Source organism: Balaenoptera acutorostrata, chromosome 2, assembly GCF_949987535.1.
Source record: "Balaenoptera acutorostrata chromosome 2, mBalAcu1.1, whole genome shotgun sequence".
NCBI lineage: Eukaryota > Metazoa > Chordata > Mammalia > Artiodactyla > Balaenopteridae > Balaenoptera > Balaenoptera acutorostrata.
In genome coordinates, this window is record NC_080065.1 from 159,173,582 (window position 1) to 159,317,760 (window position 144,179).

The 144,179-nt window shown below is 45.0% G+C and overlaps 1 protein-coding gene and 1 pseudogene across 1 annotated transcript; one reads left to right on the top strand and one right to left on the bottom strand.

Moving 5' to 3' along the window:
* Positions 1 to 7,638: 7,638 nt before the first annotated feature.
* Positions 7,639 to 8,218, bottom strand: LOC102997645 (60S ribosomal protein L12-like; annotated as a pseudogene).
* Positions 8,219 to 10,526: 2,308 nt separating this feature from the next.
* Positions 10,527 to 69,894, top strand: NSG2 (neuronal vesicle trafficking associated 2). Its single transcript, XM_007190322.2, has 5 exons — positions 10,527 to 10,692; positions 11,584 to 11,734; positions 27,431 to 27,514; positions 65,973 to 66,083; positions 69,618 to 69,894. The coding sequence occupies exons 2-5, from the start codon at positions 11,606 to 11,608 to the stop codon at positions 69,807 to 69,809; spliced, it is 516 nt and encodes a 171-aa protein (XP_007190384.1). The 5' UTR covers positions 10,527 to 10,692; positions 11,584 to 11,605; the 3' UTR covers positions 69,810 to 69,894.
* Positions 69,895 to 144,179: the final 74,285 nt, after the last annotated feature.

The following is a 144,179-nucleotide window of genomic DNA, read 5'->3' on the forward strand; positions in this document are numbered from 1 at the left end:
GTACATGTATACAATGGAATATTACTCAGCCATAAAAAAGAATGAAATTGGGTCATTTGTTGAGTCATGGATGGACCTTGAGACTGTCATATAGAGTGAAGTAAGTCAGAAAGAGAAAAACAAATATCATATATTAACACATGTATGTGGAATCTAGAAAAATGGGACAGATGAACTGGTTTACAAGGCAGAGATAGAGACACAGATGTAGAGAACAAATGTATGGACACCAAGGGGGGAAAGCGGGGGTGTGGGAGTGGTGGTGGGATGAATTGGGAGATTGGGATCAACATATATACACTAATATGTATAAAATAGATAACTAATAAGAACCTGCTGTATAAAAAATAAAATAAAATAAAATTCAAAAGAAAAGAAAAAAATAATCTCTGGTGGGTTTTCAATATATGTATAATATAAAATTTATGACAGCAGGATCACAAAAGTAGAAGAGTGTGGTTAAATTGTTCTAAGGTCCTTGAAAAATAAAAATATTAATTTATATTAGACTAATAAATCAAAGTTGCACATTGCAATCTGCAAGTTAATGAGCAAAGTAATAAAAAAGAAATAGTTAAAAGAAATGTAGGTAAAACTAACAAAATATTTTAATAACCCAAAAAAAGGTAAAAAAGGAGAAAGGAATAAAGAATATATAGGACACATAGAAAACAAATAGTAAGATGGTAGATTAAACTCAGATATATCAATAATTAGATTCAGTGTTAGCAAGTCAGTAAAAAGACAAAGATTTTCAGATTGGATAAAATTTAAACCCAAGTATATGTTGCTTGCATGGGGCATACCTCAAATATAAGAACACAGAGAGATTGAAGATTTCATCAAAGGATGAAAAAGTATTTCCTGTACAAACATTAACAAAAGAAAGCTGGTACATCTATGCTAACACCAGATAAAGAAGACTTTAAGACAAGATGCAGCTGTAGAGATAGAGGATATTTCATAATGATAAAAAAGGGTTAATCCAGCAGAAACAATTCTAAATTTGTATCTACTTAATTTTGTATGCTCAAATATGTAAAGCAAAAAGTAACAGAAATAAGGACTTCCCTGGTGGTCCAGTGGTTAAGAATCCTCCTTCCAATGCAGGAGATGTGGGTTCAACCCCTGGTGGGGGAACTAAGATCCCACATGCCATGGGGCAACTAAGCCTGTGCACTGCAACTACTGAGCACGTGAGCCACAACTAGAGAGAAGCCCATGCCACAATAAAGAGTCCATGTGCTGCAACTAAGACCCAACACAGCCAAAAATAAAATAAATAAATAAATAAATAAATATTTTAAAAAGGGATTAAATAACTAACAGAAATAAAAGAAGTAGGTAAGTCCACAATTACAGTAGGAAACTTTAGTACACTTATTGCAGTTATTGATAGAACAAACAGATGAAAAAAATCAACATGCAGATTTGAACAATATGATAAACAACCCTAACCATGTTGACTTATACAGAATCCTGCACCCAACAATTCAAGGATACTCATTCTTTTCAAGTGCACATGAAACATTTGACAAAATTGGCCATAGGCTGAGCCATAAAGTCTGTTTTAAAAATTTCAAGGGAATAAAATCCTAAATAACATTTTCTTTGATCACAGTGCAGTAAGGTATTCATTAATAACAAAAGAGATATCTAGAAAAATCCCCAAATATTTGGGAAATAAACAGTACTCTTCAGAGAAAGGGAATCTCACTGTCCATTAAGAGGTAATCCTGAAGGCTGTTGTTAACCTTAACTTTTGTTTTATGGAGGAAAATGATCTGAGAAAATAAAGTCAACACAGAGAGAAGCAGAAAAAAAGATAGACAAATTAATCAATTGATCCATCTCTGTGGTCCCTACAGTTGGACTATTTGAGCCAATACATTTCTGATTCAATATAAGGTGACTCCACAAACTTGTTATTTGAAATCACAAGAGTTCTGATTAATGACAACACACAGGAAACTTTTTCCTCACCTGACCTCTGCTCACTTCTTCTATTTCTTCTGCAGCTTAAACTCCATGTTCTGAACTCTGAACTCCAGCCAGACCAAACTACTCTGCATTCCTGGGAACTGTCCAAGCCTCAGTACATGTCTCTACCCTCTTTGCCTTCCTGTCTCTTATTTGTCCTCGGATCTCAGCTAAGACTTCCTCTGGGAAATCTTTCCTGTCCCTAGGCTAGTACTGGGTAGTGGAATCTCAGTAATCCTACTGTAGTCTGTGCTTCCCTTTATTATAGTGGTCATGTTAGTGTCTGGATTCAGAGAGACTTCCAATTTTGTGACTTACTAGCTGCTTGACATTGGGCAGTCACTTCTATGCATTTGATTTTTTTTTCTTTTGTAAAATGGGGGTAATAACAGTATCTACACTATAAGGTAATTGTGAGAATTTAATGGTATTATACATGGTAAGTGCTTAGACTATTGCTTGGCACATAGTAAGTACTCAAAAAATGTTAAATATTGTTATCATTATTTCAGAAGTTTGTTGTGAAGTGTGAGAGAAAATGCATACAAAATCTTTATCACAGTACCTGGCACACAGGAAGGACTATGTATCTTCCTGCTAGTTGAGTCTCTTAGTGGACGGTGACTTCTTCAAGATCTGGAACCATGTTGGAGGTGGGTTCAAAGCCCCATGTCTGACCTCATCATCCATGCTTTTTCCACTTCACATTATTGCCTCTGGGAAGTAGGTGAAGTTTACCTTTAAAGCATTTTAAGCTTCTTTCTTCCATTTAATCATGCTCGATTTCTTTCTCTATGAAGTCTTGGAAGGGGTCATAAAGATTCATTCATTCACACAAAGGTTGATTGACTTAATTATGTCCTCTTCTAGAACTCTAGTGGCTAATGATTTTTGAACATCTTTTAATGTGTTTATTTGCCACCTATTCATTCTCTTTGATGAAGCATTTGTTTCAGTCTTTTGCTCATTTTAATTTTTTTTTTTTTTTTACTGTTGAGTTTTGAGAGCTCTTTATATGTTCTGGATACAAGTATTTTGTCAGGTATATATAATTTGCAAATATTTTCTTCAGTCTGTAGTTTGTCTTCTTTAAAGTGTCTTTGGCAGAACAAAAATTTTAAAACGTGATGAATGCTAATTTACCAATCTTTTATACACTGTGATTTTGGTGTCAAGTGTATGAACTGTTTGCCTAACCCCAGGACACAAAGAATTTTCTCTTATGTTTTCTCCACAACGTTTCATAGTTCCATATTTTGCACTTAGATTTATGATCTATATTTGTATAAGGCATATGGTTTAAGTCAAGTTTCATTGTTCAAACACCGTTTTTAAAAAAGATTATCTTTTATCCATTGAAGTGCATTTGCACTTTGTCAAAAAACAATTGACTATTATTTATATGGGTCTATTTCTGTTGTCTCTATTTGCTTCCATTAATCTATATGTCAATCCTATTACTAATACAATGCAGTATAAATAACTGTAGCTGTGTATACTAAGTCTTAAAAATGGGCAGTGTGATTCATCCAATTTTATTTTTCTTTAAAAAATGGTTTTGGTTATTCTAGTTCTTTGCCTTTTCATATACATTTTATGTTTTATATTTTTATTATTTTTTTTAAAATTTATTTTTAATTTTATTTTACTTTTTTAAAAACAACTTTATTGGAGTATAATTGCTTCACGATGGTGTGTTAGTTTCTGCTTTATAACAAAGTGAATCAGCATACATATACATATATCCCCATATCTCCTCCCTCTTTCGTCTCCCTCCAACCCTCCCTATCCCACCCCTCTAGGTGGTCACAAAGCACCAAGCTGGTCTCCCTGTGCTATGTGGCTGCTTCCTACTAGCTATCTATTTTACATTTGGTAGTGTATATATGTCCCTGCCTCTCTCTCACTTCGTCCCAGCTTACCCTTCCCCCTCCCTGTGTCCTCAAGTCCATTCTCTATGTCTGCGTCTTTATTCCTGTCCTGCCCCTAAGTTCTTCAGAATCTTTTTTTTTTTTTTTTTTTTTTTTTAGCACACAGTATTTGTTTTTCTCTTTCTGACTTACTTCACTCTGTATGACAGACTCTAGGTCCATCCACCTCACTACAAATAACTCAATTTCATTTCTTTTTATGACTGAGTAATATTCCAATGTATATATGTGTCACATCTTCTTTATCCATTCATCTGTTGATGGACACTTAGGTTGCTTCCATGTTCTGGCTATTGTAAATAGAGCTGTAATGAACATTGTGGTACATGACTCTTTTTGAATCATGGTTTTCTCAGGGTATTTCTCCCAGTAGTGGGATTGCTGGGTTATATGGTAGTTCTATTTTTAGTTTTTTAAGGAACCTCTATACTGTTCTCCATAGTGGCTGTATCAATTTACATTCCCACCAACAGTGCAAGAGTGTTCCCTTTTCTCCACACCCTCTCCAGCATTTGTTGTTTGTAGATTTTTTGATGATGGCCATTCTGACTGGTGTGAGGTGATACCTCATTGTAGTTTTGATTTGCATTTCTCTAATGATTAGTGATGTTGAGCATCTTTTCATGTGTTTGTTGGCAATCTGTATATCTTCTTTGGAGAAATGTCTATGTAGGTCTTCTGCCCATTTTTGGATTGGGTTGTTTGTTTTTTTTATCATATACATTTTAGAATGATCTAGATTTACTTACAAAAATTGCTACTGAAGATTATAATAGAAAATTAATCCATAAATAAATTTTTAAAGTTGGCATCTTTATTATGTTGACTGATCCAATTCATGAACATGGTATGTCTTCAGTTATTTACATATTTGAGGTCTTTCATAAGTATTTCATAGTTTTTTCCCATACAGATTTGGTACATATTTTGCTAGATTTATACCTAAGTGTTTCATTTGGGGACACTATTTTAAATGATATCTTAAAAACCTTTTGGTTTCTAATTGTTCACTGCTAAAATATAGAAATATTAAGTTTCATACATCCATGTATCTGCAACTTTGCTAGACTAGAGATTTAAATTTAAATTTAGTCCCAGGAATTAAAAAATAGATTTCTTGGAATTTTCTATGTAAATAATCGTGTTGTCTGCAAGTAAGGATAATTTTATTTCTTCCTTTCCAATCTGTTTACCTCTTATTTATTTTTCTTGCCTTGTTGCACTGGCTAGTACGTCCAGGTATGATGTTGACTAGGAGTAGTGAGAGTGGACATTCTTGCCTGCCTGTTCTAGATCTTGGGAGAAATACACTCAGTCTTTCACCATTAATTATGACATTAGCTTTTCTTTTCTTTCCTTCTTTCCTTCCTTCCTCTCTCTCTCTTTCATTCCTTTCTCCCTTTCTTTCTCTTTCTTTCTTTCTTTCTTCCTTCCTTCCTTCCTTCCTTCCTTCCTTCCTCTCTTTCTTTCTTTCTTTCTTTCTCTCTTCCTTCCTCTTTCCCTCCCTCTCTCCCTCCCTTCCTTCCTTCTTTCCTTCTTTCTTCCTTCCTTTCTTTCTTTCCTTCTTTCTTTCTCTCTCCCTTCCTCCCTTCCTCCCTCCCTCCCTTCCTTCCTTCCTTCCTTCTTTCCTTCCTTCCTTCTTCCCTTCCTCCCTCCCTCCTTCTCTTTCTTCTTTTTCCTTTCTTCCTCCCTTCCTCCCTCCCTCCTCCCTACCTCCTTCCCTCCCTTCTTTCTTCCTTTCTTCCTGCTTGCCTTCCTGCCTTTATCTCTTTCTTTCTTATGCCCTTTATCAGGTTGGGGCACTTCCCTTCTATTCCCAATTTTCTGAGAGTTTTTATTATGAATGAATGTTAAATTTTATTAAAATCATTTTCTTGTTGAATTGCATCCCCATGGTAAAGCCCACTTGTTCATGGTGTATCAATATTTTTGTCTACTGATGGATTTGATTTTTCTAATATTTTGTTGAAGATTTTTGCACTTATGTTCATGAGGTATATTGACTTGTAGATTTCTTGTCTTGTACTGTCTTTGTCTGTTTTTGTATTACGGTAATGCAGGGTTTGCAAAATGAATTAGGAATTGTTTCCCTCCTCTTTTATATTCTGGAAGAGATTGTGTAAAATTGGTGTTATTTCTTTAAAAATATTTGGTTGCATTCACTGTGAAATCATTTGGGGCTGGAGATTTGTTTTTTCTGGAAGATTTTTAACTACAAATTCAATTTCCTTAATAGTTAGGACTATTCAGGTTAAACTTTTATCTTGGGCGAGTTTTGGTAATTTATGGGTTTTGAGGAATTGGTCCATTTAAACTAGTTCATCAAACTTATGTACATAGAGTTGTTTGTTTTAGTCCCTTATTATCCTTTTAGTGTCTGTATGCTCTGTAGTGTTATTCCCTCTTGCATTCATGATATTGGTAATTCGTATTTTCTCTCTTTTTTCTTTGTCAGTTTTTCAAGAAGTTTATCTGATTTATTGATCTTGTCAAAGAACCAGCTTTGGTTTCATTGATTTGCTCTATTGTTCTTTCTGCTTTCAATTTTATTGATTTTTGCTCTTTATTATTTCTTTCCTTCTGCTTGCTTTGGGTTTATTTTGCTCTTCCTTTTTTCTGGGTGATGGCTTAGATTATTGATCTGAGACCTTTATTATCTTATGTTATACACATTTAATGCTGTAAAGTCTCCTCTAAGCACCATTTTAGCTGCACTTCCCAAATTTTTATATCTCATATTTTCATTTTTGTTCAGTGCAAAACATTTTTAAATTTCCCTTGAGACTTTCTCTTTGACACATGGATTATTTCAAAGTGTGCTGTTTAATTTCCAAGTGTTTGGAGACTTGCCCATTATCATTCTGTCATTGATTTCAGGTCTAATTCTATTATGGTCAGAGGACATTCTTTATATAATTTTCAATTTGAAAAACTGTGTTCAGGCTTGTTTTATAACTCAGGATATAGTATATCTTGATAACTCAGGATATAGTCTATCCTAGTAAGTGTTCCAAGTTCAATTAAAAATAATACATATTCTTCTGTAGCTGGGTGGAGTTTTCTATACATGTCAATTAGATCCAGTTGGTTGATGATGTTGTTCAGTTCTTCTATAACAGTGGTTTTCAACTGGTAGTTGTTTTGCCCTTCTCTCTCAGGGGACATTTGTCAATGTCTGGAGATATTTTTGATTGTCACAACTTGGGGGAAGATGCTGCTGACACCTAGTAGTAGAGACCAGGAATGCTGCTAAACATCTTACAGTCCACAGAACAGCCCATGTCCCCCACAAGAAATAATTATTCAGTCCAAAATGTTAATAGTTCTGAAGTTGAGAAACTCTGTTCTATAGCCTTGCTGATTTTTTAATTTGTTTTTTCAATTAAGGAGATAGGAGTGTTTGAGTCTTCAACTACAGTTGTGAACTTGTCCATTTCTCCTTTCAGTTCTGTCAGATTTTGCTTCATGTATTTTGAAGCTTTGTTATTAAGTTCATACACATTTAGGAATGTTATGTCTTCTTAGTCAATTGACCTTTTCAGCCCATGTAATGTCCCTCTTTATCTCTGGTAATTTTCTTTGCTCTGAAGTCTACTTTGTCTGATAATAATATAGTTACTCCAGCTTTCTTTTGTTTAGCGTTATCATGATGCATCTTCTTCCATCTCATTACCTTTTTTTTTTGTTGTCAAATAATCCTTTAGTGAAATATTTTCCTTTGTAGTTTTTAACTAACTGGGCATTCTACTGTACCATTGTTGATGTCATCTATGATGAAGGCCATCAAATCGCAGCTCACCGACTAGTCAGTCCCCAGCACCTCTTTAATGTTTCTAGAGAGTTCTCTAGCTAAAGATCAGTGCTGCATCTGTCAAGCAATGTTGACAATCTCATCAAAAGTGATATTTCCACTGTGCTTACTGTTTGTCTGCTTCTTTCTGTCTCTGTGTGGTTCCTTGAGGACTTTGGTGGTCAGAGCACCACCAAATGTACTGAATGTACTACTGAATGTACTACTTCAGTCTGGGCCTGTTTGTTCTGAATGGTTTCTCCATAATCGTTAGACCCTTCCAGTAACCAGTTGTCTTGGTGATGTCATCACTAACATTTTTTGGAGACAGATCCAGCAGGATGATCTTGGGGGCCAGGGAAGACGTGGCACTGACTTCCTCACAGGTGTACCTGAGGTTCATGACTTTGATCTCATTGGAGTCACACTTGGGTGGCATGACAGAGGCAGGTAGTGTCAGATGAACCTAGAGGTGGGAGGACAGAAGAGAGTTCCACCTTGTCTTCCTTTGAACTGAAAGCCTGAGCCAGTACTTTTATCCTACCTGTATCATTTTATTTGAAGTGAGTTTCTTGTTGACAACATATATTTGGTTCATGCTTTTCCTTCATTTTGACAAACTCTTCTTTTTATTTGGTTTGCTTAGACCACTTACACTTAATGTAATTTTTGGTATGTTTGAATTTAAGTCTACTATTTCATTATTTGTTTTCTGCTTGTTCTCTCTTTTGTGTTGTTGTTTCTCTGTTTTCCATTTTCTGCCTTCTTTTAGGCTATTTGAACATTTTTTAGTATTCCATTTAAATTTATATATCACATTTTGGACTTTATCTCAGTATACTTTTGGTTATACTAGCGATTACAATAGCATAATTAAGTTTTCACAGTTTAGTTGGAATCAGTACTTTACCACTTCAAGTGGAATATATATTACCACCAGATTGGTCCCTTTATCTTTCACTTATTATGTTGCAGTTGTCTAATATATTACATCTACGTCTACATACTTGGAGAACCTCATCAGAAAATATCATAATTTTTGTTTTCAGTTGTCAAACATCTTTTCCAGAGCTCTACAGGAGAATAATAGTCTATTATATTTAGCACCCCTCAATATAATTCTTCAACAAGGGGCTTCTCCACATTGCTCTGGCCCCCTGTTTCTTTCTGCACCCTCTCTCCTGTCCTTACATAAAAGGAAGCCTGGATTTTCCATTTCCATGAGACAGGCCCTTATCCTGGACCTTACTAAACTCTCAGGACCTGTGGCTTAGAGTTATTAAAGGCACAATTTCTGCTTGTGAATCAATCACAAGCGGTGTTGAAGGGACTTCCCTTTTCCTTTGGAGGCAGCAATAATAGAATCAAATACAAGTGTTCACAATTGTTTCCATGTAGCTGTCTACATTTTGTTGTCCTTAGTCAATGCCTACACCTGAAAATCCTCCAGGTCTTTGGAAAAGCAGGGAGTGGGGGACTAACATTTATTGGAATACCTCCCTCTCATATATATGCATACCTCTATTAACAGAAGTGCCCTACGCAGCTCTGATGTAGTATAGCTTCTATTGTCTCAGAAACATCTCTCTCTTTTTACACACACACACACACACACACACACACCCATCTCATTCCTAAACAGTACAGGTAATATATATGTTTTCTCCTGGCCTTTTAGCTAGGAGACTATATGCTCAGTATGTGAACACCAACTAAGGTGACCAAATAATTTATCGTGCAAGCCAGGATACTTTTGAAAGTGAAAGGGGACGCTATTACTGATGCCAAGACCTCATGAAGTGCATCATAAACAGCACTGCAGCTGGGAATGAATGGCCAAATGTGATTTGGACACAGCTGGGAGAAACCAGTGGAAACAGCCTTGACCTCGGAGGATTTGAAGGGCATGTAAGAGCAACCCCCAGGGATGAAACAATTCAGCCATTCAGATCCCTGTCCCCGAACTAAAAGGGGTTTCCTTGAGTGCAATCTCTTCTCATATTCACAACCAGTCTACAAAGGAGGTGTTATTATCAGAGATAAAGAAATGGAGGTTTGGAGAGTGAATGCAAAATGTCTAAGATCCCCACAGCCAGAATTTCATAGAGCTGACACTAGGACTTCGCTCTCTCTGATTCCAGATACCAACCTGGAAGCCCCATAATGTCGTGGACTGCATACAGACTTTGACAGCAATGGATCAGGGCTCACATCCCAGTTCCTGGTGCTGTACCAGCTCTGTGACCTTAGCTGACCTGCACGATGACAGTAACATTGTGAGAATAGGAGCTTATGTTTATGCACTGCTTGCCACGCACCCTGCTCTGAGCTAAATGCTTTCCCCAAGTTATCACAGTCACACCTCACACTAACCCCATCATGTAGGTACTATTAGAAATCACAATTTGCAAATGAGGGAAATAGTCTGAAAGAGCCTGGAAAAGTCCCCACTGCATGGGAGGTAATGAATATTAGTTCTCCTTCTCTCCTTACACAGGTTAGCGCACGATGCAGGTCCTGAGCAATTCTATTTCATAGTATTGTTCTGGAAGCTCTTAGGAGTGGTCCGTTCTCTTAATGAAAGTGCCTCCTTCTCCAGTTTTTCTAAAGGCTCAAGGATTGCTTATAATATGGTGCGTATTGATTTTTTTATTTTTTATGGCCAGAATCCCCCCCACTTTTTGGAAACCATTTTGTCCCATCCTGTGGTTGTGGCCACGCATGAGAAACAGCAGGTGGTGCCAGATGACAGATGGTGTGGGAACCCGTTTCCCGGCGGGAGGGGGCGCGAGCGAGCGAGCGAGCAGGCAGACAGCTGCCAGAAGCCCGCTCGCTTGCGCCTCGCTCTCAGAAGCTCCCACTCCAGACGCACGCAAGGCGCTGTCCTTTCAGCACCACCAGCTCCGGCTGAGGAGGGAGGACTCCTGGCCGTCCTCCTCCTCCTCTTCAAATTGGCTTGAATCTGCTCTGACCCCCCAAGAGTGCAGCACAGTAAGTAGGCTTTTGTTTTTGCTATAACCACTCCCCAATGTCCTCCAACCCTTTCCCTTTCACTCCCACAACAAGCCTATTTTGTCTAATAACGTTCCATCAGCAGGATTGACAAGAACAATTCTGTTGTGCTGGGCTTCTGGGGCTGGGGTGGGATCACCGTTTCACTTCCAAGGGAGCTGGAAAGAAATAAATGTGATTTGTTTATTTAGTTGGCAATCTTGCAATACGGGGATTGCTAACTTTCCATGGAACCAAAAAAAAAAAAAAAAATGGCCCTTTGCTATTGAGGAAATGGAGGCATTCCATGGCTGAATAACAGGATCAGGTTCAAGCCAAACCTTTTTTGTTTTAGGAAATTGTATCTCCTGTGCAACCTACATATTGAGTAAAAGGGTACACTACACATAGGGACATTGAATGTATTTATTGTATTTTAGGGAGATTAATGGAAAAAAACAACAACATAATAAAATAGCAACCAAGATGGTAAGGTGAAATTTATCATACTGCAGGGTGACCCAGAATAATAGGATTTATTTTTGCACTAAGAATAAGCTTTCCACTGAGATTATATGACTATGTTGGCTCTAGTGTCTTGGATGTATTTTTAAGATTGTGTATTTTGTGTGTGAGCCTAGGATTTTCCTTGAGTTTCTCAAATTTGAAAGCTCTTAAGTGCCGTGGGTAGGTGGCATATCTGGATGATTAAAGAAGTTTTACTGGATAATGGGAATCATGTCAGGAAATCTAGTGGAAGATCGATGACTGATCTGTACACTGAAGCTGCTGGAGTGGAACTGTTGAGGACAGCGCTATTTTCTCTGTCGTCAGCCCTCTGTTTTCCTGCCTTACTTCCCACTGTAACTAGAATCCCACTGCTTGCCTTAGGTCTGGGAAGAAAGGCGTAAGGATGGTGAAGCTGAACAGTAACCCCAGTGAGAAGGGAACCAAGCCGCCTTCGGTTGAGGATGGCTTCCAGACCGTCCCTCTCATCACTCCCTTGGAGGTTAATCACTTACAGCTACCCGCTCCGGAAAAGGTAAAGCAGGTGCTCTTTTCCTCATCAGCCCCCCATGCTCCCCCCTTCCCAGGAAATAAAGCAGCAAAAAATTCCACCTCCCCCAAACCCTTTCATTCCCTCATCAGCCAAATACGTTCCCTTTCTTGTAAAATGTAGTTATTCCTTCCAGAGACATGACATCTTTTATGTTATTTCAGATTTATGGTAAGTGTTTATTCATTTATTTTTGTTCACATATACATACATGGGCAAGAAAATTAATCTTTCCTTTTAAAAGTTTCATCATAGTAGATGAATACTGATAAGCTTCTAGATGATGAAAGAGAAAATTGTCTTGATTATTTTGGGAAGGTGTTTCAAAAATTGACTGCTACGGATTTGAGGACAGAGAATTGGATGCAGTCCAGCAGGCATTTAGTTTGCACCTCCTAAGGCCCCATTCCTAGGCTGCAAGGTGGTTATAAAAAGACACATTACAAAATCCCTATTCGGTATAACACTTAAATTAATATAAAGCATCACGGTAAATGCAGTGCCTGAGCATTACAAAGATTGTGAGAGCCCAGGAGTGGAAACAACTAAATTCTGTTGTGGCAGAGAGGGGACTGGGAGGACAGATTAGGTAAGGTGCAGAGGAGAACATTTGCATTTGGCTTTTAAAGGTGAGTAAAAACCTCCCGGGTAGACCATTGGAGGAAAAGGCGTTTAAGGCAAAGGGCACACATATGCAGAGGATGGAGCGCTTTCGGGAAATAGCATGACTGAAGTAGGGTGTCTTTGGCGGAGGCGTGGCTGGAAATGAGTGACTGGCTGGTGGTGCATCTCCTGACGCGGGAGTAGCCCATGAAGAATGGAGGTGAGCAATTATACAACAGTGGTGGAGTTATCCCATGGACATAGGTGGGAGAAAGGATATTGTTTAAGATCCATCTGAGAGAACTTGGGGTTTTATAACGTGAGCTCTTACATACCATAAGAGATAGATTTGGAGGCAAATGACGACGTTCCCTTGCTGAAGAGTGAACAATGGACCATTCCATTTGTTTGATTTTCTCATTGGCATCTCCAGGAGGGCATTGTGTGTCTTAACCAATTGGCTCTGTCCAATGAACAGAAGAGGAGCCAAAGCTAGATAAATGTCCTGGCTGATTGGCTAAGGGTTGAGTCATCTGCTTTGAAAGTGCAGAGGTTGTCAGTATGAAAATGTGCATAGGGGTGGCAGAAATAAAGAATCCTTGAGCCATTCTGAGCAACTGGTCAGACCTTTTGAAAATAAAATTTGAACAGGCAGTTAGCACTAAAGAAATGTGAAGGAACAGTATTAATTGGGTATTGGCTACCTGTATAGCAGAGGTTCTCAGTTTTTGACTTGCATATTAGAGTCACCCGGGGAGCTTTTGAAAATCCTGATATCTGTATCAGAACAATTGTGTCAGAATCTCTGGGGGTGAGACCCAGGTGTCAATATTAATTAAATCTTCCCAGGTGACTCCTATGTGCAGCCAAAGTTGAGAACCACTGTGTTAGATACACATTACCCAGGGATTATACATCCACGTTTGTGGGCAAAAGGTGAAGGACCAGAGAAATTTGGTTAGTTATCCAAATTCACAGAAGGAGTAAGTGGCAATGCTAGAATTTGATCCCAGATGTAATGGAAATTGAGGAGAAGCAGAGGGAATATTCTCTCAAGGTTTTGTGAAGTTTCAGGAAGAATCTTTACCCTTTTCAGTCTCGAAGATCTGTATGTCCCTGACAGGTATGCAAGGAAAAGGGATTGTGGTGAGGTCACTTCTCCTCTTAGCTCTACACACATCTGCGGGTCATCCAGAGATATCATGGCCTCTGTCTCCCCTTACTCCCCACCCCATTTCCCACCTCCAAGGGCTTCTTTCTTTCCTTGAGAGAGGAGACACACCTGATAACCACTGAGCATCTGGTCCAGATGTCCCAAAGCCGGAAGATAAATACATTGTGGACTTGCATGCATGGAAAGGAAACGGAAGTATCCTGTAAGATGCAGATCCCTAAAGGGACACATTTCCACAGGGACACATTACAGACTCACTCTGATGTTCATGATAAAGTCTTTGTACCAAGTGGACCCCAGTGTTCTCCTCTATGAAGTGGGGAGGATCACACCTACTTCACAATGGTTGGGGCAAAGTTAGAGGTGGCCTTATAAATAAAGTGCCTGGCACAAAACTAACCATAAGAGAATAAAAATTATCATTTTCATGTGCTTCTTAAATGCTAGATGCTTTTGTAAATCACAAGTACATACACACACACACACACACACACACACACACAATTTTCTTTCACCCTTTCAATAGTTAATAGGACCTGATAAGGGAGTTGCCACTTTGATCCAATTTTTAAAGACGATAAAACTCAGGCATGGAGTGGTAAAGTCACTTCCCAAAGCGCAGAGTTGGTAAGCCTCCTGGCAAAGTCTGGAGAGCCCAGAGCCCAGGCAGCACTGTTCTAGAACCTTCCACCTCAGCAGGAATAGGGGGCCAGCTGGTCTGGGAGTCCCCAAACTTGGACTCGAGCAAGAGCTCCGTCACCAACCTCAGCTCAACTCCTGTGAGCTGTCTCTCTTCCCTTAGACCTCTGTCTTCTCTTCTCTGAGTGGGAAATTGTATCAGCACTTTTCTGTGCTAGGATTTAGATTTTATAATATTTACAAGAGTAAACCAGGTTTTTTTCCCCTGACATTACAACAGATGTGTTAACAGTAAATTCCACTCAAGAAGCCAAGTGCTAAGAGCAGTGTTGTGTTTACCAGCACAGACTCGGAAGCCCCTCTCTTGGGGGGTTCACTGCTCTATCTTTTACGAGCCTCCCGCGGCTGAGGGCTTGAGTGAGTTTCTCTAACTGCCTCGGCCTCAGCCTCCTTGTGGGTAGAGGGGGGACTCAACCTCACTGGGCTGTAGAGAAGGCAAGGTGAGTTCTGACATAGTTGTCAGCTCTCTCATTAGGTCCAGCCAGATGGTGAGGGTTTGAAGCTAAAAAGGTTATCAGAAAAAAGTGTATTTAACCCCAATGTTACATCATGCGTTTTCCTCTTGAAAATGTAAAATACAGAGTGTGCTTGGTGTGTAATACTAACAGTTATCTTGTTCACTAAATACTCTTTAGTATGGAATGCGAGTTTCTGGGGAAAAGCTTTTGGAGGCTAATTGGTGAGGACGAGCATGTCTGAAGCCCTTGCTCTGGGCTAGGAATGGGCCATGCAGGGCATTCATGGCTGTCGTTTCAGTTAATCTTCCCAACAGCCCTGTGAGGTGGGTGTTAGTGCACCCATTTCACTGGTGGGGAAACTGAGGCTCAGATCAATGGAGTGACTTGTCCAAGCTTCACAGAGAGAGTGGAAGAGCTGGGGTTGGAACCCCGGTGCACCTGACACCACAGCTTTCCCCTCTGCACCGTGCTACCTTCGATAATGAGAAGCCTCCCATCCCCAGGCAGTGCTTCCTCAAACTCTGCATTCCCTCATCTACGGCCATGGCTTCTTCTTGAGCTCTCCTGGACATGCAGGTGGGGCCTGGGGCGATCCTGCAGAGAGAATGTCAAGGCCTCCAGGGCTCCTTCCCTACCCAGTGCTAGAGGGACTGTGCATGCCTTAGGAGATGAGATTGACTGGCCTCGTGGTTGTTTCCCCACCTCTTCTATCATGCTAATCAATCCTCCACAGCGCACCTGCAGTAGTGCCTCTGGAGTTGTGACCAGTCCTTCTCCCATGGAAAGCCTTTCCAGTCACCCGCACAGGGTACAGTCCTCAAATCCTGACCTTGGCACTCCAGGTCCTCCATTATCTGCCCCACTGGCTTCCATTCCTATCACTCCTCACTTTGTACCTTGAACACCAGCATGTCAGAACTACCTAGAGCCGTGGTTTTCTACCAGGGGTGACTTTTCCACCCAGAGAGACATTTGGCAATGTCTGGAGACATTTTTGGTTGTGACAATAGGAGGAGGGATGTTTTGCGCCAGGAATACTGCTAAATATCCTACAATGCACAAAATTCCACCCCCCCCCCACCAAAAAAAAAAGAATTGCCCTGCTCAAAATGTCAACAGTGCTGAGGTTGAGAAACCCCGCCCTAGAATTTTCTACACTCTCCAGGGTATTTCTTGCTCTCTCCTCTTTGCCCACGCCATTCCTTCTGCCCAGAATGATCTTCTTGCCCTTTTGTCTGTCTGATAAGCCAGGGCTCATCTTCCTAAGCCCAGTTCAGATGGCAGCTCTCCTGGATACCTTCCCTGACCACCCATAATTATAGCTAAGGTTATACTTATTACACCGGAAGGTACTCACTCTCTCATCCAGCATGTCTACTGGGCACCTTCTATGTGCCAGGCCCTGTGCTAGGCTACGCATATACAGCCATGAAAAGTCAGGCATGGCCGTTGCTTTCATGGAGCTTCCTGTTCAGTGGGGCAGAGGGACTTCAAACAAGCCAGCACACAAATAGAAATACAGAGATGCAAACTGCAAGAAGGGCTATTAAGGAAAGAATAAGGTGCTGTATTGTTAAGAGACGATAAGACTTAAGGGGATTAAATTATGATGGCAGGATGGTCAGGGGAGGTCCTTCTGAGGAAGGAGCCCTGGCTGAGAGATGGAGGGTGGGTTGGTAAGGGGAGTAGGGGGCAGAGGGACCAGCATGTGGACAGACATTGAGGGAATGGGAGGAAAAGTCAGGAGGTCGGGTTGGCTGGGTCAGCTGAGGGAGGGGGAGAGACTTGGGAGATGACGTGGGGTGGGCACCAGTTCATGAGGGGCCCTGTGCATTTTTCTGAAGAGGTTTAAAGAGGAGAGTAACAGGATCAGATTTCTATTTCAGGAAGATTCCTCTGGCTGCAATGGGCCACCGTAGGGCCAAGGGACTCATGCTTGGTCTCCTGGTCTCTTCTTCCTCTTTTCTCCAATCCATCTTCCAAATGAGGCAGCACCAGAGAAATGTCCCCCAAACAGAGGCTACTGGGTTTCCTGCAGTTCCACCAACCCCCCAGCCCTGGCCATGTATGGTGGAAGAAAAGAGTGGAGGGGCAGGAGATCAGCTAGAAGGTTACTGCTGTGCTCATGAAGGGGATGGTGGTGGTGGGTACTAGGACAGTGGCAGCAGAAATGGGGAGGTGGATGGATTGATGGAGACTTGGTGCTGGGTTGGCACTGAGGAGCTTTTCCTACTAGGCCTGAGGGTCCTGGCTCTGTCTCATCTTTGTAGCCTTAGTCCTGGCATATGGTGGACAGCAGGAAATGCTGGCTGAACGAGGCCCCCTGCCCCTTGCCTAGGGTAAGGCTGGGCTTAATTTTTCCACTTGAATCCAAGCAGTCTGGTGGCTCTCTCTAGGCCATGCGAGCAAGCTCTTGAGAAGCTGGAACATCAGTCTGTAGACACCAAATTCCAGGACGTGCCTTTGGTTTATCTAAGTGACCACAATAACCCAGATGTCCCCACAACTCCTCTGTGAGGTTGTAACCATGCAAAACAGGCTCAGAGAAGGGGAATGCTGTCCTAGGACACACCAAAAGAAAACAGTGCAGCCAAGATCTGCACCCAAGAGTGCTGGGAAATGCCAGCTAAGGGATGGCTGGTCTGCAGAAAGCAAGCCACAGACAGGCACAACCCCACCTTGGCAAAGCCCCAGATGAACTGTGTATTCATCAAGCCAGCTGCCAGGCTCTAGGCAAATGTACCTTTCCTTTCTACTGGTTACTAAGTCTTTACACATCCTAGAGGAGGTTGGCTCACCTGCTTGTGGGAGGAAAGGAATGCAGGCATTAAAAGGTCAATTATTGATGTTTAGCACCCTTCACTTTGTGTGGTAGACCGCATGCGCTTGGTTGTCTTACAGGCTTGGATTCAACTCTCAGCTAAACTAATTATGTACTGTGTGGCTTTAGGCAAGTTGCTTGGCATCTCTGGGCTTCTTTTTTTTTTTTCTGTAAAATGAACATAATAGCTACCTAACCGGGTTACTGTGAGGAAAAAAAAAAGTGAAAATTGTCTAATGGCACAAAGATGGTGCTCATTGATATAGTTTCCTTTCTTTCACTGGATATTTGGAATATGTCTCCCGAAGGTGATACTTTTGGAGGATGACTGTAAACGTGAGACATGCTGAGAAGGATGGGGTTTCAACAGCGGGGGTGCAGGGGTCCGACGGGGCAGATCTGGAAAGATGTTGGGCAATGGAGATACTGCTCCTGTCACTGAGTCCTCCACGCCTTCTTGGTCATTCTCATGGCTTCACTAGAGGGTTTCTTTTTCTCCCTGATACACAGGATCAGAGAACTGTCAGCCTTTCCCCGGGGAGCAGGGAATGCACATCTCTGCCGATTCCAGGCTCATTGAGCCCCCTTGTTCTACTCTTCAGAGACTCACAAGATTATAAATCATCCTAAATTGGGCAAAGGCTCTGACTAGGTGATTCCAGCAAATAGGCAAAAAAATGACCCATAAGCAGATTAAAAATTCTTTATAATTTGCAAACATAATTTTAATGAAACATAACTTTTTACCTATCTGATTGGCAAAAAAAATGTAATAGTGCCTAGTGTTGCTAACACTGGGGGAAAGCAGATCTTCTCATTGCACTCCGGTTGGTTATATAACGTGATGCAATGGTTTTTAGAGGGTATTTGGATATTGTTTATAAATTTAAACTGTATATCCTATTTAATTGGTATGCTTGCTACTGGCAGGAATTTATTCTATGGGTATATTTTTCAAGTATGCAAAGGCATATATATATATATATATATATATATATATATATATATATATATATATAAACAATTGGAATGTTCCATGAGATTGGAGTGGTTGGATAAACCCTGGTGCATGGATGTGGAATAGTAAGCAGTTGTTATGAGGATGAGACAGATTTGCTTGTGTTTGTGCTAATGTGGAGAAAGCAATAGACACATTGCTCCGTTAAAACAACTTTAAAGAGTGTGGTATAGAGTGATCCCATTTGTGGAAACATGTGTGTATGTTTCATTCTTCTAATTCATAAAATAGTCTTGAAAAGACACACAAGAAACCATTAGATGGTTAGAGTATGGATGGAGTGGTTGGGGTCCATTTGAAAACTTTTATTCTACAATTTTCATACTTTTTTTTACCATGAGCATATATCAAATTTTCTATTTTTAAAAAATCACCTCCATCTCACAGATGGTGAAACAGTCTCGGAGAGCTGAAGTGACTTACTTCCTTGCTCACGTTCACACACGGAGAGACCACTGTGGAACGAGCTAGTGCCCCTGCATGCAGAGGGAGGCCTGTATAGATGCACATGCATTATAGCAATGCAGTTTGAATTTGAATCCTAATTCCACCACCTACTCGCTGTGTGACCCTGGGCCAGCTTACTAACCACTCTGTCTCTCTGTTTTCTCATTGTTAAAACGAGGGCAGGAATATCTTCCTCTAAGAACTGTTTAAAGGGTAAAATGAGGAAATGCATGCCGAATGTTTATCACAGTGGCCGGCAGAGAGTAACTGCTTAATGTTGTTGTATCATCATCATCAGTTCAGTCCCAGAATCAGGATTGTTTTTCCTGAAGTGCACGGGGCTGGCCCCAGGCTGTAAGAAGGCTTGAGCAGAGAGGTGGGCTGGGCCTTGCCCTATAGGGGACAGGCCTGGGTGGCAGAGCTGTGGGCCGGCCTTGCTGTAGTGACTCCGGCGCAGGCAGCTAGCCTCTGCTCAGAGCAGGAGCTGGCCGTCCCTGTAGGACCCAAGGAAGAGTCGCTCACCTTGCCCAGTTCTATGCCTTGCCTGAGAGTTGGAGAGTCAGAGACTTATTGGGCTGGCCCATCCATTTGAGGCCATACTGGCCAGCCTTCCATTCTGCCCTGAGAAATCAAAGGCCCAGCAAGTAAAAGAGACTCAATGCCACAGAAATAGCCCTGGACTGGGAGTCAGCAGGTCCATACTAGGGTCCTACTTCTGACACTGCCTTGTTGTGTGACCTGCAGCAAATCCCTCCCCCTTTCTGGGCTTCCATGTCCCCATCGGTGAATGGGTGGGATTGGACAACGCTGCCACTAATGTACTCTGAGCACTGACATTTTACCTTGTGTTCTGTGCCCACTACCAAACCTCAAGGGTCCAGGGAAAGACTCGAACCCAGAGAGATGGAGTGTGGGTTGAGGAGTGAGGCAGTAAATGGGAGAAGGTTCCCAACTATGTACTCAGGCCCCACTGGGGTGACTTCACCTTGTCTCTTTAGATGAAGGATTCGTTCATTTGTTCATTCAGTTAATAGCATTTACGGAGCATCAGGTGCCATAGGATCAGAGTTTGTTACGAGATTTGAATGATGACCTTCCTAGTGGCACTTGATCTGAGCCGGAAGCTCAGGTTCAAGCCTTGACTCTGCCTCTTAGTGGTTACGTGAGGTTGTGAAGTCATTTCTGCTCTCTGAGACTCAGGTTCCTATAAAATGGGGATAATCAGTCCTACCTCAGAGCGATTGAGAGGATTTACTGAGATATAGGATGGAAAGCTTTTGGTACAGTGCCAGGCACATAGTGGGTACCTTAAAAAAATGATAGAAAAAAGCAACATGTTCTTGAGTTTGGATACCAGCTCAACCACTTACCAGTCATTTGATCATAGGCAAGTGACTGAAGTCTCTGAGGCTAAATTTCCTCATCTGAAAAATGGGAATAATAATGATCTTAAAGGAGAGATGTGAAGATCGGAGAGGGGGGTTGTGTGAACTAACTGAGGACACATCAGTAGGGCCTGTAGCTCAGTGTCTGGCACACAGGAGGTGCTCAGGGGCTAGCCTTTCATTGTCCTGCTCCGAACTTCTCTCTTTGCTGCAGGAATGAGCTGAAGGATACAGCTTAGGTCTATTTTTGGCCTGTGCAAGCCCAGCTCATAAAAATACAATCATGCTCCTTGTCAGCACTTCTGCACTTTTATTTATTGTTCCTGCCAATCCTGGGGCCTCTCCATGTGGGAACCTCTTCATTATTGATAATCCTGGGAAGTAGTATTTTAAATTTTTATGATCTGTACTTTGCACCATCTGAACCACCACGTATTATCTGGCCTTGCCAGCAAAGGGGGAATATATCCAGATGAGGGGTGCTTTCGGGATGAATAATTTATCCCATTTTCACAATGCCAATTATGTTAAATTATGTCCTTCATATCAGCTGCTGACCGAACAATGGGGACTGATGTATTGATATGAAAAGAAAACAAGTTTATTTCTTTGCCCATATCCACAATGATATTTGAAAACCTGGAGTTTCATTCTCCCAAGTATCTATAAAACCCCACTTTTAATAATAACAAGAGTAGAAAGAATTTTTTCCTCCCCTCTCTCCACTTTTTCCTCCCATTTCTGTTATTAATCAAGGAGCTCAGGGCTCTGTTTTGCTCTATTTTTTTTTTTCAACTGCAGAAAATAGAGCCTTTCTTTGCAAACTTATTTTCTCTTCTCTCTCTTTCTTTGCGTATGCAAGCTGATTCCTCCAAGGTACAATTAATAAAAATTGGATAACATTTCTTATGCTTTCTCCTTCATAGTACTAAAAAAATTGACTGGTACTATATCTCCTTTTATAGAAGGGAATTGTTTCTGGCTCCAGTCCATGGGAACAGCACACCACGCTTCATGACATGCCCAATAGCTGGTTGATTCCCGTAACTGTAGGGCTGGTTTTTCCTGCTCTCTGCATCTCTCCAGTGTATCTTCACTGTGCCAGAGGCTTCTCCTCTCCCTGTAATGCACACCTGGAAAGCCATTCTCTGGTTTATAATCCTTCCTCAGTTCCTCACTGTTCTCAAGTTCATCTTCAAGATGCTAGGCGTGGCCTTCAGAGCCTCTGTTTACCGCTCACTTCACCTGCTCTGTTCCCTGGCCACTCAAAACTACCTCCTTGTGGTTTTCCCCGGTCCAGCCTCCTGGATGTCTTCTGAATGTTTGCTGGTTTATGATGCTCTCTTGGTCTAGAAATCTCTTTTTGTTTGGGTTTGGGGAGGCAAGGATGGAAACAAGGAAGCTGTCAGAGCAAAAGTTCGCAGAGAGAGAATGATGCTCTGGATTAGGGTGTTGGCAGTGTAACTGGACGAATGGGTTTATTTGAGGGAAATTTTTGAGGAAGCAGGAACTGGTGATTGGAATGGATTTGGAGACTGAAGGGAAGGGAGGGATCATGAGAGATTCCTGTATATGACTTGACGTAAACAATGGCATATCATGCTGCTGTTTTCTTAGCTGGCGATTACACGGGGAAGAGAATGTTGAGGGCAAGATGGTTGGGGAAGGTGGGTCAGGGAACCCAAGTGCTTTGCTGTGGACATGGTAAATTTATGTGTGTCTATCCAAGGGCAAATGTCCAGTAGGGTAATCTGAGTGCTGGGTGGGGTCCGAATTGGAGATGTAAATTTGAGAGTTATGAGAATAAAGATGGACTTGGAAATGATGGGAGTAAGAACACTCAGAAGGGACTTGTAGAAAGGAAGCATGCCCATGACCTAACCCTGAGAGATTCTAACATTGAGAAGTCAAGCAGAGCGGGAGGAGACTGAGGAGGGCTGGTCAGTGAGCAGGGAGAAGACCGTGGACCCGGGAGGAGGACTTTTAAGGAGGAGTGAGTGGTCAAAGAATATTACTGAGAGGTCAAAGAAGATGAGGCCAGAGGACTGACCATTTGTTCCAGGCAAATGGGCAAATACCTGCTTTTGACATGGAGAAGGGGTTCTAATGAGCTAACACTTTCTTAGGGCCAAAGGTAAAATATTACCTGGGTTGCTTTTGGAGAAAGTATGGTATAGCTGAAGAGAGAAACAGATGACTGAGGACTGACACAGGGTCCGTCAACCTGTCTGTTGGCCTAGTTTGAACTCAGTGGTTTGAGAAGTGTTTTGAAGCCAAAAGAAGTGTTTTCATTAGAAACTCACTCAGGGCATAAGCAGCATCTCATAGGGGTTCAGGGCAAAGTAGTATATGGATTTGAAGGAGGGCTATGACCCCAACTCTGCCTAAACTCAGCATCACTCCTGCAAATGGTAAATGGCATGTTAAATATATATATTTATTCAGGTAATATATAAATTATTTTATATATATTGAACTTGATATAAATGAAATCACACAGGACATAAAAAATACTTTTTTGCATCAGATTCCTTTAGTTCAATATAATGTCTGTGAGAGTCACCCATGTCTATGTAGCATTGCTGTGTAGCATTCCATCTTATGAATAAACCACAATTTATCCATTCTCCTGTTAATAGACATTTGGGTTATTCTCAGTTTTGTGCTATTATGAAAAAAGTGGCTATGAACATTTTTGTGTGTATCTTTTGGTGGATTCACCACATTTTGAGGTGATTTTTTGCTGGTGCCAAGAAAATCTATTGGTTTTGTTATACTTATTTAGTACTTGACCATCTTACTAAATTCGAATAGCTTTTCAGTTCATTTTTTCTTGGAACACATTTCTATTAGATACAAAGCTTTTCACCTCAAGTACTAGAAAACACAACCTAAATTGGATTAAGGTTCAAAGAGTATATATTTGTCCCCCTCCCCGCCCCCATGACTGCAGGGTACAGCATGGGTCTGGTTTCAGGCAAGGTGTGATCCAGAGGGCAGGGTGTCATCAGGGCTCATCTCCACTTCTCTGGGTTCCTCTTGGCTCTGCCCTCTTTTGTATGCTGCCTTTGACCTCATCCTGGCTCCTCCCCATAGTAGCAACAGTTGTTTCAGCAGTTTCAGGACTAAGTCCTCACCACACCATCCAGAGGAAGAACATGTTCTTTAGGGAACACTCATGAAGAGCAAGGAGGTGTCTTCCCGTAAGTTCCCAGTCAGTATTGCCTCATATCTCTTTGATTCAAGTTAGGTAACATGCCCATCTCTGAGCCAATCAAATTTTGTGATCAGTAGAATAATATGCTCTGATTGGTTTAACCTAATTAGAGTCCATCCCTGCCATCAAGGAAGGCATCAATTCCACCAAACCACATGGCTGCCACATGGGACAGGGGTGAGTTCTTGAAAGCAATATCGGGCAGTTGGGGGGGGGGTTTGATTGAAGAAGGAAATGGATGTTAGAGAAGCAACCACAAAATATTTATTATGACAATTAGAATGATATTGGCTGTAATGGTTATTCATTGTCTCATTCCAACAGTAATATTTGTTTAGTTTTGTCTCCTATCTCAACATGTTGGCCACTGCATGAGGTCTTTAAAATTTACATGGAATGATATAAGTGGTTTAGGGCTTTTTGAGAAGTTTTGGGAAAGATGTTTATAAAAATAAAGGGGCAGAGGGAAAGACTAAGAAACAAATGCTTCTTAACACTTGATGTGTTATGCTTGAGACCAGTCTGATGGCTAAGGATCTAGAAATGAAGGACTCAAGCTAAGAGATGGTTGAGATGGACCTGGCAATGTGGGAAGACATATTAGTTTTCTGTTGCTATGTAACAAATTATCAAAGCTTTAGTGGCTCAAAACAACACAAGTTTATTATCTCACAGTTTATATAGGTCAGAAGTTCAGGCACAGTTTAGAGGGGTTCTGTGCTCGGGGGTCTCATGGGTCTGAAATCAAGCTGTTAGCTAGGCTGCATTCTCATCTGGTTCTTGGGGTCCTTTTCCAAGCTCATTCAGGTTGTTGGCAGAATTCAGTTACTTGTGGTTGTAGGACTGAAGTCCCCATTTTCTTGAGTGACCTGGCTGTTGATCGGGGTCATTTTCAACTCCTAGACTCCACCCTCAGGTACTATCTGCATGGCCCTCTCACAACATGTTGACTTACTTCTTCAAGGCCAGCAGGAGAATCTCTCTCCAGTCTGCTGTGACCGAGTTTGCATAGCATACTCATGGGAGTGACTATGCCATCATATTCACAGGTCCTGTCCTCACTCTTGAGGGAGGAGATTATACAGTGCATGTACACGGGGGTGGGAAGCTTGGGGACCATCTTAGAATGCTGTCTATCATAAAAGACAAAGGCAGTTATTGCCCTAAGGCTTATAGGTCACATGGCACACTGACCAGGAAATTCACTATCTTAGAAATAGACATTGAGGTGTATCATAATATATTTATATATATACATACAGACATTAGATATATACACACACACAACATGGGGAATTGGGAGAAGAAACTATAATTCCCAGTTTGTGAATATTTCTAAAAATGTGGATTCAGAGAAATGATCAGACATCTAAATTTTCAATATACTTCATAGCCTGTCAGGTGAATTTTTGCTGGTGCCAAGAAAATTTATTGGTTTTGTTATACTTATTTAGTACTTGACCATCTTACTAAATTCGAATAGCTTTTGAGTTCATTTTTTGATCTAGTGATATTCCAAATATTTTTAATCATTACAATTTGTAGAATATCTTTTAAGTTCACAAAGCACCTGCACATACATTATTTCATTTGGCCCTTCCCAGAACGCTGTGAGTTTCTAATAGAAACACTTAGCCTGTGAACTGTGCCTTGGCATTTACTCTTACATTTATATTAGCTCCTAACTCTCACTAACACACTGAAGTTCACATGACACCAAAACAGTCAAATGTGTAGATTACATGCTATTTTACACTTTTGTTTATTTGACCATGTGGTTCACTTTGCATAAAATATCTTGTCTTGTTCACCCAGGAAACTTCTATTCACCCTTGAAACCTCCTTTTTTTTCAGACCATGCTTGGACAGTATTGTTCTTGAGAAATCCTTGCCTTGCTCTCAAAGGACTGGATAGGGAGGACCTGCAGGCTGACAGGTGCAAGCGAGGCCCGATTCCATATCTGCCTCAGACATCTATTGGAAGAACATTTGGCAGCACTCAGAGGCAGTGTTCAAAAAAACATTGTTATTGAATGAACGGTCTGAGTGCTTAACTTACATTAACTCATTTAAGCCTCCTAACAACCCAACCAGGTAGTGATGGTTATTTTCCCATTTAATAGATGAGAAAACTAAGACACAGAAGGCATAGTGCTTGAGCCAGGATTCAAACCCAAAGCACAATGTTTCATCTCCCTACAATATTGACAGTACCAGTATTTGCCCCACAGCACAGAATTAAGTGAGATAGTGCACGTCAAGTGCTCAGTGTCTGCTGTATAGTAAATTTGCAAAGCATGAGGGACATTTTTATTATTTGTGGCAAAGAAGCTTCTGCTTTCCTGTTCTTTGGAACAGGAGATAGAAAAAAATAAAAAGAACGTTCCCCACCCCACTCCCCCGCAAACCCCTCATGCTTGTTTAGCTGTACCATTTCTTTAAGGAAGCCAGGGCTCACTTTTTAATATTTGGAGGAGCAGAATCCAAAGGGGGTGGGGCACAACAACAGAATTTACATTTGCAAATGAGTTCTAAATGTCAGGGAAGGAGTGATGTTCTAGATGGGCTGGGACCCAGATCCTCCTTAACTAACATATTTAAGTGCCATACAGTAGATGTTCAATAATAGTAGTTCCTCCCCGTCCTTTCCTTTTTGAGCTATATTTTGTCCATGGTATGCCTCACAGACCTCAAAGAAAATTCTTCATAGAAGAATTCTTGCAGGAGTACATACACTTGACTATTGTCTCTAGGAAAACTTGGTGAAAGTTTTCAGTGAAAATTCGGTTAATTTAAGTGCTAATGAGAAGAATGATCATAGTTAGAAGATTGCTTCCTTTGAGCTGTGTGACCCTGGACCAGTGACTTGACAGCTCTGTGCTTCAGTTTTCCTTTCAGGAGAATGGAAGTAGCAGTGGTATGTAGAAAAAGTATATGCAGAGCTTGATCTAGCTCTGGCACATAATAAATTATTCCAAAAGTATTGCCCACTATCATCTCACTCAACCCTCAAAACAGCCTTGTTAACTAGGGGTTATGATTATGATTATTGCCCATATTTTACAGCTGAGGCACCGAGACTCAGACAGCTTCTGTGTTACCTATGACACTGTGACACTCGGCAATAGTTTTTATCTGTCAAGTTTCTTTTTTCTTCCACTTTGCCTACACAGTGGGATGGAGTTCCATAAATGTCTTGGCAGGTTGACAGCTTATCTTGAAAAGATATTAACCACTTCTGCAAAATATTCAGACTTCAGAAAAATAAGATGATACAATAGATTCAATAGACCTTTATGTTTTTCTTTGTGGAAGTCCCTAAATGAAACTGGAATTAAGTATATGTGCAAAAGTTTTGCTACAAGATGTTCATCATAACTTGTTTATATACCCTGAACTGTGGAAACAACCTACGTGTTCAACCATCAAGATTAGTTAGATTAATTGTGGTATATGCATACAATGAAATATTAAGCTACATCAAAAGGCAAAATGAAATCATATCTTTTTCTACATGGAGAAAATGTTAGTAGAGTGTTCTGTGATAAAATGAAGTATGAATCCGTTTCATAAAAGTATATGTTTGCATAAATAGCAAATACATATGCAGAATATGTGCATATATATGCATATAAAAACTTCTGGAAACGTGCGACCAAAATTGTCACCTATGGCTGTCTGTTGGAATTGGAATGTATTATGGGTAATTTGAATTTTCTGTTTTCTTGTGTTTGTTTGAGTGGGAGGCTCTTTATTTTCTGATCTTTATGCAATATACAGTAAATTCTAGTTACTAAAAAAAAGGAACAGAAAAGTCTTTCAAGTCTCTATGCATGCTAACACTGGTTGAACATTTCAGGTGATTGTGAAGACAAGAACGGAATATCAGCCTGAACAGAAGAACAAAGGGAAGTTCCGGGTGCCGAAAATCGCTGAATTTACGGTCAGTGTCTTGATGGTGTAACAGAAAGTGTGGGTCACTGAGTCGAATCAAATAACTAAAGCTCTGCCTCTTGAGGACAAGTTATCCTCTCTCCTACTCCGAAATGTTCAGACAACTTGATGATAAATGTGTCTCATTTTTTCTTTTTCCTCCTGTCCCTGTCTCTCTGCCTTTCCATCACAATCTTCAGGAAATGTGATAGAAATGTATAAAGAAACTCAAATTTTAGACATTGGTTGATTGCAACAAATACAAAAAAGACAAAGGGAGGGAAAAGTTGACTTCTTAGTGGTAAAAACCGCATGGTTGATTTTCTATTTATTGGTGGCCGAGTCACTAGGAGAACTGATGAATATATATCACTGTGATGAATTGCGTGAAAGAGCCATGAAGCCTGCTCTGTGAGGATGTATGGAGGAAGCCCAGGGAAGTACCCTGGGGAAGTCACTTAGGTGGCTAAGGAGAGCACAGCTTGTGCAAAGGCCCTGAGGCTGGAGGGAAGTTGAACCCAACATTGAATAGGAATAAGGGCAGTGAAGCTCAGCTCTAGGAGGGGTGTGGGGACCAGACAGAGATGAGGTATGAAAAGTGGGCAGAGGGCAGACAGTCCCAGACATTGTAGGCTGTATGGAGGAATTATTATTTTAGACCAGAAGCATGAAAGAAAGCCCAAAGGACTTCAAGAAGAGGAAGGATATGATTAAACTGGGTTTTTGGAAAAAGCATCCTGGCTTTTACATGAGTAATAGAGGGAAGGTGGGGAGACTGCTGGGTTACTGCATGTAAAAAAAACAATAGTGGCTTAGCAAAGAAAGGTGAGTGGATAGAGGCCTTAAAGATACTTAGGAGGCAATACCAGCCATGGAGGCAGTAGAAGAAGTGGTTCTGTGGATGGATACTGAAGCAGTCTGGCTGGGTTTGAGCCCTGTTTCCACCTCATACCAGCCGTGTGGCCACAAGCTAGTCAATAAACTGCATTCATCAAATGGCGATAATAGAAGGTTACTGTGAGAATGAGATATAGGATACATGCAAAGCACTTGGATCTATACATGATAAGTGCATGATTAATAGTAACTATTTTGTATCAACTGTGGCTGAGGGCTTTGGAAGTGAAAACAGCCCTTGGTTGGTTGTCTGTATGTATTTGTATAATACATACTTGGTTGGAGTATGTATTATACATGGATAAACATATTGGTCCGTTTCTGTCCCTATCTTTCTCCCTGCTACATGTGTCAGAGCAGCTGGGTGTGTGAGCCTGGGAGGGAATCTGGCACCTCTGGGTACATCCCCCCAGAATGTGGGACTTCCCTGGATGTTGACCCCCTCTTTGAGGGCAGGGATTGCTTTTATTTTTGGCTGTAGCTTTAGTGTCTGGCACACAGCATGGGCCCAGTGAACGCTGACCTGGCCTGAACTGCATGCAGGTATCTGCAAGAACCAGCAGGTAGCTGTGAGGAGAGGGTGGGAGTATCTTGGTGCATAATGTATGGGTATCAGGCCAGGGAGTAAAGCTGACCTGTCCTCCTGGCAGCAGAGATCATCAGAAGTATGCCCAGATTCATGCCCAAAAATGTTTATTGCAGTGTTATTTGTAAAATCGAAGCATTGGAAACAATGCTAGATTTTCAGCAGCTTTCTCATGATTCCATATGTAAGACCACATGCATAAGATGGATTGTTTCAACAGTTTCTTAGGAATCACTTTTGGCGGGGAGAGTACTTAGTTTACTCTGAATTATGGGCTTATGAGATATTTTCATCTTACTTTTACTTTCTCAATTTTACACGAGCATGAATTGTTACAATAATCAGAAAAAAATTAGAACATTTTAAAAATTTGCTCTTTTTACCAAATAGAGTGTTACAGTTTTTGATGGAATTATTCCTTATTTAGCAATCATTTAAAATGATGGTTATGAAAACATGCACTAATTTGGGCAAATACTTCATAGAGGAAGCTGAGTGAAAAAAGCAGAGATTAAAATTGTATGTTTTCTATGGTTGGAACTCTGAAAAAAACCACAAGTATACAGAGGAAAAAGGACACGGAAAGAAATGTCTCAAAATGTCATCTGTGGCTGTGTTATCAGCCGTGGTGTTGGACCATGTTGTCATTGTTTTTTTTTTTTTTTTCCTCTTTGTTGGCAACTTTTGGTGATGTGGCTATTTTATCATATTTGCCGCCCACGAGTCCCTGAGAAGCTGATATAATCCCCTGTTTTTTTCAAGGGGAACTATGGCTCAGAGCAGTGATGCGACCTGCTCACCCACTAGCAAGTGGCAGGGCCAGTGCTGAGAGCCGGCCCCCTGCCTTTCTGTTCATCTGTGCCGCCTGCTGTAGGTAACTATAGGTTAGAACAGAAGCGCGTCAGCCAAGAGAAAATGAGTGGCTTGTCAGGGTCCAGGGCCTGAGGAAGCGCCCCACGCAGCTTGACTCAGTTGGCCCTGGGGGTTGGGAAGAAAGGGCGTTGGGGTTTGGGGGCAGCCCTTTGTCAGCACTGACTGTCAGGTGTGGGCGGAGGGCCCCGCCGCTTGGAACACAACGGGAGGAATGGAGCAAAATTGTTTGCTTTTGTAGAGCTGTGAGCATTTATTAGCCTGGCTTTGCACTTCCTTAAAGAGAGCTCCCCGTGGGCCGCGTGGAGGACGCATCCGCTGGGGTGAAGGTGGGAGCAGCGCACTAGGAAGGAGGTTGTGCTGGCCATTAAGAAGAGTCTGAGGGTCTGAGCTGTCAGCTGCAGTGGGACTCGGGGGTCCAGCTGGGCTGTTATGGAGGTGGAATTGTTCCTGGTTGGAGAAAGGGGCATCAGGGACTCCTCCGTGTTTGGCTTGGCTGACTGAGCCGGGGGGGATGCTGTCCACCGGGTAGGAGGTGGGGGACCGGGAGTGGGAGGTGCCTGGGGACCATGGGAGGGGCGGGGCAAAGGCACTCTGGCCACACTTGGATGTAACGGGTCTGGAGCTCAGGGTGGAAATTTCGGCTAGACCACAGGGGCTGGAAGTCAGAGAATTCCCAGTTCATCTTAGAGAGCATAATGCTGGTAAACAGCGGCCGGGTTGCGCCTCCAGGATATTGCCCGTGGCAGAAGTAACCATGGGGATGGCAAAGGTGCCTCCCTCCCTCATTCCAGTATCTTCATGGAGGTGGAACAGCTTGCGAGTTCACATCTCAAATTTGACCTGGGGAGATCAGCTCATAACAATTCTCTATGAGAGAGAATGAGAGGAGAGAGCAGGGAGGGAGAGGCGAACTGAGAAAGATTGAAAGAATCGCCTGGAATTTTTTTTAACATGAAGGCTCTTGCAGTCATTGCCAAGGGCCACAGACTTGAGAGACCGTTCATCAGGCTTCTTTGAGAAGATGGGAGCATGCAGAGAGAAGCCCCTCCTTCTTTCTTAGTCCTGGGAGCTGGAGGTTCTTCTAAAGCTGATTATGCTGTCGAAGGAGCTGGTGCATCCGGCCATGCCATCAGACCTGATTGTCCCCAGGCTCACCTGTGAGAAGGAACTGAGTCTTGCATTTGGAAGCTGTTTGTGCCAAGCTGATGAGAGGTATGCCAGGGAACACCTGCACTTTGGGGCTAGATTCACCTGGCAACTTGGGTCACACCCCTGTTACCTCTGAGCTTCATGACCTTGGGAAAATCCCTTCACCTCTCTGAGCTCCTGATTCCTCATCAGTAAACCGGGACACAATAGCACAAAGTGTAAGTCCTTGGCGCACTCTAGTTCTCAATGAATGATCATTTTCTCTTCCTGTTCAGATCCCTTTCCTTCATCCTGGGTTCTTAGCTTGCTACCTAATTAGCTGAATTTTGTGTGTTGGTTGAGACAGACCTGGTCCTCCCTTTCCTGGCTTTTTCTCCCCAGGAATGTGGCTGGGAAAACCTGGAGGAACTGTTCTAAGTGTAGCCAGTTCAATGTCAGGATCCATGGGTGGCCTCTGGCTCTCTACAGTGACCTAGGGAGCTATCTCTTTGCCTCCTGGGGAGTGTAGGCAATATTTTTTGGTAGGCTACTTCTCAACACATCCATTAAAAAATGAATAATCCTAGTACCTGTTAAAAATGCCTTTACATCCACTTTTTAGGCTAACAACAACCTTGTGTACTTGTTACTGTTATTATTATCCCCATTTTACAGACTAGGAAACTGATGCTCAAAGAAGTGAATTGTCTGACAAGGCCACGCAGCGAGGACGTGTCAGAACAGAATAAGAACCCAGCCTTATGACTCCATATCCCACCCTCTCTGCTACACCTGATGCCACCCTGCCATTGTCCTTGCCAAACTGTGGCCTGCCTGACTTCTTCCCTTCCTGCCCTTTCTCCCCTTTCTTCTTTGTCTTTATCAAATTTGCTCTGGGCTGGGCTGGATGCCTGTTGCTGGGAGACACACGGATATTGCAAGACAAAATCCTTGCTCTGGAGGAGCTTGCAAAGGTGTGGATTAGACAAGAGTGTTCTGGCCAATTTCTTGGAATACTGTCCCTGTATGGTCACCTCCTCTGGGATGCCTCCCTTGATCCTCTGAGCTGGGTTTGGTGCCTCCTCTGGGCTCTGCAGATCATATGGGGTTCTCGAATGCTGCTGTACTGTAACTGGCTACTCCGGCATCTTCAGCCCCCTCCAGCCTCTGGTCCCTGGAGGGTAGGGTCACACTGGCCCACTCACGTGTTCCTAGTTCCCAGAAGAGGGCCTGGCATAGAGTGGGTGTCACGTGTGCTGCAACTTGAGCCCCAGACTTTCGGGACCGCCTCAGTATTCATCCCCAATAACATGTTGAGTCTGGGTTCAGGAAATCTGACTCTGGTGGCTATGGCCTGGGTAAGCTCAGATTAGAGGGTGTCCGGGCACATGGGGAAAGATCCTGGGGATGCCTGCAGACCAGACCCTAAGCACAGTCAGTGGGGAGAATCCAGAATGGGAGGGATGCGTTAGTGTAAAGGGATCAGAACCCACCATTCCTGTCAAGCAAATGAACGCGTTAAAATAAAGCTGGTTGGGGAGAACTAGAAGTGAGAGGTTAGCAGTTTTCAAGGAGCTGGTGTCTGTGGGCTATTATTAAAAACAAGCGACGACAACAACAAACCAACAAAACAAAAATAAACAAAAATCCAGTTGAAGCTTCAGGAGGCCTAATATTATGGGGTGTTGATTTTTCACTGTTCCATCCATTCACTGATTCACTCAACTTTTTGGGCTTGTGCTCTGCTCCTGACCTGACCTGTGATTGGCGCTTTATGTAAGCTATCCCACTGAATGATCCCAGCAAACTGGACTGGCGAGACTGTCACCCCACTTGCAGGTGAGGCAAACAGGCTCAGAGAGGCTGGGAATTTTCCCAAGTTCCACGCCCAGGAGGCTGTGGGCCTGGGATGTACTCGCAGGTCCTAAGCAGGGGGCCGTGGCCGGGTGTAAGAGGTTAGGGAAGCTGCCGCCAGCGGAAGGGAGCCTGACTACCGGTGAATAGCTCCTGGGGGATGCTGCTGAGCCCGTCCACCTGGCAGACGTTTCTTTCCTTCCCTTCCTCTTCCACCCAGCCAGGGGTTGGGGGTGTTTGCACTCTGTCTCAGGCCTCAACTCTGCTCACATTCCTTCTAACTCCAACATAGGAGAGACATGGCAACACACCAGAATCAGCCTCCCCGGCGGGGTGGGGGGAGGCGGCCACATCTAACAGCCGGCAGAGCCCAGGCCCCTCTCCCTCCTGAGAGTCTCTGGTAACTGTGCTTTCTTCTCTGGTCTCTGTCCTCACCCATCATCTCCTGGCCCATCCTCCTTCTGGGTCCCTCTGCCTGCTTTCTCAGCCCCCCTCCTGCCCATTCTTCTCACCTCCCCAAAGGAGGACTCTTTCTAATGTGGATATCCTACAAGGACACTGCCATCCTTCTAACCCTGCCATAGCTTCCATGGCTTACCTGCCTTCTCCCTGACCTGCTCGAAGCCCTGGTCCTTCCCTCACGATACCATACTTCGTATGCCTCCCTGTCTTTGTGCTGTCTCTTCCCAGTGGAATGTCTTTCCCACCTCCATCATTGGGCAAACTCCTTATTCATCTCTCAACACCCAACTCAAATGGCTCTGGCCTCTGAGGGCTTGCCTGCCAGCCCTTGCGCAGTCTGTCCTTCCTCCTCGGGATTCCTGCACCTGCTATATAACCCTCCAGTTATACAGTGTTGGCATCAACATTACCTGCTGTGTCTCCCACTGACTTGAGGGTGGGGTGGTGTCTTCTTTATCTTTGCTCCCCAAGAACCTAGCCAGTGCCAGCCCACACTAGGCACCAAATGATGTCTTTAATAACTGAATGAACAGGTTAATGAGCAAACAAAAATACCTGGCTGATAGAAAACTACACATTGATAAACACCAGAGCTCTGGCTGCCTCATTTTCAATATCTTTATTTAAAATCGGGGCTCTGTCTTTTGCTTCTAAGCTTCTTGCCGATGACACATTCTCATAAATGTCCTCTTCCTGATGTCACATTCCCTGGGAGGTGAGACCTCATTTATAGCTTTGCCATTTGCTTCTACCAATTTTTCATCAAAACCCCAGGGGCTGCCCTCCGTTGGTGGGATTCTAATATTTGCTGACAGCAGCAAATGGAGATAAGCGATTTTACTTTATTATCTGTTGTCTTGGTTTTTATTGCCCTCTTTTTTTTTTTTTTTTTAACTTTTGAGGAACATTTAAGGTAAATTATTAAAAACACTGCCTGCTGGCTTAGGAGCAGAGCTATCATCTGGAACGGAAAGAATTTACATGTGAGTGCTTGGTGGAGAAAATCTGCAATAGTATTTGATGTTTATTATTGCACTTCTGGCTAGGGTTTTATCAGAAATCAGAATAAAGATGTAGGCCTATATTTATGGCTGGGTGCTTTCTCTTGGCCTCATGGAATTGTACTATTAGAGTGACCTTCAAAAACATATATTATTGAGAACTGAAAAGCAAATGTGGCTTAATTTTTTTAACAAAACCTTTCCCTGGGAGAGAAAACATCCGTGGTGCTATCTCAGGAGGAATGTGCTCAGGGTTTGGATGGGGGACTGGGAGATTCAATGACCACTCCACAGCCTAATGACTGGGGTGCTTTTATTGCCAGGTCCTCATTCTCATTGACTCAAACACTGGCAAATAAATGCTGTAATAAAGCAAGTCACTAGTTAGTAAGTTTAGTGTAGATGACTTCTAGAGTATAGTGAATATTCTTCTTTCCTATGGGACTCCTGTAGGAGTTGGCTGATTAAAAGTTTGCACACTGCTTGTTAAACTGTTGGCAGTTTGTAACCAACCATGGTGGGAGTATTTACACCATGGAACTGAGCAAACACTGTAAATCATGCATCACCCCCCTTTCCCAGCCCAGGACGGTTTACCAGCACACTTGTGTGAAGGGCAGTATGGAAAAGGGGAAATACATGGGCTGGGGGTTTGACACTGTGGGTGTGTACGAACTAAAGCAAGTCATTTCATCTCTCTGAACCTGTGTTTCCCAATCTGTAAAATGAGATAATGCTGTCTACATCATAGGCCTGGCCTGAGGACAAAATGAGATAATATAAGCCCCATGGTAGCTTGATAAATGTGAGCTGCCTCTTGTCATTACATGAGAGTTTCATTGCTGGGGAGCTGGTCATCCGGCTAGATGGAATGCTTCCACCCAGGGTGGGTCTTCGTGGGAAGCCACGCCTGGCTCCGTCTCACTAGGTCCTCTGTCTCAACTGACATTGCCCTGGCTCAGTTGTTCCTCCTTGCCCACCATTCCTGCAAGGCCAGCTTTTGACCTTCCAGCTTCATCCCATCTTCCCCTTTCTACCTGTTATGAAGTCAGAACGATCATCAGATCCTGCTTGAGAAACCTTGATGGCTCCCCACTCTGACAGACAACAACGTGAGGTTTCTGCATGATACTGCAGGCTCTTCCAAAGGTGGTCCTTGCTGCTAGGCCCTCCACCATTCCTGTGTCCTCAGTGCTTCGGGCCTCTCATGGCTCTGTAAAACCACCATGCCCTTTCACCCTTCCAGGTCTTTGCCCATGCAGTTTCCTCTGGCTCTATTGCCAGCCCACGTTTCCCGCCTTGTGAACCAGCTCAGATCTCACCTCCTCCAGAAACCTGTCCTTGATTCCCCAAGTCAATTTCTCATCTGGAGAATGTCCCGGCCTTTGCCTGCACCCACCACTGCTCTGAGATGCCACATTGGCTTCAACCAGAGTTCTCTTGCTACCTGGCTGGATTGCTGAAAGTAGTACAGAAGGTAGGGCTTCATAAAGGTTTCTCACATCCCATGTTGGGGTAATGAAAGGAAGATGCTTGTGGAAAGTAAAACAAGATTTAAAAAATTATTATTTGTAATTAATTAATAACAATAACTTCCATTTCACTGAGCTCCTATTATGTGCTGAGTAGTTTGCTGGTCATTTTCTATTTTATCTTTAACTCTTGAAGTAGGCGTTTTTTTGATAGCCAGATGAGGAGACCAAGGGTCAGAGAGTTTAATTAAGGTATTCAAGGTCATGCAGCCAATAAGTGGCAAGAGTCAGGCTTTTCTGGACCAGAGGGGTATGTATGTCTATGGTATGTATATGAGAGTATGTGTGTGTGTGTGTGTGTTCTTTTGTCTCTATCAGCTTCCAAATCAGGAAACCCTGTACATATGGGTAATTGGCTAACTTAAACTAAACTGAAAAGTGGTTGCTAGAATACTAAAATTTTGCTGCCTATCCCTGTTATTTGCCAAGCATTAGGCCAATTTTGCTTTGGCTCTCTTCTTTTTTCTCTTTAAATACGCTGTTTGGCCAAGTCCTAAATGCATTGATCCAAAAGGGAAGAGAGAAGCAAACATTTCCCAAGGAAGACATGCCATTTTCCTCATGGCTTGTCATGTGGCTTGTCTCACGGTCCCCTCACACAGTGGGCGGATTAATCTCCTGACTGTCTTGCTCTCTGGGCCTCTGCTGCTGCAATGTGTGATTATTTTAAACGGGATTAAAAAAAAAAATTGATGATGTTTAAGCGCCTGGAACTGTCAGAGGAAGACAGGTCCTAACAAAGTGACTGTGTGGCTTTTCGTGTCACCACCATGTTCTATAATTATGAGAAAACTAGTCGTCATAGCAACTGCCACATAGGCCTGGCTTCCTCCTGGAGATGCTGGCAAGCTCCTCAGCTCTGTGATCCGAGCAGTTGCAGGCGGATCTGGTTCTCAGAGGGGATTCAGCTCTCACTTGGGCGATTGATCATGAACGCACTCTAAGACTCCACAACCCGAACTCAGTTTTACTATGCAATCTGACAGACCTGGGTTTGAATGCTGGTTCTAGAACTCAGTGGCTACGTGGGCAAGTCATCTCACTTGCATGAGCCTCAGTTCCCTCTTTAGTGACATGGGTATGCCAACGCCCACTTCGGAGGGTTGTTGTAATGATTGTGTTTAGGGTGCGCCTGGCAGAGTGCCTGGCGCACAGGCACTCTGATATATACTAGACGTCTTCCCATTCACCTCTTCACTGTGAACAAATGAAAGAAGAAAAATGCTAAATTAGAGAGGGATGGATGTTTTCATATTCTTTTATTATTATCATCATCATCATTATTGTTATTAACTTTGGTAGCATTTGTAGCTAGAAAAACAAGTTAGTAAATTGAAATTCTGGGCTGAGTCATGTATATCGGGGGGAGAACGAGAGAGATGAAAAGAGAGAAGAGAGAGAGAAAAAATAAATGAATATTCAGCTAGATGAAACTGATTTGATTTATTTTTTTCCTTATCTTTTAAAAAAATTTTTATTTTGCATTGGAGCAGAGTTGATTAACAATGTTGTGTTAGTTTCTGGTGTATAGCAAAGTGATTCAGTTATATATATACGTGTATCCATTCTTTTTCAAGTTCTTTTCCCATTTAGGTTATTACAGAATATTAAGCAGAGTTCCCTGTGCTATACAGTAGGTCCTTGTTAGTTATCCATTTTAAATATAGGAGTGTGTACATGCCAATCCCACACTCCCAATCTATAGCTTCCCCCCCACCCTTCCCTCGGTAACCATAAGTTTGTTCTCTAAGTCTGTGAGTCTGTTTCTGTTTTGTAAATAAGTTCATTTGTATCATTTTTTGTTTTTAGATTCTGCATATAAGTGATATCATATGATATTTGTATTTCTCTGTCTGACTTACTTCACTTAATATGATAATCTCCATGTCCATCCATGTGCAACTGATTTGATTTAAAATTCCTCCAACTTTTTTTTTTGGAAAATTGCATTTCTCTGAGGCTAAGAAAAAGACATCTGATCTCGGGACTTCCTGGCGGTCCAGTGGTTAAGACTCCGTGCTCCCAATGCAGGGGGCGTGGGTTCAATCCCCGGTCGGGGGAGCTAGGATCCTGCATGCTGCACGGCGTGGCCAAAAAATAAATTAAATAAAATAAACAGTAAAACTGGAGAAAAAGTTCAAAAAAAGCAAAAAAGAAATATATCTGATCTCTAAAAAAAAAATTATAAAATGAGTAAGGAAACCTGGTTTCTGGTCTCAGTCTCAGAGCTTCCGTTTTCTCATCTGTAAAATGAGGAAGTTGGGTGGGACAGTCCCCAAGGGCTCATCTCTCTGAGATGTTCTAAGACAGTGGTTCTCAATCAGGGATGATTTTGTTCCCCAGGGGACCTTTGGCAATGTCTGGAGACGTTTATGTTTGTCACCATTCTTTGTGTGTGTTTGTATGTATATGTGGTACAGGTATCTAGTGGGTTAAGGTCAAGGATGCTGTGAAATATCCTATGATGCACAGGGCAGCCCTCCACGATGAAGAATTATCCTACCTAAAATATCAATAGTGCCAAGACTGAGAAAACCTTGGCCTAGGATTTATCGCCATATTTATTTGTCTGAAAATAGGAATTAAGTCCCACCACGACATGTCAGAGTTGTTGAGTATTCAGTTTCTTATCTTAGCCATCTCCTGGAGATTTGAAGCCCCAGAAAAATTAGTAAAGACAAAAGACCTCTCAAGGTCCTAAGGGACTTACTAAAATATGAGATGGTCACAGGAGGTGGGAAAAATTAATTCCTTTGAATTTTCTTTCCCCTTGGTACTGCCTAACTCTTAATGGATCAAAGGTGATTGTTCATGGGCAAAGTAAAATGTACAAAATGCAATTTTAAGTCCATAAACAGCTTTATTATTTTTCTATATAGGATAAAAATATTTCAATTGCATCCCTCATTTTCCAGCTTGTCTTTGATTTTGACATTCCAAGTCATAACCAGACAGACGTCTCTTCTGAGAGTCATGTGTGATCAGTTCTCTCTCCTGCTTAAAGCCATTCTGGGGCTTCCCTGGCCTTCAGGGTGAAATCTGAACTCCTTAGTCTATTGTCCCTGGTCCTCAGAACCGCTTTCTCCTCTCTTCAACCTCCTCTCCTTTCTGACTTCACACCCCTCCCACCAACCAAAATAACTCGTGGAATCCTGGGCATACTCTGCCCTATCCTGCCTCCACTCCTCCAAATAGCTGTTTCCTCCGCCCTGAGTGCTTTTTTCTCCCCCATGGTCTAGCGGGCACCTTTTCGTCTCATAGGCTGGCTCACACATCACCTTCTGGGTGAAGCCTGTTCTAATAGCCCCTCCTCTCTTCCCCACTGTCAGATGTGGAACTGACCCTTTCTTCCTCTGGGACCTTACTCACTGGGGAGTTTGTCAACTTGACCTCCTCTGTGCAGTTATTTCCTTACATATGTTTTCCCATGGCCCTAAGAAAGCCTGGACTCTTGAGGACAGACACCACCTTTGATTCACTTCTAAATCCTCTACTATGACTATCGACCCTGGGACCTTGGTGGTCAGTAACTTTTTAAATAAGAGTAAGAATTGGATGAAGGTAGACAAAGGAATAAAATTCCATTTATAAAAAGATAAATAAATAATAGGGATGTAATGTACAACATGATAAATATAATTAACACTGCTGGATGTTATATATGAAAATTGGTAAGAGAGTAAATCCTAAGAGTATTTATCACGAGGAAAAACTTTTTTTTCTTTTTCTTTTATTTTGTATTTATATGAGAGGATGGATGTTCCTTAAACCTATTGTGATAATCATTTCATAATGTATTAAATCAAAAGATTATGCTGTACACCTGAAACTTATTCAGTGCTGTATGTCAATTATATCTCAATAAAACTGGAAGAAAAAAAGATAAAGTAAAAGTTCTGGAGATTCTGTGTAATCAAATGCCCATTGAAGAGCATTCAGATGGCGGTGTAGAGTATATTCTACACAGATAATAAGTTGAAGGCAAATAAAATCTGCTTTAAACTATAAAAAAAGTAACACATGTAGTACATGCACAAAATTCCAACACTATAGAAAGGCATAAACTGAAAAAATATCTCCCTTTCTCTCCTTTTATAATCCTTCTCCCCCAAACTATCCATTGTCTAAGTCTGTGCTATCCAAATTGGAAGCTCCAGGCCGCGTGTGGCTATATACATTTAAATTAGTGAAAATAAAATAAAATTCAAAATTTAATTTCTCAGTCACACAAGCCACATTTCAAGTGCTCAATAGCCACGTGAGCCTAGCAGCTACCATATTGGACAGCTCAGACTTATAGGATACTTCCATATTGAAGAAAGCTCTATAGAACAGCCTAGGAATATCTCCTTATGTTTCTATCCAGAGGCGTTTTCTACATGTCTGCATATATGTATTTATATATGCATATGCACATTTGATATTCTTTTTCATTCTCTCAAATGGGACCATTTTATATACATTCTTCTGTACCTTGCTTTTTTTTTTTCTCTTAATAATATATCTCGGAGACCTTTCCACATCACCACATTGAGATCCTTTTTTGTTCTTGTTAATGACTGTAGACTGAGGATTTTCACAGTCTTTCTCAATCAGTCCCCTATTGTTTTAGCTTTCAGTCTTTTGCTGCTAAGAACTCTACTTCAGTAATATTCCTAGTATGTGTATTTTCACACACATATACACACACACACAACTTTCATATATTTCACAAGTATATATGTAAGGTATGAGAATCTTTATCTTAAAAACTTTGCCAAAGTGAATGTGAATTTTCAGTTTTAATAGCTTTTGCCAAATTACCTTCCAAAAATTTCCCACCACATATAAATCCTCCACCATGCCTGCGAATGTATTCTTCCCCACATTGCCAGCACCTGTTTGAACAAACTTTAAAAGTTTCACCAATCTGATATATAGAAAATGGCTCTTCACCTTTGCTTAAGTTTGTATGTCTTTCATTACTGGTGAGATCGAGCCTCTTTCCATGTACCAGTTGCCTGTTTGTGTCCTTCCCAGAAAACGTCCTACTTGGTTGGACCACTTGCTGTTCCTCCCTGTTGATTTGCGTAGCCCCTTCCAAAAGCTGAGAACTTAGTCATTCTCACTTATTCAGTATTTTCTCAGTTGTCCTTCGCCTTCTTGTTTTGTTTATGGTGCAACTTCTTTCTTATATTTTCAGTAATTCTTACTTTTGCTTTATAACTCAAATTAATCACACACTCCAGAAGGCATAAAGGAAATTATGGGTACATTTGACTCTATAAAAATCAAAGCCTTCTCTCACCCTAAAGTCATGTTTTCTTCTGCTGCTTTTATGACTTGTTTTTATGTTAAAATTTGGATCCCTCTGGAATTTGTAAAGGGCAGGGTAGGAATCCAACTTGACTTCTTTTTGAATGGCAGTTTGACAGTTGATCTATGATTATTAGTTAATCCCTTCTCTCTTTGACTTGACATGCCACAGTTTTTAGATACTGCATTCCCATATGTATTTGAGTTTACTTCTCTGCTCTCTTTTCTTCTATGGATCTGACAATTATTTGCTATTGATAACAGAGACAATGCTAAATTGTCTCAATTATGTAGTTTTATAATACATTTTAAAATCTGTGTAAAGTCTTCTCTTATTCCTTTTACATTTCAGGAACTCCTAATCCATTCTTGCACATTTACTTTTCCAGGTAAATATTAATATATATTTTAGGTCCAAAAAACTCCTGTTAACTTTTTAAATTTGGGTTACATGAATTCAAAGATCAACTTGAAGAGCAGCTACATCTTTAAAGTATTGAGTCTATTTAGAAACAAGATTTAACTTTGCATTTGTTGACATCTTCTTTTGAGGTTCTCAACTGTGCTTTAAAATCATCTTTATAGTTCTTATTAAATTTATTCCGAAGTACTTTACTTATTTTTTGTTGGTATTGTAAAAGGCCCTTTTCTTCCATTATATTTTCTAATTTAATTTTTATTAAGTTTTTATTTATACTTAATAAAAATATTTTTGAATTTTGTACATTTATTTGCCACTAGGCAGTTACCATCTTCCCTTGTTGTTCCTAATAATTTGTTAAAAAATTTGATTCTTTGGGTTTCTACATATATAATTGTATCATCTGTCCATAATACTAATATTGCTTCCCTTTTCTGATACTTAGTTTTCTTATGTTATTTCCTTTATGAAATTTTTAGACTCCTAATGTCATTTTCTTATCTAATTGCATTGGTGAATACCTTCAGATCTGCTGTTTCTAGCATTTCACCATTTAAATTTTGATGGGTTTTTTTTTCCCTCAAATGCCCTTTCTGCATTTATGGAGTTGATCACATGGTTTGTCTTCACTGACCTAGTATTATGGTAAATTATACTGATAGACTTTTAAATATTAATGCATTCTTACATATCCTCATTTGGTCATGGTGTACCACTGAATTCTGTTTGCTTATTAGCAAATTATTTTAAATTGTTGCTTTAATAATATTGTGAGGTTGTGTTGAGTTTTCTTTTCTGTGCTGTCTTTGTCAGGTAAGGTTGTTAGTGTTATGCTGCGCTTGTAAAGAGAATATACATGCCTTTTCCTTTCTCCATGTTCTAGAAAATTGGAAAGAGTAGAGAAATAATGTTTCTTTGAGCCTTTTATAAAACAGGATTAACCCATAAAATCCTCTGGCTTAGTGTTACTGGGAGGGTGTGGGTAGTTTTCAGTAAATATGTGAAGAATTAATTTAAAAAATTCCATTTGTACCCAGCTACCCCTCTAAAGCTTTAAAAGATGACATTATGAAATGCATCCACCGTCATTGTCCTAATTGTAACTCCCTTCAGTGATTTTTCTCAAAGTGGCCCCATTCAGTCAACAAGTATTTATAGAGTAGCCACTGTGTCCCTGGCCTTGAGGTAGGTGGTACAGGTGATTCATGGAAGTACCTGACATGGCCCACAGTCAAATGTTCCCAGGAGCTGGCATACTGCTGAAACCTCCATTTATGTGAATCTGATTTGAAAGAAACATCATTCATCATTGAATATTAATAGAGCTCGGGGCTCTGTATTTACAGATCACCCTTTAGGCACACATTAGTCATTCTTGGATCTAGAGTAAAATATCTCACTCCAGGCTGCACACAGAGATGCAACAATTTGTCTTTCCTTTCTGTATTTGAGCCTGCACCATTTCTGATGCTGGTCTGCAGGGTAGGGCCACGTTGGTCAGCAGTGGGTGGAGCCCGTCAGATCTGCCTTACTCGCGGGCTTTCCCAGTGTGACTCACTTCTCTTTACCTCCTTGAACTTTAGACTTTTTAATCTGTAAGATGGAGATACTAATCCTGTTTTTTTATTTTTAATTAATTAATTTATTTATTTATTTATTTTTGGCTGTGTTGGGTCTTCGTTTCTGTGCGAGGGCTTTCTCTAGTTGCGGCAAGCGGGGGCCACTCTTCATCGCGGTGCGCGGGCCTCTCACTATCGCGGCCTCTCTTGTTGCGGAGCACAGGCTCCAGACGCGCAGGCTCAGTAGCTGTGGCTCACGGGCCTAGTTGCTCCGTGGCATGTGGGATCCTCCCAGACCAGGGCTCGAACCCGTGTCCCCTGCATTAGCAGGCAGATTCCCAACCACTGCGCCACCAGGGAAGCCCCTAATCCTGTTTTGTGATAGTTAAATGAGTATGTAAATGTAAAGCATCAAAACACAGTTAGTACCCATTTTTTTTGGTATTTCCTAAAGTACCTAGTTCAGTACTAGGTACTTTGGGAAATATACTTTGGGCTGTGAAGAAGACATTCATGGAATATTCGTTTAGGTCTGGACTATTTTTAGAGCCCTCGACTGGTTCTCCTACCTCCCAGTTTCATCCCGTCCAATTCAATTTGCACCCATCCATTCAATTTCCATTTTAAAACAATGGAGCCATGTTAGTGAATACCAGATGTCAAACATCTGTTAGCTCTCGAGTGCTCACAACAAACTCTTTAGTCTGACACCCATGCTCCTTCTTGAGCTTGCCTCTGTTTACCTTTTAAGCGTCATCTTTCATGTACCACCCACACCTCTGTATCTTTGCACAGACTGTTCTCTCTGCCTGAATCACCCTTTCTCCATCTCTTTCCAGGCTGGCTTAAGAACCCCTTCCCCAGTGATTTCTCCATCACAGTGCTTCTCACTTTGCCTTCTAAAGTCTTTCTTAAGGGCAGAGACCACACATATGTCATCCCTGCATCCCACATGCCTGGCCTAGACCTGCTATGGACCAGGTGTTCCATCAGTATCTGTTGTCAGGTGCATGATGAGTCTTTGGGTTACATGGTAAAATATGAATGAGATTTTCTCCATTTCAGTTCTCTGAGGAGCCCGGGGGGAAACAGTTTTTTTAAATATGAAAATAAAGCCAGGAAAATCAATTGCATTTCTTGGCTGCAGGAGACGATGGAAAAGCATGACTTTCCTGAGCCTCCTAGGGCACGGCCCTATAATGGGACGTTAGAGGCACCTTTCATTTTAACGTGGATTTAAGTGGGGCCCAGGCTGGAACTCACCGAACAATTCAGCCACCCACTGCTTGTGAAATTCAGGAGCAGGCGTGCTTGAAAAGCCCTGCATAGCTCCTTTCTTCTTTTTAGGCAACAACAATGAGCTGGCTGGGCAGCCTCGCTGATGATTTTACAGTTAAACACCCACACTCCAAGATGCCTCCTTCAATAAGTGGAGGGGGAGGAAAGGCCAGAAATATGACAGGGTGAATAATTGATAGAGCATCTTCTGGGTTCCAAGCACTGGGCTTGCCGCATTTATCATCTCCTTTGACCTTCGTAACTGCTCTGTGTCGGGGACATTATTGTAATCACCCTCTTTGTACAGAAAACAAAACCAAAAACAACCAAAGAACCGGAGGGTGAGAGAGAAGTGACTTGACCAAGGCCACACATGTTAGATAGGAGCCATTTGTGCATCTCCTGAGCAATCAGTTTGTTTTTAATCTTCTGGACTCTTGAATGTTATAAAGGATCCAGTTCCTATCTGTGGCTAGGCTTCCAGAAAATCTTGTACCAATTTTTTGCCCCCTGTTGCAAGTACAGGCACTGTTATAATACCTGCTTCTGATGTGTGTCCATCCTTGTTCCTTTCATTTACTTTGTTCATTTACTTTCGTTTACTTCATTGACTTCATTTTCCTCATCTGTGCAATGGGGACTGTAATAATAATACCTATCACAAAGATTGCTGTGAAGACATAACGGGGAAACCATATAAGATGCTCGGGGTAGAACTTGGCACACTGGGGGCACTTAGCGAATGTTAATGATTACTAAATCATGCACCTTAAATCATTCCTGGAAAAAGATAGGAGTGTGATGAAAATAAGAAGAATAAAACTAGTTAGGGGCATTTATTTACTAAGCACAGATTTATTGAGCACCTACTGCAGTCAAGCTTTGGCCAAATGCAGGGGCTACCAAGATGAATCCTCAGGGCTGGGGCCCCAAGGAGGAAACAGCTCAGTCAAAATTCAAGTCCCGCATAGGCATTCTCAGCAGGCTTGTGGCTTCCCACCACGGAGCATCTCGCTGAGAACATTCTGCCTCTTCTGTCCTGCTTTATTTTCTGTACCCAGGAAGCAACCCTGACCTGAACCTCACCCCCAGCCCCGTGGTGTTCTGCCACCCTGCAAAGAGCAGCTTCGCATATATATGAAACACAATGACCCTTTGCTCTGGGTCACCATGCCCAGCTCATCCTGCCAGGACTGCTGGGAAGACACGGCAGGAGGTCACAGTTGAATAGGCACACAAACCGGGCACCCAGATTGCAGCCACTATAGGGAACTCGTTGAGGAAAGGCAGTTTCCTTAGGTTCCAAGCCCTAAACTCTGTGGAAAGGTCTCTGCAGCATCGCAGACTAGCTGTGTGTGCAACCCTGTGTGTCTATGGGTGATTTGCTCGTCTTCGCAGAGTCAGAATTGGTTTATAAGAGACATGAACTTCCATTGTTTGGAGCCAGGGATAGGGGGCAAGAGGCAAGGGCCTGAAACATGGTTTCCCAGTGAAACCATGGGAAAGTTAATTAAAGCTGTGACTCAACAGACCGTTTTGAGGAAATTAAGAGGTCCAGCCAGGCATCATGCTATTTTAGTGACAGGGCATCAAGCAGGTGGTTTTATAGGCGACTGCTTACGGAATGTACTTTAATAATAATGACAGTGATGATATCCAACGTTGCTGGGAGCTTTACATCCAGCGTCCTTGGGAGTCCTACCAATGTGCCTGGTAGTGGCTGTTATGATTAATCCCATTTTTGCAGCTAAGGAGACTGAGGCTCCGAGAAGTGGCATCACCTGCTTAAGGTCGCACAGCCCGTAAGTGGTGGAGCAGAGACTGGATCCAGGCCAGTCTGGGGCTAGAGCCTTTCTCCCTCTTGTACCACCTGACACTGCTTCCCTTTTAGATGCCTGCATCCCAGTCTCTGCAGAGCTGAAAGTGGACAGCTACACCGCCTTTACCCTGGACCCTGGGACGCCTTTCATTTTCTTAATAATGAGTAAAAATCATAATCGCAGCAGCAGTAAACAAACTTCATGACCTATCTGCTCAAAGCCCATTTGCCTGCACGTTGGGACAAATTTGTAGCTATGATCCCTCCCCATGGAAACAGCAAGGCTTGTGCAACATCTTAATTTACTGAGTTCCACTTTGTGCAAAATAACCCTGGTAAGATTTGTGAGGCCTTCTGGCCCAGACCGGTTTTTACAAAATACTAGTGATTGACCACATGGCAGTGGAAGCTCCAGGCTTCTCCTTGCCTAAAGCCCGGGCAGGAGGAAGGTCCAGGTGTTTTGAGCAAATGTTAGAACAAAGAGGCTCAACCCGGGCTGGCTGTGTGGTCCTGGGAAGACCCCCCGGGAAGACAGGAATAATAACACCTTCAAATAGTTGTTGTGTGGATTCAGTAAAGCAGTGCATGTAGAGCCTGGGGCCTAGCTTCTAGTAGTTGCTCAATAAATACTAGGTCCTCCTTCTCCATGCCCCCAAATCCTTCCTCCATGATAGACAGTGCTGGGCCTCTTTGCAGCTGTTTCCTAGACATGTGCTCCAGACCCCTCTAATCCCCCACCCTTCCCTGTACAGTAAGTGTCACAGGTGCTCTGGGTGCCACCTGGGCTGGCTTTCCACTCAGCCCCAGACCAGTCACCCTCCCCAGCCCATCACCTGGGACCTCGTTACCTCCCTCCCAGAACAAATTGGGAGCGAGTCCTGGTTTCAGCCTTTACTGGCTGTTTGACCCTGGACCAACCACTTTTTGGAACCTTATTTCCTATAAAATAGGGTTAAAAAGACTGACTTTACAGAGTCACTGAAAGGTTTAGAATGGATAATGAAAGAAACCATAGTGTTCTGTCTGCTGCCCCCAATTTAAAAATGGGGACATTTCACTTGTGGGCAGAATCTCTGTCTTTTCTTGAAAAAGCAGAAGAACAGCCATATTAGGGCCTCATTCCCATCCTTGACAATTGTCTGGGGCTGAGCAGCTACCCCATGTGGATGGGACATGTTTCCTCCGTTCCCTCCAGTCTCCACACATGGCCCTCTTGCCGCAGTTACGTGGCTTGTCTGCGCTGTGGTTGCACATAGTAGGTGGCCAGGAAAGGTTGGCTCCTCCCTTTTTTTTTTTTTTAATTTTTTTAAAATTTATTTATTTATGGCTGTGTTGGGTCTTCGTTTCTGTGCGAGGGCTTTCTCTAGTTGCGGCAAGCGGGGGCCACTCTTCATCGCGGTGCTCGGGCCTCTCACTATCGCGGCCTCTCTTCTTGCGGAGCACAGGCTCCAGACGCGCAGGCTCAGTAATTGTAGCTCACGGGCCTAGTTGCTCCGCGGCATGTGGGATCCTCCCAGACCAGGGCTCGAACCCGTGTCCGCTGCATTGGCAGGCAGATTCTCAACCACTGCGCCACCAGGGAAGCCCCGGCTCCTCCCTTTGATAGGCTGTTTAGATCTAGGTACACTGGTTAAGATCTCTATTCTGCATTTGCCTTTATTTTTTTTTTTTAACATCTTTATTGGAGTATAATTGCTTTACAATGGTGTGTTAGTTTCTGCTTTATAACAAAGTGAATCAGTTATACATATACGTATGTTCCCATATCTCTTCCCTCTTACGTCTCCCTCCCTCCCACCCTCCCTATCCCACCCCTCTAGGTGGTCACAAAGCGCTGAGCTGATCTCTCTGTGCTATCTGCATTTGCCTTTGATTATCGGCTGATAAAGACACCACCCTGTGAAGTAAGGCCTCAGCTTCTCCAACCTGTAAGAGGTTTACTCTCAAAGGTCTTAATATCCTCTGGCCCAAGCTGAACAATGGTTTGCCCTTGCAAAATGAAAAATACCTCAGGAGTCCAGAGATTTATCTCCTGCATAACCTGGGCCCCAAGGCCCCTGTTTCTTCTTTCTAATGATTATGCCAATAGCAAATTCAATTGGAAAATGAGTTATTGCTTTGGAATGTTCCAATTTAAATTGTGCCTTTTCTCTTTCAAGGTTTCCACTAATATAAATGAATTCCTGGCTCTGGCCGGATCACACTTCTGTACCGCTCCTCCTTCCATTGGGAGTTGCCCTTTCTGGGTTCTGAAAGAGACTCTTGAATTATTGCTCATATAAAGTTTGAGGCCACAGATGTTTCATTTTCCCTTTCCTTTCAAAAGGCAATTACCTCAGCGGGATTCACCGGGGCCCTAGAGAATGGGCTTCTTTAATGGCTTTTGGGGGGCTTCCATGGGGAGCTGACCAAAGAGTCTGACCAAACATAATCTTTTTGATTTGGGATGGAGAGAACCTTCGTATTCCAAACAGCCACTCTGGTAGCAGCCATTCCAGAGGAAGCGGATGTACACACAACCTTGGGGTTCACACCTGAGTTCAGCTTCTTCTCCACTCATTATTTGAACTTACTTAGGCAAGTGACTTAACTTCTTTGGGTCTTACACATTCTTCATTTATAAAACAGGAAAAATGATAAGACCTACCTTATAGGATGGGTTTTAAAAGTTTTCAATAAGAAATAAAGCAAAACCATAAGCAAAGCCAACTGCTTCTTCAGGAATTGACCCCAAGTGAGGAATGAAACAGAATATGGGCAGTAAACAGAACGGATACTCACCCTCCAGACCTGACCTGCCATTCCAGCGTTTGCTTTTCTACCCAAGAGATAACATCTCAACAGAAATCATTCTGATACATTCACTTAGAAGGCACTTACTGAACACTGCTTCAGACCAAAGCCAGGCAGGTGATCCGTATGACCTCATGTTGCCTTTCAAAGCCTCTGGGAGCTAGGGATCATCGTAACTCCCATTTCATAGATGAAGAAACTGAGCCTTAGAGATGTCACAGAACTTGTCTGAAGTCACACAGATAGTAGTGGTGGAGCTGCCAATGGACAGCATGTATGTTCTCAGAGTCTGCACTGGCTCCAGACTGGCTCTGGTTAGTAGTGATGGCCGTCTGCAGCCTCGTCCCAATATTTCATAAAACCCAAAGGAAACGGTTTCTTTTCTTCTGATTAGTCCAAACAAATCAACAAAAACACCATGGGTCATTGTTTTGGCCCCTCTGGTTATTTCCCATTCACAGCTATGTGCGTGAGTCTGATGTGTCCAAAATAGGAGAATGAATTCATTAGCATTGAGTGAATGCCATCTGTTTGGCATGAAAAAAGAAATCACTCAAAGCACGGAACTATGGGACAGGCAGAGGGCACATGGTTTTAGATCCTGAGGCGTGTTCATTCTTTCCAGATCCTTGGGACGAACATCTCTGGCCACCAGCTCTGTGCCAGGTGTTGCCCTCTGTGTTTTCACATAGCGATCTCATTTCATCTTTACATCGGGGCTTCAACATAGTTATTAGGATCCCAATTTCCAGATGAGAAAACTGAGGCCCAGGAAATGTAATAAGAGAACCAGGAGGTGCTGGGGTTAGAATCCAAACATGGGCCTGTCTGGCTTCCAAACCAAGGCTCTGGCCACCACCCCATTTTTCTCTCTTTCTTGAAACAGAACAGACTGATGGAAAATTTTCCATCTGAGGCCACAGAGACACATGCATGTCTGAGAACATTTGGGCTTGGAGGGTAAATTCAACTTCTAGGTGCTGCTTGAAGGTGAGAATGGTGAGCCCTTGACAGGGCCAAGTAGCTGAGGGTTCAGCCTACATACCCACAGCTGTAGATTGACAAGGGCTGGGAAGAGATTTTGGTGCCAGAATCCTTCCGCTGTTTCCTTCTGAGGCTCCCTGCCAAGGAGGTCTGTACATAAGGATGGACCCCAAATGGCAGATGAAGAACTGCCTTATTCACCTGGTGGGCACCCAATAACCCAAGAGGCAGCTTCTCCCATGAGCACAGCTGGGCATGAGGCTCAGGATGGGAGGCCTAAGTGGTTCTCTAGCTTCTCACCCTGTTTTTTCCACCCTCACCCCAGGAAGAGATCTCATACTGATGGGTACTCATCATCACTGGAGGGAAAATTGAGGTGAAAGGTAGGAGAGAGAGTGTCTGCTCCTAATTCCTAATATCAGGTGCACCTAGCGATAACCTGGGTCAAGATGCTGCAGGGGAGGGGAGGGATGGACGAGAAAGAGATGGCCCAGGCTTCTTCCATGTAGGAAGAGTGAGAACTTCACAGCCATCCTGACCCATGAGGCAAGGAGTCAGAGAAGAGGTGTTCGTGGGGCTTGGGCTCTGGGGGCAGGAAGGGAAGAGTTCACAGCTAGAACCTGGTGCTGCCTTTAAGGCACAGGATCCATAGTATAGCACAGCCATTGCTGCCAGGCTCTGAAACATAAGATTCACGGTGTCTCTCCTTCACGGGAAACCAAAAAGGGGACAGCAAGGGGAGTTGTGTTGGAGGTCTCTGAGGCCACCCCCAGGTCGATGATTCACAAGAAAGACTCACAGGACTCAGGGTGTAGCTGTAGCCTTGGCTATGCTTTATTACAGCGGAAGGGTACAAAGCAGAGGCAGCGAAGGTAAAAGGTGCAGGGGGCGACCTCCAGAGGAAAGCAGGCAGGAGCTTGCAGAGGCCTCTTCTAGTGCAGTCACATGGGACACGCTCACTTCCCCAAGAAACGAGTTGTGAGTTGTGAGTACCTGCATGGAGAGTGGTGGACCAGGGAACTCATTAGAGACTCAGTGCCCAAGGTTTCTGCTGGGGGCTGGTACCCGCTGCCTAGCACGTACCCAAGCTCCGGACTCCAGAAGGAAGGCAGGTGTTCAGCCTAAACCACATTGTTTGCACAGTTTAGGCACGGTGAGCCCCTTTTACTAGTTCTGGGAATCGTGGGAGCCCTCCTGATATCCAAGTTCCAGGACGCCAGCCAGGGCTCAGCCTCCCAAGCAGACTCTTCCAAGGGCAGCTGTGTCAGGTCCGCTGTGTTAACTCTTTTCTGTGAAAACACTCCAGGTAGGGAGTGTGTGTCTGTGTCTGTGTGGGTGCATGTGTGTAGGGCGGGAGGCGTGAGGAGGTAGAAGGTTGGATAGAGAGTCCTTCCTCCTCATGGACAAAAGTAGCAGAAACTACTACTCCTGAGTAGTTTCTGAGGCAGAAATTGAGGAGAGGCAGGAACGCTGCCTCCCCCAAAGGTGGCCACCCTCTGTCCAGAGGCGATCCTGCTGCGTGTGCCGCTGTGTTATTGGCAGGCATTCGTTCTCAGCCTTGCAGGAATTATAGGAAGACGTGGAGTAGCTTATCTGGCTCAGAACCCCCCGCTGGCATGCCTAGCCGTGCTACACATTGGAACTTGGAGAAGATGATTTCTAATTTTCCAAACCAATTTTGCTGACCTGAATTTTTTTTTTTTTTTTATCAATTCTTCTGCCAAGAAAGGGGATTGAGAAATGAAAGTAGCTTAATGGAACAGGCTATTTGGGCTGCAGGGTTGGTGTTTCCATGGAGATGCAGATGCAGGCTGCATCTAGACAAGGCTCGGCTGGGATGCGGTGAGGCAGCGGTGCACCTCTGAGTGTGGCCGGGACGCGTGTAGCCGACCATCTGGGGCAGGAGACCACCTGCCGTGCGCTGGGTCCTGGCTCTGGGCTGGCTGAAGCAAATGGATGTGAGGCCTTCGAAGCTCACACATGTGCTCTTGGTGCTGAGCCCCAGCTGAGAGCTGGGCAGGAGGTCAGTGAGGTACACTCCTTGCCCTTGAGAAGCTCACGGTGCAGTAGGGCGTGCTGACAGGTCTAGAAGTCTTGATGACACAGAGCAACACATGACGGTGGCGAGGATGGAGCGAGGGGGAACCCAGAGAGACCTCACTCCTGAGGGAGAGATCTGCGAAGGCTGCCTGTTGTGTGGGGGTGACACCCTCCAGGGGAAGACAGTGGAAAGGCATGCCAGCAGCAGAGAGCCTAGAACTTTCAGGAACTAAGACTGTACTGTGTGTGTGTATGTGCGTGTGTGTCTGCATAGGTCTGTGTGTGCCTGTGTGATATGTCTATCTATGTGAATCCGTGTGTGTTTGTTGTGTCTGTGTGTCTTTGTTATTGTGTGTATTTTGTGCATGTGTCTCTGTGTGTGTCTATATATGTCTGTGTGTTTGTGTGTGTCTGTGTGTGTCTCTGTGTGTCTGCGTGTGAGTCTGTGTGTGTATAACTGCATATGTGTGTCTGCATGTGTTGGTGTGTGTCTCAGTGCATTTCTCTGTGTGTGTGTGAGGGCTCCGAGGGCCGAAGCAATTGGTGCTGTTGGACAGGTAAGTGGGGGCCAGAGGATGAAGACAGTGCAGTGTTGAGGGAAGAAAATATGTTTTGGATCCAGACAGACCTGGCTTCTGGGACTTGCTCCACCACTGATGGCCTGGAAAATCCTGACAATTATGCAACCTCTGCAATCCTCAGTTTCATCATCTGAGAAACAGGAATATGCGCAGTGCCCACTTTATGGGACACAGGGTAGGACTGAGTGAGATCATCTATGTAAAATGCTGAGTATCTGACCATCAGGGATGTGGGCTCCTTGCTTTCTTCTCTTCAGAAGCCAAAGCATTTTGGCCCTCATCGTGATCTAACTACAGTTTCCAGGTCACTGGCATCCAAACCTCCTGGACTTGTGTGGAAATGCTGACCTGTGAGTGTTGGGCTGACCAAGGGAACCCGGATCTCTGGGTGCAGGGTCCAGGGCTCTGCATCTGATCGATCGCCTTTATTTGATGCATCAGGGCTCTGATGCTCAGTGAGATCCTGGACCCACTGTATCAGGACACAAAATCTGCCCCAAAGCAGGCTCACGTGGGATCTTCAGCCCTACCGTGAAAGGTTCAGAGGGGTAATTTAATATAGGAAGATCCCAATGGTGGCCAGCAGGGACGATGGATTGGGAGTGAGAAGCAGCAGAGACTAGGGAGGAGATGGCCCATGGCAGAGGTGCTTTTCTCCCCAATCAACATGAATCACCAGCAAATCCTTTAAACGGTAGGACCCTCTGGCCCTCAGAAGCCCAAAGACAGAGGGCACTTCCCTGCCCTTGAGGGGCGGCTGTTAGTTAGTCTGGGAGGACAGGTCACAGGTGATGGTAACACAGTGTAACAGCTGAAGGTCCTCGTGCTGAGGAAATAACTGAACCAAACTCAGCTCTAATGTTGTACAATTATAACGATAACAGTGATGGCAACAAGAAGCATTAGCTTATCATTTTTGCCTTTACATGGCAATCTGCTGTTTGCAGTATTCATCTTGGTTGTACTTCATGACAGTTTTGTGTAGATCAGTGTCATGATTTGGAGCCACTTTGCAGATGGTGAAGTTGAGGCCTCTCTTCTTCTGGGGTGACTCAGACTAGGCTGGTGACGATGGTCTATGTGATCAGAGAAAGTTGGATGGGGCACAAATGGGTGAAATGGGAAGGAGCAAAAGGAATCAAGATTTATGCAGGGAGGCACGTGGATAGGAACAAATAACAAGCGTGTAAAAATGGACTGGAGATGGTGGCGGAATTGTAATGGGTGTTTCTCCTCTTGGATTTCCGATATTGTTCTTATAATGGTACAATACATTTTTAATAAAAATAAACTCTAACATAGTTATAGATTTATTGGCAATATAGCATATGGTTAGGCAGCTGGACTTCTGAGTTAGACAGACCTGAGTTCAAATACTCAGTTCTCACCTCATATAGGTAAAGTCTTTCCATGTGCCTCTGATAGACCATCTGTAAAATGGGCACATGGATAGTACCTTCCCCATAGAATCGTGAGGACACAAAATGATGTAATGTGTGTGTGCTCCCCCTGGATGCTAACTAAGGTCATTACTTTGGGCCAGGCCTTTGCTTGAGGGCTTCAGACACTAGCACATTCTGCCTCACAACAGCCGGTGGAGAGAAGTAAGCAGAGGATTACAAAGGGCAATCAACTTGCCCAGGAATATAGTAATAAGTGACACAGCTGGGCTTTCAGACCGACAATCTGGCTCCAAAGACTCGACTCTATTCATTACTTGGTGCTAGGGAGAGGGCCAGGGAAACCAGGGTGTCATTTGGGCAGAATTTATGGATTCTGTGATTCCCTCGCACTTTCCTCTCAAGCCCTATCGTCAGGATCTTTGAGGCAGAGCCAGGATCAGGGCGCTGGGTGGTCTAATTCTGTCTCTGGAGGTTCCAGCTGTCACATACAAAAGATGAATGTCTGTTGGGCAGCTCTGTTTTTATCTCTCCACAAAGTTTAATTTCCCTGTTATGAGTGGTTCTATTGCTTTGAGATTTCCAGGGTTTGCATTCTTCATAAAGAAGGACGGTTTATTCGGTATCGTGGTGCCGAGATGCTGCAGTACGTGAATGTTAATGAAGTTCATGTTTCCTGGCATAATGAGGGTCCTAGATCAGCACCCTGGCTTGGCAGACAGTGGGAGGGTTTTTTTTTTTGTTTTGTTTTGTTTTTTAAATTTATTTATTTATTTATGGCTGTGTTGGGTCTTGGTTTCTGTGTGAGGGCTTTCTCCAGCTGCGGCAAGCGGGGGCCACTCTTCATCGCGGTGCGCAGGCCTCTCACTATCGCGGCCTCTCTCGTTGCGGAGCACAGGCTCCAGACGCGCAGGCTCAGTAATTGTGGCTCACGGGGCCCAGTTGCTCCGCGGCATGTGGGATCTTCCCAGACCAGGGCTTGAACCCATGTCCCCTGCATTGGCAGGCAGATTCTCAACCACCGCGCCACCAGGGAAGCCCCAGTGGGAGGGTTTTTGTTTTTCTCCTCTCTCTTCCTAACTCCTGGGGTTTCATGTCTGCGGTGACACATCCTCCTAGAATAAGTTTACAGTACACATCGCCTTGCTTCATTGCACTATTGCAAGCAAACGCAGCAGCAGGACTGAGGAATATTTATCCGAAAGTCTGTTAAGGTAGTGTTTAGGACTGAGGGCTTCAGAATCAGATATTCCAGAGTTCCAGTCAGGCTCTGCTACTTCAATAACCACGTGAGCTCAGACAAGTTATTCTGTGCCTTAGTGTGCACGGGGGTGGGGGGGACTGTAAAATGGGGGTAATACTTAGGCTTATAGGGCTATCATGAGGATTAAAGGAGATATTACATGCAAAGCACTTGACACTGTACCAGTGCACTATTACAGTCAATAAGTGACTGCTATTAGTGGTTAAACCCAGGGGCCAGGACAACACTGGATAACTTACAGACATCATCTCATTTAATCACCACACCAATCTTGTGGGGTGGGATTTTTTTTTTTTTTTTTTTCCTCAGTTGGAGCGGGTAGGTTCTGAGGCTTTGCATTCTTTTTTTTTTTTTTTTTTTTTTTTTTTAAAACGTTCCCTTTATATTTATTTTATTTATTTTTGGCTGTGTTGGGTCTTCGTTTCTGTGCGAGGGCTTTCTCTAGTTGTGGCAAGTGGGGGCCACTCTTCATTGCGGTGCGCGGGCCTCTCACTATCGCGGCCTCTCCTGCTGTGGAGCACAGGCTCCAGACGCGCAGGCTCAGTAGTTCTGGCTCACGGACCCAGTTGCTCCGTGGCATGTGGGATCCTCCCAGACCAGGGCTTGAACCTGTGTCCCCTGCATTGGCAGGCAGATTCTCAACCACTGCGCCACCAGGGAAGCCCGGGGTGGGATTTTTGTTTCCATTTAACAGAAGAGGAAACGGGAGCTCAGAGAGGTGAAGCATCTTGCTGAAGGTCACACAGCTCATCAGAGGCAGAAGCAGAATGGGAACCTTGTAAGGGATGGGGCCACAGCTACTGCAGAGAACTGCATGGACGTTGACTAGAATGAAGGTCTAGTTCACCCAGCCATCAGAGAAAAGCTTCCCGTCTTTTAGGGCATAGCAGGCAGACAAGGAGATTGCTTCAGGGGCAAAACTAATCATTTCCCAGCATCATACAGACTACTTCAGATGACCCAATGCAATGATTTTATCCAGTTACCCTGTCAGGTGTGGAACAGTTAAAAGGGGCCCTAAAATTCACTCTTGGTAGTGTTTTGTGCCAAAAATGAAGAAAGAGGTGTGGGGGTAGGGAATAGGGGATGTACGTTCTGCTCTGTGCCAGGTCATGAGCTGGGACCACAGAGGCAAACACACAATAGAATGGATAGTTGTGATACAGGGGGCTGAGTGCTAAGTGGTGAAGGGAAAAAAAGTGTGGTGAGAACACACATTGGCAAGGGAAGGCTTCCCAGAGGAGGTGAGATGTTGTGAGTTGGGCTTTGAAGCATGACTAGGAGTTCTCCAAGGAAAAAAGGGCTGAAAAGGTATACAAGAGAAATACATGTTGAGAAATGGCAGTCTTCCTCAGTGGTTGGAGCCTTTGAAGTACCTGCTGAGAAGCATGGCAGATGATATGGAGAGACGGAGGAGTGCACATCTATAGCACATATGCCAGACACTGTGGGAAAGCACCCTGGGGCTGCCACAGCCAATGACCACACACTGGATTAATGCAACAGAAATTCATCCTTTCACAGTTCTGAAGATCAGAAATTCAAAATCAAGGTGTTGGCAAGGCCATGCTCCCTCTGAAGGCTAGAGAAGGATCTATGCTTGCCTCTTCTAGCTTCTGGTAGCTCCAGGTGTCCCTTGGCTTGTGGCTGCATCACTCCAATCTCTGCCTCCCTATTCACATGCCCTTCTCTTCTCTCTGTGTGTTTGTCTCCCTCTGTGTGTTTCACGTAACGGGACTTGTCCTTGGATTTAGGACTCACCTGCACAATCCAGGGATGATTTCATCTCAAGAACCTTAGCTTAATTACATCTACACAGACCTCTTTTCCAAATAAGATCATATTTACAGGTTCTGGTGATTAAGACGTGGACATATCTTTTGAGAGGCCACCATTCAACGCACTATAGGGCTTCCCATCCATTATCTGATTTAATCCTCAGAACTCTGAGGGGCAGATACTGCTATTACTCCCCTTTGCAGAAGTGGACACTTGTCGAAACAGTTAAAGGTAAACTTTACGAGAGCAGGAACCTCACTGTGTTCCTCAGCACTGTACGCCTGGTGTGTAGAACTATCTCTGGCACATGTAAGTGCTTAATATTTAGTGAATAAATGCCTTACGAGAAGTATAGCATAGGCTACGAGCCCAGGCCATACTTTAGAGAGTTAGACTCCTGACTGTATTACTTAATTAGCTGTGTGACCTTGAGAAAATTATGTAACCTCTCTGTGCCTTAGCCTAAAAAGTGAAAATGTACCATCTCATAGGGCTGTTGTAAGAATAAATCCATGTGAATGGATAAAGAAGATGTGGCACACGTATACAATGGAATATTACTCAGCCATAAAAAGAAATGAAATTGAGTTATTTGTAGTGAGGTGGATGGACCTAGAGTCTGTCATACAGAGTGAAGTAAGTCAGAAAGAGAAAAACAAATACCGTGTGCTAACACATATATATGGAATCTAAAAAAAAAAAAATGGTCATGAAGAACCTAGGGGCAGGACAGGAATAAAGACGCAGACCTATTAGAGAATGGACTTGAGGACACGGGGAGGGGGAAGGGTAAACTGGGACGAAGTGAGAGAGTGGCATGGACATATATACACTACCAAATGTAAAATAGATAGCTAGTGGGAAGCAGCCGCATAGCACAGGGAGATCAGCTCGGTGCTTTGTGACCACCTAGAGGGGTGGGATAGGGAGGGTGGGAGGGAGATGTAAGAGGGAGGAGATATGGGGATATATGTATATGTATGCTGATTCACTTTGTTATAAAGCAGGAACTAACACACCATTGTAAAGCAATTATACTCCAATTAAGATGTTAAAAAAAGAGAATAAATCCACGTCCAGTGCTGAGAAGAGTGCCTGGCACACAAGCAGTGCTTAGTAAGTGGAAGTGTGTCGTATTATTCCACACTGCCTCCCAGGAGGGGAGGCATACAGGTGGTGGTTAATTAGAGTGCTCTGGGAAGAGTGTCTCAGGAGCAGTGAGCAGACAGGGCAGTGGCTAGATACCACCTGAAGACTTTGGGGAAGAGAAGAAACTTGACCTGGGTCTGGGATGAGCGGGAGCTTGATGGCCTTGGGAGGGGAAGCTGGCGTTCCGGGCAGAGGCGCCAGCAGGTGCCGGAGCTCAGAGGTGGGGGAATGAGGGTGCAGTCAGGCAGCGGGGGGAGGGGTTGGGGCCGAAGAGGCAAATCGAGTTTCCATCAGGAAGGGCCTTGTCTGCTCTGTAAGGAGTTCAGACTTGACCCTGTAGGTGTGACGGCTCATTCACCAGGGAAGCAGCATGCTCAGGTTGGCTCGTTAGAAAGTCTAGGCTGGTCTAGAAGCCGGGAGGCTGGAGGCCAGGGGAGCAGCAGGGAGACTGCTGCATGCAGGGGTGAGGTGATGGTGGTCCTACCCAGGGAAGTTATGATGAAGATGGTGGAGAGAAATGAGCAAACCACACCAGAGGCAGAAGCTCCGGGAACTGGTGGCTGACTGGGGTGGGGCTGGGGAGAGAAGTGGGAGGGATGGCAGGGTTGGCTGCAGGAGGGCAAGCTCCAGAGGCGAGTGGGCAGAGCTGCTTCCCACCACAGCTGAGGGGAAGACAGCAGGCTGGTTCTGGCATGGTGAGTTCAAGGTGCCCTTGAAGTACCTCGAAGCATTGTTCATACTTATCTTTTACTACATGTGGGACCCAAAGCAAGTCACCTAACCTCTCAGAGCCTCAGTTTCTCCATCAGCAAATTGGGGTTAAGAATTCTACTTTCTTCATATGATGGTGGTGATACTAGTATACAGTAAGCTCCCAATAACTCTTACCATCTTTTGTTACTGTGACTACCACTACTGCTGCTATTATCACTATATGGAGGTGTGGCTCACAGGGCGGTCACGATGACTGCCATTTCAGTACACCTTCTGCAGAGCCCCTGGCTGCACACTCTGTTTTCAGTTCTTCCTCTGTTCTCTCCCTGACCTATGCTCAAAAGCTGGAGGAGAGATCTTGGGCAGGTCTTAGCTGATTCTAACCCAAACCCTGAGTTTTTTCAAGGTTAAGGTACTTTATTTTGAGCATGTGTATGGGTGGGTGGTGGAAGGGGTTGAGACTAAGAGCTGGAGAATTACAGATGTTTCAGTGCCCCACCCCCTCCCACGTGATGTGGTTTGGACCAGGTTGAGTGTCTGCGTGTGTGTATGTGGGGAGAAGGGGTGTGCATGTGTGTGTGTGCATGGGTGTGTGTGCATGTGTATATGGGTGTGTTCATCCTCCAGGTCTTAAGTCAATTCAGCATTTCAGTTCAGGAAATGTTTACGGGTCCCCCCCTCCATGGGAGTCATGGTGCTGGGTACAGAGGAAAGGATGAGATTGCTGGTTGCCCAATGCATTCCCAGCAGAGGGAGGGTTCAGAGGTATGAGGAGGTAAGGACGACATGGTGGGTTCCATCAGGGCAGCCCAAGCAGGCCCCAGGTACAGAGCAGGGCAGGATCAGGTGTTCAGGAAAGGGGTCCCAGGGCTGGACCAGGAGGTTGATGAGGAAGGACACAGTAGTGGGGATGGTGTGTTCCAGGGCTGGGCAAGGCACGGATAAGCATGACAGCAGGAGCCCTCAGCAGCCTGGGGGTGGGGGGTGGCTGGAGGGGAAACTGTGAGCCAGGGAGCGGTGGCCTAAGAGGCTGGAGGGTGGCAGAGAGAGGCCAGGCTGAGCAGGACATTACCTGGAAAGCACTGGATGGAAGCTGGAGGAAGCTCCTCTCCTGGGCAGGACAGGGGTGATCTCAGTCTCCAAAGGCCTATAGAGCCTCAGCTCAGCACTCTTTCCCCCGTGCCCCTCCTCCCATCTCAGTCAGACCGCTTCTTCCAGGTCCACTGAGACCCTGAGCTCCTCTTCTTTTTAGGGGTTTGGGGCTGCGCCTCAGTCTAGGTGGCTCTGGCCCAGGGTCTTCTTGTGTGGGGCTGCTTCTCCCACCCCTGCCCACCATATCCGAGGCTCTCCTCCTATTCGCTGTTCCAGATCCTGCTCAGGTCTTGTTTTGAAGTTATTTATTTGGTGATTTGCTAGTTCGGCGTCTGACCCTCCCCCTGCCGTAAGCTCCCGATTGCTGTGTGGCAGCATCTGGCTCACAGAGGGCCCCTTAATAAACATGTGCTGAGTGAATGAAGGGAAGAGCAGGGAGACGGGGAGCAGGGAGGACCAAATCTCTAAGGAAACACTCAAATCAGCATCGAGAACTTGTTTATTTCTAATCCCAGGCTGTTACATTCAGGAGGTAAAGCCAAGGGCTTTAGAATGTTTCCAAGCAACGAGGTTATATAAACTGAGTCAAGCAATATTGATGCGCTGCTGGCTTTCACATTCAGAGGTGCTCTATGAGGGAAGCGGGGACTGCCCTCCCGGGTCCTCTCAGGCTCCCCTGCCACACCGGGAGCTTTGCTGCAGGGACCAAGCGCTAGGACCTCTGACTTCCAAGAATCTAATCCGTCGGAAAGGGAGAGGCCAGCTTCAGGATGCCCCACGGAGACCCGCCTTCAGGAAAAATCTCACCCTGGAACCAATCAGAAACCTCGGTCTCCCCATCCCACCCCAGCCAATAGCCAACACAGACTCGGTCATTAAGAATAGAAATCCAGACCCAGCTCAAACTTCCTCCTTCCTCCCGGGAGTCAGCCCCTTCCTCCTTCCTTTTCATATCACTCTGCTCACCCCCCAGGCCTTCTCAAGCCCTTCCACCCCTACAGCCCCAGGTCTGGCCTATTTAGGGCATATGTCCTGGTGTATCAGCCTCCCTGCCTCCAGCGTTGCCCCTGCAAACCTGCTTCCATGTCCACCTCCCTCCTCCCTGCCCCCACCATACCATCTTTCCAAAACGTGATTCTAATCCTGTCATCCCCCTGCTTAAAACCTTTAGGGGCTCTCTGCCACCCTGGATATAAAGCCCAAGTTTTAGCTTGGTCCTTCCTTATCTATTCTCTTCCTACCTACCCATTGCCCCAGGCCTGTCTCTCCCTCACTTGCATCCTCCGGACCAGCCATGACAAACCATATGATGTTTCCAGAACAGCCCCAGCTTCTGCACTGTGGCAGGTGTGACTTCCCCGCTCAGAACCTTCTTCCTCCCCTATCTTGGCATTCTTCCCTGAAGTCACTTCCGGAGTCACCTCCCACAGGAGGCCTTCCCTGATCTCCCCACCCGCAGGCTGGTTAGGTCCAGCAGCCCTCTGGGCTGATGTCCTCACTCATGGTGCCACCCTTGTGTTACAAGTGCCTGTGTCCTCCTGCCCACCTTTCCCCCGCCCTGTGGGCTGTGAAGCCTTGAGGGAGGGCTTGTGCCCGATTCACAGCCCTGAACTCTCTGACCTCCACAGGCCCTTAAGGAATGACCGACCTCTAGTTGTTGCAGAAGTTACCAAGATTCAGGGCGGGCAGGCAGACCTATCTTTGCCTAAAACGGCCTCCCATCACCCTCGTTCTGGGGCTATGGAACACGTGGCAGAAGTTAGCCTTGCTCGGAAGGATGCCCTGGGGTGGGCTGCACCCCTGGCGTCCCAGTCAGCATCAGACCTTGACCCTGATGGTCATATAGGCCACCCTGCCTGGGGTCTGTGTCCCGCACTCTTCTCGATACTTGCCTGCACACAGCAACTGCCTTGGGATTCTGATGTAATTGGTCTGAGACGGAGCCAGAGCATCAGGATCGCTTAAAACCCTGCCCAGGTGATTCTAAGCTCGAGAACCCTCATACATAGTCATACTGGAGTAGTGGTTCTCATGTCTGGTTGTACATTAAAATCACCTGGAGAATGTCCTGGACCCACCATCCCCGACCAGATAAATCAGAATCCATTGGGGTGGTGGCCATCTAGGCATCAGCACTGAATCCTTTAGGATCCTCCCTCTCTCTCTCCTCCCCTCCCTCTCTTTTCTTTTTTCAGAAACATTTGCTGTGCTCACCCCGTCAAGCCATAGGAGTGCTATGGTGAATCAGATCCTGCCCCTCCTAGGTGGGGGCTGTTAACTCAGGGCTGTTAGGAATGAAAGAGGTCCCTCCACACACACCAAAAAAAAAAAAAAAAAACCCACCATAAAGGGAACCTGTCTCACAGCCAGCCTGCTGGGCCCTGCTTCAGTTCCCAGCGCCATCACCAGCCTGCTGGGAACCAGGGGAAGCGTCCAGCCCTGCCTGGGAACGTCCACGCTGGAGTCTTGTCCTGCTTCCGAGTCAGTTAAGAGGCCTGGCTCTCTGCTCAGTCAGAGATTGGGGCTGTATGGAGTCATTTGGAGGGGGAGCTCTCTGCGGGTTCCCCCAGATCCTGCATCAGGTGGTGGCAGGGCGGGCTGCAGCTCTCGACTTTTCCTTTGCATGTTCAAGGTCTGCGACCATGGAGGCGACTGTGAGTGTGTCTGTCCCAGTCTTGGGGGCAGCTCTGATGAGGGGATGCTAGCAGGAGATTAAGGTCCATTTGACAAAGTCAGCCGGAACTCTGGGCATTTTTTAGAAAGTTGAGGTAAAATTCACATAACATAAAGTTGAGAACGTAGAGTGAAAAATCCAGTGGCATTTAGTACATTCACAATGTGGTGCAACTATCACCTCGATCTAGTTCCAAAATGTTTTCATTACCCCAAAAGGAAACTCTATCCCCATTAGCAGTCATTCCCTATTCCCCGCATCCCAGCCCCTGACAACCACCGGTCTGCACTCTGTCTCTATGGATTTACCTATTCTGGATATTTTGTACAAATGGAATCATACAGTATGTGGCCTTTCATTTAGCATGTTTTCGAGGTCCATCCACATTTGTACGAGAACTTCATTCCTTTTTATTGCTGAATAATATTCTATTGTACAGATAGACCACAATTCGTTTATCCATTCATCAGTTGATTATGTTTGGGCTATTTCTACCTTTTGGCTATTGGGAAAACTGGGCATTTAAAATTCTTTACATCTATACTCCAAACACCTGCTGACTGGGTGTTCTTAGGTCCTCAGCAATGAACAGTGGTCTTGGGTGGCTCTTGTCCCTGTACTAATCAAATACTATCTTTGGAGGTTCTAAGGGGGGTATGCGTCTTTGGGAGCACCTCTTGTTCCAAATTCTGGCCTCTGACATCTCCATCTCTCTCCACATCTTGCTGGGTGACTCCAGTCTGACCTCTGTACCATCTCACCCCATGTTGTCACCACCCTAATCCTGGGGAGGAGACTGATGGCTGAGCAACAGGCTGCAGCTGAGGGTTTGGGATGTGAATGGAGAGGGTGGACAGCACATTGTGTGGACAGTAGTCTAGAACTGAATTTTATGTGTCACCCTGTAAAAGGAAAAAACACTTTTTCTCTATACTCTCACTTCTGACACCAAATGTGTGGGTTTTTTTCCATACCATGCACTTTTCCAATTCTTGGTGGAGGTTGCCTGGATTTCCTACAACTTAACTCAACTCTGACATTAACTGTCCTGAGTCAGCACAGACCCCACAGGTCGAGGGCTCAGTCCCACAAGACTGCCTCCACTTCAGATGCCAGTCACAAATCTCAGGTTGACATCTGAACTTCTGACTGACTGACTATAAACTGGGGGCTCCTGCAACCTCCTCCACAGGTTCAATGATTTGCTGGAATGGCTCACAGAACTCAGGAGAGCACTTTACTTACTATTACTGGTTCATTATGAAGGATGATAAAGGATACACATGGACAGCCAGGAGAGGAGATACATGGGGTGAGGTCTGGAAGGGTTCTGAGCACAGGAGTTTCTGTCCCAGTGGAGTTTGGGGTACACCACCCTCAGGGGCATGGATGTGTTCTTGTTCACCAACCTGGAAGCTTTCTGAGCCCCTTCGATTAGGGTTTTCTGGAGGCTTCATGATTCGTTAAAGCATTGGCCATGGGTGGTTAACTTCATCTCCAACCCCTCTTCCCTCCCTGGAGGTCGGGGAGGCGGTTAAGTTACAACCCTCCAATCAATGGTGAGTTCCTCTGGCAACCAGCCCCCATCCTTAGGGGCTTTCCAAAAGTCACCTCATAACATAATATAACATAACATTAACAGGTGTAGTTGAAAGAGGGTTGTTATGAATAATAAAAGCTGCTCCTTTCACCTTTACGGATCGGAGTTATTTCAGGAACTGGGCACAAAAACCAAATATTACAACAGAAGATGCTGCTACCCTGCTCTTATCACTTAGGAAATTACAAGTGTTTTAGCTCTGTGCCAGGAACCGGGAACAAGACCAAATAGATATATTTCTTACATCACAATAGCACATCGTGCTAAAACTTCATACACACACACATGCACAGGAACTTCTCATGGACATTGTCTGCCCATAGGCTTCAGATGGACGTCTCCCACATCCATCTTCTTTTCCTTCTCAAATTCCTTCCATCCAGTATTTACAGCTGCTAACAAATGACTCCGTTTGGAGTAATGTAGAATCTCATCTCCTCCTGTCCTTGTAAACCATGTCCTGAGGTGGGAAGGAGATGGGATAGGGACGCCCACCCCCCCCCAAAAGTTGATTTTATTTTTCTTCTGAATCCCAATAAGCCTTCTCTCCATGATAGGAATTCTACCATATTTCTAGGCCAACTAACTCAAAAGCCCACCAGCTTTAAAAATAACATGATAAATGTCTGCTTATAACACTAGGTGCCCAGCATCATGCGGGTTACCCTACCACTTTGTACACAGGCGGTGGGATGGGGCCAGTGCAAACCTGGAGGTGCCTCTGAAATTAGCCACTTAGCCCTTTCTGGTAAATCCTGATGGTGACTTCAGTTTGTTTGGTGTTGTATTTTTTTTAAAGCTTACTTGTTGATAATGGTTAGGAGCTGGGTTTTCACTCTGAGCAATTTGGAGACCATTAGATGCTTCTGAGCAGAGAAGGGACATGCCTTGACTTCAAGTCTGAATGGACTTCTCGGGTTGCTGTGTGTGAATACATGTAGGGGTCGAGGAGGCCCCTAGTTAGAAGACAGTTTCAGTATTGCAGGTGAGAGGTGATGATGGCTTTGGCCACAAAAGAGATGATTTAGGGGGTCAGAAGTGATTGGATAATGGGTGTGTTGGAAGGCAGAAATGATAGCTTCTGCTGGTAGCTAGGACGTAGAATGTGAGAAAAAGAGAGTCAGAGATGACTTCAGACTTTTTGGCCTGAGTGACTGCAAAAGTGGGGTTGACATTGCCTGAGATGGATAAAAATGCGGGGTGTGGAGCAGGTTTGGAATGGGAGGGGAGCAGGGGTTTGGTTTGAGAATGCACTTCAGGTGAGTCCTGGACTTCCAAGTGGAGGTGGACTAAGCATTGATGTCTGAGACTGGAATCCAGCAGTGGCAGGGAGGGCGGTGATGGAAGGCAGGAGCACCATACGTGAGGGCTTAATGATCATCCCCCTGCCCCCCAGAATTAACAGGAAAAGTAAATGGGGAGGGGGTGGAAATCACACACTGGGCCAAGCCGGAGCTTCCGAGAGTTTCTGGAAGAAGGGGACACCGAGGCCCAAAGACTGCAGATGGTTTGCTCAGGCTCACGCTCCAAGCTGGTGACAGAGCTGAGACAGAGCTGGTTCTTTGGGCCCTTGGCCACCCCCTACTCTTTCTAACATACCAGGCTGCCTATCGGCTCTGGGTTTCGAAGGCTGCACCCTGTGGACTGAAGGCAGGCAAGCTGAGGCTGGGGGATTCTGTTTTGTTTTCTCCAGGTCACCATCCTCGTCAGCCTGGCCCTAGCTTTCCTCGCCTGCATTGTGTTCCTGGTGGTTTACAAAGCCTTCACCTATGACCACAGCTGCCCAGAAGGATTTGTCTATAAGGTAAGGGGCTTCTGGCAGGGGAGTGGCCCAGGTGACTGTCAGCTTCAATTAAAGGGTTTATCAATGTCTTCTTTTCACTGACATTTAAATTCTGGTATGGCAACCTCCCTATAGACTGTTTAAAATACAATATGTGTCCGAAGAAAATGAAAACACTAATTTGAAAAGATACATGCACCCCAATGTCCATAGTAGCATTATTTACAATAGCCAAGATATGGAAGCAACCTAAGTGTCCATCAGTGATGTATGGATAAGGAAGATGTGGTACATATATACAATGGAATAGTATTCAGCCACAAAAAGAATGAAAATTTGCCATTTGCAGCAACATGGATGGACTTAGAGGGTATTATGCTACGTGAAATAAGTCAGACAGAGAAAGACAAATACTGTATGATATCACTTGCATGTGGAATCTAAAAAATATATCAAACTAGTAAATATAACATAAAAGGAACAGACTCACAGATATAGAGAACAAACTAGTGGTTACCAGTGCAGAGAGGGAAGTAGGGAGGGGCAAGAGAGGCGTAGGGGATTTAAAAGTACAAACTACTATGTGTAAAATAAGTAAGTTGTAATGATATATTGTACAGCACAGGGAATATAGCCAATATTTTATACTAACTATAAATGTAGAAATTGTGACTCATGAAATTATACACCTGACACTTATAAAATATGGTAAATCAACTATACCTCAATAAAAAAGAAAACTTTATGCACTCAATAAAGGCGTTGAAATATGTTAAAAAGTTAGTATAAAGAAATGTATAAGTAACACCAAAACAAAACTGATGGTGGCAATCTAAAATTATTTTCTAAAAAGTTGTATATTCACAATCAATTTTGATATGAAATAAAAAATTACAAGAAAAAAAAAGTCATATATGCCTGGCAAGGAGTTTTCAGGCTTGCATGAAGGACTTGGTCTCAAGTAGGCAGTAGAGGGCCTCCTCCCAGATGGCCCTCGCTTCGGACTGCCCATCTGCATCTGGGAGAGCTCACTCCTGCTCCGAATAGACTGTTCCGTCTCCAGAGCGCTCCGCCTAGGTGTGAGTCTTCCTGGTTGGATGGCTGGTTTCTTATCCCTGCAGAGACGTGAAGACAGGGAGCAGAGCTTCTGAGGTGGCCTCCCCCAGTCCTGCAGCTGGGCCTTTTCTCCATCACCTTCACTCTGATCGTGTTCCTTCCCTTGAAAAACTGAACTGGCTGCATGAGCCCCGGGCATCCCCTCGCCCCTCTGAGCCTCAGGTTTCTCGCCTGCAATGGGCGTCAATAATGTCTGCCCACAGGATTTTGGAGAAAATTTACGTAAAATCGGTCAGCAAAGGGCCTGCTGGAGAATGGGCTCTCGACAATTGTTAGTGGTAGTAACATTTCAGAGCTGAAACGAATATTTATAAATTACCATTTACTGAGTACCCATTATATGTCACCCCCTTCCTAGACATTTTCATAAGCAGTATCTCAGTTGAGCTCTCCACCCATTCTGAAAAATAGGTTTTATTGCCCCCATTTTACATCTGAGGAAATGGAGATTAAGAGCGTTTTGTTATGAGTTTTCTAAGACATCACAGATGTTATGTTTCAAAGTGAGGGAGTCAAATGGGGACTGTTCTGTCTTAAAAACACACGTCCTTCGGTTCTGCTACATGACTTCCTAAGATGACATTTTTAGTTGTTAGAAGCTGACGTTCTGAAAGATTGGCAACAACTGTCAATAGGAGACAGTGGAATAAACTATGATGTATCCGCACAATGGAATTTCAAACAACTGTGAAAATGAGTGGGCGGGAGGGGAGCTCCAGACATGGACACAGAATACCCTCCAGGATAATAGTGAAGAAAAAAAGGTGCTACGTTTGAGTGAGAAAAGGGGAGGTCAGGGAGATTTACTTCTATTTTCAGAAAGAAATTCTGGACGGATAAATTAAAAACACTAAGAAAAATGGTGACTCAGGTGAGCAGGGAGGGAACAGAAAGAATAGGCATGGGAGCAAGGCTTCTCTGGATGTTTCTTGCTATACATTCGTCCTTGATGTGTATCAATGTTTGATGTATTTGTAAAAATAAATAAATAAAAAATAATTCCTGAAATTAGAAACAAGCTAAAATCTAACTGTATATCAAGTTGGGAACATAAACTTACCAAGAAAATAAATATTCCAAATGACTGTAGAATGCAGTATATTGACTGTACACCCTCAGTGGAATATATTCTAAGGACACAGAGAGCTGCAGAGAAATCCCATAGTTCCTTCAGTAATCTAACTATTACTCATAATATTGTGGTTGTTTTGTGACCATTTGATATGTATTGTAAGATCATGCAAATATTTAATTATATTAATGTTGTCAGGAACCAAGGCTTTTGGTATGAGAGAAAAGAGTTACAACTATCCAATCAAGGGAACGAAATGCACAGCGATTGGCTGCAGGCAATGGCCCAGAGAAGCAGTTAGGGGATGGGAGAAGCAGCCAGGTAAAGAGCTGCCAACAGTGTCCACTGTAACCCCACAGTCAGTAAGCAGAGGATGTTGACCTTGAATTAGTATCAGCATCAGCTTCCTCCCTCCCTCTCTCTCCCTTTTTCTTTCTTTCTTTCTTTTCTTTCTCTCTCTCTTTCTCCCTTCCATCCTTCCTTCTTTCTCTTTCTTTCCCTTCCTTCCTTCCTTTCTTCCTTCCTTCCTTTCTTTCTTTCTTCCTTCCTTCCTTCCTTCCTTCCTTCCTTTCTTTCTTTCTTTCCTTCCTTCCTTCTTTCTTTCTTTCTTTCTTTCTTTCTTTCTTTCTTTCTTTCTTTCTTTCTTCCTTCCTTCCTTCCTTCCTCTCTCTCTCTCCCTCCCTCCCTCCATCTCTCCCTCTCCCTCCCTCCCTCCCTCCTTCCTTCCTTCCTTCCTCTCTCTCTCCCTCCATCCCTCCCCCTCTCTCTCTCTTCCTTCCTTCCTTTCTTTCTTTCTTTCTTCTTTATTTTTATTGAGGTGTGATTGGCATATAACATTATATTAGTTTCAGGTGTACAACATAATGATTCAATATTTGTATATATTGCAGAATAATCACCACTCTACGTCTAGTTAACATCTATCACCCTGTAGAGTTGCAAATTTTTTTCTTGTGATGAGAACTTTTAAGATCTACTCTATTAGCAACTTTCAAAAATGCAACTTTCAGTATTATTAATTACAGTCACCACGCTATGCATTACATTCCCAGGACTTATTTATTTTATAACTGGAAATTTGTACCTTTTGACCACCTTCACCCATTTCTCCTACCCCCTCTCCACCTCTGGGAACCTGCAACCTAGCATCAGGTTAGTTTCTTCTGGCTTCAAGTAGGTGGCAGCTTTGATGATGGTGATGACGCTGGGGAAAGCCTGATGAGGGCCAGGCGCAGGCCAGGTACCATCCCCTGCCCTCTGGCTGAGAGCCTGGCGTGCCTGTGGCCCCCAGGTGGGGGGGCCGTGTTGCAGGGTGGGTTGGAAGGAGTCCGCTGAGCTACCCCTGACTCTGTCTCTCTCTTCCCCAGCACAAGCGCTGTATCCCGGCCTCCCTGGATGCTTATTACTCATCCCAGGACCCCAGTTCCAGAAGCCGCTTCTACACGGTCATCAGCCACTACAGCGTGGCCAAGCAGAGCACTGCCCGGGCCATCGGGCCGTGGCTGTCGGCAGCCGCCGTCATCCACGAGCCCAAGCCGCCCAAGACCCAGGGCCATTAGAGGCCCACCCCCAGCCAGAATCGGGGGCGGAGAGGGGGACCCCCGTGGGCTAAGCCAAGCTCCAGTTACAAGACAACGCTGAACTCCCGGGATATGGGGGCGGGGGTGGGGCCGGGGGTGGGTGGGTGGGATCTCACCGAAAATCTCCTGCACTGGAGCTGTCTGAATCAATATTTCTTTTCGTCCTTTGGTATGGTTGATTCGTCCCCGAGTCAGGCTCATGTACAAAGGCATGTTTCGTGTTGACTGTTCCCATGTAAGATATTTTCAAAGCCACTGCTTATTATTTGTTAGGAAAATTTAAAAACAGAAGAGGAAAGAAACAAAGAAAATGAACAAAAAAGGGTTAGACCGGCTGCACCTGGAAGACACTGAAGGGTGGTAAAGAGCACAGATGCCCTGGGCTTCTTAGACGAGAGATGGTAGCTTCAGCGTGAGCTGCGGAAGGTATAGAACTTGTGAGTGATGCAGGCGGGGCTGCTTGCTTGGCCTCCGGTCTGCGGGGGAGGAATACCGGAAGTTAGGAACTGCTGAGTTGGAGAGAAGGACTGATTTTGGCATGTGTAAGCCCAGGACGCATACAACCCAGAGAGAAAAGCCTCCACTGCGTCGCATGTTTTGCAAAGTGAGCACAAACTTGTCTCTATGGGCACCGGAGCTGGGGCCGCGCTGCGTGGCCTAGGGGTGTGTAGGGTATAAGCAAACACTGAGCAGCGGGCAGACTTTCCTTGTCTTTCTCTTGTGTTTCTAGCCCTACACCTGGGTACTGCCCAGGAGACAGAAGGGGTAGAAAGAGAAGGAAGGAGAGGCTGCAGGAAGAAGACACAGCGTGGGCATGTGACATTTGGCCAAGCTATAAGCACAGCACCCAAGTTTAAAATTTGTGTCTGTTTGCTGTTTCCCAAAGTGCTAATAACACTAGGAAGAACAGGAAGGGTCCTAACCAGGAACCTCAGGTGACGGCCAGGGAGACTTTCCATTGGGGCTGCAGCAAAGCCAAATCATTCCTAAAGGAAGCTAAGACCTGTGGCCGTCTTTTGGCCACTCCATTGTGTTGACAGGGGGCACCGTCCAAACTCCACAGTCTGGTTCTGGAAGCTCCTAGCCAGGAGGCAGCATCCGACATTGCCCAGGCCTCCCGTGGCCCTGGACCCACCTCAGGCGCTCCCACGCGGCTCTCCAGCAAACGTTTTGGGGAGACCCCCTCTGTGTGGTGTTGGCTCCAGGTCCAGCAAAGCCAGAACTGGCTGGGAAAGGCTATATGAGATGTGGTACTGGTTCCCCACGAAGCTCAAACAGGCCATTTAAAGGGCATTTTGTTGTGTGTGGCTTGCTATGATGCTGAAATCATCGTACATAATAGCTGGGTAATAAGACAAGCATAGCTCAAACTAGTCTGCTGAAAGCTATCATCTGACTTTTCCTCCCTCCCCATCCCCACCCTTCAGTCACCTCGAGTCACTTGTAAATTCATTGGTCACCTAAAGCGGAATAACAAGTTGTCCCTAGCAAAACTGCTGAGCGCTTTATAATTTTGTGGTGTATTTTTGTCAGTAGGTAGCAGAGGCTGAAGTATTTTTTGGTGTAATCCTTGGACTTTTCTGACAGGAAACAAATAAAGATAGATGTGTCTGAGAGTCTTGACCTTCCTTTTGAATTTTTCTTTATCTTCTGCTCAGTGAGCCTGGTGGGGAAGATGCTGGGGGCAGGGGTCCCCGAGGATGGGTGAGCTCTGGGGGCAGAGTGTCCTGTTAGGCTGGGGCTGGAACTGGGCTGTGGAGGGAACTCCATCCTCAGCCAACAGGGCCTGAAATGATGCTGAGGTCAAAGGCAAGGACCAAGAGATGCACCTGGCTCTTGTCTTGCAGCCCAACGTCCTTCATCCTATGGGCACCTGCAGAGGGCCAGGCTGTGCTGGGCATGGGGCGTTCAGCCACGAATGACACATGTTCACTCCCTGAAGTCTGGAGGTAGAGTCGGATGTGGAAACAGACATTGGCACAAGAAGAGTCTGAGGGTGCCATTGACAGAATGCATTTGGCCAACAGCTTAAGGAGGAAGCTGGTGGGTGATGAGTGGTCCCTTTTCATAACGAGCTCATTTAAGGCTTATTATTACCTAGGCAGGTAGAGATTATTGGTCCCCATTTGACAGATGAAGAGACTGAGGCTCAGAGGGATGGAGAGATGCCCTGGGGCTACAGCAGATGAGCTGGGATTCAAACCCATGTGTGTGTGACTACTTTATCCCCCTCGACTGCTTCTGTAAGACCCCGAGCAATGCCGTCAAGCTTCATGCCTCAGAAAGTCAAGTCACACTTAGAAAAGCGAACTAGCTTATTCTCAGCCTGAATTCAGTATCAGCAGTGAATGTTAAGGATAGCAAAGATTTAAAAGTCCCTTTCTACATTGCAAGCACTAAGCGCTTTGAGCGTCTTTGTTCCTGTGACCCTTCCCCCAGCTCCGTGAGGTAGGTACCCCCGTACTCGACATCACTGTCGTCGTGTCATCATCACCCCTATTTTGAGATGAAAGAGCAGCGCAGCACCTCCACACGAGGCTGAAGTTAGGAAGCGGCTGAGTCGTGATTCCAACCCACGTATTTGGGTACCAGCTTCTCAACCACAGTGCCATTCCAGCGGTAACCGCATATCTCTGCCTTTTGCTTGGGAGTTTCTAGTTTGTGTTCACAACCCTTCTCAACCTCAGATGGCAGACCATTGAGGGAGAGGTCAAGATTGACTGTGGGAAGAGCTGGAAGCTGATGCCCCAGGCTCATTGCTGCACTGGGGGTGGTGGCCATGCAGGCATTGCTGGAGGGAAGGAGGAGAGAGGTAGCACGGCTCCTGCACAAAGGCAGCTGAGCACAAACGGGACTTAGACAGCCCCACCTGCACCCATAAGGCCTTAGATTGCAGCCTCTGTTCAGGGCCTGGTGAGCTGGGCAGGCAGGGCCAGGCTGTGGGATGGCCTCCCACTCTCAGAGGCAGCCTCATCCATATGGCCAATGCATAAACACCCACTATTTTTCTCAATTACACGAAGTCAGCTAAAGACTTAATGAACACATGTTCAAACATTCTGTCATAAATGGATTTGCCACTCCGTTGCCTCAAAAAATAAACCCAAGCTGTCTTTTCTCTGGAATGAACAGGCTCTGGGAGTGTGACCGGAAGGAAGGGAGAACGTCAGGGGCAGGGGACGGGGACAGAGGTTTCTGATTTTAGGAGCGACCCTGGGGCCGTGTGCTATTCCTGGCGGAGTTGGAATTTTCTCATCAGAAAAAAAAGAGGATGCTTAACTCCTCCCACAAATATCCAAGGAGTGGGAGATTGGTTCTAGAAAAGCTTAGCCAAAGGGGGTTTGGTCGGGGGAAAGCTGCCCTGGGTTTTGCAGGGTGCTGCTGGCTGACAAAGGGCCAAAGGGAACCAGGAGATGGTGATAAAAACAGTGCCTTGGTTTGTAGCACAAGATCTGTTTGTGGCTTTTGCACATGTTTTAATCTGCTCTCCAGCAGTGGGAACCTCTCTCAAGAGGCTCACAGTTTATGGGGAGGTCAGACAATCAGGTGTGCAGGAGAGGAGCTGGGACAGGAGTTCTCAGGAGGGTAGAGCATGACAGTGGGGTGCCAGCCTGGGGTTCTTGGAGGAACTGAGCTTAGACCTGGGCCTTGAAGGATCGATTGCATTTGACAGGAAGAAATCAGGAGGTGGAGAGAAGACACCGCAGAGCCGTCCTCCCAGGCCGTGGGAACAGCGTCATCAAGGTGCGGAGGGGACAGCCTGAGGCTGCCCCTCACAGATGCCCCTGGGATGTCTCCCCAGTACCGGTGCTGGATGAAAAGATTAAGCAGGCACAGGAAGCTGCTGCCACTGCCCTGGGGCTCACGGTCCAGGCCAGGGAGAGGGGGAGGGAGATCAATGAAGACACAATTGCTTCACCTCGGGGAGAGGCAGGAATGGCCTTGGGGTGATCCCAGCAGTCAATGAGGTTTGAACATATTAGGGAGATGTACATTTTTCTGGAAAATTGAAAGACCACTTGGAGCTGCTGTGAATCACTTTATTCCCCCCCTCCACCCCTACGATGGGCTCTAATCCCAGGGGGAACTCATGTGGAGGAAGAATAAGAAATAAATCTCCGATAATCTTTTCAAGAAGTACACAACACCGTCTCTTTAGAAAAATAGCTCTCGGGAACCGTTGAGGGCTGGTTTCCTTGGCAACATCAATGCCATGAGATGCAGTCTGGCACGGAGGGGTGTTCATCTGACTCTGCTCTTTTGTCAGAAATGATGTGTTTCTGAGAACCCAGCTCCAGAGACCATGAGTCCGAGTTGCCCTGAGAGATGGCCACACTTCTTTCAGACTCTCTGCTCTGTCTCTTCTCTGTCTTATGTGTCCTTGTCCGTGCCTCTGCCTCTCTGTCTCCTTCCAAGGGAAACGGTGTCTGGAGGTGCGGACTGACTTGCTGTAATTTACGCTTCAATTCTAGGTCCATGGTGGGCTCTGTGCTGGGTTTGGGCTGGGTGTGAAGTGGGGTGCGTGGCAGAGGGTGAGACAGCCCCGGAGGAGCGTGGCCCCCAGGCTCTGCTCCTTCCTCCTGGCTCTGCAGCCTTGGCCAGTTCCCTTCCTCTCTCTAAGCTGCAGCTTCCCAATCGCTAAAATGGGCATAATAATTGTATCTACCTCGTTTTGCAAGAATGCAACGAAATCATAAATTTCTACCTGTAGCAGGCACTCAACAAATTGTGGCTGCTATATCTTAATAAGTCTCACTCAGACTCAGTTTCCTCATTCGTAAATTGGAATTATTTATAAATAACCCCCCCCCCCCATAGGGTTGCTGTGGCTTAAAATAATGCAGTGGCTGTGAAGTGCCCGTAGCCCAGAAGTCGATTACCTCCCATGGGCCCTTAGGAAGCTCATGGGCACACCCCTTTCTTTCCAGGCCTCCCAAAGATCGTCAGAGAAGACTCCCTGACACAGAGCCACATGCACGCCATCTTCCTCTGTCTACTAACAGTTTTTATTTGCTAAACTAAGACACAAATATATCATTTTAATGAAGACATTAAAGTATTGCTTTGAGGTCTCCATCACATTTCCAGAAACAATTTTGATCAAACTCCTTACATGCATTAAAAAAAAAAAAAAGAAACAACCAAACTACAGACTTTATTTAGATTTCACCAGGTTTCCACTAAAATCCTTCCAGGATCCCATGTTACATTTAGTTGTCTCCTTAGTCTTCTCTAATTTGTGACAGTTCCTCTGTCTTACCTTGTCTTTCATGACCTTGACACTTTTGAAGAGAACTGTTCTGTAGACTGTCCCTCAATTTGGGGTTTGTCTGATGTTTTCCCATAGTTACACTGAAGATATGATTTTGGGGATTCTGAGGGGATATGCCCTTATTAGTGCATATATGTCACTTATTAGTGCATCACATTATGGGGTATGTGATATTGATCTGTCTTATTCTTAGTGTTGTTAACCCTGACCCCTCAGTTTAGATGGTGTTTTCCAAGTTTCTCCATTGTAATGTTACCATTTTTCCCCCTGTAATTAGTAAAAATTTGGGGGAAGGTACTTGGAGGATGTACAAATATCCTGTTTCTCCTTAAACCTTCTGACACTAATTTTAGCATTCATCAGTGGCTCTTGCCTGCAGCAATTACTACTGTAGTGTTCTAGTAGTAATTTTCTATTTCTTCTATTCCTTCTACTTTTATTTATCAGAATTCTTCTGAAAGGAAGAGTTGTTTCTTGTCCCCATTTATGTGTTGATTCAATCATTCATTTTATTAGTGTGGACTAAGGATATTTATATATTCTTTGGGTTATAATCAAATACTTTATTTTGTTGCTCAGATTGTTTCAGCTTTTGTAATTGGAAGCTCTTTCAGGTTGATTCCTGTGTCCTTTTGACACATTCCGCTTCTTTTTTCTCCACTTTATTTTTTTTTAACTTTAAAAAAAAATTTTATTGGAGTATAGTTGCTTTACAATATTGTGCTAGTTTCTGCTGTACAGCAAAGTGAATCAACTATATGTATACATATACCCCCTCTTTTTTGGATTTCCTTCCCATTGAGGTCACCACAGAGCACTGAGTAGAGTTCCCTGAGCTATACAGTAGGTGCTCATTAGTTATCTATTTTATACACATCCCACTTGTTTTCAGTGCTTTCTTAGTTTCTGGCACTACAAGATGCTCCAGACTCATCTTGTGTTGTCCCTTTCCCAGTCCTGGAATCAACCATGACTCCAAGGAGCTCTGATTCTTTTTTGTTGAGGAATGGTATTTAGAAACCAAGATCTGGATGTTAGTTGTGCTAGAGGAGTGTCATTGCTTCTAGTTCCTCTCAGTGGACAGAGTTAGGAAATGATGGAGGTATAGCAGTCCATGTATGCACACACACCTCTTTCTCTCTCTCTCTCATTCTCCATCTCTCTCTCTCTCCATCTCTCTCTCTCTCTCCATATTTCTCTTTTATCATCTATCATCTATCTATCTATCTATCTCTATCAAAATCAAACATAAGTTTATTTTGATACCTCTGGTTCCAATGCAAAGGGTTTATTCTAACATCCTCTCTTTGCTTGATTATAACTTCTTTCTCTGACAGTGAGAAAGATGACTATTACTTACAATATATTTACTTATTCATCTCTCGTATACATGTGATGTCGTTTCAGATACATGCCTTTTTTGACATTTAGAATTTCTGACATCACTAGAGACACGTTTTGATTCATTAACTTTGTGTTTTAGGGTAACCATCTTGCTTTGTGTTTCATTGTAAGACATATATATATAGAGTCACTTATTTTCTGAAAGCTAACATTTTTGAACGGCCCAATGCACTGTGTTATATTTAAGCTGAGTTTCTCAGGCCTCACCACTGAGAGTAATGATGGGGTCTTAATAACAATAACACCTTAAATGTCATAGACACCCGCCCCCATCTGCCTTTGGGAGATTCCATCCTCTTATGAAGACCACTCCTCCTAGCCCAGGTGGACTCTCACATGTGCTGGAGAACAGGTGTGAACCTGCTGGGGTCTGTTATCCACTGAGCTCCCTGGATACCCAGAATTTCTCAGACTCTGATGGGCAGGGCCACTGATGCCCTGGGGTCCTGTAGTTTCCACTTTCCTCAGGCTCTGGGTGGGTAAAGGGAGAAGATGCCCTTTTCCCTTTGTATTTCAGTCTATCATCAGAGGACCACGGCAGGACTGCTTGTGTTTCCTGTGCCCTACAGAGTTTTAACCAAACAGCTCTTTTATTCTTTTATTATATTGACAGCACCTTTACCTCCTCCACACTCTACTTGGGACCCCAACATGAATCCATGGGGCTTCACTAAAAGGCAAATTTGAGGAAGAGCTATCATGCTTGGGTTGGAAGTAACTGGCCACACACCATAACTACCCATGGAAGACTGTGAATCTGTCACATCAGCTTTCTTACTGAGCCCTATTGCAGCCAAATCATCTTTCCCTACAACAGTTCTCCATGCTCCCTCTATCGCTCACTTTGATGCCGAGAGTGACAGAGATGGCTGGTTCTATTGAAAGTCCATGGCCACCTTCCATAGCATGGAGTTGTCACCATGAGGGCCTCAGTTGGTAAGGGATTATCTTTCTCAGCCCCTCTTGTTTCGAAGCTTCATTATATACTAGTGTTCAGCATTCGACTGTGAGTGGAAGGTGGAAGTGATGTGTGTCCCTTCTAGGATGGCACTTTTAAGCAGGTAGTGCAGAATCTCTACTCTCTCTTCCTTCCCACTCCTCCCTACTCTGCGATGTTGTAAAGCTGAGGACTCTTGGGGGGATGATGGAGCCACAAGATGGAAGGAGCCTGGATCCCTGAATCACCATGTGGAGAGCCGCCTGCCTGCATTGGGCTGTTACATGAATGAAAAACAACTTTCATGGTGTTATTAATGAAATTCTGGGTTTTATTTGTTACAGTAAAAAGAATTACCATGACCAATACATAAAGGAAATCCATTTTCCATCTGAACACCATGCCTTGCTTAGGACAGGTTGTGACAATGATTTACCTCTGGGGTGAAGTTCATGATTCCAGCTCCATCCTCAGGTGAGCTCCTCAGCCTCCAAGTTCTCTCATCCATCAAGCACTTTCCAATTCACACCTCAGGACTCAGTTTAGGTGTCACTTTTTCTGTGATCTCCCTGATCTCTCCTAACTGGGTAAGATTCTCCATAGCAGTCCCCCCAAATCCTGTGTATCCCTGTATCACAGAATGGCTACAATCTATTTTTATCATCAGATTACTTGTCAGTGATCGCCTGGATGGATGGTTGAAGGGATGGATGAAAAAAAAAATCTCTATGCCAATAACTTCTAAATGTTTCCATCCCAGAACTTTCTATTGAGATTCACACTCATATATATCTCTTCATGCTGTTTCTTGCTAACTGAATATCCTTGCGGGCACCTCAAAGTCAACATGTCCCCCAGAACCTTCATCATATTTCCCCCAAATATGCTATATGCCCATGTCCTTTAAATTGGGTGGTGATGTCACCAGACTGGAAACCCAGGTGCCATTTTAGATGCTTCCCTTTATATCAATGAACATTTTATCAGCTGCTAAGTCCTGACCATTCCAGTTTCAAAGTGACTTGAGTTGGCCCCTTCCTTTGCCAGAATCTGAGTGCAGGTCCCCCTTACTCCTCCCTCAGATGCCTCCTTACAATCTCCCTCTTTTAGTTTTTCTTCCCATCCACCCTTCTCACTGGCTTAAATTGACCCCATGACTTCCCTGCCTGTAGCCTCTCAATGCTCCTCCTGGTCCTCAGGATTAAATCCAGTCTCCCAACCTTGACATTGAAAGCCCATTGCAGCCTGCACCCTGGCTCCTCCCACCCCTTCATGTCTTCCATGGACCATACCCTCCTCACCACACACACTCAGTCCCACCAAGATGGCCCTTCACAGCACCCACAGCCTTAAATGCCCTGTAAGCTGGGACACTGTTTCATTTTTCCCCCTCCCTCCACCCTCCTCACCATGCCTTATTGAAATAAGTATGCTTCTTGCGTGGGAAAAGGATAAGGCAGGAAGGAAAGCAGAAAGTGCTTTCCTGAACTTCTTGCTTTTGTTTCCAAAATCTACACCACAGAGGGGAGATAATTCCTGGGTACAGATGAAGTGTTTTGAAGAAACATGTAGAAAGATTTGTCTCATTCCAGAAAGGATCCCCTGGGCTGAAGGGAGCAGGAGATGGAGCAGAGAGGTTGGGGATCTCAGAGAGAAGAGGGACCCTGCATGCTAAGGGCACCAAGTGCCCCCTCTCCCACCCAAGGGCACCTAGGCCCCAGAGAGCAAAGTCATGTCCGGAGAATGGACATGCTGTACACTCTTCATCCAGAAGACTGTAGGGGTTCATCTGTGGCTCAAAAGCAGACTGAAAAGACCATGGAGACAGGCACTCTGTGTCTCTAAGAGATGCTTCAGATCCCAGAACCAAATTCCTTGAAGGGCTGAGGCTACATCTCCTGCTGGCCCAGCAGAATGAGGGCTCAAGATAGGAGTTTAATTGAGTTTGGGGGAAAAAAGAGAGCGATCTTGCCCACCTGAACTTATGGAGCAAGGTTCATACCCTCCCTGCCCTTCTTACCATTCTCAGGCTCACTCTCGTCAGTCTCGTGGTACAGACTTGCCCGTCCTCTGGGCCTCCATAGCTCCTTGTCTATTCCTCTATTACATTACTTATTTTATAATTCTTTGTATACTCAGTAGAATATGTGGTAGGTATTATTATTCTTTCATTTTATAAATGAAGAAACAGAGGCTCAGACGGGTCAGGTGCTGGGGTTTACACCCGCACTGCTGCTCTGGCACTCAGGTGTGTGTCTCCGCACCCTTGTGTGGAGTCCATTTGTGCCCACTCTCGCCATCCTCCATCCTCCTTGTGGCCCTCTGCAATCTTGTGTGGAGGGCCCCAGTCCCGCTCTCCTGCAGGATGACAGCGTCCACAGCATCTCCACAGGTCAGCTCTTTCCCCTGCAGCTTTAAACAAACATATTTGATTAGGAGGATGTGTCTCTCTATGTCAGCAATTTATTCCCTTCTATGCAAATTGTCCCACTAATTAACAAGGAAGAAAACAACAACAATACAATTCAGACCAGTGAGCTCTTGAAAGAGAAAATGAAGGAGCTGTCAGCAAATTGGTGGCATCCAAGTCCTGGGCTGGGAGTCAAACAGACCCGGAATTGAATACCAGTTTCACTGCTCTCTGCCCACCGGCCCTAGGGCAGGCCACTTCACCTCTCTGAGCCACACTTTCCTCATCTGTGAAGTGGGGGTGCTGATTCCTACTTCATACCATGGCTAGAAAGGTCCTTTGAGAAAGGATCCAGATGTTTTGGGAATTCCAAGGTGCTCTGGCAGTAGGGGAAGAATATTCCTTTACATTATATTGCAGAAAAACACACAAGTAGTCAGTGCATCCTCTTAGGACCCTAGAGCATAGGGTCCCACTGCTGGAAACTTACCTAGGTCTGGTCAACTCTGTTGTGGGTTGAAATGTGTCACCCCCCAGGACAAGGACACTGGCAGCAGAAGTTCTGTTGGCATGAACCCTCCCAGAGCCCACCATTAGCCCCACCAAAGAGCATATAACCTCCAGTGCTGGGTTGCCTCAGGCCAACAAAGAGGGAGGTAACTCAGCACCACCTATCAGCAGATAAGCAGATTAAAGTTTTACTGAGCACTGGCCACAAGAGCAACACCCACCTCTACCCACCACCAGTCCCTCCCATCAGGAAGCTTGCACAAGCCTCTTTGATAGCCTCATTCACCAGAGGGCAGAGGGCAGAGAGCAGAAGCAAGAAGAACTACAATCCTGCAGCCTGTGGAACAAAAACCATATTCACAGAAAGGTAGACAAAATGAAAAGGCAGAGGACTATGTACCAGATGAAGGAACAAGATAAAACCACAGAAAAACAATAAAAACAAGTGGAGATAGGCAACCTCCCAGAAAAAGAATTCAGAATAATGATAGTGAAGATGATACAGGACCTCGGAAAAAGAATGGCGGCAAAGATCGAGAAGATGCAAGAAAATGTTTAACAAAGACCTAGAAGAATTAAAGAACAAACAAACAGAGATGAACAATACAATAACTGAAGTGAAAAATACACTAGAAGGAATCAATAGCAGAATAACTGAGGCAGAAGAACGGATAAGTGACCTGGAAGACAGAACGGTGGAATTCACTGCTGTGGAACAGAATAAAGAAAAAAGAATGAAAGGAAATGAAGACAGCCTAAGAGACCTCTGGGACAACATTAAATGCACTAACATTTGCATTATAGGAGTCCCAGAAGAAGAGAGAGAGAAAGAAAGACCCAAGAAAATACTTGAAGAGATTATAGTTGAAAACTTCACTAACATGGGAAAGGAAATAGCCACCCAAGTCCAGGAAGTACAAAGAGTCCCAGGCAGGATAAACCCAAGGAGAAACACGCCGAGACACATAGTAATCAAATTGACAAAAATTAAAGACAAAGAAAAATTATTAAAAGCAACAAGGGAAAAACGACAAATAACATACAAGAGAACTCCCATAAGGTTAACAGCTGATTTCTCAGCAGAATCTCTACAAGCCAGAAGGGAGTTGCACAATATATTTAAAGTGATGAAAGGGAAGAACCTACAACCAAGATTCCTCTACCTGTCAATGATCTCATTCCGATTTGATGGAAAAATCAAAAGCTTTACAGACAAGCAAAAGCTAAGAAAATTCAGCACCACCAAACCAGCTCTACAACAAATGTTAAAGGTACTTCTCAAAGTGGGAAACACAGAGAAGAAAAGGACCTACAAAAGCAAACCCAAAACAATTAAGAAAATGGTAAAAGAACATATATATTGATAATTACCTTAAATGTGAATGGATTAAGTGCTCCAACCAAAAGACACAGGCTCACTAAATGGATACAAAAACAAGACCCATATATTTGCTGTCTACAAGAGACCCACTTCAGACCTAGGGACACATGCAGACTGAAAGTGAGGGGATGGAAAAAGGTATTCCATGCAAATAGAAGTCAAAAGAAAGCTGGAGTAGAAATACTCATATCAGATAAAGTAGACTTTAAAACAAAGAATGTTACAAGAGACAAGGAAGGACACTACATAATGATCAAGGGATCAATCCAACAAGAAGACATAACAATTATAAATATATATGTACCCAACATAGGAGCACCTCAATACATAAGGCAAATACTAACAGCTGTGAAAGACAAAATCGACAGTAACACAATAATAGTAGGGGACTTTAACACTTCACTTACACCAATGGACAGATCATCCAGACAGAAAATTAATAAGGAAACACAAGTTTTAAATGACAAAATAGACCAGATAGATTTAATTGATATTTATAGGACATTCCATCCGAAAACAGCAGATTACACTTTCTTCTCAAGTGCACATGGAACATTCTCCAGGATAGATCATATCTTCTGTCACAAATCAAGCCTCGGTAAATTTAAGAAGATTGAAATCATATCAAGCATCTTTTCTGACCACAACACTATGAGATTAGAAATAAATTACAGAGAAAAACTGTAAAAAAACACAAACACATGGAAGCTAAACAATACATTACAAAATAACCAAGAGATCACTGAAGAAATCAAAGAGGAAATCAAAAAATACCTAGAGACAAATGACAACGAAAACACGATGATCCAAAACCTATGGGGTGCAGCAAAAGCAGTTCTAAGAGGGAAGTTTAGAGCAATACAATCCTACCTCAAAAACAAGAAGAATCTCAAATAAACAATCTAACCTTAAACCTAAAGAAATTAGAGAAAGAAGAACAAACAGAACCCAAAGTTAGTAGAAAGAAAGAAATCATAAAGATCAGAGCAGAAATAAATGAAATAGAAACAAAGAAAACAATAGCAAAGATCAATAAAACTAAAAGATGGTTCTTTGAGAAGATAAACAAAATTGATAAACCTTTAACCAGACCCATCAAGAAAAAGAGGGAGAGGACTCAAATCAATAAAATTAGAAATGAAAAAGGAGAAGTTACAATGGACACTGCAGAAATACAAAGCATCATAAGAGAGTACTACAATCAGCTCTATGCCTATGAAATGGACAACCTAGAAGAAATGCACAAATTCTTAGAAAGCTATAACCTTCCAAAACTGAACCAGAGAGAAATAGAAAATACAAACAGACCAATCATAAGTAATGAAATTGAAACTGTGATTAAAAATCTCCCAACAAACGAAAGTCCAGGACCAGATGGCTTCACAGGTGAATTCTATCAAACATTTAGAGAAGAGCTAACACCTATCCTTCTCAAACTACTCCAAAAAAATTGCAGAGGAAGGAGCACTCCCAAACTCATTCTACAAGGCCACCATCACCCTGATAGCAAAACCAGACAACGATACCACAAAAAAAGAAAATTACAGACCAATATCACTGATGAATATAAATGCAAAAATCCTCAACAAAATATTAGCAAACAGAATCCAACAACACATTAAAAAGATCATACACCATGATCAAGTGGGATTTATCCCAGGGATGCAAGGATTCTTCAGTATATGCAAATCAATCAGTGTGATACACCATATTAACAAACTGAAGAATAAAAACCATATGATCATCTCAATAGATGCAGAGAAAGCTTTTGACATAATTCAACACCCATTTATGATAAAAACTCTCCAGAAAGTGGGCAGAGAGGGAAACTACCTCAACATAATAAAGGCCATATATGACAGACCCACAGCAAGCATCATTCTCAATGGTGAAAAACTGAAAGCATTTTTTCTAAGATCAGGACAAGAGAAGGATGTCCACTCTTGCCACTACTATTCAACATAATTTTGGAGGTCCCAGCCATGGCAATCAGAGAAGAAAATGAAATAAAAGGAATATAAACTGGAAAAGAAGAAGTAAAACTGTCACTGTTTGCAGATGACATGATACTATACATAGAGAATCCTAAAGATGCCACCAGAAAACTACTAGAGCTAAGCAATGAATTTGGTAAAGTTGCAGGATACAAAATTAATGCACAGAAATCTCTTGCATTCCTATACACTAACAATGAAAGATCAGAAAGAGAAATTAAGGAAACAATCCTATTCACCATTGCAACAAAAAGAATAAAATACCTAGGAATAAACCTACCTAAGGAGGTAAAAGACCTGTACTCAGAAAACTCTAAGACACTGATGAAAGAAATCAAAGATGACACGAACAGATGGAGAGAGATACCATGTTCTTGCATTGGAAGAATCAATATTGTGAAAATGATTATACTACCCAAAGCAATCTACAGATTCAATACAATCCCTATCAAATTACCAATGGCATTTTTTACAAAACTAGAACAAAAAATCTTAAAATTTGTATGGAGACACAAAAGACCCTGAATAACCAAAGCAATCTTGAGGGGAAAAAAAGCAAAGCTGGAGAAATGACTCCCTGACTTCAGACTATACTACAAATCTACAGTAATCAAGACAATATGGTATTGGCACAAAAACAGACATATAGATCAATGGAACAGGTTAGAAAGCCCAGAGATAAAGCTATGCACCTATGGTCAACTAATCTATGACAAAGGATGCAAGGATATACAATGGAGAAAAGACAGTGTCTTCATTAAGTGGTGCTGGGAAAACTGGACAGCTACATGTAAAAGAATGAAATTAGAACACTCCCTAACACCATACACAAAAAAACCCTCAAAATAGGTTAAAGACCTAAATGTAAGATCAGACACTATAAAACTCTTAGAGGAAAACACAGGAAGAACACTCTTCAACATAAATCACAGCAAGATCTTTTTTGACCCACCTCCTAGAGTAATGGAAATGAAAACAAAAATAAACAAATGGGATCTAATGAAACTTAAAAGCTTTTGCACAGCAAAGGAAACTATAAACAAAACGAAAAGACAACCCTCAGAATGGGAGAAAATATTTGCAAACAAATCAGTGGACAAAGGATTAATCTCCAAAATATATAAACTCATGCAGCTCAATATTAAATAAACAAGCAACCCAGTCAAAAAGTGGGCAGAAGATCTAAAGAGACATTTCTCCAGAAAAGACATACAGATGGCCAACAAACACATGAAAAGATGCTCAACATCACTAATTATTAGAGAAATGCAAATCAAAACTACAATGAGGTATCACCTCACACTTGTCAGAATGGCCATCATCAGAAAGTCTACAAACAACAAATGCTGGAGAGGGTGTAGAGAAAAGGGAACCTTCTTGCACTGTTGGTGGGAATGTAAATTGATACAGCTGCTATGGAGAACAGTATGGAGGTTCCTTAAAAAACTAAAAATAGAATTACCATATGACCTAGCAATCTCACTACTCAGCATATACCCAGAGAAAACCATAATTGAGAAAGATGCATGCACCCCAATGTTCACTGCAGCACTATTTACAATAGCCAGGACATGGAAACAACCTAAATGTCCATGAGCAGAGGAATAGATAAAGAAAATGTGGTACATATATACAATGCAATATTACTCAGCCATAAAAAGGTACAAAGTTGGGTCATTTGTAGAGATGTGTAAGGACCTAGAGACTGTCATAAAGAGTGAAGTAAGTCAGAAAGAGAAAAACAAATATCATATATTAACGCATATATGTGGAATCTAGAAAAATGGTACAGATGAATCTGTTTGCAGGGCAGAAATAGAGACACAGTTGTAGAGAACAGACATATGGACACCAAGGGGGGAAAGCGGGGTGAGGGTGGTGGGATGAATTGGGAGATTGGGACTGACATATATACACTAATATGTATAAAATAGATAACTAATAAGAACCAGCTGTATTAAAAAAAAAATTTAAAAAATGTGTCCCCCCAAAAGATTCATTGAAGACCTAACCCCTAGTGTCTCAAATTGTGACCTTACTTGGGAATAGGGTCTTTAGGGAGGTAGCCAAGTTAAAGTAAGGTCATTGGTTGCCCCTAATCCAATGTGACTTGTGTCCTTCTAAAAAGGGTGAGTTTGGGGCACAGAACCAGAGACACGAGGTGAGCACCTTGTGAAGGCAGAGGATTGGAACGACTCATCTACAAACCGAGACACGCAAAGACTGCTTGCAAAGCACCAGAAGCTAGACAGGGGCGGGGCAAACTCTCCCTCACAGCCCAGACCCAATCAACCCACCAACACTTTGATCTTGGACTTATCCTCCAGAGCTATGAGGACAGTACATTTCTGTTATTTTAAGCCACTCAGTCTGTTGTCCTTGTCCTGGCAGCCCTAGCAAACGAATGCAGACCCCAGAGGCTGTGCTCTTTCTCTGCGCTGTATGTAGCAACTAGTCACTGTTGTAGCTGTTACAATAAATGAATACAAAGTTGAGTGATCGATCCAGTTCAGTGTTCACTGATCACCTCCCACATGCAGAGTCTCTGCTAGAAACCAGGGAGCCAGTGACGTCTAAAATGCAGACCCCACCTTCAAGGAGATAGTGACAGATGCCAAACACGTACAGCTCCAAAGGGATGCTCTCTCATCCTTTTAAATGTCCCACAATCATTCAGGCAGTGCCTACCTTTACAGAGCTCCCAGACTGACCCTTGCAAGGCAGGATGCAGCACTACAAACAGCTGAGAGGGGGCCGTGGGAAGGCAGTCCGCCATGAACTCTGGTGCTGGGAGTTTCACAGTGTGGTGAGGGGCACACACTCCAGACAATAACAACTGCCACACCTCCTACCACAGCCCAACCGTGAGCTGGCCAGGAGGAAAAAAAATAAGAGAAAACTTCATGTAGACTAGATGAGCTGGAAAACAAACTTCCTCCCCAGCATATTTGCTGTTAGCTCTCCAACGCTTTTGTAATCATGAGTTAGATAAAATAGCATCAGCTATTTGGACTTGAGATCAGTGAAGGTGGTTGGCATCTAATTGCGTTTGGAAAGAAAACAGGACAATCTCTTAAAGTCATTATAGTATTTTCTCCAGCGTGAGAAGTGGTGCTTTTTTTTTTTTTAAAATGTGAGCTGACTTTTTTTTTAAACAACAGCTCCTGTTTATTTTATTTTTATTTATTTATTTTATTTATGGCTGTGTTGGGTCTTCATTTCTGTGCAAGGGTTTTCTCTAGTTGCGGCAAGTGGGGGCCACTCCTCATCGCGGTGCGCGGGCCTCTCACTATCGCAGCCTCTCTTGTTGCGGAACACAGGCTCCAGACGCGCAGGCTCAGCAATTGTGGCTCACGGGCCCAGTTGTTCCGTGGCATGTGGGATCTTCCCAGACCAGGGCTCGAACCCGTGTCCCCTGCATTGGCAGGCAGATTCTCAACCACTGCGCCACCAGGGAAGCCCAGAAGTGGTGCTTTTAATTACTTGTTCTTTGACCTTTTTCTCAGCAACACGCATGAACGGTGGAGCTGGGCTCGAGCCAGTCCTGCAGCCAGGTGCATCCTCTCTCCACGCTTCCTAAGCAAGGAGAGGGGCCGCTGCTGATACGGACGCCTCCTCGTCGGAGGAGAGCTGTCCTCCAAGGGAAGGTGGCAAAGGCTTGTCGGTTGAAAAGCAGCAAGCGGTACTTTTTGGCTGGGCTTCGGCCTGCAGCCCCTTCCTGCAATTCTGGGAAGAAAGCCTCTTTCAATGGAGGCCTTCGGGATGTGGATTGGTCGAAAAGAGTACCCTGTGATTCTGTTGGTCTCTGATATGTGCAGTCTTCCATCAAGGCCCATCAGGCAGCTTTATTGTGGCTGATCAAATCCTTTGCAAATGCATTTCCTTTCCCAAAAGCAAAGGGACAGCTTTATCATTTCTTCCCCCTTAAGTTATGAGCTGGGGAGAATTCAGTTCTCCAGACTTCCTCCTGAAAAGAGCACAATAGTATTTATTTGGAAGAAACACCTTGAGAAGCCAGTTTGGATGAAGGGTGATATCGCAAGGCAGAGATCTTGAAAAATTTTACTCCAAATCCCCCTGAAACAATAATAATTTTAAAAGCTTTGTTTTCTCTTGCACATTTTTTCAGGTTAATAACATAAATTCTTTTAAGTCACGAGTTTAGACGCTTGTAAAAGATGTACCTTATTATTCATTGTATAAGTATTTGATTTAGATATATTTTCTTCGAAATCTTGAAGCTGCACATTTAGTGCTTTCAATTTTGAAAAATGTCAGCCCCCATGCCTAAATGGCAAGGCCACTTACTGAAACTATCAGCCAAATCAAAGTGTTTGAAAGAAAACATCTGACTTCATCACTTAGTTCAAATAAACTTGACCATGAGACAACTATTGCACTTTTGAATTCTAATTCTAGGTTAGTATATAAAATAGGTAACCAACAAGGACCTACTGTATAGCACAGGGAACTATACTCAGTATCTTACAATAAACTATAATGGAAAAGAATCTAAAAAAGAATATATATATATATATATATATATATATATATATATATATATGTATGTATAACTGAATCACTTTGCTGTACACCTGAAACTAACACAATGTTGTAAATCAACTATATTTCAATAAAAATTAAAAAATAAACAAACAATTCTAAGTTAGATAGACAGACCGATAGATGGAAAGACAGATAAATAGATGGTTGAATAAAGTTAGAGGGATCCTGCAAAGAGTTTGTTCCAGTGTTCCTCACTGTAGGTCTTTGCTAAGGGGTTCCCCCACTCCGGAGCTGTCCTTCTGAAATTTTTCCCCTTTATTTGGTCCTGGAGACCTTTGCCCTTTATAGCAATAATAAGCTGGAGGAGAAGCAAGCCTTTCTTTTGTTAAATGCAAGAGGTGTGATTGTGAAAGAGAAGGTGGGAAAGAACAGGCAGACCCTGCAAGTTACCAGAGGGCCCATTTTAGAAACAAGGGCTTTTGGAAGCTGAAGATCTGGAAATTGATTCCCTAAAACCTGAGACTTTGCATCCTCTCAGGGATCTGCACCCCACCCCAGTTTGAAGATTGCCAGCTAGTATAGGAGAAAAAGGGATTGATTAAAATTTGCTAAGGGGTTCCCAGCTTCATTGAGAGGGCTGGAGATCCCAACACAGGCTTAGCTCTCTGGGAAGCACCCACACCCTGCTGCTAGGAGCTGCTGGGGAAGCCATTCACTGCACCAGCTGCAGGGCGGTGAAGGAATGGAGAAACAGCACGGAAATATCCTCATTTCTCAGCCCAGACTGGCCCCCCTCCCATATTAAATAGGTGAAACCTCGTTAGAGTTAATAAGAGAATACACTGGCACAAATGTTAAAATAGTCCACATTTATAAGTCTCTTTTCTCCCAAGAAATTACTGTCTAAATTCAGAATGAAGACTTCTCTCTCTCAGCCCTGTCTTGTGTCCTGGTAGGAGTTTGGGATTATTCTGAGCACACACACAGGATCAAAATCCTGCTGCATTATAAACCTTTTAAAAAGAAGAGCGAGGTCTTGGTGATTTAGGAGGCACTCGTGCAGCTCCTGTCACCTACTCCAGAATGTTGCAAAGGCCTCTCAGTCCATCACCTGCCTGGTCTGGGCCCTTCCTCCTCCAGTTTACCTTCCTCAGAGGCCACCAGGGTGATCTTCCTTTTTCAAAATCTTAGGAAATTGAAGGGAGTGTAGAATGATTTAGCTACTTTGTAGAACATTCTGGAGTTTTTTAAAAAAATAAAACTAAACATATCCCTACCTTATGACCCACAATTGCATTCCCAAGAAATATGAAAGCACATGTGCACACAAAGACTTGTGTAAGAATATCCGTAGCAGAGTTTTTCAGAACAGCCAAAACACAGGAAACAGCACAGGTGTCCATAAGTAAGAGGATGGGTAAACAAGCTGTGATCTATCTATATAATGGAAGATGACTGAGAAACAAAAGGAACGTCCCACTGAGACATGCAATAACATGGATGCATCTCAAGAACATTATATGAGTGAAAGAAGCTTGCCTCAACGAGAACCTACTGTCTGATTCTATATATAAAGTTTTGCAACAATCAAAACTTGTCTCTAATGATAGAAATCAGGACAATGGCTACCTCTGGGGAGTAGGCAGATGTGGAGATTGACTCAGAAGGAGCATGAGGGAAGGTTCTGGAGTGATGGAAATGTTCTGTGTCTTGATAAATGCTTGCATTTCAATGGTATCGCTTGTCAAAACCCATCAATGGGTGCTTTTAAGATTTGTGCATTTCACTGTACTAAATTTTATCTCAAAATAAAAAATATATTGAACGCTGGTTAATGATATGCATGCTGAAATGTTGAGGAGGTAGAGTACTGATGTTGGCAACTTACTTTGAAATGCATTAAAAATGAGATGGAGTAACAGAAGGCTAGAGGGGGCGGAGAGATGGAGAGGTATGTGATGGAGGAGATGCAGCAAAGCACTGATCACATCTACGCGATGGGCGTGTGGCGGGTCACCATACAACTCTTTTAAGGTAAGCTTGTCCTAAGCACCACTCTGTACCCAGCGCTTAGCACAATGCCTGCTGGGAACTACTTACCAGGCATTTTGCTCACTGAATCATCAGGACAATCTTATGAGGTCTGCATCAGCCTAGGTTACAGATGAGAAAACAGAGGCTCATGTATAAATTCATATAGTTGGTTCAATGTAAGCCTGGATCAGAGCCCAGGCCATCCACCAGAAAAGTTAATAGACAAATAAATGACAGGCTGAATAAAGATTTTTGCAGTATGTCATATCAACAAATTGCTGATACCTGTAATATGTAAAGAACTCTTACAAATCATTTTTTTTTTAAAAAGACAGAATTCAATAGGACATTGGGCAAAGGAGTGGAACGGAAGAGGAAATTCATATGGCTAAGCGCTGTATGAAGAAGGGCTCAAAGTCACTAGTAATGAGGGAAATGGAAGTTAGAACAATACTGTGATAATGGATTTACATGTATTAATTCGGCAAACATTTGTAAGTGAATAATTCCACATGCCGATGGGGATGTGGGGAGACCAGAACTCCCCTGCTCAGAGGCAGGAACATAAACTGGCAGAGTCCTTCTGGAAAGTGCTCTGCATCACTGAGCAAAATGAAGCATGCCTATGTCCATATGCCATATGTTCCCGTTAACACATTCCTAGGTATACAGCTCAGATAAATCCCTTCCAAGGTCTGCAAAGGAGCATGTCCTAGGATGGTCATTGCTAGGCTCTGAATGGAAGGGGAAGAGAAGATGGAAGGCAACCGGAGTGGCCACCACTGGGGCAAGAACAAGTAAAATCTGGTGGATGCACACTGTGGAATACTCTGCAGAAGCCAGAAACCACAAACTCGGTGTATTTACAGCTACATGAAAAGGTCTCCATGCAACAAAACTGAGAGACAGAAGGGAAACCAAATGAACTTAATAGCATGATATTATTTATTTAAATTAAAACTCATTTTATACCAAGCAACCTTACTTAGCTGATAAGAATCAGCGCATATTTAAGGCCACATATGAGACACAGTAGGCTGAATGCCCAGGTGGGTGATGCTCATAAAGAATCAGGGAGGAAGGAGAGAAATGTAAAATAAAGAAAAATGCAGACAATCAGAAGGATGTGAGACCACTAGCCTAGGTGGTGTAGAAATCAGAGGTGGGAGAATGGGGGACAGAGGACCCGGTCGGGGGGCTATTGTAATAGTCCAGGGGAAAGAAGATAAGACTTGAACTAAGTAAGTAGTAGGGCTGCAGCAATGTCAACTGATTTAGAAGATAATACTTGAGGAGACGGAAATGATGAGGCACGTGCCAGATTGAGTGTGGGGGGGTGAGGGAGAGGGAAGAGTCTAGAATATTCTTGTGTTTCTGGGCATCTAAGTGACTGTGCTGGCATTACTAGGACGGGGAACCTGGGAAGAGAACCAGGTTTGGAGAGAAAAAAAAAAAAAGAATTCCATTTTGGTTGTCAATACATGATGGTGTGTTCATGATGAAGCATGTAAATGTTTCATCACAGATAAAGATTGGGGCAGTCCATTTGAGCAGATTCTCTGCTCAATCCTACACATGCTGCCATGATAAATTAGCCTTTTTAAACGAAAATGGTTAGGAGACTTAGTAAAGCAAATTTCTGGACTCAAGAAGAGAGCAAATCATATTTATACTCCAGTGAAGGTTAGAAAATTGAGCAGACCCAGACTGAATATGAGGTTTTTATTTGAAATTTGAACAGAAATGCTGGAGTTCATTTTTAAATATCTGAGTTATAAACCAGGATTTGTGCAAAGTACTTTATTCCCTATTGACTCCAAATCATGGGGAATATCAATATTTTAGGGCTCTCATGATACAATGCCAGAGTTTACTGAAGGAAATAAATACTCATGACGGTGACAAAAATTTCCTTTCCCAACCAGTTGGCCGCCACAAAGACAGAGGACTGGGTGAATGTGGGTTTGAACATTTACAAGGAGTCTCCCCATCTACAACAAGAATGGCTTTGAATACTCATCTTTGGGGGGGTGTCATGGACTCCACAATGGTCCTGCTAGATACAGGGAGTAGAAGGCAAGAAATTCCATGAGAGGCAGAGGAAAGGTACTGAACTCACTGCTAAGAGGCCTAGTTCTTCCACAGACTCTGGGGTGGGGTTTGAGTGCGTTTCCTCTGGCTTATTGTCCTGAATCTCATGTCTCCTCATTTTATAGGTTAAGCTGTTCAATGATGGCATCTCTGAGCTTTCCCCCTACTTGGATCCAATTCCCTCTGCCCCACTTCAACCTTCTGGGTTCTAAAAACATATTCCAAAATACACTCTCATGCATGTGATCCTTTATAAAAGAGTTTTCCACCCACCATCTCCCTGGGTCCCTCATCACATATCTGTAAGGTAGCCTACAAGGGTATGTCTCACTTCCTAAGTGAAGAAAGTGAGGCTCGGAAAGAGGAAATCATTTCGTGAGACTATGCAGCCCAGACATTGGGTGACCAGCTGCCTCAGTTGACCCAGGACTCTCCCGGTTTTAATACCCAAAGTCCCACATCTCGAGAAACACTCAGTCTGGGATGGTTGTCATCCTAGGGAAGTATAGTCTCAAGGATTTAAAATTGTGCTTCTCATTTTTCAAATCTAGTACTCTTGTTAAATAGATATTTTACTATATACTCAGAGGAGTGGTCCTCCCTTCTTTCTTTCTGTTTCTCAGTCCCACTCCCCATTATCCTTACCTCTATTTCCCAGGAGATTCCTGGAAACCCTTGGAGCATCTTTGTAAAGTTTAGCTTAGAATTAAAGCAGAATGGCAGAAAAGATATGGAAGCAACCTAAATGTCCACTGACAGATGAATGGATAAAGAAGATGTGGTATATACAATGGAATATTACTCAGCCATAAAAAAGAATAAAATAGTACCATTTGGAGCAACATAGATGGACCTAGAGATTATCATACTAAGTGAAGTAAGTCAGACAGAGAAAGACAAATATCATGATATCACTTACATGTGGAATCTAAAAAATGATACAAATGAACTTATTTACAAAACAGAAATAGACCCACAGACACAGAAAACAAACTTATGGTTACCAAAGAGGGAAGGGGGTGGGAGACTGATAAATTAGGAGTTTGGGATTAACATATACACACTACTAGATATAAAATAGATAAACAACAAGGTCCTACTGTATAGCACAGGGAACTATACTCAGTATTTTGTAATAACTTATAAGGGAAAAGAATCTGAATCACTTTGCTGTACACCTGAAACTAACACAACATTGTATGTAAATCAACTATACTTCAATTAAAAAAACAACATAAAAAAGCAGAACAGCAGAGCCTGGCTAGTGGTTCACCAAAGCATTCCTTTTTTCTCTTCCTTCTGGGCACAAGCTACACTACACTTCTCAATCTCCTTTGGAAAGCATGGCTCAGTGACCGAGTTCTGGCAAGTGAAATACCAGCACACTACTTCAAGCCTACACTGTTAAATCCTCTCTCCCTCTTGATCCTTTATCCTCTTCCCCCGTTTTCCATCTGTATAGAGGAAGCTCTAAGGATATGCAGGAGGGTTTGGAAGGAACCTGGGCCCTTGAGTCCTTGCTTACTGGGGAGCTACTCTTGGGAGATTATTGTTCATGGGGCTTTCTCCTTTCCGTATGTCTTGTGAGCAGAGGCACTGACAGCTTTTGTTCCAGACTATTCTTTCAAGGATGTTTGTACAGTGAACAGCTTTGGGAGATAAAGATGGTGTCTGCCTCTGGAGCAGAGGGAAGATTTGCTTGCTGCCTAGTAGAATAAAGATAATACTTCCTTTCCGGGCAAAGATCAGATCGACTTACCACCCAGGCCAAAAGATTTGGGTTCCAGAAGCATTGGGCTCCTTGTCTGTGATGTAAGCCCGCTGTGCAGCTCCCACGTGGGCTGCTCTGCATCGCTGCTGTGGAGCTTGGGAACAAGGAGAACCAATGTGAACTTGACACTCATGTCCTTTGCCTCTGATTCAGAGTCCTGTGCCTTCTTCCAGCATCTGCGGAATGGTGGCGAGCCAACTTGCTAGCTTGCAAGCAGAGTAAAATCTTAGACCCGCACGGTTCTTCCTCATTACCCAGGGAATCTACCACCCAGGAACACTCACTTTGAACTTCTGGGTGAATGAGCCAGAGCCTTTCTCATGATGATCCACTGAAATGTGTTTGTTACAGCAACTAGTCTATCCTGATACACACAAAGGATCTAGAAGGACTCTGCAAGCCTGCAGCCTATTTAACGCTTCCAGGCTGGGGGCGGGGGGAGTGGGATGGGTGAGACGTGACAGTGTCAAAGGCTGAGAAGTTTAGTGCCTTTGGGTTCAAATTCTGGTTCCTTCCTGAGCCCAGCACCCATGCGGGCACATGGCAGAGCGTGGTAAGTCTCAGGTCTTCCACCCCACCACCTCCTCTTACCTCCCACCACCGACACCAGAGAGGCAGAGAGATGCCCCTCTTGGGGGTGGCCGGCATACAGGCCTTGGAGCCCGCTGCTGTTCAGGTGGAGGTAGCAGGAAAACAGTGTGTGCCTCTGAAGTGCATTTGAAGTCAGGGAAGGCAAAGCCATCTCCAGTCAGGAGATAAGGTCCTGACTTTCACAGCCTTTGAGAAAAGATTATTGATTCATATCATCAGTGGGAAGCTGGCAGCTGTGTGGATCCAGGCAACAAATCCCACCAGACGCTGTTTTGAGAAGGTCTTTTTTGTTTTTATGGACTCTATTTATTTTATTTTTTTAATTAACTAATTAATTTTATTTTTTCCTGCGTTGGGTCTTCGTTGCTGTGCGAGGGCTTTCTCTAGTTGCGGTGAGTGGGGGCTACTCTTCGTTGTGGTGCACGGGCTTTTCATTGCGGTGGCTTCTCTTGTTGCAGAGCACGGGCTCTAGGCCCGCAGGCTCAGTAGTTGTGGCACACGGGCTCAGTAGTTGTGGTGCACGGGCTCAGTAGTTGTGGCACACGGGCTCAGTAGTTGCGGCACACGGGCTCAGTAGTTGTGGTGCACGGGCTCAGTTGCTCCGCAGCATGTGGGATCTTCCCAGACCAGGGCTTGAACATGTGTCCCCTGCATTGGCAGGCGGATTCTTAACCACTGTGCCACTAGGGAAGTCCGAGAAGGTCTTAAAGGCAAATGCTTATGGTTGGAATCTGGAAAACACAGTTCTCAAATGGGTCTTCATCTTTTCTCCAAGGCCAGCCTCCTGTGTTTTCCAGCATACAGATACCTGCTAATTTGGGCCAGAGACAACTCTAATATTATCCATACTTATTATAGGTTTAATTGCATCCTCTAAAGATATGTTGAAATCCTAATTCCTGGTACTTGTGAATATGACTTTACTTGGAAATAAGTAATCAAGTGGAGGTCATTAGGGTGGGTCCTAATCCAATTTGACTGGTATCCTTATTAGAAGAGAAAAAAAAAGACGGAAGACACAAACATATGAGGGAGAAAGCCATGTGACGATAGAGGTAAAGACTGAAGCTCTGTAGGAAGCTTGGACAAACCAAGGAATGCCGAAGATTGCCGTCAAATAACCAGAAGCTCGGAAGAGGAAAGGCAGGTTTTCCACTCCAGCTTTCAGAGAGAGCACAGCCCTGCTGACACCTTGACTTCAGACCTTTAGCCTCTAGCGCTGTGAGACAATCAATTTCTGTTTTAAGCCACCCAGCTTGTGGCACTTCGTTACAGCAGCCCGAGGAAACTCACATGGTACAGCGATCTTTCTAAAACACCAAGTTTGGTCTGTGGTGGCTCTCGTCGCATAGAAGCTAGAGATCAAATACCCTCTTATCCGCGCAATGTCCTCTCCAGCCATTACCCTCACCGTCCACCCTAAATTCCAGCTGCAGCCGTGAGCAAGCCAGACCCACACATTTGAGCCTTTGCCCATAAGGACTCTCCCACGTAAAGGGTCTTCTTGCCCCAACTCCAACAAATCCCATCTTTCTGGGCCATATTTTATTCATCGGATCTCCTCCCATTTTTCCTCTTCTGAATTTTGCCCTGGCCACACTCATTTTCTTTCCTCTCTTTGAACACGCCACGCTGGTTCCTGACATCTTGGGAGACATCCTGGTGGGAAGTCTTGAGCTGATTTTTCATGCATTCATCCAGGGTCATCGGGCCTGCCGTGCCAATGTCTGGCTCTCTCTGTCTCCAGCTCTCCCCCGGCTGGCTTCTCCTTATCCTCAGAGAATTAGCTCATCTAAAAGGCCTTTTCTGAGCAGACTATCTAAGTCACCCGCTCCTCTCATGTAGTTCCATCACAGCACTTACCACTAGCACACATTATCTTGTTCATCTATTGTTTGCATCCTTATTACTTATCTTCCCTCCCTAGAATCTTAACTGCATGAAGGCAAGGACCTTGTTTATTTGGTCCCCTATCATGTCTCCTGTGATTAGAACAATGTCTGGCATGCAGTGCACCTTAATACACAGATACTGAATAAGTGAATCTACCACATCCAACACAGAGAGCACTTACTTTTGCGGTAGGTATGGTTTTAAGTACTTTAAATATATTAACTTGTTTAATTCTATAACAATCCCATGAGGAAACAGAGCTTAAGAGACTTGGCCAAGGTCACACAGCTGCGAAGTGGGCAGAACGGAGATATGAACAGAGAGTTGGCACTCTCAACCCCATCCTATACTACCTCTTGGGAGAAGGAAGGAAAGAAGAAACATTGTTGCAGTCATTTTGTCCTCTGAGAAGTCTTCCAAAACTCTTCTCCTGTGCTCACCTAGGGATCCCCACAGCCCCTGGGCAAAGCTCAGCCATAGCACCTGCCGTACTGCATTATTATTATGACTATAATATAATAATCTAGGTCTCCATCTCTCTAACTAGACTGTATGCCCCTTGAGAGCTGCTACTGTGCGCTCTCCCCGTACCCCATGCTGAGCACAGGGTCTGGCACACAGAGTGTGCTCTGCAGATTCCCACAGCTCTCATCTCCCACCCTGCCCTCATGTTCTCATCCTCCTATCCCCTGGCTGTGCCAACCATGCTCGCCTCTGGGCCACGGCTCACACAATCTTTGGCCTAGAATGCTTTTTCCCTCCCCTCTTCCCGGCTCAGTGCCCTTTCCCACTTGAAGTTCATCACCTCCTCCAGGAAGGACTCTCTGGTTTCCCAGGCTTGGCTTGGGTGCCCTTGCTGAGGGTCTCCCGGTCTGTTAATTACTCTTCCACCACAGCCCCCGTGTCATCGGGGGCCACTGTCTGTTTACGCAGCTGCCTTCCTCACCAACCTGGGAGCAATGAGGTCATAGCTTATTTATCTCTGCATCTTCCATGTCTAGAACCCAGAACAGAGGAGACACTGAGTGAAGGGTAGTTATATAATGCCAGAATCTTTTTATTTATACTCAGCCAATATCTGTCTCTTGGGTATTTACAGTGTGCCAGACATTGTTCTCATGCTTTCCCTGTGGGAACTCACTTATCCCCACCACCACTCAATGAGGCAGATGCTGTTTTATTCTCAGTTTACAGATTTGGAAACCAAGGCCTAGAGAGGTCACGTGACTTGCATAAACCTGCTCAATTAATATGAAGCAGGGTTGACTTTCGAACCCAGACAGTTCCAGAGTCCACACTCTCAGACTTACTAAACTAAGTCTGCAAAGGAACAACAAGCTCACTGGGGGCACTGCCTCAAGCCCCCAGGCCCCTCTGTGGGGTCCCCTTTCCATGTGCTGGGGCAGCCCTCTGCCTGTGTTGGCCAGGACACAGGACAGGATGATGCCAATCATCACATCAGCATCCCTGGCCCATGCCCTTAAAGCCACCACTCGAGTCTGTCAAGAGGCTTCAGTATGCTTTTCAATAAGCACTATCTCTCAAGATGTTTGGAAAGGAGGATTTGCAGCCTCTCTTGCATCAAGTTGTCTCAAATTTACTAAATCTAAGGTCTCGCCAAAAATATGTATTCCCTTTTTCATTCATTAATTTATTCATCCATTCCTTCATTGATCCAGTGCTTTATTGAGCACTTACTATGTACCGATCATTATGCAGAGGGCTTTGCAGGTTTCATCTCTTTCAACCTTCACAGCTATCATGCAGGTACTGTTACCTCTATTTGCAGGTGCAGAAACTGGGGCTCAGGGGCCTAGCAGCTTGTCCAAGGTGGTTGAGTTGGGGTACCAACTCAGATCTGCCCGACATCAAAACTTCCAATGAATGGGCTAGTGAGAAAAACAGTGAACTGACCATTTACTCGTTGAGGAAGGAATGCTAGGGAGAGGCAGCACCGCCCCATTTGGCTATGCATTTGCTCAGCTGGGGTGATTCCTAGTCATTCCCTCAATCATCAAATATCAGGAGACTAGTATGTTCTAAGAACTCTGCTTGGGGGAGAGGGCCTAGGAGAACTGACCATGAGGTTCCCGAAGCAGAGTGAGGCAGAGGACATCTCTGATGGGTCTTTTCTCCTCCCGGCCATATGTTCTGGCAACCTCCCTCCAGCTTTACCCCTTCAAAAAGGAGAATTCTCTGCTCCTCTCTTCCCTCCTCCCCGCCTACTGAGCCTCTTGTAATTTCAATTAGTTAACTCACTCACACACTCATACAGACATTTGTTCAGTAAATACTTACTGGGCACCTCTGCTGTGTCAATCCCTTGCCCGGGTTTGGGGAATACAGTAATGAATCAGACAGGAGGGAGCCCTGCCCTCAGGGAGCTTACATTCCAGTGGGGGAGATGGGACTCTACTTTGGAGGGACATTTGGAAGGAGACTGGAGCTGAAAGAGGAGGAGCCACGGGAAGAGCCAAGGATGGGGTGTCTGAGAGGGCACAATCGATTTGAAAGCCTTAGAAAGGAAGAGGCTGGAAGGGTTCTGGTAGCTGCAGAAGGCAGAATTCGCTGACCCCCCCCCATCCTAAAGAGAATTAATCAGCTTTCCGTCTGTGTTCCTACAGCATCGTGCTTCCTTCTGTTCAAGCTCATGCCATACGGTAATTGATTCATGTCTTTGTCTTCCTGATGGAACTCGGAGTGCTTCTAGGTCAGGGACCATCTGTAACAGGTGATTAATAATAGTGCAAGCCTTACAATCCTCACAGGGCCGTTGGGGAGATGAAAGGACATCATGCATAGGAAGCCTTTAGCACAGTTTCTGGAACTGTAAAAGTCCAATAAATGTTAATCGTTATTATTGGTAGTAGCCTAGTGCCCACCAGCCCAGGTATGGTACATCGAAGGGATTCAGTGCTGTTTAAGGATGCCTGGAAAGGAGGGAAGCAGGTGAGCTGGTCCAACAGAAAATCACTGAGGCTGTTGAGAGGTTGCCACCGACTGGCTGAGGATTTCTGCTTCGAGGAAAGTGTGTCTACTGAGAATCTCAGACCACAAGCTTAGGGCAAGAAACATAACTTCATTTTCTATCATTTACATTAATTCTATTTTTAGTCCCCATTCTAGGGTGGTGGACAGGATCAAATATTCCCCCGCTTTTTCCTAGGGTGGAGCCTAAGATCTGGAGAAGGGGCTGGCTACTCTGGTCTTTGACTACAACCATTCAAACTCAGGGGGCTTCCCTGGTGGTGCAGTGGTTAAGAATCCACCTGTCAATGCAGGGGACACGGGTTCGAGCCCTGGTCCGGGAAGATCCCACATGCCGCAGAGCAGCTAAGCCTGAGAGCCACAACGACTGAGGCCTGCGCGTCTAGAGTCCGTGCTCCACAACAAGAGAAGCCACTGCAGTGAGAAGCCCGCGCACCGCAACAAAGAGTAGTCCCTGCTCGCCGCAACTAGAGAAAGACCATGCGCAGCAACGAAGACCCAGTGCAGCCAAAAAAAAAAAAAAAACCTCAGGATTCTACTTGACTGGCCCTTGGTTAGTTGCCAACATGGGACATTTGTTTATCCAATAAATAGTCATTGATCACAAAGGAAATGTCAGGCATTCTCCTAAGTGCTGGGGATACAGACATGAAAGAACTAGACAAAACCATGCTTTCAGAGCTTATAGAGACTGGGTTCTCAGGTAGTGTTTCAGCTAACACCTGAATGAATTAAAGGAGTAAGGTCCATGCCAGCCCAGGAGAATTCCAGATCCTGTGCAAAGGCCCTGAGGTGGGGTGTGAGCTCAGTGTGTCTGAGGAGAACTAGAGTGGCTGGTGCTGAGTGAGCACGGAGGATGTAACTGGGAGATGAGTTCTGAGGGGCGGGCAGGTACGACCTCCTAGGTCACAGAGAGAATTTGCATTTTGTGCTGCGTGAGATGAGAAGCTGCTCTAGGATTCCGAGCAGAGGAAGAATGTCATGATCTAACCTGTGTTTTTAAAGGATCACGCTGACTGCTGTGGCCAGAAAAACTGTAGTGGAATAAGTGTGGAAATACGTTAGGAGGCTCATGCAGCAATTCAGGTGAGAGACGGCGATGGCTGGGTCCAGGATGTGAGGATGGTGAGAAAGTTGAAGTGAAAATAATAATACTAGTGGGACAATCTCTTACCTAGATATGTTTTGAAGGATCAGTCTGAGATTTTCTGATGGTGTTTGTGTGTGTGTGTGTGTGTGTGTGTGAGCGTAAAGAGACAGAGAGAGAGATTAGAGGGAGGGAGACAGAGAAACAGAGGGAGTGAGAGACAGAGGAAGGGAAGGAGAGAGACAGACAGAGACAGAGACAGAAGAGAGAGAGAATGAAGGGCTGCTTTTCTTCAGCAGTGCTGACTCTGCTGGCCCCTGACTGAGTCTCTGGCTCTTTGGATGCTCAGAGGTTATTTCATTGCTTCCCCAGCTCCCGGCCTCCAACACATCTGTGTGAGGCTGTTCATAGACTTGTTTCCAAGATACACCATGTATCACTTTCTGTGGTCTCTTTCCCCTCTCTTGGGCTCCTGTGGGCTGCAAGGGGGCAGGTCCTCTCTCCTCTGGAATCCCACAGACATCTTGGGGATTTGGCTCCCTTCCTGGGGCTTAGCCTGGAGAGAGATCGGGGCTCTTTCTTTAGGACCCACCCAGAGTATCTTGATTCTCCTCTAAGACCCTCCCTTCAGAGGAGAGCTATCCCCAGTCTGGAAAAATCGGTTCTGATCTGAAGGGTGGTGAGCTTACAAAGGAAGGGGAGACCTGGTTCGTACAGCCTCATATTTTCTCCTAAATATTTTGTCTGCTCTGTGAGGAGATTTCCTTGCCCTGAGGGTTTAGGTTTTTAAAAGCCAGGAGGAAGTCCCCCTTTTCTCTGCTTTAGTTGCCCACGTTTACCCCCTGAGGCTGCCAGCAGGATGGGCCCAAGGTCAGGGGAGGGGGTGGCAAGGAGCAGAGAAAGTAATGTGAAGATGGGGAGGGAGGAGAGAGGATACTAGTCACCAGGTTCAAAGATTATCCCCCTCCCAAGAGCAAGAGAAGTTTACCTGGGATCTGAACACGCCTCCTAAAGCGGCTGTGCTTGTCCACTTGGTTATCAGACCAGATATACTTTAAAAAAGTGTTGCCACGAGACTGTTGTGTCTTTCTTTTTTGAAAGAAAGTAGACAGTTAATGCTATTCCCCAGGGGAGGAAACTGCGAAGGCCAGGAAGCGAGTGAGGAGGCATCTGCAGATGCAGGAAATCACTGTCCCCAGGCCTCTAGGTCTTTCTGGACAAGTTTGAGGATTGAGAGCCTATTAAAATACGAGTGAGGCTAGTTTATTTCTCCTCCAGATCTTTGCATCTTTGCTTTCAGGAGACTCCTAATTCTTGAAGACAGAACGATACTCTACAATGAAAAAGATATAGTAGTGATAATATATAATAGATGAAAATAATGATGAATAAGCAACATGCATGATATGAAGAAGACACGTTGTGATTTCAGAACAATCTTTTCAAGGGCAGAAAAAGAACAGACAGTCCTGGGTTCAAATCCTACCTCCTCCTTCTTTTGGTAATTGATATGGAACTTCATCGAGTCTGTTTCCTGCTCTGTATCATGGTAAAATGTCGATATATGTTTTTCTAGACTCATTGTTGAGATTCAAGGAGACTGTGCATATGTCATCAGGGGTGGGACCTTTGACTCTGACCTGTCCACCTGAGTCCTAGCTGCTGGGGCCACCCTTCAGCACCAAAGCCTCCCCTGTGGGTGTCACAGGCCCTAGCTTTCAGTCTAGGAATATGGTGGGAGAGCTTATATGTGACCTTGGCTGCTGGAAGGAGGTGTCCTCCTGGGGTGTTCTGGATGTGGCTCAGCTTCTCTAAGTCTCCGCTGGACCATCCACAGGTGGGGTGGGTGTCACTGCCTCTGGGAGTCCCTGGCTTGAGAACGGCAGGTACCCTCCCATTTTCCTGATGCTGGTCTGTGCTTCTCAATGTGGTGTCACATTCCACCTTATCCTCCACACCCTGGCTTCCCTCCTTCCATGCCTGGGGCACAAGCAGGGGCAGAAGAGGCTTAACTGTCTCCCTCTTCTCTTTTCCAAATCTAGGTCCATAAACTCTGCACCAAGCTTCTTGCACAACCTCCCCTGTTGATTCTCCAGAGATGATTTTGGGAGTCAGTACACATCCACCATGTCTGTCTCTTGGTCTTCCTGCTTAAACAACCCAGATTCCCCTCAAGGCCATGCCAAGGGCTCCAACTGTCTAAAGAAAGGTCAGTAGAACCCAGAATGTGAACCAGCCCCAAATGACCATCTAGAGACATCATTCTGCTCTTTGTGTATCTGTTCTCTGCACACAGTAGGAGATCAACAGCCCAGGATTCCCCTCCCCTTCCTTCTGAAGGAGACTTCTGGGCAATGGGAACCAAGCAGTCCCCTTAGCCAACCAGGCAGATGGTTTGGATGGAAGAAGAGGAAGTAGATGCAGCAGGGGAAATTTTGAGTCAGACGAATCTAGCTCTGCCATATGCTAGTCACTCTCTCCCTGAGCCTCAGTATTCTCATCTGTAAAATGGGGATGATATCCCCTCCTTGAAAAGTTGGCTATGAGGATGTAAGGAGCCAATATATGTGAAATCATTTTATAATTATAAGGGACTGTTCAAAGATGAGTTGTTACTCCTGATGGCTGATTGATTAGTTCAATGTGTTTATTTGTCTACTTGTCCTGAACTGACCAATTACTTTAGAGACTGAGCAGTGACTTTGTGGGCATGGTGACCACAGCAATCTAAAATACGAATCCCTTCCCAGTGTATGACCAGTGATCCAGTCAATTTGCTGACAAGATTCTGGAAAATGTGTTTTCCATAATAAGAAGGAGGCATGTGAGGACAAACTCTGTTCCACCATGTGCCACTACTATTCTCTGCCTTCTGTCTTTGAAGACGGTCAAGTGAGGCTGTGATGCCTGGTGCCATGACAGCCGTCTTGCAACCATGAGAAGAAGGACAAGAGAACCCAAGGGGTATTGATCCAGTTCACTAACATTGTTGAGCTGATACACCAACCCTGGGTCACTTACTTTCTGACATTTTCTATGAGAGATAAATAAATGTTCTTAGTACAGGAACCAGAGTCAAGGAGTTTTGTTTTTTTGTCACTTCAACTGAAAGCCACCCAGTGGTACACTCCTGGACCATCATCAACTTCAATCCCATCATCTTCGACTTCCCATTAAGCTCAAGTTCTTGCCCATCTTTTCAGCTGGTCCATCTCTCTGCCACAGGTCCAAGAAGGAGGAAAAGAGGAATCTGCTGCCTGAGGTTTTTCCCTTATCTAACTTTGTATGACCCTCAAAAAAGCCATGTCAGGTAAAAGTGACCATGGCAGACTGCAGCTACGCTTTCCTTCTTATTGTACCTCAAGCATGAATCCTGCTAGCTTCTGACTCAAGACCTTTGTTCTGGTCATACCCTCTCTTCCAGTCACACGGCTCCACCTGCGTACAAATGGGATGTCCCTCTGTGCCTCGGAAACCAGACAAATGGGTTTGGTGAGTTCCAAGCCTGTCTTCTCTGCAGTGGCTCTACTCCAGCCCACCTTCATGGCTCGGCCCGCTGTCAGTCGTGGTCAGCTGGGCAGGGACAGCTCTTTATTATGGGTATATTGTTAGGACCCCAGCAGGAGACCCTTCTACCACTCTGCATCGATGAGGACATGATTTGTCTGCCTTCTCAACAAACCTGGATGGAGTAAACACTAGTTATCAGGCCTATACGTGGAAATGAAAATGCAGGTATAGAAGTTGATGTCACAGTGAGCAAGATGACACTCATCTGTCTACCCACACGTGCATTTTGCAAACATTTGTTCAGTGCCCGAGCTGTGCCCAGTGATGAGGAAATGGCCATAGGCTCTGCCACATGCCGGCATGCATCCACATGATGGACCTGACATGCTCGGTCTTCACTTACCAGCGTGACCCTGCGTGAAGAAGTCCACCTCTGACTCACAGTTTTCTCACCTGTAAAATGAAGATGATTACATGTCACGATTCAACAATCTTGCATAGAAAGCACCTACAGTAACAGCACTCTCTTGGCTATTCAATAACTGGGATTTTCCTTGTCTTTAAGAGCTTGGACCGTCTGCTTTGAAATTCTCATTTTAAAGCCAAAGGTTTTTCCAACAATTGGCACCAGAAGAGAGGGAGAAAAGCAGGTCACAGTTTATGTCTCCACAGTCTCAGTTTAAAGTATGAAAAGGAAATTAGCGCCTGAAACAGGAATGAGGAAGGATCTTTAAAAATCTTTGATGTTAGCATAATTAGCACAGAAGAAAAAAGATAATTTGTTCTCTTTACTACTGACATTTAGACAAGACAGAATTCGGCAACGAGAAAGAAAGATCCCCTTGAAGGTGAGCTCCAAGAGCAGCGTCTTGGTAGGTTTGGGCTGCTATAACACCATACCACCAACTGGCTACCTTACAAATGACAGAAATGTGTTGCTCATGATTCCAAAAGCGGGAAGCCCAAGATCAAGGTGCCACCATGGTTGCCACCTTCCAGGGAATGTCCTCTTCCTTGTTCAAGCCAGCACCTTCTCTCTGTGTCCTCCCATGGTGAAAGGGGCAAGGGAGCTCCCTAGAGCCTCTTTTAGAAAGGCACTAATCTCACTTATGAGGGCTCCACCCTCATGACTTAAACACCTTCCAAAGGCCCCACCTCCTAATATCATCTTTAGGGGTTAGGATTTCAACATATGAATTTTGGGGGGACACATTCAGACCATAGCAGGCAGCACAGTTTTGTCCCTTGCTACTGTCTTTTCCTCCCCTCTTTCCAAAACCTGTCCCCCCTGAGTCTTCTGGGAGGCAGGTGATATAAGGTGAGGAACTTGGATTTTAATGTCAGAAGCAACTGTGTTTGATTCCTGGCTCTGCCCTCCATGTGAAAACTTGGGCAGATTCTTCAGCCTCTCTGAGCCTCAGTTTCTTTGTCTGTTAAATGGAGAGAATAATGCCCACCTCGTGGACTGAGCGAAGCAATGAACGAAAAGTATCTGGCACATAGTAAATATCAACATGTGGTCTCATCTCCTCCCTTTCTACCTGGGAAATCTAGACTAGTGCTAACATCATAAGGCAGATGAGTTTTTCATGTAAAAATCTCTCAGTTCTTCTTTGTTCCTAATTTTGTTCTCATTTTGACTCTAGACATTTTCATTCCCATCTCCTTAACTCCCTGCCCTTGCCCCGTTCAGGAGGCCCTGCCCCTCTCCTGGCCCCGCCCCCTCCTGGACCTGCCCCTCTCCTGGACCCATCTCCTCCCTGACCTCCCTGTCTCCAGTCACCCCCTCTCTAACCCACTGCACCGAAGTGATCTCCCCAACTGTGATTCTGATCCCACCACACTCCTGCCCAGAGCTCTCAGAACACCACATTGTTCTTTGATGAAGCATTCAAGTCCTGACCTTGCATTTTAGGAACAGACCCCCAGCCTCACTTCTCTCAGTGCTCCAGAGCTCTCTCCCTATGCTGCAGCCGTAAGGAACAGTGTGTCCTACCACCAATGCATCTCGTTGTTCGACACCCTGGTTCTTTGCACCACAGTTTCCTCATCCACCTTGCTAACTCTTACTCATCCCTCAAGACCCAACTCAAGTCTCTGCCCAGGGAAGCCTTCCTGGACTCTGTGGAAGCAGAGTTCCTGCCTCTTCTTGTTTTGTCCCTACTATGCCTTGTTCATCTGTTATCATGATCACATTGAATCGATACTACCTGAACGCTTGTTTGTTGTTCCCCAGCAGACAGACAGAGTTCTTTGGGTTCAGAGGCTGCACTTTGCTCACTATTTATTTATAAATTCATCCAACAAACATAGATTCAATATCTCATCTGCCAGGTCCTGGGCTGGCACTGGGAACCTAGTGGAGAACACGACAGAGAAGGCTCTGTTCTAGCAGGAGAGTACAGATGGGGAACAAATGGATGAATAAAAAACATCTGACAGTGATAAGCAGGAGAGAAGGAAATATATCAGCAGGAGACAGAGTAGAGGGGTGCTGTGTGTTGGGACTATGTTGGGTGATATGGGAGGTCTCTCTGTTTCTCCTGTAGAAGGCACTAGAATGCTTGCTGACAGAAAGGAGGAGCGGGGGGTGGTGAGAGCATGTACCTCTCTTGGGTGCACGTGGCCTTGTGACTAGCTCATTAGTGAGGAGTGTAAGTGAGCGCACCCTTGGTCTATATTTTTCCAGAATGACAATTCTCAGATTGGATTGGCATCTTCATAAAGCTGACAAATATTCTCTCTTTCACCACAACCGCTGTGATTAACCCACAGTGGGAAGATCCAGGGCGTAGGAGCTGATGGGGAGCGAGTGTGGGTTCTACATCAGAGAAGCTCCGGAACAATTTGTGCTGTATGACAGATTCATAATGATAGCAATTACTACAAAAATAACCCACACTGCTGCACGTGGCTTTCCATTTCAAAAGTGCATCCATAGCCAATACTGTATTTGAATCTCCTTGCAGACCTGTGAGACCACAAGCCCTATTTATGGAAAGGGAGACACTGGAACCCACAGGAGTGAAGAGGCTTCCCCAGGGTCATGTGCTGAACTGAATATCCAATCCAGGGCTCTGATTCCAAAATCTGGGTTCCAGAGAGGGCCATCTTGGGAGGTGGTAAGCTGTCCGTCAGTTGAGGTATGCAAGGAGAAGCTGAGTATCCCCTAAACAAGGAGACAGAGGAGGCAACGGGGTGAGAGTTAAGCTATGTGGCCTCTTCTGCCCGCTCTCAGGGTCTGGCTTTCTCATTGTAAGATTGTGCAAACAGCACATCTCCAGGTGCATAAAGGCTCTCTGTCCCCCTGCCTCTGGGAGGTGACCAGAAGGAGAGCCTGCCCTCTTTCAGGCTCTAATTGAGAGGCGTGCGGTTCTTCCTGCTGGGTGAGAAAGAAGGTCTGAAAACCAGTCCACGTTTTGGCAGATGGACCCAAAGCATTTGAACTTTAACGTCTGATGGGCCTCACACAGATGCCAGAGTCTCAGTCCTGCACATTCTCCTGTTCTCGAGCCCAGGACAAAGGGCCAGAAGAGACGGCTTTCTTGGTGACCATTGGCGAGGTCACTGGCTTCCAGCCACAGCCAGCCACCTGCTGGGGTGTCTGTTGGGTAAGAGAGGGGGTGGAGCAGGACTTGCCAAACAGACAAGTTCAAGGAGGATGTTGATGGCAGAGCTCTGACTGCAAGTCCTGAGCCACAGAGCCAGGCCCCTCCTGCTTTCCGGTGCCTTGGCCTTTGTGACGTCTCAGTAAGGGGGTGCTGGAATCACCCAGCTGTGACTGGCTGGCACTTACATTCACTCCAGGCCTTTGGCCTTCCTTGGATCTGGAGGCCTCAGAGGGCTGTGGGGCAGCAAACGGATGGCATGGGGCTTAGGGACATGTGCCACACCCTGAAGCAAAAGGCGGCCCCCAGCTTTGGGGGGCCCCCTGCGTCCCCGTGTCCCTGCAGTGCAAGCCAGAGCGTGTTCTAAAGACGTAGCCTCGGAAGAGAAGTGCCTCTGACTTCAGGGCAGGCGTACAGCTCTGGCCGCAGCCAATGACAGCCTTTCTGGAAGTGCCTGGGGAGGTGAGAGGAGGGGTCCGGTCTCGAAACGCCCCCGAGCAGCAGCTTTTATGTCACATGGAGCAGGTTTGTGTCCTGGATCTGCCGCTTGTTCCCTGGGGGACCTCAGCCGCGGTGCTTCGCTCTCTGAGCTTCAAGTTCCCCATCTGTCCCTGACTAGATGCTCCTGAATGTGAGGGTTTGTGCACGTAAGGCGCTTGGCAGAGTGAGAACTAGGTGGAAGATAGTGGTTACCTATTATGATTGTTTTATTGTTATTGTTTTTTAGGGGAAGCGTCACTTTGCAGGAAAAGGCTGTGAATCATCGGGCTGAAATTTTTTCTCAGCAGAGTAATGGCATTGACTTCCAGCGATCACAGTACACAGGTTTTTTATGGAAGACATAATAAGCTGAGAACACCTGTTTGGGTATTGGGCAAGCCCTTAATTTTGTTCTTTTTTTGATATTTAGCATTTAATATAGAGAATATTGGAGAAAGTCATTCCACAAACTATCAAACATAACAAGTTATATTTAAAAATAAAATACCAAAAATTTTAAAAATGCTGTTCAGTGTTACTCAGGAAAGTCACACTTTGGAACTGAAAGAGTCTTTGGAAACGAAAAAGAAACCTTTTGTAATACATAATAATAGAAATCATAGTAATACCTGATAATTATTGATTGTTTCATACACGCTGGGTGTTGTGATAAGCAGTTCCTAGTCAGTAACTCTTTTTTTGAAAAAAATAATTAATTAATTTATTTATTTATTTTTGGCTGCGTTGGGTCTTGGTTGCTGCACGTGGGTTTTCTCTAGTCGTGGTGAGCGGGGCTACTCTTTGTTGCGGTGCGCGGGCTTCTCATTGCGGTGGCTTCTCTTGTTGCATGCAGAGCATGGGCTCCAGGTGCGCGGGCTTCAGTAGTTGTGACACGTGGGCTCTAGAACGTAGGCTCAGTAGTTGTGGCGCACGGGCATAGTTGCTCCGTGGCATGTGGGATCTTCCCGGACCAGGGCTCGAACCCGTGTCCCCTGCATTGGCAGGTGGATTCTTAACCACTGCGCCACCAGGGAAGTCCTGGCCACGTGTTCTTATTAACCCCATTTTACAGATGAGGAAATGGAGGCATAGCGAGGTTAGGTGATCTACTCTAGGAAACGGTGTTAGTTATCTATGGCTGTGGAGCAAATTACCCCACAGTTTAGCAGCTTGCAACCAATATTTATTATCTCACAGTTTCGGTAGGTCAGGAATCCCGGAGTGAATTAGCTGGGTGGTTCTGGGTCAGGGTCTCTCGTGAAGCTGTCCATCCAGGTGCTGGCTGATGCTGTGGTCATCTGAAGGCTTGATGGAGAGCAGGACCTGCTTCCAGGATGGCTGTGTGTGTGTGTGTGTGTGTGTGTGTGTGTGTGTGTGTATGTGTGTGAGTGCGTGTCTGTAAGCATGTGTGTGCATGTATATCTGTGCACGTGCTGTGGGCAGCCGGCATGGGGACCAGATTGTGAGGGATCTTGTAGGCCCTGGTAAGAAGTTTGGGCTTCAAATTGTGGTTGGTAGAGCCATATAGTGTTGAAGCAAGAAGTGCCATGGTCAGATTCGGCCTTTGGAAGGAGCTGTGGGGTGGAGCATGGGGCGGAGGCCGAGGCTGGCCTGGGGTGAGCACATACCGCTCAGGAGACCATGGCTAGATGAGTGCTGGACAGACGAACTGAGAAGAAAGGGTGGGGGGAGAAAGGGACAGTTGCTGACTTGGTGACTGGCGTTGAGGTCGAGGAGGAAGGGAAAGGCCCACGATGACACCTACTTTATTCGATGTGTCTGCCCGGTAGGTACTGGTGCCGTCACAGAGGAGAGGACTCAGGAGGGGGAGGAGCTGGGTGAGGGAGGAAGAGGAGCCCAGCTTTGATCTTCTTGAGTGTGGTGCTTGTGGTTCCTCCATGGGTGCCAGGAGTGCTTGGCTATTTGGGTCTAGAGCTCTGCAGAGAGGTGACGGCCGGGGAGCAGGATCTGGGAGGCACCCTGCCGCATAATGACAAGAGCATGGGCTCTGAGGCTAGCTAGACTCCAACTGTGAATGTTATCCTCTCTGGGCCTCGGACTCCTCCATGGCAAATTGAAAAAGAACCGTTCTGAAGATGGCACACAGAATGCACACAGAGTGCTCTGGCATACGGTGGGCACATAATCAACTCTTTGTCTCCACCTTGTACCAGAAGGCCCAGGGGATGGTGAGAGGGGTGGTCCCCTGGGGGGGAAGCAGGAGCTAGAATTGAGGCTGGTCCCTCCCTAGAGTTAGAATTTGGGTATACATGATCCCCCTCAACCCCCCTAAAAGGCCTTGCTCCCACCAGTTTCCAAAGACTGGCTGTGAGTCATCTCTGCTGCTGCCTTTGTTTTGAGGGTGCCTGATGCGGCCTGGCTCTGCAATGATGCAGAGGCTGATGCTGTTGCTAGGCAACGGAGCTACAGCACAAATCCTCTGAGGCCTCTCTGCCACTCACTCCTCAACCCAGACCTGCTCACAGCGGTTGCCTTGGAATTGGCTGTGAAAATGGGGAGGGACTTTGGACTTCACATACCCTGAAGTCCAAAGGTATGTTAGGACGGTGGGTGATTACACACACAACAGGGAGGAAAAGGAGCAATTGTAATAGCTTCCGTTTACCGGGCACTTGTTCTGTGCCAACCACTGTCCATGGATCAACTCATTTAATTTTTTATAGCAGCTCCAAGATGCATGTTATAACTACTCCCATTTTATAGACGAGAAACCCATGATTTAGAGAGGAAAAGTGGCTTATCCAATTCCACCTAAATATGAAGTGGTGGAACTGAGATTTAAACCGAGGGCCTTCTGATTTCCAGGGCTCATGAGCGGAAGGGGAATTCGGCTTTGATTTCTTGCCTGGTTTCAGCACTCCCTGCTTCATCTACCATCCACAATTCATTCTCTGCAAAGCAACCAGAAATCAGATCGTGTGCTCCTGCCACAGCCCACGCACACTGCCAGTGCCCTCAGGATACTCCTTAAATTGAATAGCACTGCTGCCTGTGGCCTGAAGCTGCCGGGCGCTCTTTGATGGGATGGCGTTGCTTCCCTTGTTCATGCTTGCTCCTCCCTCTTTTTTGTTTGTGCTTCCCTTTCTCTAAGCTTCATGCTTTTGGTCACCTCAGAGCACATGACATCCCCCACCTTCACCTTGGGAGCTCCTCTTTCTCTTCCAGGTTTCAGCTCAGACACCCCTCCTCTCAGCAGCCTTCCTGGAGGCTGACTGGGGGTGACTTTTGACTGCCAGGTCATCGTGCAGCCCCCTCTCTGCCTATTCACATGACTCTCCTTTACCAAGAATTGCCAGGGATTCCACATCTCACTTACACTTCATCTGCTCCAATATCTGGTCCAGGCCCTGGCACACAGGACAGGCCCAAGAAATACTTCCTGAATGAATTAACAGCTGAAGAGTAGATGTTTGAATCTGCGAAGCGAGCTTCCTGGGGTCTTACATTCATTTGGGAGAAAGCTGAGCATTAGCATTCAATCTGCTGCTCTTCTGGGCCAGACTTTCTGCTGAGGTCTAGGGTCCATCCGAGGGTAAGCTCTCAGGCTGAACAAGTAGCCCATTTTGCAGGTGAGGAACTGAGGCTCAGAGACAGGAAGCGACTTGCTCAAGGCAGCACAGCTTGTAACTAACAGGATCTAAGCCCAGTTCTCTCTGGTCCCATAGCTCTGCTGTGAAGTTGCAGGTCTCTCTGAAGAGCATTTAAAGTGAAATGGGGCAGAAAGAAGAGCACTGACATTTTCACAGTTCCACAGTGTTAGACGACACCTGCCAGAAAATGAAAAGACCAAGTGGGGGGAGGGAGCGGAGGAGTGTGGAGAACAGCGGGGTTGGGGAGTTACAGGAAAGAACAGGGAATGAACAGTAGCTCTGTCCTGCAGAGGCCCGACCCCTCCCCAGGACACCAGGAATGCCACCTCACATCCACCATGGAGGAGGTGGATGGGAGGACGGAGGGCAGCTCAGGGTCAGACCACTGGGACCATTTATCCCTCTTCAGGACAGCATCAGAGGCAATGTTCTCTCTCCATGACCCCCACGAGCTCATTTGATCTTCACAAAGGGAGGAATTATTATCCCCAGGTTAGAGAGGACACGGATTCCTTCGTTTGTTCATTCATTCATTCATTCATTCATCCAGTGGGTTTTATTGAGCACCAGTTGAGCTTTATCAGCTTCACGAGGCTGCCTCATAGCACTGCAAACTCTCCTCAAACCCATCCTCTTCCAGGCTTCCCATCTCCATAAGTAGCTCTCCATCCATCCGAGACGAGAACAGTTCTCAGTTCTTCTCTTCCACAGCCCATTCATTTGTGTCTACTACTTCTCTACTTCTGACATGTACTAACTGGATTCTCTGATTCTAATACTCACCCTCTGGTCCTAGTGGCCCTTATCTCCCACCAGGATGACTGCATCAGCCTCCTGATTGGTCCCTGCTTCCACCCCTCCCTTTTGTAGATCACAAACTCTATCATGTCCTGCCCCTGATGGAAATCGCCTGAGGCTGCCTGGAGCCCTTAGAAGGGGATGCCGTCCTTACCTGGGACTGTGTGCCCACGATGGCTGGCCCTCTGCCCACTTCTCTGCACACTCATGCTTTGTCTTTGTGATTTCCTTGTAACACCTCACTCCACATTTGCACAGCTGACATTCATGCCACAGCTCATGTCACTGTCACCTTAAAGGCTTCCCTAGCCTAGTCACTGTCTGTCACATCACCCTCTTTCCTCTTGTATTTATTGGTAACGCTTAATTTATTGGCTTGTTTATTTTCCCCCCTCCTTACTATGATATAAGCTCTATGAGAGCAGGAATTGATCCTGTTTACAGCACCTAGAACAATGCCAGGCATGGCACTTGCAGGGCACAACTCTAGATGGCACAGTTCACATCAAATCTGTATGAAGGGTGCTCTGGAATAGTGCAGTGCACAATTTGTGCAACTGTACATGGCATCCCTGGGATTACACTAGTGAAGGTAGAAACAGTTCCTGATCTCAGACTCTGCAGTTTGAAAGGCTTAATTCAACAATTTGAGGCTTTTATAGTAATGAGTGCCAGACATTACCAGACACTTCACATTTATGATTTTTCCTAACAAAAGCCACCATTTTACAGATTAGGAAATTGAGGCTCAGAGAAATAAAATGACCTGCCTTAAGGTCACTTACCTGGTAAGGGGCAGAGCCAGGACATGAACACACTTCAAGCTGGTGGCAAAGTCCAGATCCTTGGAGACACAGAAGATAGAGGGTCCCAATCCTAATAGAGCTTGCCATCTTCTTGGGGCAAGGACCTAATCTTTACTGTACAGTTAACATGTGCCCATAATGATAACAAGCAGTTTATGTGCATTTTTCTTCCTATGTTTGAAACCTTACAGCAGTGAGGGCTAGAGACCCAGAGAGGAAAAGGGACTTCCCCAGGGTCACGCATAGTGAGAGAAAGAGCTTGGAACAGGAACCCCAGACTGTCTGATTTCCTGGTTCTTTCTACTTGTGCCACTGACCAGGAATGATCATAATTAAATATGGCAGCTGCTGTAATTGAGGGATGAACAAGGTGCTGAGGAGCAAAGAGGAAAATGTCTAACTCTGCTGAGAGTGAGGTAAGAGTCACAGAAAGTGGCCTTGAAACAAGGAGAAAGTTTTCAGGCATTCCAGAGAGAGGGCCAGACTTAGAGCCTTCATTAGAGGCGGCACTGGGGTCACAACACAGACCTCCTGACTCCAAGGCCAACACTTTGCTTAGCCCAGGACCCCAGATGCTGTTGACATTCATCTTCCCTCCCCCTTCCCTTCTCTACTTCCTCCCCACAAACAGGAAGTTCATTAGACAGCAGCTGGAATCAAAAAGATAGGTGATTTCCCAGCCATCTGAGCTCGACTGAGCTCATCCACACTGAAAATTCCTGGTTCCACTTCTTTCTAGGTGCTTCCATCATCTAAATAAAGGTCTAGAAATGTAATGGCTGGGACTTGAGGGAAAGGGAGCCTTTTGGTGACTCTGCCTCCAAAGGTTTCAACTCCTTGTCAAGACTTCTTTGCTGTGAGATTGTTGTCATTGGTGCTGGGACTCCAGCTTTCATGGGACTTCCAATTGCCCCTCCACGGATGCCCCAGCTGGCTTCCTCCATCCCCTCTCAGCAAATGGCATCGTCTTCCACCTTTGCTTATACCAGAGAGCTGGGAGTATTTATGCCTCCTTTGTCTAGCATTCTTCCCACATCCACTTCATCTCCAAGTTCTGTTAATTCTGTCTCCCAATAAATCCCAGCCCTGTGCGTGGCCCTCCACCCTGCAGATATTTCCCTCCAAAGTTCTTTCCAGAATGGGATGCTGCAGATGCAGAGCCAGTTTTAATCCCAGGAGGAGCTGCTGTAAGGAAGCCTGGGCGTGAGGAGGAATCACTAGGTTGTTCTGGGGGTGGCACAAAAGGGGTGGGATTTGAGCTGAGCCTGGAAGGCTGGGTGAGGAAGTGGTCACCAGGCTTACAAAGGAGCTGCTGACCGAGGGCCTCAGGAAGTTCTAGAACCAAGCATCGTCTATCCCGACCCCACTGCCCCTGTTCTGGGTAGGCGGAGAAGGCACAGCCTGGACAAAGTTCTACAAGTGGGAAGAGGGCATGAAGGGCGCTCTAATTTCCTCATCTATAGAGTGGATGGAGTTGTATTTCCCCATCAGGTCTGTGGGAGGGTTAAAGAGGCTCATGACTGACCTTATCCTGCTGGAGGTGAGGAGATCAGGGTGGTCATGGAGTGAGACCTTGGGGCTGGGGTGTGTGCATAGCAGGGCTTTCCTTGACGTGGAGGGTGGGCTTGGGAGCCAGGGTCTGAATCTCCCCTCTGCCACTCACCAGTGGGTGACCTTGAGTAAATTAATCACCCTGGTGCTTCTTATCATTTCCCATATCAAAGAACACACAGAAAATGTACACATTTGTTTGTTGCCAGGGAGAAGACAGATGAGTTTGCTCACAGTCAGAAATTCAATGCCAAGGCCATACATACTTTCTCAGCACACCCTTAACTGAACCGGGTGCCTTGGTGGGAAGCCTGACATACCTCTCCGAGCCTCTGGCTCCTCATCTGTGAAATGGGAATGTTGATAAAAATAGTACTCTCCTCCTAGCGTTGTAGAGAGGATCAAATGAGAAAATCTGTGTAAGTGCTTCCCATCCTAAGAAGACTTGCGTACACGTTCACCATTTTCCTTGTCCTTTCCCTCGCTTTGCTTTGCTGCTGAGATCCATCCATTCCCTGACCCTTCCCTGCCTTAGCCAGCTTCTGATGACCTCCAAGAATGTCCTCATTCAATGGCCCAGTCCCTCTTTCTCAGGGCGTGACAGAACATGACTTCCGGTTTATGCATCCAACCCTGGTGAGTCTGATGGATTCTGAGCCCAGTCGGCTCCAGGTGCTTCACCAAGTCCTGTTTCTGGTTTTGCCAAGCTGAGGCAAGGCTCCTGACCATGATGGGTGTATGAAACACACACACACACACACACACACACATGTGCACACATGCACGCGGCAGGGGGAGGGGAGACAATGAGAGAAATTTACTAAATGGCAGCCTCTGTGCATGATCTTACTTGATTCTTTCAATAATTCTGTGGCATCACTACTATTATAACCACTATTTTTGCAGATGTGGAAGCAGGGGCTGGGATAGGGAAAGGTATTTGCCTGAGTTTGCATAGCTGTTAAGAGGCAAAGATGGCTCACTCAGATCTGTGTGACTTCTGAGTTGAGTGGCCATCCAACTGACCATGTATACATCCATCCATCCATCCAACCATCCAACCATCCATCCATCCAACTATCCAATCATCCATCCCTCCATCTGTCCATCCATCAACACAGGCACCTATCCAACCAACATTTACCAAGATTTGCCAAAACCATGTCAGTGCCAATGAGGCCCTGGTGCAGGGGCCCCGGCCTCTCTCTCATCTCCTCTACTCTCTCCCATTCCCTGCTTGGGCCGAAGCCACCTGATTTCTTTACAGCTTCTCCAAGAGGCCCACCAACTCCCTGTCTCAAGGGCATCACATAGGCTCTTCCATCTGCCAGGAACATACTTTGCCTAGCTAGTGCCTTCTCAGATTTCAAGTTTCAGCTTAAATGTCCCCTCGAAGAAAGGTACCCCATGACCCTTTCTAAAGTAGGTACTTTCTCATTTTTTCTATCAATGAATGAAGTTAATTTCCTTCCTACCCATTGTCACAGTAGTAATTAAATTTAATAATGACAATAATAGCCACCACTTACTGAGTGCTCACTATGTGTCAGGCACTGACATTAGTATAACATCATATAATGTTATAAGGTTGTTATAATCTTCGCAACAACCCGATGGTTATTATTACCTCTATTTTACAGATGAGGAAACTGAGGCTCGGAGAAGTTATGTTTACTTATCTACGGGATTATTATCTTTTTCTCCAGCTGTACTGTAATCTTCATGAAGGCACAGTCATTGCCTAGCTCTTAATAGGTGCGCATTACATATTTGTAATGAAATAATTATTTTGAAAGGATGAATTCTAGGCTCTGTGCTGGGTGTTGGAGAAGAACGAGACATGAAAAGCCAGTTCTGTGAAAGGTACCCATGTATAGAATTTATCCGTGGAGTCCAGAAGAAGGGAGAATCCATGATGCCTGGGGAGGTCTTAGAGGGCTTCACAGACAACACAAAATTTGAGCTGGATTTTTAAAAATCAACTTCCTTGAGGTATGATTTATATACAATAAACTGTATCCATTTAAAAGATAAAATTCAGAGACTTCTGACAGATGTATGCATCCATGAAAAAGTGTCACAATCAAGATACAGAATTATTTCTATCATCCCCAAAATATTCCTTTCCAGTCCATGCCTCCTTCACCCAGCCAACAGTCTCAGGCAACTGTTGATCTGAATTTCATTAATATACATTAATTTGCCTTTCCTAGGATTCCATATAAATGGACCCATGCAGAATGTGTATGGCTACTTTCAGTCATTATAGTGATTTTTTCTTTTTTAAAAAAATAAGGTGTGATTTACCTTCAGTAAAATTCACCCTTTTTAGTATATGGCTCTGCAAGTTTTGACATATGTATCGAGTTGTGTAACCATCACCACAATCAGGATATAGAACAATCAGTTCCATTAATCATCCCTCAAATTCCCCCAGGTCCCTTGTAGTCAACTCTTCTCCCACTCTCAGCCCCTGGCAGCTACAGATCTCTTTCCTGTCCCTATAGTTTATATTTCCAGAATATCATATAAATGGAATTATGCAGTATATAGCCTTTTGAAGCTGGTTCCATTCACTTATCATGATGAATTTGAGATTTTTCCATGCCATTGAATCTAGATCATGTACCAAGGGTTAGTTTCTTTTCGTAGCCGAGTGCTATTCCATTGTAAGGATGTACCATAGTTTGTTCTTACATTTACCAGTTAAAGAATATTTAGGCTTGTATTTGGATTTTGTTGGTTGAAAATAAAGCCACTATAAACATTCGCATACACATTTCATTTCATTTGGGTGAATACCTAAGAATGGATTTGTTGGGTCCTGTGATGTGTGTCTATTTAACTTTACAAGAATCTGCCAAACTGTTTTCTACAGTGACAGTATCATTTCACACTCCTACCAGCAATGTATGAAAGTTCCAGTTGCTCCTCATCCTCATCAGCATTTGATGTTGAAAGTCAACAGAATTTTTTATGTATCCATTCTAATACGTGCAAAGTGGTACCTCACTGCGGCTTTAATTTGCATTTTCTTAATAACTAACAACATTAAGCATATCCTCATGTGCTTATTTGCCAGTTGTACATATTCTTTGATAAACTGTCTGTTCAAATAGTTCCCTCATTTTTTCTTGCATTGTTTTCTTATTATTGTGTTTTGAGAGTTCTTTATATATTCTGGATCCAAGTCCTCTATCAGAGATATGATCTGTAAATGTTTTCACCCAGTCTGTGATTGTCTTTTTTATGTTTTTTTATTTTTTGTTATTTTAATTTAGTTTTTGTCTTTTCATTTTTTAAACAGTATCTTGAAGAGCAGAAGTATCTATCTTCAAGTATGATATTGTTCAATATTATATCGCTTGTAGTGTAAGGACCTTACAATAGTACACAGCCAATTCTTCCCGCCAGTATTTTGTGCTACTGTTAACAGACATTTTACTTTTTTTATATGCTATAAACACACAACACATTTCTACTCTTATTGGTCTAGATAGTCAGTTATGATTTGATGCAGCTAAAAATAAGAAAAAATGATCTTGATATGTAACTTCATTTTTTTCTACTTTTAGTGCTTCCTCCCCCCAACCCCCCATTTTTTTTCTTTTTTTTTTTTTTGTAGTTCCAAGTTTCTTCCTGGGATTATATTCCTTCTGTCTGATGAACATCTAACATTTCTTATAGTGTAGGTCTGCTGGCAATGAATTCTCTGTTTTTGTTTGTCTGAGAAATTCTTCATTTCTCTCCTTTTTAACAGGTGTCTTTGCTGAGTATAAAGTGCCACGTTGGCAGCATTTTTCTTTCATCACTTTAAAGGTGTCACTCTGTTGTCTTCTGGATCGCATAGTTTCTAATCATACCTATAGGACTTCTTATCTTTGTTCCTTTGAATGCAATGTATCTTTCTCTCCTCTGGCTACCTCCAAGATACTGTTTTAAGTTTTCAACAATTTGAATATAATAGGCTCAGTGTCTGTATGCAATGAATTCAAGAAGTGTTTTTAATTTTTCTGATTGTCTGGATTTTGTTGTGATTTTTGTAAAGGTAAGAACAGTGTTCTTTCCAGCTTTCTATATCATAAGCTAAAGCTGGAAGTCCAATATTATCCACCTAGTGTATTTTAAATTTCAAATATTATGCATTTCAGGTCTGGATTTCCCTTTTGGTATAAACACACACACACACACACACACATTCTATTTCTCTGTTAATATTTCCTTTTCACCTTTAGCATATTTTCTCTTCCCTCATTGAACACAATTATAGTTTTCTTCTAATGATTCTAACATCAGAATCATCATGTGTTTTACCACTTTCGGCTTTCTTTTCCCTTGCAAATGGGTTGTATTTTCCTAGTTCTTCATATATTGAGTAATTTTGGATTTTATCCTGAACACTTTGGTTTTCATGCTGTGGAAACTCCTAATTGCTGGTATGTCCCTCCCAAGAATGTTGATGGGTTTTTTTTAGCAGACAGTTAGTTAGATTCAGACTGTCATCTCTGGCTTGCCTGTGGGTGTGGTCAGCCAATTCTCAGGGCAGTATTTCATCCTTATTGGGCTCTTTCAAGTCTTCCCCAGGCATGCATGGTCCATGGGGTTGGCCAGACACATGGACGAAGTTTACACTCAGAACCTGGGGATCCCCTTCTCTAGCTCTCTCCTCTCCTAGATTCCTCCCCTCACTTTCTGATGGGCTCTATCTGCTTGTTCCTCAGCTCAGAAAGATGATGGGTTTTCTATCACCACGCCAAGATCACAGCCCACCCCCAGAACAAAGCTGCAAGAATGGGGAACTCACTCTGTGCCAGTCCTTTCTATGTTTTGACTCCCTTCCAAAATGTGCCTGCTTTAGATCAGTCTCCAGAGCCTTCAATGTAGTTGCTTTCTGTATACTGTGCATAGTTTATCGTGGTAATTTCTGGGAGGACTGGTGTCTGCTAGGAGTTAACTCACCACATTCAAAGCAGAATTCTGCGCTGCATTTTTAAAGGAAAAGTAGACATCCTTTATGTAGAAATAGTGAGAAAGGGCATCTAAGGCAAGAAGATCAGCGGGTACAAAAGAAGGAAGATGGAAAACAATGTGATAAGCTCAGGTCTCCCTATGATAGCTTTCCTTTAAATGAATGTAAAACAGAAAAGGCTTGCAAACAGAAATAGCTACAGTTTTTGGCATCCCTACAGACTGCTTTTTCCCCTAGAGAGAGGAATTGAGTTAATGAGTGTTTTAAATTCTTCTTTCTGAATATAGACCGAATCCTACCACACACATTCTCTTCTACACGGTCCTTCAACTAGCAGCCTGAAGGGTAATGACACATTTTGGGCCCAGTGCTTGAGATGAAGTTTGGAAACATCCTCCTGCCATCCAGATAGTGTCAAAAGGAATATATTGTTTCCTATGTCTTAAAAAAATTCCTTGCAGATTTCTATGACATGAATTTACCCAGAAAGAGACTGGCAGTCAGCTCAATGTCAATGATTTAAAATGTGTCCCTCTTTGGACCTCTTTGGACCACTCTTACCCACCCCAAGAGGGCACATGCTTCAGAAAAGCAATCGTCACAATAATCAATCCTGTGGGCTGGAACTCTTTGAGATGTGATGAAAGGCTACTACATTTCATTCCTAGGAAGCTCACAAATGTGCCATTGCAGAGTGAAAAGCAGAAGTAAAAAACAATTAATTTCATCCGACTCCTGCATTTCTGACCTTAGTTATAATAGGTATGGAAAATTAAATTTTTAATGGGCAAAAAAAATTTGATTACCTTTTCTGTTCATTTTTTTAAAATAAAGGAATAAGTAACCCTGGACAGTCGTTTCTACTCGACACACATCTGCCTGCTGTATTGGGAAAGTGAGAGATCAGAATGGATTCACAAAAGATGAATATGATGTTTCATTTATGGAAGTGTTGGCCAATTTTGCTTTTACCAGTTAGGATTTACTAGGAAATGAATGTTCCTCTGTGTGTGTGTTAAAGAAAGTTCTTTTCCCTCTTTAACCTCTTCCTGTGACAGCTGCTGCTAAGGCTGCAGTGACCTGAGCAGGTTAGAAGCCCCACCCCCTCTCTTTCGGCGAGAGTGTGGGGTGCAGCCTTCAGTCCTGAGAGTGGGGCACACACACACCTGCCCTTAGGTCAAGCCGATGAGCTCTTAGGAGGGTGGAGCCCCAAATTGGAGGGAGTTCTGCCTGATCCAGTCACATGTGCTGTATTTCCTTGGGGGAGGCAAATAGCCCACGACTCAGCAAGCTTTCCAGGACCTCCTTCAGGGCCCTGGGGAGATAGAGTGGACAAAACTCAGTTCCTGCCCTGGGGCTGCTTCCAGGACAGTGGACATTCTTGCGATCCATGCTCGCTTTGTCCAGTGAGAGAAGGGTTTGTCTTCTGCGGCAGGAGGAGAGGGGGTCCCCAACTGGTATTTCCACCAAGCTCGGCAATGGGTCACCTTTGGAGACCCTGTCTGCACACCAGCCCTCTCCCCTTCAAAGTCTCCACCCATCACTGCCATGTGGTCCAGGCAAGTCATTTCCCCATCTGAACCTCATTTTTCTCATCTATAAATGATGATACATAATACCTCCTTCTCAGCGTTGTTGGAAAAATAAATGAAATAACTCAGGTGAAGTTTCCGGCATGTAGTAGGTGCTCCATATAATTAACTGCTGTCTGTCATCATCATTGCCCCCTTTAACCTTGCTCTTACCACAGTGCTCCATCCGGAAATACGTTCACATTCAGACTCTGACCTCCACAAGGGGGCGCCTGGGTCTCCTTCTCCTCTGGGTCCCAGGGCCCAGAGCAGGGGTGGGCCAACTCCAGCCCACCTCCTCTCTCTGTAAATAAAATTTTACTGGAACATAGCCACCTCTGTTTCCTTGTGTATTGTCTCTGCTACAATAACAGCACTGAATGTGTAGTTGTGACAGAAACCATACGGCCCACAAGCCTTAAATATTCACATATCTTGCCATTTACAGAAAAAGCTTGCTGACCTCTGGCCTAGAACCATGTCTAACACCTAATAGAGAGATGCGCATAAATACTTGTTTCAAGAATAAATGAATGAAAATGAATGAATCAATGAAATATAACCATGTCTTACAGTCTGGGCACCATGGTAATGGGTTAGCTCAAATGGAATTTTCCTTTTGTTAGGTGTTTTTTTTTTTTTTTTTTTTTTTTTTTGGCAAGTAGGTTCTCTTCCTTTGAGCTAACTGGTATTTAAAGCTGACACCCTGATTATTAACTTCATCAGAGTGTGGCTGTGTGGGTAGTGAAGCCCCAGAGAGAAGAAAATAAGAGGAAGAATAAGCAGGGAAGAGAGAGGCGGAGGCATGGAAAGGAGAGACACAGAAGCTGCCCCCTTACCCTTCTGTGTGGCCACTACCCTGGCTCAGACCCTGGTTAAACCAAGCTTGGACTGGTGCAGTAGCCCAGCCCACAGCCTGGCCCGTGGGAAGCACTCAGGAGATCTTTGTTGAGTGAATGAATGAATGAGGTGGCTGTGGAGCACTGAAAAGAGCATAGGAACCTGGAGACTGAGTTTACATTCCAGCTTTAGCCAGCTGAGCGTCATCAAAGAGGTCCATTGACCTCCCTGATCCAGTGGGAACACAGATCCTTGTGTTGCCTCCCTCGTAGGAGTGCAGGGAGCACCAGCTGGCTTAGTGGGCACCAGAAGGAAGAAAACTCCCTGACGGGGCAGCAACTAGGTACTGGGTGCTGAGGAGGACACTTCATATAGTTTTATTAATATTCACAACGAACCAGGGAGTAGAGATGACCAGCCAACTTTACAGACGTGGAAACTGAGGCCAGGGAACCTAAGCTGCTGGTCTTCTCATGTGTCTTGGAGCTTTATGATCTGGGCTTCTCCCAAGGAAGAGGTGGAGGGGGAGGGTAACTTCCTCAGGTCTAAGAGGTGAGCTTCTTACCTGGACAAGGAACGATAGCTTATAAGAGGACTCGGCAGTTTACCGAGAGCATGCCAGCCCATCACCTTCATTGGATGAAATAATATTGATACAAAGATATCAAACTGAAATGCCACTACCATTTAGCAAGTGTTTCTTTTGGGTCAGGCACTCTGGGACTTGCTGTGACATGCATGATTTTGCTAACCTCACAGGATGATGTGAGGGAAACCATTTCATCCCCACTCTACAGATGAGGAAACCGAGATGCTGAAATATTAAGTGACTCATCCAAGGTCAAGGCTGAGGGCAGGACTGGGTTCAGAACTCTCATCTGGATGACTCAGACCACTAAGCCACCTGCCTCTCATGCTGCTACTTACTTGTCGTTGAGAAAGGGTTTGCTTTGTTTCCCTTCCAGAGAAAATGTCCCCACTTGGTGCTTCGAAGGGAGCGTGATTGATGACGATAATTATAATATGGTGCAAGTAGGGTTTTCAGTGCTGTTGAGTCCAATGCCACAAACGCAGCCCAAGCAGCCCGATTCTTTTGAAGGAGTTGATAATTAGGTTCTTATAATTACACACCCTGTTCTCCTGGAGATAGAAAGAAAAAAAATAATAATACGTTTCTTAGGTTGAGGGAGAGTTCTTGACTAATTGTCAGACACAACTATTTTAACTGAACCGGGGAAAATTTGAAATGTGAAAGCATGCCCTTGGGGGCGGGAGGATGTGGAGCGTATGGCCAATGACTGTGCCTCTAGAAGTTTCTTTACTTTCAATGACTCTACAACTGAAACACAAAAAGGCTGAGGCAAGGCTTTAATTTTAGATTAGATTTTACTGCATACAGCTGGTGCTAAAGGCAAGCATTGGATGATAGTGTGTCTTGAGGTAGAGTGGGCTGTGGGCTTGGGTGCTGCCTGCCCAGCTGTGCTCCCCCTTATTTGAGTAACAGATCTTCGTTTTGAGGGTTCACCTCTTGCTGGGTGTCGAGCCAAAAGACACAGCCAAGCCAAAGATCAGGGGAAGGAAGGACGTATTACTTGCAGCAAGTAAGGAGAACACTGGGAATCTTTCCCAAAGCAGTGTCTCCGCAAACTGCCAAACTGGGCGAAATTTTAAGCTAAGGGTACATGCATATTTATGAAGGGGCTTGGGCGGTTGACAGAGTCCAAGCTTTAGTTGATTGAAGTCATGAGGGTCAGAAAAAGTCAACATCATCATCTTTTAAGTTCCACTTGATCTGCATTCTTTGTTCCCTTAAGATCATTAATTACTGAGACCTGTTCAAAGGCAAGCATTGTGGCCAGGCTTAGATCACAAAATGGCTTAGGTCAAAAATGGCTTCTCTTATGTCAAGAAGAATGCCATGCTTGGTTCTCTTTCTCCAGGGACCCCCTACCCTAGTTATTTCCCCCACTTGCAGTTCTTAGGTGTAAATGGTGGAAGCCCAGACTTGGCCAATCAGCCCTTTGAGCTCTTTGGTTGCTCCGGGTGATCCTGGCAAGTGAGCGGCCCTTAGGAAGTCTCAGGTTCCTAATCTATACAATTCTTCTCCCTCTTCCTGGTGTGATGCTGACCCCCTTCCCGGCCCCTTCACGCTGCATGTGTGAGGGGCCTCCATCCCTCTCGCTTCCTCTCCTCCTCAACTCTCTTCCTTGCTCCTCACTGAGGCCTTGGGAAGCCCCATTCCTAAAGAGGGACAGGATCGGAAACTCTCCTGATATTAACTCACATCTGAGCCTCACCGTGGTCCAGTCCCATGCATCCTACACCATTTCATCCTCACCCAGCCTGTGAAAAGGCGACTGTCACTGTGGCCATCCTATAGATATGAGAAGATACAGAGGTCTAGGAGGTCCACTATCCAGCCAAGGTCACCCAACAGGTGACTTGTGAAACTGGATTTGGAACCCAAGTATATCCTGCATTGCAGTACATGTCTATCTGCTTACTTGTGCATGCTGCCTCCTGCTGGGAAGGAATCTCAGGGAAACAGCAAAAGCTGCTGTGAATCAAGATGCAAGGACCATGGCTGCGGTTTCTCAGCATTTTCTGTTCATTTCCATCTAGTGTGTCTCCGTCGTACATTGGATGCATTGCACTTAATTAGTCCCTGATTGTTGGGTCATAAAATTCAAAAAGAATCGATGGCGTGTCTGCTACACTCCTGGCACAATACTGAATGTTTCACCTACACCATTTTATTTATGTTTTTAAACATCTCCACCACAACCCCAGAGGGTGGATATTAAAAAGTCAGTTCCATAGATAGAGAAATGGGCTCCACGACACTAAGTAATGGTCTACATGGCACGGCTGGCAGCAGCCAGCGCCAGACTCTGTCCCCAGGGCTTTGGAGTTAAAGCTGCCTCGATCAGGCATCCAGTGCTGGCAAATATTCCCTTTTAAGTTTTCGAGCAAGTTATAAATTCTCCCCAGGCAGCAGACGCCACTTAGGTTTCTTTACCATCTCCCGGGCTGCTTTGGTCCAGTGCTAAGTGCAGAGTCCATGCTCAAAATGAAACTTTGGTTTGATACTTTCACATGATTACAAGACAAACAAGAACAAAAAGAAAAAAAACTGTGTGAGAGGCTCATTTTCTTAGTGGGGGAATTAGTTCCAGGCTTATAAAAGTCCAGAGGGAAAGGAAAGGAAAGGAAGCAGTTGTTGGGCACCTGGGTCTGTGCTGGGCACATTTGATCACTCTGTCTGGTAAGAGTCCTGGAACTGCAGGAGGGGAGCGTGATTATAGCCATTTCGCAGATGAGGAGACTGAGGCCCAGGGAAGTTAGCCCTCATTCCCACAGTCTCACAGGGTGCAAAGGGACTGCTTCTCTTCCCCCTGGAGAAAGAGAACCAAGCATGGCTTTCTTGACATAAGAGAAGCCATTTTGGTGCATGTGGCGCATGTGGCTCAGGTGCATTGGAGCCGTGACTTTTTAAAATAGTTGTGTCTGACAATTAGTCAAGAACTCTCCAGCTGCAAAGCCTCCTCGCCCAGAGCTCTCACCTCCGTGCAGAGTGAGCCAGTTAATGAGGTACCTGTTAGTCTCCCTCCTGGGGGGCTGCATACGGCTGTGTCCTGTGACATTTATCTCCCTCCTGGGGGGCTGCGTACGGCTGTGTCTTGTGACAAAGTCCTCCTCAACTCCTGCTGGAACATCAACGATCATGGCTCAGCCTGGCAGAAGCCCTGCTCATTAAGGCTTTTGGGAAAGCTCAATCGATTGTGGCTTTTTCCTCAAGCAATCAATATTTTTGGTGAAGCAAAACCCTGGGAAAGAAGCCTGCAGAGCACTGGGGCTCGGCAGAAAATTAGAAATTCTCCTTGAGTTTGGTTGTGGAAAGGAGATATAGAAAATCTTTAGTCTGATAAATCCTCAGCCAGGGTGTGTTGGAATTTATGAGACCAAGCTGGCAGAAAAATGCAAATTCCGTGACTGCTGTCCCAGAAGCCAGGAATGGTGCTGGCTGCAGAGTCCTGACTTGTCCTTGACATGGAGATTTGGGGATTACATTATTCAGCGAATGAAGACTCAGGCTCAGAGGAGGAAAATGGCCCGAGGCCTACAAGTTAAGGTGGTTCACGATTTGTTGAAAAATTCTGGGGAGAGGAAATGGGACTTGCCCACCAGGAAGGAGAAGGGCATCCTGTACCCGACCCTGAGAAGCCAGAAATCAGAAGGGTGGATCTTATCAGGAGAGGTCCAGGTCTTCTGGGTGCTCAGCTGCTCAGGGCTGGGCAAGGCAGAGGAAGCCACTCCTTTTCTGTTTGCTGAGAGTACATGTCTCCAGAATTTGAAATTGACCACACTTGGTGGATTTAAAGACAGGACATGTGACTTCCTGAGCTTACCCAATGAGTTCTTTGAGTGCCTACCAGGTATGCTTTCAGGTGCTGGGGATGGGATAAACAGTGGACAAGATCGAGTCCCTGTTGTCCCTCATTCTAGTGGGAAATAGTTTGCTGTGTGAAAATAATAATGATGTAAAAGGCTGGGGGTGATGACAAAAGATGGATGCTCAGAGGTTGCCATGTGGTTTCTTGCTTCTCCTTGGGGGGTGGTGCATGTGGCTCAGGTGCTTTGGAGCCGTGACTTTGGCATTCACTTTCTTCACACATCAGATGGGAAGGTCTGGATTCCCCCATTGGGCTGGATGAGCCAAGACTGACCTGGGGGTGAGGAGCTAAAGCTAGGGAATGTAAGAAGAATGAAGTCCATGGGTGAAGGCAGTCCCAGGAACCAGATGGTCATCTGAGTGAGGGCCAAATTCAAGGCGACAGCTCTTGAACTTGGCCCAGACAGAGAGGTGGAACTGGTTCTAGATATAATGAACTGTGTCTGAAGACAGTGGGCAGGCCTGGGGCATGCAGAGGATGAGTCCAGAGAGTTTCCTGAGCTTCCCGAAGCTCCAGGTCTATTTTGTAGGCACCCAGGGTCTTTCCCATGGTGTATTATGGATTTGCTCTTTGTTTTTTGTTGTTTTTCCTCCTGGACAATTATTATTGAATGCATAAAATTTTTAAAAATGCATGAATATATTTTCAGTTTGAAAGATTAAAATAATCTAGAACAAAACAGATCAAAGTGAGAACTTTCTCCATATCCCTTCCACATTCCAGTTTCCTCTCTAAAAGTATCCACTGTAAATAGCTTCACATCTGTCTTAAAGACTCTTTTCTATGCATTTACATTCAAACATGTACAAATGTACCTGCATCTTACATCAGAAAGGAATTATAGTATGCATATTGTTCCATGACTTACCATTTTTCACTTTATAATATATTGATATATTGGAAAACTTTCTATGTCAGTAAGTAATCTTTTCATTATTTTTTAATGATGATATTCCATAAATTTTTTACTTTCATACTCATTTTTTCCAACTGAGAATAAAATATTGTTTAATGAGTTGGCCACGTTATTATAAAATAAGTCCTTAAATGTATATAGGTTCATTTACATATTTTCTATTTTGTTCTATTAATTGATTGTCTATTTCTAAGCCACTAAACACACTGTTTTATATATACTGTAGCTTTATAGTGTTTTTTAAATGTGGTATAGCAAGTTTTGTATTATTGTTCATTTTGAAATTTTCCTAGTAATTTTAATGCATTTTTAATGTCAAGTCCACGTATTAAATTTCATTAAAATCATGCTCAAATTATAATTGGGATTACACTGAATATGAGGATTATGTGGAGAGAATTGACATCTTTATAATCTATCTTCCCATCCAGGATTAGGGCATGAATCTCCATTATTCAGGATTTTTTATTGTTGTTAACCTTCATTTCATAAAGTTTAATAATTTTCTTCATTTAGGTCTTGTACAGTTCTTCTTAGGTTTATTCTTAGCTTTTGTGTGTATGTTTGTTTTTCCTTATGAATGAAAATGTTAATTCTATTCTATAATTGATTATTATGTAGTCAAGGAAATTATTAACTTTTTAATGTTTTGTAGATATCTACCTATTCCTCCTTTACTGATGTCTCTTATTAGTTCTGTTATTTTCTTAGCTAATTTTCTAGGGAGATAATAATATTGCTTACAAGTAATGACAATTGTCTTTGTTTGAAATTTTATTCCTTTATTTTTTTCTTGCCTTATTGCTTTGGCAGGACATTGAGTAAAATGTTATGTAGCAGGATGATACAGATAGTATCCTTACCTTGTTCAAGTCCTAAGAGGGAATGCTTCTATATTTCACCAGCCTGTCTGATGTTTGTTAAACATCACCTAGTAGGTTGTGACTTTCTTTCAGCAGAAACAGGTTTTTAATTTTACCATGTGCTTTTGAAACATCTACTGAAAAAATCATATATTATTTTATTCTGTTATCTGTTAGGTTGGTGAATATATTGATTTTTCTGATATTCAATAGTAAAATATCTTTGGATTATAATTTTAACATGGCAGTATATTTGCTTTGCTAATATATTTTTTAGCATGTTTATGTTTCTGAGTGAATATGGCCTACTATTTCCTATTTTAGTTTTGATGTCAGGATTTTGCTCAGAGCTTAAGGAAAAATGATTTCCACATTATTCTATGTTCTAGAACAGTTTATATGGCATAGAAAACATCTACTTTTGAAAATTTGGTGGACCTCACCATAAATCACTTGAGTTTGCTTCCTTTTTAAGAAGTAGTTCTTTGGTTACCTTTTCAATTTCTTCTATGTTTACTGATCTATTCATGTTTTCTACCTCTTCTTGAATGAATTTTAATAATTTATATTTTCCTAAGAAGTTATTCATTTCCTTTAGAAGCTTATATTCATTGACATTAAGTTGTACCTAGCATTCCTAAGTACATTTCTTTTTAATTAATAGTAATAGACGCACCACGGGGGACCCCGAGGCTGATGCTGAAGAGCTTGGACTTTGTCCTGTGCTAAGTAGATGTGAGATGACGTGGCCACACCATGCTTGCATAGACTCTGTGGCCTCAGTGAAGTGGGCATTGGGGTGGAGAGATGGAAGTTAAGGAGACAAAGACAGAGGAGGCTCAAGTCATCCAGCTGGAAGATGGCATGGGCGTGAATTCCAGAGACACCTGGGGCTCTGGCTGCTTTCAGGTTTGATTCAGCAGACCTGGTGGGTAGAGAGCAAAGAAAACCTTCAGCAGCCCTTCCTTTCTCCCACAGGCACCTGGCTCTTAAATCCGGTGCTGACGATGTGATCGCTGTTTTCCAGGACAGCACGTTGGCAGGTACGTCCCATGCTGACCAGGGCTCTGAGATGGGCTCACATCCCTGCCCTCCCCTTATTGGTCTGTGACCTGAGAGGGCTGTTTGTCTTTCTCAAACTCAGTTTCTTCACCAGGAAAAGGGGTGGTTGGGAGTGTTTAAGGTGAAGGAGCGTGTGAAGTCCCTGCTGTCGTTATACTGTTGTTCTAGAGACATGAGCATCTATTTTCCGGTTCCTCGGCGAGGCACTGAAGTACACTTTATTAGTTTTGCTTTTTCCCTTAGAAAAGAAAGGACTTAGTTGGTTTGATATAATGAAATGGTTTGTATATTTTATTTAAGAGGAAAGCAAAAAAAACTGCTACAAAAAGAGCTTCTGCCCAGCAGAGCCATCCTCCTAAACGCTGCCGCAGCCTGACATTCTCCCTTTGTTTGCCGGCTCCCCCTCACAGCCTAATGACATTCCCGAAGGTGGCAAAGGAGAGCTTCGGGTTGCCATGGGAACCGGGTGCCAGCCAGAATTGGAGAATTCTAGCTCTTGGAGGCTGCGGAGTTATTCCCCGTGGCTCAGGGAGCAGGGCTGGCTGCAGAGACTGGGGCTGGGGCCGTGAAGATGCTGCTTCAGGTCCTGCCTCGGGCTCTGTTGGAGGCAAAGGAGGTACTTAGGGGGCTGGAGCTGTTGTCTGGCAGGACCCAGGGCCCTCTCTGGAGCAACATCTGCCCCCTTTCCTCTGATCACATCCAAACCCAAATATAAGCAGGAGGTGGGGGGGACTCAGGGAGGTGTGAAGGAAGGAGGGATTCTCTCCGTAGCCTGTGGCCCCTGCACCCACCCCCAGCGTCCTGAGCAGGCTGGGCTGTTCTGGGTTCCCAGCTCTCTGCAAGGACTTTGTCAGGGGCTCGCCTGAGTTGCCATCATCCCCGCCATCTCCAGTTATCCTGTCACCACCTGAGCCTCTTCATAGATGACAAAGCCCTTCCAGGTGTGTCATTCACTATCTCTTCACAAATTCATCCTGCAAAGGGAGGCATGGGTCACGTGCCCATTGCACAGATGCAGACATGGGGGCTCAGAGGGGTCACGCCTGGGAAAGCGCGGGGAACTCTTAGTCTCGAGGTTTGTCACCCAGGATCCATCAGTCACCAGGGTGGAGAGAGGGCCTACAGGGGAGGGTGGGGAAAGGCTTGTAGGGTGATAAATGATTACTGCTGCAGCCTCCACAGTGGGAGAGGTTTAGAAGGAGGTAAATCGTTTCAGGTATCAGCCCAAGGGGTGCCAGTGGGAATGAAGTAAAGCCCAGAACTTTCCTCTTCCTGAAATGGGCAGCTATGATTTGCTTCTAGCACACCAGCCATGTGCCAGGAAGTCTCCACACTTTTCCTAGAAGAGCCTCACAAAGCCACCTGCAGGGAAGGGACTGCTACCCCCAAGTCACTGGGGTGGGAACACAGACACTCAGAATCCCTCACACACTCATACGTTTACACACACACAACTCTCTCACACATGTTCTCACACAGTACGCACACGCAGATACACACACACACTCACACAGCCCAGCCCTGCTTCGTGTTAAGGGTTTGCCAGTCACCCTGATGGTGGGCACTGAGCCATCCCAGTCACTCCCGAGGCTGATGTGTGCACACACCCTTCCTGGACACCTCCTTCTCCCTACGCCTCTGGCCTCAACTCTCAGCCCCTCAGCAAACCCTCCCCTCCAAAGAAGCAGTCCAAGCATCAGTCAGCAAGGCCTCGCCAGGGGGGCACATGGCCTGGGACTCTCTCCACAGTGCTCAGCCAAGCCCTTAGAAAGAACCAGGGCCAAGTCCTACACTCGAGGTCCTGCAAATCCCAGGCACCCACTGCTCTCAGGATCTCACCCACCGACCCAACCTCTATATCCACTGCCCTGTGCAGACGCCCCTCGCCTGGGCTGCCCCCCATCTCCTGCTGGGCTGGCTGCCCGGCTCTCCCCTCATCCACCCTCTCACCCCCTCCCCACGCTGGCTCAGAGCCCACCTAAAGGAGTTCTGTGGCCGGAAGCAGAGGGGTACAAATTCTGGGTCACAACCCAGTAGTACTGTGAAATCCATTTAGCCTAAGAGATCAGCATTTTAGAATAGTTTGGAATAGAATAGAAAATACAAGATTTTTTACAGTTATAAAAGGCAGTCTTATGGACTGAGACTTATTTCTGTTATATTCAGACTTGGATGCGTGTGTCCTGGATTGAGGTGTAGAATGAGTTTTCTTTCTATGGGGTGTGGTCTGAGAAGTGTGAAAGTGGGTGGAGTTAAGTGAAAATTTATCTGAGCTTTCCAGGCTCTCATGGTCCAGCTCCTGCAACCCTGTGCATCTGTACCCCCTGGAGTTTCCTCTGCCCACGCGTGGCCGGCACTCCAGGTTTCAGCTGCGGGACATATGGGTTCTCTGCTCCTCCTCACCGTCACCTGAGCTGTACCTCTGCCCGGAAGGCTTCTCCAGCTCCCACAGTCACCCCTGTTTCTCCCATAACACCCACTCAGGGATCATCCCCTGTCTGAGGTTGTTCTGCCCTTCTCTTCTTTTCCCCAAAGGCATCGTTCCCCCGGACCTGTTCACACCCTGGTCATTTTATGTCACAGTGAGTAGTGGTTGTCTGCTCCCCATCCTTTCCTCCCACCAGACAGAATATTCCATCCAGAAACGTGGAAGGAGAACTTGCTAGGCACCAAGCATTTCGCAGTGCACTGAACTAACAGCATTTAACAATGCCCTGTGAACAGACCCTCTGCCTCTGTGAAACTTAGGATCAAGTGGCTGAGGCAGAAAATAAGCAAGGAAGCAAACCAAAATTATGGCTAGACATCTCACTGAATGCTATGAAGGAAAAGGAGGGGTAGCTACTTTATTTCATTTTTTCATTGAACTATAGTTGATTTACAATGTTGTGTTAGTTCCAGGTGTACAGCAAAGTGATTCAGTTATACATATATATATGTATATTCATTTTCAGATTCTTTTCCATTATAGGTTATTACAAGATATTGAATATAGTTCCCTGTGCTGTACACTAGGTCCTGGTTGGTTATCAATTTTATATATAGTAGTATGTATATGTTAATCCCAAACTCCTAATTTATCCCTATCCCTCTTTCCCTTTTGGTAACCATAAGCTTGTTTTCTATGTCTATGAGTCTATTTCTGTTTTGTAAATAAGTTCATTTGTATTATTTTTTGAGATTCCACATATAAGCGATATCATATAATATTTGCTTTCTCTGTCTGACTTACTTCACTTAGTACGATAATCTCTAGATCCATCCATGTTGCTGCAAGTGGCATTATTTCAGTCTCTTTATGGCTAAGTAATATTCCACTGTATATATGTACACCACATCTTCTTTATCCATTCATCTGTTGATGGACACTTAGGTTGCTTCCATGTCTTGGCCATTGTAAATAGTGTTGCTATGAACATTGGGGTATATGTATCTTTTCAAATCAGTGTTTTCTCTGGATATATGCCCAGGAATGGGATTGCTGGATCATATGATAACTCTATTTTTAGTTTTTTAAGGAACCTCCATACTGTTCTCCATAGTGGCCGCACCAATTTACATTCCCACCAACAGTGTAGGAGGGTTCCTTTTTTGAGGGGTGGCTACTTTAAACAGGGTTGTCAGACAAACCCCCAAATCTCAGAGGCTTAAGAAATTGAAGTCCATTTCTCTACCACGTCAGATCCAGTCACTGTTGGAGGTGGTGGCTCTGCTCCACGCGGTCATGCAGAGACCCAGGCTGATGGAGCCATGGTACCTTCAGGATGGTGCTTCCAAGTTGTCCGTGTGTCCACGTGCAGGAGGGAGGATGGAGGGTGGAAGGGGACGCGTGGGAGGTTTCTAGGGACAAGGGCTGTCTACGGCACACATAACTTTCCATCACATTTTGTCTGTTACTATGCAGTCACATGGTTAGTCCACTAGGGCGGCTAGAACAAAGTACCACAGGCTCGGCAGCTTAAACACAGAAATTTACCATCTATCAGTTCTGGAGCCTAGAAGTCCAAGACCAAGGTGTTGGCAGGGTTTGTTCCAGCTCAAGGCTGTGATGGAGAATCTGTTCCACGCTCCTGCCCGTGTTCTGTGTTCCGTGTTCCCGTCTCCTAGCTTCTTGCGGTTTGCTGGCAATCTTTGGTGTGTCTTTGACTTGTAGAAGAGTCACCCAGTCTCCGCCTTCATCTTCCATGTGGTGATCTCCCTGTGTGTGTGTGTGTGTGTGTGTCCAAATTTCCCCTTTTAATAAGGACACCAGTCATAATGGGTTAGGGGCCCACCCTACTCTAGTTCAGCCTCATCTTAACTAATTACATCTGTGACAACCCTATTTCCAAATAAGGTCACACTCTCAGGTACTGGGGTTAAGACTTCAACATATACATTTTTATGGGACACAATTCAACCCAGAAAGCATGGTAACACCTAATTGCAAAGGAGGCTGGGAAATGTGGTTCAGCTGTGTGCCCAAGAAGAAAAGGCTGTCTCCATGACACCATGGAAAGTTTGAAGCAGAGGAGTGACCAGATCTGACCTTCAGGATACCATGCACTCCTCAAGGACAGGAGTTTGTGCAGAACTGTCCCAGAATCTCCCTGCACCATCCAGATGTCTGGGTTTGGATAGGCGCTCCGTGAGTGTTGAACTGAACTGGATTCAGAGTTTACTTATGGGTAGGGAGGGAGCAGGTGGTACAAAGTGAGAGGCTGGGGATTTATAAGCTGAGTGGTTAAAATGATTCAGAAACTAAAGCCGTATGTGTGTAAGCTCATATGTGATAACTGCTTTATGATTCTGGCTGGAAACCCAAGCCAATTCTGCCAACTCTGACTGAAGCCAAAAGGAAACAGCTACAGGATGAAAAGAAAATTCGCTCTGCAAATTTACCTTTGGTATCTCCCTTGCTAAGGCATCCCCAGATGAGGACAAGGGGATTTAGGATTAGGGCAGATGATCATTTCAATTTGCAGCATCTTACAGACACAGCTTCTCACCAGCCCGATCCTGCAAGCACAAAGTCAGGAGGAAAGAAAGATTTTTCACGGATGGGGGGCAAGAACCCACTGGTGGAGGATGGATTTGTTTCATACTCTTCCAAAACAATGAAAGATCAGGATGGGTATCAGTGAAAGATCTGGGGCTGACTTCCTATCCGGGAAGCCTTTATTTAAGTCAAACAGGCAACTCTGATGACCTTGAGGACCCTCCAATATCCAGCTGAAAGGCTGTATTCTTCACAATGTAGGACAATAGTGCCATTTTCTGAGGGCCTCATATATGCCAGAAACTGGACTAAGTACACACTGACCGGCTGAATCTTGAAAACAGCATTGCTGTTATCTTCTCCATTTCACAGGGGAGGAACCTGAACATCAGAGAGTTATCGTGATTTGTTCAAGGTCATGTACCAGGGATTCACATCCAGCTCTGGCTGCCTCTGTACTGTAGCGCGTCCCGTGATACCCCAATTCCCTCTGCCTTGGGCTTTGGTCCCAGGAGTCTGTCAAATGCGGTGGCTGGGGGCACCCCATTTCATCAGATCTCCTGGGTTTGAATCCTGGTCCCTCTGCTTCTGGTGGACCAGCTACTTCACCCCTTTAAACCTCAATTTCCTCTATCAAATGGGCATCATAATAGTAATTACTTCATAGGGCTGTGATAAGCATTCATTTAACTTAGCACAGTATCCAGCACATAGTCAGTGCTAAGGAATAACTGGTTATTATTGCTAGCTCATGCACACACTGTCTTCCAATTTCCAACTCAGATGCCACCTCCTCAGAGAAGCCTGACCATCCTTATCTATGATGACCTTGCCAGTCCTTCTGGCAAATCAGACTATAGTCCTGATAGCATTTATCACATATCTCACTCATGCGTGGTTTATTAATCTCCTTTATGCCTCTCCCTCTTCCAACCCTCCACCCACACACTAGGATGCAAGGTTCTGGGGTGCATCTTCCTGCTTCAGCCCTCTCTCCCCACGCCCAGCACAGTGGTTGGCACATGGCAGGTACCCAATAAATTTGTGTTGAATATTGAATGACTGTTAAGCTCTGTGGCCCTGCTAATGTCATTGTTCTCCTCCCAACCTGAGTCTTGTCACTTGTAAAACAAAGAGTTGGTACCACTCAAGGGAAATGCCTTCCAGGTCTGATGGCCTTGAATCTCAGCCACCCCCTGTTTGGGGGCCATGTAGGTCCCCACGTGTAACACATGCTCAACCAGTGTGACTTCCCACTGGCCAATGTCAGTGGCAAAAATTATTGTCAACTCTAGTCTTCGACTCCCAAGGGCAGGTCTGGTCACCACACCACACTGCCTCCCTGTGGTTGAGCAGAAGTGGAAAAAAATAGGTAGAAATAGCAGCTTGCCATGCAGTGAGCACTTACAGGATGCTCCAGGCTGAAAGATTAGCTTGTTTATGACAACCCCTCGAGAGAAAGAAAGCCCAGTAGCCACATTCTACAAATGAGGAAAAGGAGGCAACTTTCCAAGTTGATGCCACTTACAAGGGGCAGTGCTGTGGAAGCGTGTCGCGGGTCTAACTGCCTAGGTTCAAATCCCAGCTCTAGGTTTGCTGGCTGTACTAGCTGCTCACTGACTCAGTTTTCTTCTCTGCAAAATGGGGGAATTATAACACCAATTTTATGGGATTGCTGTCAGGACTAAGTGTATTCAGCCATGGAAAGGACTTAGCCCAGCCCCAGGCCATCAAAAGTTGTGTCAGTCGCCATCATTATCTCTTTACCCAGATATCATAGTCCTCAAGTGGCTATAGCAAAAAGACCATAGACTGGGTGGCTTAAAAAACAAACATTCATTTCTCACTGTTCTGGAGGCTGGTAAGTCCAAGACCAAGATGCTAGTAGATTTGGTGTTTGGTGAGAGCCTGCTTCCTGGTTCATAGATGGCCAACTTCATGTGGCGTAAGGGGCCAGGGAGCTCCCTGGGGTCCCTTTTATAAGGGCACTAATTTTATTGATGATGGCTCCACCCTCATGACCTAAGTACGTCCCAAAGGCCCCACCTACTAATGCCATCACATTGGGCTTTAGGATTTAACATGAATTTTGGGAGGACACAAATATTGAGCACCAGGACTGCTCACTTAACCAGTGATTCTCAAAGTGAGGGCCAGGAACAGTAGCAGCTGCATCACCACCCAGGACATTGTTAGAAATGCAGATTCTTGGGCCCCACCCTGAACTTGCTGAAGGGTGAGGTTTAGCAACTGTGTGAATAGCCCTTCAGGCAAATCTGATGCAGGTTCAAGTGTGGCAACTTGCTCTTCCTCTCTGCCTCCCTGAGAAGAAGAATTAAGATTTAAGGTCATATTTCACTGTTGATTATAAGACACACCATTATTCCAGATACCACTAAGACACAAAGAACATTGTCAACTAAATTACAACGCAGCCCTTTTCTTATCACAGTGATTATAAGACATGATTATTTCAGAGATATTAACATGTGAAAAGAAAATTGCATCTCAGCATCAATGGAATTTAGCATTAGGGATATCAGAAGGTGAGAAGCTATGTCGTCCTCACCTCTCCTCTCCAGTGGTCCCAAGACCTGACTGCATATTACACTCACCTGGCTGACATTAGAATTTAAATACCTGATGTCAGGGTGGCACCCAGGCCAACCTCACCTGAATCTCTGGGGCTGGGACCCAGGCATCAGCAGAGCTGAAAGCTCCCCGGTTGACTGCATTGTGCAGCTAGGGCTGAGATCCAGTGCTTTAAGTCAAATGTCTACCCTCGCACACTGTATGCAGAGATGCAACCAAGTTTCCTGATTTCTAAACAAATGAAACCCTGCCCCCACAAGCCCCATCAGTGTTCCTCACTTGAGCTTTACATCAAATTCACAAGGGCATGGAGGAGGCTGGTTTCCATTTCTGGACTTTCTGCCAGAATCTGAAGGTTTCCCCCAAACCTCCTCTCTCCCCAGTGGCTTAGAGGTCATAAGTTTCCTTTGTGCTCTTCTAGATCCTGACATGCGGAGTCTTTGTGGCTGAGGGGTATAGACCCTCCTCCTTGAAGAGCTGGTAGGGAAGGCTAAGCCCCAGCAAGAGCCCAAGAGCCAGAACTGAGAACTGAGAAGGGGCGGGTGTAGTACACAATCAGTGAAACCTGGGGACTTAAGGTACTCTCCCCTGGGACACAGGGAATAAGAGGGGAATGTTTTCTGTGTGTTTACTAAGCGCCAGAGGCTCTGCTATCTATATGTGACTTCATTTCATGCTCGTTCTATGAGGTAGGTTTTATTCCTCCTTTTTAAAAAAAATTTATTTATTTATTTATTTTTGGCTGTGTTGGGTCTTCGTTTCTGTGCGAGGGCTTTCTCTAGTTGTGGCAAGCGGGGGCCACTCTTCATCACGGTGCGCGGGCCTCTCACTATCGCGGCCTCTCCTGTTGCGGAGCACAGGCTCCAAACACGCAGGCTCAGCAGTTGTGGCTCACGGGCCTAGTTGCTCCGCAGCATGTGGGATCTTCCCAGACCAGGGCTCGAACCCGTGTCCCCTGCATTGGCAGACAGATTCTCAACCACTGTGCCACCAGGGAAGCCCTATTCCCCTTTTTATAGAAGAAGAAACTGAAGGTCAGAGAGGTGATAGGAATTGTCCAAGGTCACAGCGAGTAGTGGAGCCAGGATTTGCATCCAAGATTGGCTGACTCTTCTTTACATGGATGCTTCCTTCTTCCTTGGGTCATGAGCCTTAGGTTTCAGAACCTGAGAGCTAAATGCAGGGCTTCTGAATTTCCCATGCTGTTTTAGGCAAAAAAGAAATAGAGGTTAATATTTATGTGCTACTCTGGGCTGGTATTTTACATCTGCCATCTCATTTAGTCCTCGCCACAATCCTACCAATTAGATGGTGTTAGCCCCATTGTACAGATGAGGAAACTGGGGCTTAGAAACCAAGGTGGTAGTTCCCTTTCACACCTGGGACCCCAGCTGGGAGGAATGAAGATCCCGATGATACCACTGCAGGGAGTGTTTTGGCAGGACCACGGCCTCCCCAAGAGCAAGAATGAGTCTGGTCTGTCTCTGCACCCTTAGACCCCAGGATGGGGCTTATCCCAGAGCAGAGGCTCAGAAAAATTAGAAATCACACTGTCAGCTTGGGAAAGTATTCTGTAATCTGAAGAGTACCAGACAAGTGCTACCTGTTGTTTTTTTAACTTAAACAACCATACAGTTGTTTGGGGCAAATTTGAAGATGGGTGGCCTGAGGATTTTGCTGCCTTGCCTGAAACAGAAAATTTCACGTAACAATACCGGTTTCTTTAGAAAACTGGAAAGCCCCAGCAACACTAGAATCACTTTTGTACACGGCAGCGATCAGGTGGAGCCCAGGGGAAGCTGCTTTCTTTGGGGGAGGCCTGGCTCAGCAGTTTAGCCAGAGGTCCCATCAAGTCCTATTGCCTCACACCCAGCAAACGTCACTCTTCACTTTTCAGTTTGGTCCCTGAGGGAACTGGAATTTGTGACCCCTGCTCTAGGGCTGAAATTGCAGCAACAATAATGAATGCATTTTGAAGTTGGCACATTAAATGCGCAGAGCTGGCAAAACACAGCAGCATCTCGGGAGGTCAAATCCACATCGACTGACAACCGTTTGATCAGGAACAAACACTAGTGGAAATAATCAGTGACTTTCTTCAACCAGCTGTGCATCAACCCCCATGCGCTGGACCATCCTTGACTTTAGGTTCCTAGGAACAGCTGTCAGAGAAATGTGAACACCATGCAAAGTTGAGCGGGAGGCCTGGGGTGCCAGGGGAAATCGCCTTGGTCATTTTTTCAGTTCTGTTTACGGTCTGAGTGATTTTGTGCAGAGCCTTGCAAGGAAGATTTAAAAGAACTGAGTGAAAATGTTCTTGCACCATAAAATGCCTTTTTTGTCCCTGCGGCAAGAGGAACAAGGCCATAAAAATGCTGTGCTTACCAGGTCTGCAGGTAAATTTTGGTCCCTGAATAAACATTCCTTCTTTCATCAGAGGCGATGGTTAGAAAAAAGGAACGCTCACAGCTTCAAAGAGCTGTGAACGTACTGTATGCTCATCTCTTCTTACAACAGCCCTTTGAGGTAGGAGCCGTGAACCCCATTTTGCAGATGAGGAAACTGAGGCGCAGAGAGAGGATGTTACTTGCCCAAGATCACACAGCAGGGAGGCCACGTAGCAGTATGGGGATGGAAACATACTCGTTAGTGGGAGGGCGGGAGCCTTTGCCCTGCTACCTGACCCTAAGATCAGGGTCCCCCCAGGTTCCCTCTTCCGTGCTTCAGTCTGGCAGTGATAGGAGATGGGGCAGCGGTCATGAGACCCCATTCATGCCGTTAGTCTCCCGGAATTCATTCCACATCCCTGAGTTTCTTTCCTGAGGTCAATTGCTCAGCACCTGCCCATCCATGGCTAGCCAGATAGTCTACCATCCAGACTCACAGCACTGCCAGGGGACATCACCACCTTTGCTGCCTGCTTGTGACTCCACTTTCTGGTGTTGAAAAGTTGAATTCACTGTTCCTGTAAATAATTCTAAACTTGGAGGTCTCCCTGACTGCTTTTTCAATCCATCACTTGTCAGGTTATGTGGACATGTTTTCCTTTCCAATTTTCTTCCTATTTGCCTCCTCTCCTGCATCCTCGGTGACCTGCCCAGTTGGGGCCTCATGATTTCTCTCACCTGGGACCATTTACAAGCATCCACATCTGGCCTCACTTCACCCAGCCCATCCTCCACCCCGCATATCATCCCAAATCACAAAACCTTTCAAAGCTTCCTGAAGTCAGAGGTTACAGTCAAACGCTTTTGGGTGACATTCAAGGACTTGGTGATCTGGTGGCTCTCCGCTTCCCGGTCTCTCTCACCTCATCCCTACATGAGCTCTAGCCTCAAGCCAGTTTGGACTTGGTGCTGTTTTCTAAACTAATTCTGAGTGGTCCTGCTTCTGAACTTGGCTTTTGCATTGTTCCTTCTGCTTGGATCTCCTTTCCCGGCCCATCTTGGCCTAACAGAACCACTTTCATTCTTCATGGTCAGTCTCAAAATCCTTTCTTTTAAAAGATCTTCCTGGGCTTCTGTGGTGTCGCAGTGGTTGAGAATCTGCCTGCCAATGCAGGGGACACGGGTTCGAGCCCTGGTCTGGGAGGATCCCACATGCCGCGGAGCAACTGGGCCCGTGAGCCACAACTACTGAGCCTGCGTGTCTGGAGCCTGTGCTCCGCAACAAGAGAGGCCACGACAGTGAGAGGCCCACGCACCGCGATGAAGAGTGGCCCCCGCTCGCCGCAACTAGAGAAAGCCCATGCACAGAAACGAAGACCCAACACAGCCATAATTTAATTAATTTATTAAAAAAAAAAAAAAAGATCTTCCTCCCTCATCTGTGGAAGGCTGCACTGTTAGGGGTAAAGGTGTAGAATTTGAGCTTCAGCTTTGCAACCTGGCTCTGGAAATCATTTTCCGGCAGTTGTTCGTCTATTGGTGATGTTGGTATAATAACTTCTAGCTCCTAGGGTTTGGGGAAGGATAAGTTGGTTCTAGTAAAGGTTTAGGATATGATAGATCTTCTGTAGATGGTAGTTTCCTTCTCCCTAGTGTTCTTAAACTTCTGAACACACTACAAGCTACTCAATAGCTTAGTCAGGGTGGGGAGTAGGTGCATTAATTAGAAATTTCTTGGTGGTAAGTGATAGCTCAACACAAACTCAGCACAAACTGACTTATAGCAGAAAAGAAATGTATTGATTCGTGCAAATGAGAAGTCCAGGGGTAGCTTCAGGCATGGCTGGATCCAGGGCATTAAATGATGTCACCAAGTTGTTTTCTTTCTCCTACTTGTCCTTTCTCTTTATCTCTTTCCATTGCTTTTCTTCTGTTTTGGCTTTTTGGTTTCCTATTTAGACTTTTCCTATTAAGGGGATCCCATATGGCCCCCGCTTACATCCTACTAGCTTAGCAACCTTAATAGAAAAGAGAGCCTGTTTTTCAGATGTTCCAGCAACAGTCCCAGGACTGATTTCATTGCACAGGTTGGGTCACATATCTTGATCCAATCACTGTCAAGGTCCACTCTTGAAGCAGAGAGTTGTGGTCAGTCCCACTAGAACCACATGGATTGAGGTTGGGGAAGGACTAGTTCCCATAACAACATCAGGGCACTGGGACTGGATGGATGGATGGGGGATAGACGCTGGGCAGGCAAAGACAGATGCCCACCCAACAGATGGAAGCAGCATCAATGTGCAGTTAGTTATGCGCATAGACAATTGTGCAAAAATGTCCTGGGGTGTTTTTTTTCCCTCTGACTCTGTGAGGGGAAAGGCCATATTCCATTCTCATGTCCCACAAGGTCCCCTGGACCATGCCTTCTCCCAGTCGGTCGTGACAGCCTCACAGCTGCCCCATTGCCCCTCCCTCCCCTCACTCCCCTCTCTCCCCATCATCCCTACCTTGTGGGGCCTGTTCCTGAGTAACTCAGTCCTGGGTTCTAATCCTGTTGGTCACTCATTCGTGGTGCCAATTCGAGCAAATTACTAGATTGAAATACTCCTTTCTCTGTCCACATGTTGAGAGCTCCAATAAGAAAATGGCCAGTTATCTGGCACTATGGAAGGAAATAATAACCAGAGTGGTTCACATTTACTAAGCGCTCACTCAAGGCCAGGCACCTGTAATGTGCTTTCCACGCACGATCTCACTGAAGCCTTTCCGCAATCCTATGATAACCACCTCCCCTCTGTAGATGAGAAATCTGAGCCCAAAGAGGTCAGGCACCTGGATCCAGGCCATACACCTAGTCGATGCTAAGGCTAGAATTTGAACCCCACCTGTGCCTCTAGAGTACATTCTTAATCCCTATAGCCATTTGTTCAATAAACATTTATTAAGCTACTACTGTGTATTAGGTACTGCTTTAGATGCTAGGGAAAACCCACACAAATCCATGCCCTCATAGAATTTATGTTCTAGGGGGGGGAGATAGCGTTAATAAGTGAGTTTTAAAATATATATGTGTATGTTGTGAGAGTGTCAATGGAAGGGTCATGTGGCAAGACTCTGAGAATGGCCTCTAGGAGTTGAGAGCAACCCCCAGGCAGCAGCCAGCAAGAAAGAGATGGAGGAGGAGGAGGAGGGGAGGGGGAAGAGGAGGGGAGGGGGAGGAGGAGGGGAGGGGGGGAGGAGGAGGGGAGGGGGGGAGGAAGAGGGGAGGGAGAAGAGGAGGGGAGGGAGAAGGAGGAGGGGAGGGAGAAGAGGAGGGGAGAGGGAGGAGGAGGGGGAGGGGGTAAAGGAGGAGGGGGAGGAAGGGGAGGAGGAAGAGGGGATGGGGAAGAGGAGGGGAGGGGGAGGAGGAGGAGGGGGAGGAAGGGGAGGAGGGGAAGGAGGAGGAGGAGGGGGAGAGGAGGGGGAGGGGTGGAGGGGGAGGAGGAGATGGGGGAGGAGGAGATGGAGGAGGAGGGGGAGGAGGGGGAGGAGGGGGAGAGGAGGGGGAGGGGTGGAGGGGGAGGAGGAGATGGGGAGGAGGAGATGGAGGAGGAGGGGGAGGAGGGGGAGGAGGGGGAGAGGAGGGGGAGGGGTGGAGGGGGAGGAGGAGATGGAGGAGGAGGGGGAGGAGGGGGAGGAGGGGGAGGAGGAGATGGAGGAGGAGGGGGAGGGGGAGGAGGGGGAGGAGGAGGGGAGGGGAGGAGGAAGAGGAGGGGAGGGGGAGGAGGAGGGGGAGTGGGTGGAGGAGGAGGGGGAGGAAGGGGAGGAGAAGGAGGGGAGGGGGAAGAGGAGGGGAGGGGGAGGAGGAGGAGGGGGAGGAAGGGGAGGAGGGGAAGGAGGGGGAGGAGGGAGAGATGGAGGAGGAGGAGGAGGGGAGGGGGAGGAGGGGGAGGAGGAGATGGGGAGGAGGGGGGAGGGGATGGAGGAGGAGGAGGGGGAGGGGAGGGGAGGGGGGAGGGGGAGGAGATGGAGGAGGGGTAGTTGGAAGAGGAGATGGAGATGGAGATAGAGGAGGAGGAGAAGGGTAGGGAGCATATGGATTTCTGGGAGAAGAGTTGTTTTGAGTAAAGGGAGCAGCAAACTAAGAAGAAGTAGGGGTAACCAGGTTTGTCAGGTACAGTTGGAATCTTCCCTCTCAGCCCACTGGCCCTCGCTGCTGCATCAGGCCCCAGCTACTGTGGGTAATTTCCTTCTCAGGCTCAGTGGCCACCTGCCCCCAGATCCAGCTGGCGTGTGGGCTGCAGGAAGGTTCGGAGCCAGCTGGGCAGCAATGCTGCGAGCTGGCGGGCGTGGGCTGGAGGGAGCAGGATGAACAAGCACAGGGAGGTGGGGTGAGGGTCACATATTATTCCCCTGCTTCAGCCTTTGCCATCACCCCACTCCCAGGCGGTACACCGGCATCTGCTTGTGGACATTAAGCTCAGAGGGTGTGGGGCTATGTTCTA

Coding starts and splice junctions, on each gene's coding strand:
- NSG2 (XM_007190322.2), top strand. CDS start 11,606: ATGGTGAAGCTGAACAGTAACCCCAGTGAGAAGGGAACCAAGCCGCCT. Junction 11,735..27,430: donor AGCTACCCGCTCCGGAAAAG/GTAAAGCAGGTG, acceptor TGAACATTTCAG/GTGATTGTGAAGACAAGAAC. Junction 27,515..65,972: donor CGAAAATCGCTGAATTTACG/GTCAGTGTCTTG, acceptor TGTTTTCTCCAG/GTCACCATCCTCGTCAGCCT.